At 41.9% G+C, this 144,179-nt stretch overlaps 4 protein-coding genes and 2 long non-coding RNA genes across 12 annotated transcripts; 4 read left to right on the forward strand and 2 right to left on the reverse strand.

Moving 5' to 3' along the window:
• Positions 1–10,696: 10,696 nt before the first annotated feature.
• hmx3a (H6 family homeobox 3a) lies at positions 10,697–13,037 on the forward strand. The gene is made up of 2 exons (XM_034609335.1): positions 10,697–11,352; positions 12,173–13,037. Exons 1-2 carry the CDS (start codon positions 11,064–11,066, stop codon positions 12,793–12,795), a joined length of 912 nt encoding a protein of 303 aa, XP_034465226.1. The 5' UTR covers positions 10,697–11,063; the 3' UTR covers positions 12,796–13,037.
• A 6,236-nt stretch (positions 13,038–19,273) lies between these two features.
• On the forward strand, positions 19,274–21,553 carry hmx2 (H6 family homeobox 2). The gene is made up of 2 exons (XM_034609154.1): positions 19,274–19,770; positions 20,503–21,553. Exons 1-2 carry the CDS (start codon positions 19,482–19,484, stop codon positions 21,051–21,053), a joined length of 840 nt encoding a protein of 279 aa, XP_034465045.1. The 5' UTR covers positions 19,274–19,481; the 3' UTR covers positions 21,054–21,553.
• A 107-nt stretch (positions 21,554–21,660) lies between these two features.
• Positions 21,661–103,920, reverse strand: LOC117775748. Of its 3 annotated transcripts, none has more exons than XR_004616317.1 (5): positions 103,782–103,920; positions 99,134–99,232; positions 83,204–83,271; positions 76,524–76,609; positions 21,661–22,352 (listed from the first exon to the last, which is right to left on the reverse strand). It is a non-coding gene; the product is annotated as an uncharacterized LOC117775748 (long non-coding RNA). The 3 variants fall into 3 exon arrangements; XR_004616316.1 differs by lacking the exon at positions 21,661–22,352 and adding an exon at positions 40,233–40,977; XR_004616318.1 differs by lacking the exons at positions 21,661–22,352; positions 99,134–99,232 and adding an exon at positions 40,233–40,977 and having other exon boundaries at positions 103,782–103,882.
• Positions 95,015–115,164, forward strand: LOC117775749. Its single transcript, XR_004616319.1, has 3 exons — positions 95,015–95,151; positions 111,011–111,015; positions 115,153–115,164. It is a non-coding gene; the product is annotated as an uncharacterized LOC117775749 (long non-coding RNA).
• LOC117775746 (G-protein coupled receptor 26-like) lies at positions 106,198–110,653 on the forward strand. The gene is made up of 4 exons (XM_034609153.1): positions 106,198–107,560; positions 108,516–108,629; positions 109,646–109,958; positions 110,372–110,653. The coding sequence occupies exons 1-3, from the start codon at positions 106,890–106,892 to the stop codon at positions 109,914–109,916; spliced, it is 1,056 nt and encodes a 351-aa protein (XP_034465044.1). The 5' UTR covers positions 106,198–106,889; the 3' UTR covers positions 109,917–109,958; positions 110,372–110,653.
• Positions 115,165–122,487: 7,323 nt separating the features above from the next.
• On the reverse strand, positions 122,488–140,465 carry LOC117775723 (carbohydrate sulfotransferase 15-like). 5 transcript variants are annotated; one of them, XR_004616311.1, is made up of 9 exons: positions 140,245–140,465; positions 130,697–131,299; positions 128,946–129,285; positions 128,630–128,773; positions 127,781–127,937; positions 127,409–127,565; positions 125,600–125,747; positions 125,138–125,418; positions 122,488–124,861 (listed from the first exon to the last, which is right to left on the reverse strand). XR_004616311.1 is itself a non-coding variant. In XM_034609098.1 (9 exons), the coding sequence occupies exons 2-9, from the start codon at positions 131,267–131,269 to the stop codon at positions 125,228–125,230; spliced, it is 1,503 nt and encodes a 500-aa protein (XP_034464989.1). In that variant the 5' UTR covers positions 131,270–131,299; positions 140,245–140,465; the 3' UTR covers positions 122,488–125,227. The 5 variants fall into 5 exon arrangements, 4 of the variants coding, with proteins under 4 accessions (XP_034464989.1, XP_034464988.1, XP_034464992.1 ...); XM_034609098.1 differs by having other exon boundaries at positions 122,488–125,418; positions 130,697–131,032; positions 131,240–131,299; XM_034609097.1 differs by adding an exon at positions 133,060–133,128 and having other exon boundaries at positions 122,488–125,418.
• Positions 140,466–144,179: the final 3,714 nt, after the last annotated feature.

Here is a 144,179-nt window from a genome sequence, read left to right on the forward strand (position 1 = left end):
GCTTCATCCGCAGAACAACAGCCTCAGTTTAAAGCTCCAGAAGCTGTGTCCTCTCACCACAGCGGCTCCGTCGCTGGCCCTCCTGCAGGCATCGTTAGCCAGACGATGATGGGAGCCAGCCTCGGCCATAATGGGAGGGTTGACTGACCCCTGACCCCGTATCGATCCACCGCCTGTGTCCAGCTGGGCCTCCCCAAACTCAGTCAGCTGGAGAGGTGTTTAAAAGCTAACACCCATGGTTCCCATCCACTCTGCTACACACTCATTAATTACATCATTTACCTGTGACAGTGACAAACCTGCCCGGCCACGCCGCAGTTTATTAGGGTCACTGTATAAAGACCGGGCCAAACCCAGATCAAGAGTGTGTGTGTGTGTGTGTTTGTGTGCAATGGAGAGTAAAAGAACCCATCTTATACAGTTTGGGATTATGAGTATAGATGCGGGCTCCAGAGGGGGAGTGTAACTGTTTTGTCCTGGGCCGTCAAGCTCCTTAGTGGGGAAATTTATTTTGATTTATTTAATATGTGGAAAGACAAAGATTGCCAATTTCCTTCTACAGACGAGAATATGAGTATAGATTCTAGAAATACAGGGGAAACCAGCAAAGTTGATCATTGTAGTCCTTGTAAAACAACACGCAGGGAAAGGAATTTGACATGTTTTTGGATGAAATATAAAATCTTGAGGATTTAGGAGCAATTTTCCTTTTATGTCCTTTGTGTTTTTACTTTCTGGGCCAATTCGCTGACTCAGTTCTTGGCCGCTCTTTGTTGTCTTTGCCGCTCACAAGCAGTTGGATGTTTGTGGCCCATTCATTCCTCCAACTTTTGTTGCTGCCTTTGCATTCCCTCTTATTTCTGCAGGTGTCTCCGATTTTATATCCGCCTAAAAATCACCCCCAAGTCCCCCCCACTGCCTTCACCCCTCCATCGCTTCTCCTTTTTCAGTATTCCCCTTCCTGTTCTCTTTACTATAGCCCTCCACACAATAAAAGACTATTGGTTTCCTCTTGCCATACCTTTCCCCACTACACGCTGGTATTTCAATCTTGACTCAATCGAGGAGGCTGACCTGCAGACATAAAGAATTGGCTTTAAGGCTTTCGAAATGGAACTAAATCTGCAGCAGGTCACACTGGGGGAAAATAAGTGGCAAATGTAAGTAAGCATGAAATAGTTTTTCATAAATAATCCAAATGACAGCAGGCTTTCTAATGGTGCCAGGGGGCTGTAAAAGAATATGTTGCCAATTTCTCCCCTATTAAAGTGAAATAGAAAGCCAAATACATAACGGTGCTGACGGAAAAGTTGCATACCTGGGCCCGTTGCAGTGGAGATTGAGGACACATTTGGGTGTTAGAGGTAGTTGTAGTTGGGGGTAAGGAGGTGGAGTGATTGCTAGCCTTACAGTCAAGGTCTTCTCGCTGCGGGAAAACAAATGCCCCTCCTTCACATCAAATCAATTGGTCAATAACTGGCCCCCTTTCCTGTGTGTGCACAGGTAGGCAGCTCTCATCTGTCCCTGAGCAATGTTGATTTGATTTGCACTTATGTTTTTACAAATAATCAATGCTCCATTTTGAATAATACAGGGGCCGGTAACAATATACCTCGTCAGAGATGGAAAAAAGGAGGGAAACAAAGAAAGAAGTAGGAGGTTTTAATGGGAATGCCATTAAGATAGATGTAACGATTCTGTGTGGGTGTAACAGAGTCCAAAATAGCACAGATCATCTCTGTAGTTCTTTAGATCAGTCAAGGTAAACGGTGGTAAAAGAAGTATTCTGAACCATCACTGAAGATAAAGCCAGGCTTAAACACCCATTACATTAAAGATGTTTTAAAAAAGTAGAAGTATGTAAAAAATATTTGCATCATCATAGCATTTTTATTCAGGAGAAGTTTCTGTTGTAGTTGGTTGAAGTAGAGCTGCAGCAAGCTAATACTTTTATTTACAGTTTATACATTTTCATCTCATCATATCTTTCTAAACAGAATCTTATAAATCCTATATAAATATAAAAAGTAACTAGTAGCTAAAGCAGAGTATAAAGTAGAATCATACAAAAGTTTTCAATTAAAGTAAAAGTACCTCAAATCTTTGACAGTTACAATCCAGTACTGCCGAAAACATCTTTGTGTTCATGTACACACTACCCATGGTGTGTATGTGAAAACAAGGATTTTACCTACAATCGTGTGTGTGTGTGTGTGTGTGTGTGTGTGTGTGTGTGTGTGTGTGTGTGTGTGTGTGTGTGTGTGTGTGTGTGTGTGTGTGTGTGAGAGGGAGAGAGAGGCTGATTTGAAGTCCCTCTCAGTCAGACTCTGTTATTTATTGCTATTAAATGGTTAATTTTCCTGGGTGCCCTGAGGACCTTGGGGTGTGTTCAGATGTAAGGGAGATAGAGTTGTCAGTGGCTGCTGTGAATGCTTGATGTATTAAGGGAGTCATTGTGAGGGATCCATTAAGGTCCCTCACATGTGTCCCATTTTTACTTAAAAAGATGGAAAATAACATGACGTTTATTTAAATGTATGTTTGGGTAGTATTTGACATAGCCTCTCTGGGTCGTTTTAATATCACATGTAACATGTAAATGGTCTGTATGTATATAGCGCTTGAGTCTTTGTATATCCATATTTTCTCTATGTATCTTTGTCTATACCCAGTAGGTACTTTATTAGGTACACCTAGCTAAGAATGCACATGAGAGGTAATATTGCTAATATGATATTGAATTAACGTGATGATGAACAAAAACAGTAATGTTACAATATGTACCACGTTGCAGAGTTAAAGTACACATCAAATATATTTTACCCAAAGATGGTTTCTGTGAATTTAGGCAGACTTTACCACACTGATGCATCTTTTAACTGTTAGTTTTTTCTGCTAAGTTTGATTTTATTTAGAAATCTGATGCTATAAAAACAGGTTGAACCGGAGCACGTGTATCAGCTGGACCTCGATCCAGTGGCTCTACTTCACAATCATTACTGCGCAGACTCTGGCTCCAAATGCCTCGTCCATCTTCGAGTGTATGGGTCATATGTTTGCAGGTCAGTGAAGTAAACTCACGTTGTGCATGGAATCATTGTTATGTAGAAACAATCAAGTGTTTTATTCAAACTGCTGCATAAACATTGGTTCGGTATCACAACACTAAAATCCACTAAATAAAAAGATTGGTGCATTTAGGGTCGAATGATTCTCTCACACTCACTCTGCGGATGTTAAATTCATTCACTCATTCAGTGTCGGTGTGTGTGTGCGCTGGCCTCACTTGTCTCTGCTCAGGTTTCCTCTCATTAGTGCGTCCTGACAGCTGAAGGAAGAGGCAGAGGAGCCACACTAATCAGCTGACAGTAATAACACTCTTTACCACCCCGCGACACAAGAGAGGGAGAAAAGAGAGCAAACAAACTCCAATTACTGTCCGTCACAAGGAGGGGGCGCAATCATGTTTGGCCGCTCTCTCTGTAATCATCTGCTCCTTTACTGAGCTCACAGGCCAAACAATTGGGTCAGTGGAGTTGTGTCCACAGAGAGGAGATGAATATTAGTGTCAAGTAGGAAAACACCAATTTTGCTCTCTGACTTGGAAAGTGTGAAGCTTGTTGAGTTTAATAGTCTTGCTCCTGTTTTGTGTTCGGGTATTTCCTCCTTCCCTCGTGTCAGATAAGTGCAGGTTCTCTGCAAACCTGATAGAAGAGCAGGAACAAAGAGGCAGTTAAAGTGCTATTAGTTTTGATTGGTTAGTAATGGGCTCTTATTCATTAGCCAATTTATTGATCCATCTGTAATCAATTTTGGCTCATCCCCAAACCCGTGAGCTGAATCTCAATCCATTTCCTCCAAGTGTCTGAGTCACAATGAAAATTGACCCCAGCCCTTCACATACTTAATTCTGAGGGAGAAGATGTGGCTCCTCTGGTTAATGTGGAGTTCTGCCACATTACAGTGGAGCGCACACATCAGTCACATGTGTATGTCCCAGTCCGCTGGCCTCAGAGGACTGAGGCTGTGGAGAGGAGCTCTGCCGTCTGGATGCTCTCTGTCCGGTGCGCACTCAAGTCGCTTCCTCTGCTCTGCTCACGGGGGTCGAGGGCAGCACTTTCTCATCCCTCTCAAGATCCCATCTTTGATACCAACAGCTCCTCTATTATGCAGCGGCACAGAGGGATCAGCTGTCTCCTTGGTTGTGGACAAAATAATGTGGTGGCACTGAGTGTGCATTACACCAGTTCTCTGGGTCAAGGCTCTGGGTTCCTTGCCAAGCTCTTAACAGGACAGTACAGCCAGTTAACCTTATTTGAATGTGTTGTGAATGAGCCATCTTGTGCAGATGATGCCCTTTTGGAGACAGATTAAGTGCAGCAGTGATCAGGAGATGGATCCGCGGTATCGAGATCCCACTGATAAAAGCACTCGACCAATCCAGAGTGAGTCTCAGCTGTCAATCGTGACGTTTCACCCCGTTTTTACTGCATGAAATAACCAACTAAAACCACTACACAAACTACTGGTGAAACAAACACTTCAACATACATCAGTGTGATAAGAACTACCTAAAAATGACAGAAATCATCTTTGAGAAAAAATTATTTGATGTATGTTTTTTTCTTTGTTGTTAGGCCTATGCCCCATCCTCTAACATGGAGGAGGCCGGAAGTACCAGGGCCCGCAATGTGTTAAAGTCATGCCAGATATTGCCCCGTTCCTAGTCTTTATGCTAAGCTAAGCTAACTGACTGCTTGCTGGCTGCAGCTACTCCTCAAGTCTGAGGAAAGCAAATACTTCCCAAATCAAAGTGTTGAGTGATCCTCAGATATTTCTGCTGATGAGTTTCCATGAATCAGCGGCGGGATTAATGAGATATGAAACAAACAAGCTCCTTTTTTTATTTTTCAGACTACATTCTTGAACGGGTCGCTCAGGTCACATTTAGATATTGTTAAGTGGCTTTGAATAGCTCCCTTGATTTCACAGTTCCAAATGACCCGCGATAATCAGGTCATTAAAATGAGCCCATTCTCCACATCTGACACACTTCCACTGCCGCCTCATCTGAATAACAAATCAGCTCTGGAGGGCTTTCTCAAACAGAAAGAGGGGGTGGGGGAGGGGGAGTTGAGGGGGGGAGAGAACCGGTTTTCTCTTTATTTTCAGGTTAAACTTATCTCTATATTTGGGAGCAAAGATAGTAAGTAAGCCAGAGGGAGGGGAAAAGGTCCTGTCAAAAGTGCCAGTGCCTGTGTGAAAGTACCCAGTTTTCTTAATTCATCCCTTAGGACCGGATAAGTCTATCAATCTGTTAAATTGGAAAGCCATTAGGTGCCCTGGTTTATGTGTTTCAAGCTGTTAACTAGAGGCTGATTGATTGTTGTTCCTTTGATGGGATATGCTGATCTAATCTCACTGTGTGCACGTTTGCAATAAATTACACAATTCATTTCCCCCATTTAGAGCGGGGGTGGTGGGGGGGATCGCACCTCCAGGCATGCCTCCGCTCTGCAGGCAAAAGAGCAGGGAACCTATTTTATGGTGCCATTTAGCCAGCAAGCTTTCAGCAATTCCAGCCTTCTTTCAAACCCCCCCCACCCCCCTCCCTCCCTCGCCCGCTGCCCCTCCAAAAAAAAATCGAAGCATAATCAAGGTGTATGTTTAGAAAATTTATTGTTATAATTTCCCCCCATAATCTCTTCCATTTTCCTGCAGCCGCGCTGACATAGATCATCATCTAAGAGGAGAGAATGGATAGCAGTTTAAAATTTATCGGTCTTTGATTCTCAATTATATGTGTTTATGACTTCATCTGTCTTCAGTGACTTCAACCTTTTCCATTATGGTGGAATATTATTTGTACGGAATCCATTAAATTCACAAGGCAGGACTCTAATGGTCGGGCTGCAGCGATTTGCAGAGGGAAAAGTTTTGAAAGGCTGGCTTTAGGAAAAACGCGGCTGTTATGACACAAGAAATTGCTTTATTGATGGTCTGCTCTGCTGCCTGTGCATTCGGCCATTTGTTACCCGGCCCATGTCTATATCTCAGCCTGACACTGATGAGAACTTTTCTGTTGCCCTCTCCAGATTACCCAGTTGTAATGACACATCCAGGCGGGCTGGGTAGAAGCTGACGATCCAGGGCAGAGTTTTTAGAGGTACAGAGGGTAGATATTGAGGCTGGGTGCCTGAGGGGGCTCGGATGAAGCTGCTCATAATAGAGAAAAAGGGCTACATCGCTCCTGTGACTGCTTCCGTCCAAACCTTACAGAGGTCATCATCTCTGCTGAGAAACAATAAAGCCAGAGAAGGAGTGATAAAATGTAGATAAAATGAGAGCAGGGGAGATAAAAAAAAAGGGAGGATACATCTTCTCTGTGCCCATACGGTACATGCTAAGTGACATGTTTTCAAATTATTTCTAAAAGTGATTGATCATGCACTGAGGGAATATCACAGCCTCATGTGACTGAGGTAGATTTGCCAGGAGAGCTGTCATCCTCATCTTAAATACATGTTGTTTCCCGTTTGCACAGAAAGTAACAAGATTCCCTCCAGTCAAGTGGCCGCTGAAGTGTTCCAACCTGAATGACATTGAGCTCCTTTCGACTGGTTGGTGCACGGGGCCGAGTAAAAGCTAATCAGGCCGTAATTCAAGATTCGCCAGGCCACTTACAATCAATACCGGCACAATCCCAATTAAAGTTTGCCGGGTCAGTGGAGGGCCACCAATTCCTTTCCTATACTTTAAGAAGCAATGCTTAAATCCAAGTGATCTCTGCGTGGCCTTCATTGGTTTAATGTCTCGTTCCCAAACACAGAGTGGCCACTTAAAAGTGTGAGAAGGACACAGGCTGGACAGGTTTCAGTGATAAATGTAGCGTCCGTGTGAAGGCAGTTTGACACAGAGAGCTTGTTGTGGAAACTCTCAACTTCAATTCCTCTCACCAACAACAAATAACACGTTCAGAGAGGTAACGTGCAAGGATTCATCAAATTACATCCATCTTTACCTCGGCCACAGTTATTGTGTACAGCTATAGATAATGTTTAGTCTATCATATCCATAGACTGTAGCACAGCAGAATGTGATCTATATGGTTATGAAAATTGATGGTACTAAGTGTACTGAACCACCATTTTGAAGTACTTGTACTTGACTTGAGTATATTTTTTCCATGCTGCGTTATCCTTCTGCTCTACTACATTTTAGAGGCGGATGTTATGTGTTAGTCATCTACATTCATCTGAACTTTATACTTACTATATTACTTATATACAACATATTATAAAATGCCATGTATTGTGGTACATTAAACATGTTTCATGTTTAATTTTGCACATGAAGATTTCACATACAAAATATCTACATATCATTTTTGTATCATTCGATGCAATGTTATAGATTAAATGACTTCATAATAATACTATGCATTGAGTACTTTTGACACGTTATGAACAATTTGCTAATAACACTTGCATACTCCTCATACTCCTCCGCACAGTTCTGTGTATTTGTTTGTATTTGTGTTTTCTTTTTATTTACTGTTAATAATAATGAAGTTAATGGCTGAACTGTAAAATATCAACCCTCAATTACATTTCTGTGTCATTCTGTTTTGATAACGACATCTCAGGAATCATTGCCGATTTTATTTCAAATCTATCGTCGTATATATCAGTATTGGAAATGTTTTACTCCCTTTTATCTGTATTGGATTTGGCCCCTGAAATGCCCAATCTGTCAGGCTCTTCTAGTAATAGAGAATCTTTACTCCTAAGTAAGAGATCTGAATAAATTGATCAGACAGCATTAGATACCAGTTACAGATTAAAAACACTATATGATCAGAATATGATTTTTTTGTAGATTACATTACAAAAGTTAAAATTAGATAAAACTATGACAACAAAATACTAAACGTTAATGCATCAGATGTAATAGTATCGCATAGGCTATACAGAATCTCTCAAGGTATTACATACTGTAAATATTAATACTGAACTATTTTTACGTAAATAACATTTTCACTGCATGACCTTTGCTTGCACTGGATTATATTTGAATTGCAGAGTTGCTGCTTTAACTGAAGAATCTGAATATTCCCTTCCACCACTATCCAGAACTCAAAACAACAGACTCCCCGTTCCACCATCAACATCTCTTAACCCTCCCATTCTCCTCCCAGTTTTCTCCCTCCGAGCTCTCGCCATCGCATCCATGTCTTTTATCACAATTTTGACCCACAGAAAGGAATTCTCACAAGATATCAAAACAAAAATCTATATTTAATATGGGAGCAATTACAAAGTGAAGTTGGCTGCACAGGGCCGTTGTCACCACAGCGCGTGTTTTTCATCAAATAGGTCATTAGACGATGATGGATGTAAACCTATAAAGTATCTAAACTGGACCTTTTAACAAACCACGAGCAACACTATCATTTCTCTAATAGAACCTGCTGACCGTGTCATTCCCTCCTGCCATTTGTCATTTTTCCTTGTGAAATAATCAATATCTGGGCGCTTTGAAATAAATAATATAAAAGTCATAGTAACCTACCCGAGGAGCAACAAAAATAGACTTATGGAGCATTCAGAAGGCCGTTGTAGCCTGTGGGCAGCGTCTGCTGCATGTTTCTTATCAATGCATAATATTAAATGTATTTTTTTCAAAGCACAGGATCATAGTTTGTTTATTTTCAGGGTTAGCGTCTGTTGTGTTATCATGACACCATGTTGGACTGCTAATATTTGTGGTGTAAATATGAGCTCCTCAACAATCTCTATTTCACTATTCAAAACCAAACAGGCTAACGTGATAAATACAGTTACTTTTACTTAAGGTTTAAAATAATAGAGAGGAGAGTAATGATATCTGCACACTGAACAGCCCCCAAATTACAAACGACTTTTAATTTAATTTTAAACATTTGATTCCATTTCTATATTTATCAGTCATATGCTGCTCTGTGTTTACTTTAAAAAAATTGTGAATTCATTTATAAACTGTACATTTTGGGGTTAAATCAAATCAGGCATGCCTAGCCTCATCTTCAAAGGGTTTTATTTACTTGCCAGAAAGTAGTCACGTTTCGTAATAGTACTCTAGGGAACACAATGGGTCCTGAACTGTTTTTAGACACAGACCAGTTTGCCATATTCCCAAGATATTTGCATTTATCAGGCTAATGTGAATTCTCTGGATTTTGTAGAAGCTCCTAACCAAAGATACACATTTGCACCTGAGTGTGAGAGCACCATGAACTAGCTGTTGTGATGAGCAACGTAAGCAAAGTCAGTAATTACATCACAGTAACAGGATATCACCACTCGAGCAGCTCACTAAATGAACAACATGTGTTAATTGCATGGAAAAGCTGGTGCATGTAAGAACTCCACATATGACAGGGATGAAAACCAGCACCAGTGAAACCTTAACCTTGACACCTACACTCTGCTTTTCACCCCCTTCACCCCCAATATACACCAATGTCCACACACTTGCATTTCACCCACATGGCCCACAGAGGACGCTGCCTCCCCGTTCTACCTCCTCTTACACCAGCTTTCCTACTGCTTCTTCTTCTTCTTCTTCTTTTTTAAACAAGTCAATTAATATCAATGAGTGAATATACATAGCACATTTACAAAGAGTGCAATCTGAGGGATGAATTAACCAAATCGATTAGAGGGGGGAGGGGGGATAAATGACCGTGTGACCCGCAGACATTGTGGAAGTGTCCCTCTCTGAAAATCGATGAATTAGAAATATGAATCTAATCGCCCATTGGTGACACGTGGAGTAGCTGCAGCCTGATCTCAGGCCTGTTTCATATTGTGTCTGAGGAGCGAATATTTGAAGAGCAGCTATTTGACATTTCCACAGCTGGCATCGTGACTCTTATAGATATATTTTATTTGATCTATTCATATCTGAATTCAAATTTTAACACAATTGAGACCTGTGTTATTTATTGGAATTCTTTTTTGCTATATTTAAATTGACTGTTACGTTAGTATTATTATTATTATTGTTGTTGTTTTTATTATTATTTAGAAATATGTGCTTGGTTATCACGCACACTCAATTTTCTCCTTATTAATCTTAACCACTTTAAACTGACCCCTTGTGGAAAGGTATCACCGTAAGGCCTCAGATGAGTTTTGAATACAGCCTATATTAAAATGCATATATGTTTCGGTGAGTTTTTAGAAGAGAAATACAGTCTAACATCTCCTAAAATCTAAAAACACACTTTATCCACAACCCACACCTGCAGCCTGAGTGAAAGTAGTTCAAAAATGTGTCACTGAATTTATACAGAGATAAAAATTATTTAAAAATTATTAAATTAAATAAAGCAATCTGGATTCTGAGTAAGCTCGTGAGTGATTGACTGTTGTGTTAGTTGTGTGTTGAGGCGCTCATCCCAAACTTTCCTTTTTGGCGCAATAACAGCCCTGTGTTCATTTGCTGCCTAATTGGACTCTATGAGACCAATAACAGGCGAGAACAGCGCGGCCACGAGCCACAAAGAGGGAGGATGGTCTCTCTCTCTCTCTCTCTCTCTCACACACACTCTCTCTCTCTCTCTTTCTCTCTCTCTCTCCCCTCGCCGTCTCTCCCTTAATCCCATTTGCCATTGTACATGCCCAATCGCCTATACTTTCCGCATTTAACTTGGATGACATTTTTATTTCATCATTAGCATCAGGCGCCAGACTGACTGACACGGCGGACACACTTTTGCGTGTTTTTTGACGGGGAGAGCGCGGAATGAGACATCTCCACGTCCGCGCGCTTTATTTATTTATTTTCTACCTCACAAACATTTTTTATTTGATTTTTCTAGCCGAGAAGGACGCGTGCTGTGACGCGCTCGCCCGGGTGTGAGTCCAGTCTCCGCGTTTAGAATAATAATAATAGTAATAGAAGAAAACCAGGGGCTCCTCGCAGTCCGGATACGCGAGCGTTGTCTGTTTTTCTTTTTTTTGTGTGTGTGCGTGTTCCTGCTTTCGTGGTGCTCCGCTGTTCACACCGCAGCCACAGCGATGCCAGAGACAACGCCAGAAACGTGCGCTCCGGCCAAGGACTCGCCTTTCTTCATCAAGAACCTGCTGAACTGTGACAGCAAACCGTCCAAACCCAGGCCCGTGCTGGCGGCCACCAAGGCGGCCCTGGAGGGAGGATTTTCCTTTTCCCAGGTCGGGGACTTGCACTTCCCACGCTTTGACCTGCCCGCGCAGAGGTTCAGTCTACCGGCTCACTACTTGGAGCGCACCTCGGCGTGGTGGTACCCGTACACCCTCGGCTCGGCCGCCCACCTACACAGAACTGAAGGTAAGGCTGAGTCATGAAGTGCTAATGTTGTATTATGGGCACCGATGTTGATGTTTTTGAATTTAGAAGAAAGAGGGGGGGGGGGGGGGGGAAACTATGTTTGTTTTTAAAAACCAGGAACTCTCTGGGCCATTTCCTCTGTGCGTAACTATCCTCGCCAAACGTGGATTTAGCTCGTTTTGGTGATGCACCCTGTCCTCGCCACAGAGTGCATGGGCTACATAGTGATGTGACGCCTGGTCCTCCACGAAGGCCCCATTTTGTTATGCCACGACGCGGGATAATAGATCAATAAAGTGACACACTGTGCATAAAATGAAGCAGACATCGTGAAATCATCGGATACGGGTGACGATGCGCAGCGTGCTTTTGATTTGTCTATTGGCGCTCAGCATGAACATCTTACCCCTGAGGCTGGGTCACTGACAGCCTGTCCCTGTGTGATTTATCCATGTGCGATTTAAAACACGCTGATGTGAATGACACCATCATTCATGCAAAGAAACAAAGAGGGTTTTCTGAAAGTTGGTTGTAAAACCGTGGTTTGTTCAAATGAGACTAAGAAGTAAAGCAGGCCTATGTTTTATTCTTTTAGGCTGTTTTACTAGAGCAAAACAGTGGCTAAATTTGTCCATATTTAATTGTGGTGTTGTCAGTAATGTGTAACTATAAATAGTCTATTTTCATGTCATTTTGTGACACTATTTATAACCAGCACAGTTTCCCAAAGCTCCCAGTCTGTGCTGAGTGCAACCTAATAAAAAACCCAGAGCATCAGTCCATCAGTTAATGACCACATCCCCCTGTGTCCCCATTTCAGTCACCCACAAACTAGGCGTCAGAGACTCCTCTCCAACCTCGGGCACGGACAGAGACTCTCCGGACCTGGTGCTCAAATCCGAGCCGGACGCCAAAGACGACGAGGAGGACGACGAGCACAACCACAGCAAAAGCGGCGATGAGATCATCCTGGAGGAGAGCGACACGGAGGAGGCCAAGAAGGACGAGCTGGAGGAGTGGAAGAAGAGGGACGACGACAAGAAGCCGTGCCGCAAGAAGAAGACGCGCACGGTGTTCTCCCGCAGCCAGGTGTTCCAGCTGGAGTCCACCTTCGACATGAAGCGCTACCTGAGCAGCTCGGAGCGGGCCGGCCTGGCCGCGTCCCTGCACCTGACGGAGACGCAGGTAAAGATCTGGTTCCAGAACCGGAGGAACAAGTGGAAGCGGCAGCTGGCCGCGGAGCTGGAGGCCGCCAACCTGAGCCACGCCGCGGCGCAGAGGATAGTGCGTGTGCCCATCCTCTACCACGAGAACTCGGCCGGGGAGAGCGGAGGCATCGGGGGCAGCGTGCCCGTGAGCCAGCCGCTGCTCACCTTCCCGCACCCCGGCGTCTACTACTCCCATCCCCTCGTCACATCCGTGCCGCTGCTCAGACCGGTCTGACAACTGCTGGGTCCTGAGTCCAAAATCAAGTAAAAAAAAAAGAGAAGAGACTTAATATTTTTGTACAACTGACAAAATAAAAAAAAACAATAAAAAAAAAAACAGACATAAACACTGTCAAACCATGGAGCTATTTTGGCAAATATAAATTGTGTCATTTTCCATGAGGGTGCCGTTTACAAGTGATTTGAACATTCAAATCTGATTCTTTATATTATTATTAATTATTATTAATATTATTATTAAATGAAATGATCACTTCTGGGGTCCACCTGCTCACACTGCCTGATGTGTGTCTTTTAAAAATGTTCCCTTGGTCTCTACACCATGACTGTTGCTGGACAGGCCAAATTTACAGCTCCACAAAACAATGTACCTTGTTTACAAAAAAACAAACACACAAACATGGCGGCCTAAAGTCGCAGGCTTGCTTATAAAGAAACACACTTGTTTGATTTTTCTTCACATTTCCAGAACTGATAAGACGATGATGTGCAATACACTGACGGTGTGCTGGGATTTTCTTTTTTTTTTTGGTCACCTGTTCACGGTGGAGAACCGATGATGCTGTTATTGTAATATTTCCCCTTTTAAATTTTTTATTTTATTTGCCGTTTGAAGCGTTTGACGGGGACAATCAAGACTCTCTCAGCTGTAAACTGCTCCTGTAGCTTCATGTTTAGTTTTAGTGACTCTCTCCACAATGGACACGTCCTTCAAGCACAAGCGTCATGAGCTCCAGCGTCTGCTTCATCCACTTTGTGTTTTTGAACAAGGAGGTAAAGAAAACACCCCCCCCACACTGCAGCGTGGTGGGTGTTTTGTTGTATAAAATATGTAAATGTATATATTTAAGGAGATGCGGTGGAGAGGAGCTGCCACGTGCTGCTTCTCCTTTGTACAGTAAAAAAAAAACAACGTTTTGATATTGTATTGCTGAACCATGTTGTGAAATAAATGGAGAATACATATTCCTTACATTTTAAGACATTTTTGTACGATTTATTTCCTGTGGTTTCTGTGGTGGTGGATTATAATATTTTATAAACGACCTGAGGAGGTTAAATTGAGCTATTTTGTATATTTTATACATTGAGTTCAAGCATTTCAGACATTTTCACGCGCCAAGAAAAGTAAACATTATGAAAGGTAATGACAGTGATGAGACAGATTAACGCTTAATCTGATAATAGACACAGACACACTTGCACGGGCAGGTGGGTTCCTGTAATCATCTTAGTATTATGCACTTTAAAAAACGTTGTTTTACATAAAAAGTGGCTCGGTCAATTAGATGCGTAATTACCACCATCTTGCCAAAATTATGGATAATGTATTCAGAAGAGGACATTACTCCCTGAGTGTGAGCTGCTGTCTTTTAACATCTCTCTCACGGCCGTGTGTGTGTGTGTGTGTGTGTGTGTGTGCTTAGTTACAGGTGAGCTATAGAAAATTCACACTATTTTGGCGCTGCAACAAGCTGTCAATGTGACTGTCAACACATTTTCATGTTGTTGTATTTTAGTTTTTTTAATTTTAGTATAAAACACATTTCGAAAAAAATATTTGAGAACTTAATCAAATTGTTCTTATCTATTTATTCATTTAATTTTTGTAATTTTTAATTTTTGTATACCACATTTTTAAGGAAACGTACCACATCTGGTGCCTTCGATCATTCAGTTTGGCTAACTGTCCAATTTTTGTTAACATGTTAAAAAACACTTGAAAATCGAAAAAAAATTGAAGATCATCCCTATATTGTAATTTATTTACAGAACATCTCATAGTGTCTCTACAGGGAAGCATTTATCCTAGATTAATGGATTACCTTGTAAAAATTAAGTAAGAAAAAAAGGTGTAGAATTTAGAAATAAATTATTAAACTGGCACTTTGTAACACACATGAACCTACAGGTGTCACCGGTCACTTTCTGCGACTAACTCAGAGAACTCATGCATTCGTTTTTATTCCATTCGATGAAACAATACATTTATAAAGAAAAACTAGATACAAAATAAATAGGATGAGATGATCCTGCTCGTTTTTTCATACTTCAATACTTCTCTCAAATCAGGGATCACAATGTGGGCAGATTTTATTTTGAAGCCCTTCAGCCCTGGAAAATAATAAAAGCAAACTAAGTAAATTCCATATCTGCACCATCCCATCAGTCCATCACGATGGTTTTGCTTTTTGATGCCACAAAATTGTTCAGAAATCAAATATTGATCCAGGTGTTTTTTTTGACAGGGTCCAGGCGAGACATTATGTCCAGGATGAAACTAAGGCTGACATTTTACAGTTGGTGGGTTATTTAATTTGATTCAATTTATTTAATTTCATTTATTTAGTTGAGGTAAAGTTACAAGGGAGCAGTGCAGACCCAAGGGGAGGAGGCTGCAGTGAGGAGAGGGAGGGGACACTCCTCTCAGCTTCTGTTCAGTTTGACGCAGCCAAAATAAAATAACACTGATCAGTAATAATTCCTTACAAATTAAATCATATTTTAAGTTATAAATATCATTATGATGCATTTAAAAAAAATTAAAATAAAGGTTTTAACATCAGAGGCTGTGAGGAGGCTCCACCTTCACACTGTCATCAGGTGACAGGGTCCATGCAGGTTGCAGAGAAACTACAACCGTGATCCCTTTTAAATAAAACAGCAGAGCTCCACGAGGCCTGATTCACTCGTAGTTTATTCATCGTGTGTTTTAGAGGTTCAACCTGTCTCCAGTGATAATGGGCTAAAAACACGTGAAAACACTATTTACACCATTCCAACAAAGCAAAATGTTGAAATTAAAAATTCAACAAATGAGATTTTGAGTAAAAAATCAACCATAAGGGACGCACGTGGATTTCTCAGTCAGAACAACCTTTGGTTCACGGGCAATTTTCTATTTTCACGAGTGGGCTAATACAGTTATCGGAAATGAATCAGTCAGCTCTAAACTCTATATGATGACCTCATCAAGAGACAAAAGGTTCATCCAAATATCGTCAGATCACCCAAGTATTGACGCGCACCTACCATTCACACTCAACACGGCCCCATTACTGCAAATTAATAGATTAGTATGGCATTATTCCTCTGGCACATATCGATCCGCAAACGTCTGCAGCGCATTGCGTCAAGTAAGAGCAACGCTCGCATGCTCGCCGCTTTCGGATCAGCTCATGACCTTGATTTGCGCGCATAAATTGAAAAAATTACCACTCGATAATTTCCATTTGTGCGACATCTTTATGTAAAGGAGAAAAAAGGGAGCGGGGGCCAAAATCAGATAAAGCACATTTGCAGGGGAAGGGGGCAAACGGACGTGACCGAGGACTTCGCTCAGTGTGTTGCATTAAAATGGAGAGCTGACTGGGTAATGTTGAGCATCCCCCTCGTGGTTTTAATGCCAGTTTGGAAACACACAAGTGGCCCTGACCACCCTGCGCAATGCTGGTCTCCTCTCTGTCGCTGCTGGGCTCTGCTCACATGAGTGTTGGGCGATAATTTTTTCGACAGAGAATATTAAAGGCTGTGTACACATATTAAAACGTTTGTGTGAAGAACAGATTCTGGCTGTGCTTCATGGAAAGAGGTTTTCTGAAGTCCCTGGGGGTTGACAGAGGGTTCCCCTGTACCAAGACTGAAACCATGCGAGTCCAGTGTTATCAAGAGATTGATAAGCTTAAATGCAATTGCACATATTCAACTTTTAACAAATCACATCCAAAAACATACGATCCTCTAATCCCTCCCTCAGGCAAAATGGTGACATATGCGTAAAAGTTCATTTAAATCCCCTTTCACCTTCCATTCCCTTTGGTCCTTAGCCTGCCCACACCCACCCTGCTATAGATGATGCTATTTTGTTGGTGCCTCCTGGGGATCAGGGGCCACACAGGAGTGATCCGAGCACCTCGTGTGTCCCCCAAAGCCCAAAGTGTTTGAACAACTCTTTTTGACACATCTCGAAAGAAGGAAATCTCGCTTTAAACCCATCCCATTTGCTTTCCTGATTGAATGCGAGCATCAGATTTTCATCAAAGTTCTATTAAGTGAAACATAGGTTGCGGGGCACCGTCTGATTGGAACAGTTTAAATTTTAATTGTGTTTTTAATTTGACATATAGTTGCTGTGAAGAATGACACCGAAACGCCGAGGGGCGGTCGATTTTCTTAATTTCTCCCCGAGGAATTGATGAGTCTATCAGGGCAGTAGATTGGAAAGCCATTAAAACTCAATGGTTAGGTTGTTAATTGGAACTTGATGGATAGGAGCCCTTGGATAGGCTGTGCTGATCCAATCTTCCTGACTTTGTGTTTTCCAATAAATTACCCAGTTCATTTCCACACTTAGATTACATAAATTGTACACCTCCAGGGCTCGGGCGCTTTGCTTGCGTTTACAACTCTCTCTCTCTCCTCCCCTCTCTCCCTCTCTCCCTCTCTCTCTCACACACATGCGCGCACGGACGCACACAAACGCCCCGTGAAAAAAGAGCAGGCCTCGCTTTCCTGAATGAAAATCGAAACATAATCAACGTTTATACTTAGAAAATTTATTGATATCATTTTCTCTGGTAATTTCCTTATTCTAGACCTGGACACGCCATATATCATAATACACGCGTGTAAAGGCTCTTTGTTTAATATTTATCGAAGCTTGATTCCCAGATCAGAGCGCCTCATAACTTCATCTGTCTTTCTCAGACCTTTCTCTGCTGCTAAAGATCTTGTTCTGTTATTGCGGTAGGGCGGCCCATACACCACCTATCACTGTGATAGAGCACGGACTTAGGGCCTCGCTCGTTTGGGCCTCACCGTGCAGCCAGGGCCCCGGTGAGACTGCAGGGAGGGACATTTCCATAGAACACGGGACGCCACTGCTCGGCCTATAAAAACGCCGAATCGGAGCCCCTGACATAAAAAACAACAACGCGTGTAAATCACGCTCTGCAGCCATGTGGTGTCCACTGTCTCTCCGCGATGAAGCAATCTCACTTTGCAAAAGTCGTCTGAAAGTGATGAAGGCGGCTGCGCTGACAAAGGTCTTTGTTTGAAAAGAGCGGCATATAAAATAAACCCATTTAACTGTCATTGCAGATTTCACGCCTTATGTGTAACCACCATAAATCCAGCACCCGCACCGACTGCCCTCATATATTTGCCCCCCTTTCAGTAAAGCCTCCCCTGCGTGGGCGTTTTGTTAAGATCGTTTAGCAGCTGCTTGGCCCCGCTGCCAGTGCGCGATATTTACGCACGGATCCAGATGCGTCTGTCTGGCTGTTACGGTGATGATGACGACAGAATCCACCGTCAGCATCATCACCACCACCACCGTCATCATCATCATCATCGGCGGCGGCGTCTTCTCCCTCTTCCAGCCTGATTCCACACCGAATGCCGGTTGTGTGGCTACCGGGGGAAGAGCTGACATGATGATTAAAGCTGACCATTTGTAATGTGTCTGGGGCTCCCGCACAAAGCAGTAAAAGAGGGATAATGTGCCCGAACCGCCAGATCAAGCCCCGCAGCTGTCCCGCAGACACACACACACACACACACACACACACACACACACACACACACACACACACACACACACACACACACACACAGAGAGAGAGAGAGAGAGAGAGAGATAGAACATGGGTGGTGTGGTGGGAGGAGGTGGGATGCGCGCCCCCACCTCTCACAACACGCGCACGCAGCCCCCACCATCTCCAATCAATTAGTCAATCAATTAGCCGGCCTCCACTCCACGCGCGGCCATCACGAGGCAGATTAGCTCAGTAATGATCAAATTAATTCTTAATCGCAGATAATGGACGCGGAACGAGTTTATTATTTCCAGGGAAAAAGTAGTCGGGCCTCTGTGTTAGTTCCAAAGCTGTGCGCGTGTCACCGTCACTCAATTTAGGATATTGGTCTGCATGCATGAAGTCACCATCAGTTGACTGAAGCTTTCTCTGGTTGTACAGGTGACATGTTGCACATGAGCAACATTAGAGTAAACAAACTAAAACTGTAAATCTGTGCCATACCTGTGCCACATGAGCTGCAATATTCTAAAAGGCAGATTGAGTAAAAATCTAATATTATTATACATAATCTCATATTTTCTTAAGGAAAAATGTGACACTTAACACAAAAATTTAACAGCCACGTTTTAATTCATTCAAAACCATACTAGCTTTTGGGATAGACAGATTTAATGTTGTAAAAGTTAGAAAGAGGTAAATATTATGACCATGCTTATGTTCAAATTAGAAATATTACTGTAACTGCCAAAGGGCAGGGCTGAGCAGTGCTGGTCCCCCTCAGTCCCCTCGCTCTCCCCTTCCCATCTCGAAACAGTGACAGGAGTTTGAAATTTCCGGGCTTGTGTCGGAGGCTGCCATTGGCCCATGGAGGAGGTTACCTACATGCAAATGAAGCGACGCAACCTTGCTGCCTGCGATCCAGAGCGTGAGGAGGAGGACCAGGAATACACTCATGTTCCCCGAGCTCTAGAAAAAACAAGCTCAATGTTAAAACTCCACAATTAAACAGGCGAAGGGGGAAAAGGGGAGAGAGGGGGGACAAAAAGGCGCTTTCGTAATTTTTACGCACCAGAAAGCAATAACGGAATACAAGGGGGACAGACCGATTCAGTCAATACTTCAATACTGTTATGAAGCGAGAATGAGCAACGCAGAAGACAGCGGGAGCAAGTGCTCGTCGGGCCCGATTTCCAGCTTCACCATCCAGTCTATCCTGGGCACGCCGTCCGATGCGCCGCGCTCCGGGACCAAGGCTCTCTCCAAGGGTCCGCCGCCTCCGCCGCCGCTGCCTCTGCCCCTGCAGCGGAGGCGCTCGCTGTCGGTGTCCTCCTCCGAGGAGTGCAGCGGCGGGGAGGACTCGGCGGACTGCTTCTGCTCCGACACGGGTCACAGCGAGCCATGCAGCCGAGCGCACAACTTCTCGTGTTTAGGTGAGGATTACTATTCTTTTCTATTTGACTATTATTGTTGTTACTGTCACTGCCAAATTTGTGGAATAATAATATTATTAGGGAATGAAACAAATGGTTAAAGTGATACATAAATAATTACAAATATTTCTAGCACACATTTGTTGACACTTTACAGTTATTTATTTACACTATAAATGTCATGAAATCATGCCCAATTAGGTGCCTTCTTTTTTTTATATAAATAAACAACCAGGCCTGTTTATTGTTTTTGTTTGCACTTGAGCTCACATTTCATCAGCTTGTGTTGGTGACACTCACACGCAACTCATGCACTTCCACTTGTTTGTTATGTGCAGACACTATCGTCCTCCTCATCATCATCACAGCGGCAGAGGAGTGGAAGGTCGAATAATTACCTCCCCCTGTCTTTCCTCTCGTTTCAAATTTAATTGAGCCCGCTAATTGATGAAACCTGTTTCCAAAATGGCTGCACTACACGTCGTCAATTGAGCGTTAAATCCACGGAGCGGGGGTTTAATTAATAGCTTATACTGTACACTCTGGGTTGTTTATTTAAAAAAGTCACCGGCTCGCAGCAGCAGTCGATTTAACAAGTCAGAGTTCACACTTGACGAACTCTCCAACTGAGTATGTTAAAACAATGTAATATGATTATTCCCCCCCCCCTCTCTCAGTAAAAAGCATGGTGGAAATATATTTATTGTGCCTCTCTCCTGGTGGTGCGTTCAGGTTCCGCTAAAGGACTCATGCCTGGGAGCGGCGCGCTGGCACGGCGGCCGCACCTTGCGCACCAGCCTCTGCTGAAGGACTATAAGGAGGAGCAGGAGCGGCCGTGCCGCCAGATGTCACCGCTGTCGGAGGAGAGACACTCGGACGGCGCGGACAAGCAGGGCAACTCGTCCAAGAAGAAGACGCGCACGGTTTTCTCCCGGAGTCAGGTGTACCAGCTGGAGTCCACCTTCGACATGAAGCGCTACCTGAGCAGCTCGGAGCGGGCCTGCTTGGCCTCCAGCCTGCAGCTGACGGAGACTCAGGTCAAGACGTGGTTTCAGAACCGAAGGAACAAATGGAAACGGCAGCTCTCCGCCGAGCTGGAGGCGGCCAACATGGCCCACGCCTCCGCACAGACACTGGTGGGGATGCCGCTGGTTTTCAGAGATAACTCCTTACTGCGCGTCCCCGTCCCGCGGTCTATCGCCTTCCCGACGCCCCTGTACTACCCGGGGAGCAGCCTGTCAGCGTTACCTTTATACAACCTGTACAACAAGATCGAGTATTGATTGACTCTGCTGTATGTGCACCACTGCAGTCCACGTAAAAAAATACACACATTACTACAATACATTCATATAAGTGTCTCCACATTAACCCCTGTATATCAATTGTACCACTTTATTTGTTAAAAGAAAATTATTATGCAGCAGCTGTGCGTCTCACGAGAAAGCCACCAAGCTTCCCTATATGTATAAAAATACACCATGTGTATAATTAATTATAATAATTTTGTACTTTTATTTTATTTTTTCTTCTTTAACTGGTAAAACACTGGAGTTTAGGATTCATATCACGGTCGAGAAAATGTTTTTATTATTCATCACTGGTTTGTCAAACAAATTGCAAAAGACCAGTCAGTCATTTTATTCCACCTGACAGGAACTAAAACTGCTGACAGGAAGAGAACACTTCTTCCATTTAAAGGGGAAAATATCATTGTTTCTATTGTAATTTAGATCTTCAATAATAACCTTCTCATTCAATAAATTTTCTATTTCAGTGAAAATTGGGCTGGCTTGGTTTTATTTTATGCACTGTTCATTTTTGTGTGCTATAACTTTACTATTAACACGACTGGAATTTTCACACGGAAGGTAAACATTTTGTGAAAAAGGCAAATGTTATTTTATTACTCAATTATGTCACAATTTTTTTGTCCCATAAAGAATCATACAAACACATTCTAATATGAGACATTAATAACCCATGATAATCTGCTATATTAAAGGACTACTATACCTTTATTAGCTGCACTTTTCACTAAGTACAAATTAAGAGAGGAAAAAGAGCTGGTGTGAAATTATATAAATATTGTATTTTACATTAATGTTGGCTCTTCTTTACCTCTTATCTGGTTGTTGACAGGTGTATTTCAATTTCATCTCTGGAAGTTTTTAAAGGGATGTAATGTTGAACACAGTCGTCCCTCTGCAAGACTCGTACTGTAGCTTCCATATTTGTTTGACTCCTGAGCAAATGAGCCTGCAAGCAGAATAAAATATGTTAAATTGGGTCTGAACCCTGCAGATGTTTTCATTGTACAGAGACTTTTAAAGTCCTGCTTTCAGATAGATTTTGAATTTAAAATCATCGCAACTGAACACGGCACTCTCTAAATCAAGAGGTTGATAATATGAGCAATTTTTCCTTAACACATTTATAAATAGAGGTATCTAAGACGTAGATGAAGGAGGGAAAAGTCAGGCACATACTATCACAAGCCAATCGTGCCTTTGGGCGGGATCTTCTCTCATTTGAAGTCTGCCTCCCGCGGCTCTCCAGCATCAGGCCTTGTAAGAGGAAACCTAATAAAGAGGCATATTGTCAAAGTTCAAGACTCTTGCTGTCATTAATCGAAGCCGTTCTCTCTTCTCCATCCGCGTAATGAGTGACTGTATCAGTTACACTTGTGACTGTCCTGCTAATTCAGAAGCCAGTTGAGATTTCCACTAGGGTCCAGCGCAGCGAATCAATTCACACTGTCAAAGTTTAATTCACTAACTCATAACAATTCAAACCCATGCAAATACAAAACAGCCACCTATAGACTCATGCACTCACTGCCGAGCACACACACACACACACACTCACCAATGTCCCGTGGTTGATGGGGAGCGATAAAACTGTGTCATGTGGCAGCTTTTCTTGGGTGTCACATTATCTACAAGGGACCCCCACCACCAGCAGCAGCAGCAGCAGCACCCCCATGCAGCACCCACCCAACCCCTTCAACGCATCCCACCAATCTCTCACTGTGTGCTAATGGCTACATTACCTAGCAGAATCATGACTAGCTAGGCTCCGCTGCCCTGCAGATTATGCCTGACCCAATTTCTGCAACAGCCGCCCTGTGTTTCTGGGAAAATGGATAGCGTTAGACAACAGCAGTGATTTATGGGTAACTCTGGCAGCACCAGCGAAGAGGTGAGGTGCAGGGGGATGAATATGTGACAGATAGGAGAGGGAGAGAGAGACAGATAGGGAGAGGGATTGGGGACCGTAGCGCTTATGAAAAGGAGCAATAGCTTTGGTAGAATGAAGCTGTTTATTAGTTTCCAAGTGGTCATTATGTCATCAGGTGTGACGGCAATGCGACACTCTTTTGGATGGATGTTTACACCCCGCTGACTTGTGGGAAATCTGCATGACCTGTCACCTGAGGTTGTTTGATTTACAAGACAGGGCGAGAGAGACAGGGAGACAGAGAGAAAGGTGTGGAGATGAGCAAATAAGAGAATAAGAGAGAGAGAGAGGGAAAGTGAAAGGAGGAATACAGTAGGCGGGAGGTATATAGGGGGGAAGGAGTTCCATGTAACTATGTATCACTGCAATGGCAGGTGTGAATTACAAATTTTAATAGCCGGGCAATGAAAATGATTTGAAGTGGTTTAAACTGCAAAGAGACAGCGACTGGCATGGTGATGAAGATTTGTTGAGATGATGTGTTGTGCCTTAGGATTCATCAAACCTGCCTGGTAAGGTGAAAAGCAAGTGTAATTCACTCCACGCTGTAATTTATGATGGGAGTAATGGAAACTGTGGGCTACACACAGTGTGGAGAGGGAGCCGCAAAGACGGAGAGCACTGGGCAAATTGATTCTCGGGACAGTTTTTAGAGCATATTTACAGGATCATAATGAATTATACTAAAACCTGCGGATATCACCTCTTTTTACATCTTGAGATAAAATGATGGAGATCAAAACTAACTTAATAGAGATGCCATTACATTTAATCAGGCTGCAACAACATTATATATCACTTTGCTTTTTTTTAATTTATAATGTTCCCTCTACTTTATGAAGATCTCATTTTTTTTACATGTCCCATCCCTTCATCACTTATTTGGCTGAGGGCTTTTCAACTGCCTCCCAACATATTTACAGCCATTTGATTTAAAGAGGGTATACGGGCGTCATTTTAGAGTGGGAGGTTATGAAGTTTAACACCGAACGAGCAGATGCAGAGCCGCGGATCTGCCCCGAGACAAGAGTTTTAAAAGCGATCGCGATGCATTAAGCCAGACAACTCTCAAGACCTGTTTGCTCCCTAAATGAATTTGAGGGGAGCGTAACAAGGTTTTTGAGGCAGGCCCTGTCATCCACCGGCTTTAACCAGCTTCTGTATTTATGGGTTAATGGTTAAAAAGGAGAGCTTGGACCAGAAGCGATTTTTCATGATTCTGTTTTATATCAACTGGAAATGAAGGAGCTGAAGGGAAATTGTGTTTGCCCCCCCCTCCTCCTCCTCCCAAGCCCAAACCCTTTCTCCTTATCAGGAGAGGAGCATGCTACTGTATACGAGGAGAAGGGAAATGGTGAATGCAGAATATGGATAAAAGGTTTAAGGCTTAAAAACATTGAGAAGCTTTGAATGAAAACAGGTTTTAAGTTTGTTAAAAGGGGGAAACCAAGTTATCTTAAACTCATGGCTATTTTGAGATGTTTGTAACTCAAGATGAAATCCAAGCATTTGCATCCCCAAGTTAAACTCCCCAAGAACAATATTTAACCCCAAAAATCTGAAATGGGGCTTTAATGGCAAAATGCATTATGCTCCATTGTTAAATTACCAACCATTTCTTGAACTGCCCGATTTGAAGCCCCATTCGCCGTCCAATATGCATCAAACTATTTCAGGCTGCAGTGCGTGTGGAGAACTCGGCTATTACTCTAGAGATAAGTCCATTAGCATTACCTTTGACGCAATAATGGATGTGAGATACAATTTTCTGCTCTCCATTTTGTATTTGTAAGGATAATAGGGGGATTATCTTGAAGGCCTTATGCTACACACTCAAGAGGGAGACCACATGGAGGACAGAGAGCTCTGCAACAGTTGTTTTCACATCCTCCCCTCGCTCCCCCAGCCCTTCCCTCTGCTCCAGAGAGAGGCCGGGAAGATAAAGCATGTCATTATTCTATTAAAGACCTACAATTTTTGTAATGGGACTTGCAGCGGTCGGCAGAAGTGCAGGCAGCTTCTTCAATATCCTGGACATTATTTGCTCGTTTAGTTAAATGATGTTTCTAATTCCCTCATAATTACTTGTAATGAGGCTGTCTCCCTCATTTTGACATGGCTACATCTTAATACAGCATGGCATTCTCTTTTAGGAATAATTACCTCTCATGAGGCCGGGGAGCGAGGCTGGGGTTTGTTGTGCGCTGCACATGTGGCAAATTGGCTTGTTTCCTGCCATCTTCTCTTCCCGCAAATTGGTAAATTAAGTTTCTCGGCTGGAGCATCAGAACTGTTAAGTTTGCTTTCTTGGCTCCTTCAAATGATTGGCCACACTGACGGGGAGATATTCTGGGTTTTGTCTCATTAAATGTCGACTGTTTATTTACACAGTATCCTGTTTATTTATAGTATACAGCGAATGTTACGGCAGCAGCTGAATGAAGGGAACATTTTGTAAAGGGAGCAGTTTTTGAAATGATTACCTCCTTATTCAGTCGTGTATTCCAGATCACAGAGCAACAACTATACGTAGAAGAATTATAAAACAACTCTTAATCTTAAATCTTTTTTTATTTTGGACAATTTTACATGATTCATTTTTAAAGAGAAAGGCTTAAAATCTGAAAGTTAAAACTGTAGTTAAATGTGATTTATAATAAATTAATTTGCAAGGAAATCCACATAGGCAGGTAGAGCCATAAAATACAGCTGCACGGCTGCTGTGTCAACAAAGTCAGCAGAGCCTAATTTCCATATCATCAAGGGAACTTTTTTTTATTTTTTTATCTCAGGGATAATACAAAAACATTTGCATATCAAGAAGTTTGAATTTGAAAAGGTAAAAGACAAAGTATTTATCATCCCAGCTTTATAATGAATTTCCCTCTCCAGTTTGCTGTACGTAAGCAGACCTGTCTGCGATGTCCCTCTGAAATGATCCTGCTGCCGTACTCCAACCGCAGCCGTCGCGGGGTTGGCTGAGGGGTTTTTATTTCTAAGTGCTGATGTGTCGCAGACAGTTTGGCTCTACAAGGGCCTGTTATACGCCGATTAAAGAGAGGGAAGGAGTGCTCCCGCAGGGCGGCCTTGTACATTTACCCTGACCACAAAAAGGTCTAACGTTTACGCCCCAGTGCTGACATGACCTTCAAACAAGGTCCCTCTGCTGCCTGGGTAGATACTGGAACTGTCTGGAGGAGACCTGCAGTGAAACGAACAGACAGACAGGAAGAAATCATATCTTTTGTATCAGGAGTGACCTGCCATATCCTGAGAAGTCAGAAGATACGGCTTTCATTAGGAAATACAGGAAAGGGTAGTTATTTTTCCCACTGATAAGTAAAATGTGATTGTGATTTTCCAAAAGGCTCTTGTCAGTTTCAGTGAATTTCGGGAACATGATATAAGAAAGATCTTTTCTCCATTAAAATTGCCTGCGTTGAACAAACTGATAAACACAAATGGCCACTAAATAATTCAGAACTAAATCCAGTCATCAGTTGGTGGGAGACAAACACATTACTCGCTTATGTTTTTATTTTTGAGAGCACAGAGATTTTCAAGTGATCCTCTTGTCTTCGCTGGGTCAGTGATCTGTTTGTTATGAGATTTGATATTGAGCTCTTTTTAATATTGAGAGTTTGGGATCTCTTTGTAAAGACCAAGTGGTCTCTTTCAGCTGCAGGGGTCTGGTGTATAGAGAGATGATCTGTCACTTCAGTCTGAGGCCGACTGCTGACCACATAGCCTGCAGCACAGCAGCAGGGAGCACAATGAAAGCAGCACACTATCACCTGACAGCTAATTAGGGATCACTCCCCTGGAAGGGAATACATTGTCTTTGAGGGAGTGAGAGAAAGAAAGCAAGAGGCTGCTGAAATCCATGTGAAGTGTCAGTCAAAGCCACATGGCACCTGCTATTTGTAAGGGAAGAGAACTCCGTGGATTTGCTGATATTTCTGGTTACAACTTGTACATTGTTAATGCTCTACCACTATGATAGTAAAATAAGTGAGCTGGCTTTAGATAGTTCAATATAAACTGGTTTGGTCCCACAGGTCCCACAGGAGTAAACTAAAATATCTCAACACTCATGTAGTCGTCTATTAATCTCACACCAACTGTCCCTAATTTTGTCTGTCACTCTGCCCAATTTGTGCACAATAAGTGTGTGTGTGTGTGTGTGCACATATATGCACAACCAACATGATGAGTCTATGGTTTATCCAAGAGACCTGGGATTTCTTTGAAAACACATTTGTAACCATTAGTTGAGTGTAAGGTTTCATGTGCAAAGTGCATCCTCTGGACTGGTGTCAGAGTTTCTGCGGGGCTCTGCAGCAGCCTCTCTTGGAGGACAGTGGCAGGAGAAGGAGGAGGATGGAGGTGGCGGTGGTGGTTGAGGAGGGGGAGGGGGACCACTGGAGCCGAGGCGTCCCACCAACAATGCATCATGGCAAGCAGTGTGTAACCTGAGCCCCCCCTCTGGCCCTGGTGAGGCCTGCCCCAGCGCACTCCCTCCTGACACCCTTTGCACCCCCAAGATGCTTCTAATGAGATTTGGTCAGCGAGAAAACAGCTCTTCAAAAGAATCGTCGTCACATTAGAAAGTAATTAGCCCGGCCTGAGGCCGAGGATTCCCTGACCTGACTAATTTTGCACCCCTAAACAATCTGTCTTGCTGCTGGGCGGCTGGTGAGACACGTTCTCGGTGTCGTGGGGAGGAGGTACTTCGGCAGGGGTGATTCCCATGGTCCTGCAGGTGAACAAACACCACAGAGGTCATCGGGAAAGGTTACTTGGTAATCCATCTGAGGTAACGGTCTGCAGGTACATTTGAGATATATAAAGGTAATATAAAGGTAATTGTACTTGAGATGTGAGGAACAGGATGGATTATTCATCAATTACCAGATGCTTTACTCTAAAGCGATTGATGACTGATTTAAGTAAAATTGTAAATATGAAAATTAGCTACAAAGTTGTAGAGTCTCATACGTATAGCTGTTCTAACTTTGTCATTCAGGAGTCTAACACGGATGCAGCGTTTTTTTGCAGATCAATGCAGAGAAACCATTTCAGCACTTGGCCACCTGTTCCTTCCAAGCCTGCAGGGTCCACTGGCAACAACCATTCCTCTCACTATTAGACAAACTAATCTGATTGGGAAAAAGACAGAGGTGGGGAAGGGCAGAAACTTACAAGCCACATGCTGCAGGGTGGGACTCGACACCACCACTCCTCTCTTCCAATGTCTCTGATGGTTTAAGAGCTGCTGTAGCCTTCAGCACTATCGGACTAACACACAGCAGGAGGTAGAGTGAGACACACAAAAGGAAAAAAAAGAGAAAATGTGGGACTCCCAATGAAAAACACAAATAACACTGATTTTAAATTGTTAATTGAGTTGTAAGACCCAATCCATTTATCTGTTTTCCAATAAGAATATGAAGGAGCTCTACATAATTTGAATCTTACATTTCTTGTCATTTCTTTGCCATTTGAACCTTTTCCATAATAACTCCTTAGAAAAGTGTATGAATGTATAAGCTGCAGAGAAAGACTCACTTCAAAGCCATCAGTGGTGATGTGGTAAGACATTAGAGAGGGCGAAGGAAAACGTTCACTTGTTAAACCAGCAGGACTCAGAAACACTGTGGAGCAATTGGCCAATTAGGAAGTGGTGCACCATGTCAAACTCATTTGCAAAGGGAAGGCTTAACCCTAAGGGTTCGAAGGTCGGGATCAAAGGGTGTCCCCCATGGGACCGCACAGGGATCCTTGAAGAAACGCTGATCCCAAGCTTTTGTAAAGGAATCTTCTAATTACAATAAATCTCCACTGGAAGGTAAAGACAGCGGTGCTTGGTACAGTGGCTATATGATAGCTCTTGCCCAAGGGCCTGCAGGTAGCCTATAGATGTCTGCAAAGAAGACTGATGGGAGATAGTGGTTGCCACTAGGGTAGTGGCCTCTCATTTGCCCAGGTCAGAACCTCAGAGAGCGATCACAGCTTTGGCGGCTCAGGCTGACCAGCACCTCTGAGCCTTTGTAGCCTCTGGTGTGTAACTGGGTCTTTGACCTTGCCCACAGATTAGTATCAGTATCAGTATTAGTACTGGATTTAACTCTCCCATTCTCAGCCCTCTTTCTTTCATTGTCTTGTTTTCTCACAAAGGCGTGTCATGGTTGGGTTCCTTTGAAAGGATCACACTCCTTAAATAAGGATTTAAGCCCTCCACTGTGAACCTTTGAGAATAGTATGATTTTTGGACTCTGATTTCTTTTTTTATACTGTAATAGATGTCTTACTTCTGCTAATACTAGCATTATGTGACACTATTGACATTTCAGCTAACAACTTTAAAAATTGAGATCTGTGATAATGACATCTGCACAATAATAACAGAATCAAATGCTGAGCAGATCTATTGAATATAATTGCATCATCTTAGGGGAATATGGGTTTCAAAGGCTGGTGCTTAAAAGGTGACTAATACAGTCACAACATTCAGTATTTTACATGGCGTGGTTATGTTGAAAGTGATGCCTTAGCGATACAAAGGCTTTTCACCAAAATGTCTGGACCCAATTTAAGGGGACATTTCCCAGAGTTCATGTGGGAGACAGGACATGACGCATTAATTCTGCTGCTGAAATTCAACATTTTTGTTTACAACACATCCACACTGGCATAGCTAAGTTAGAGAATCTTGTTGTCTTTCTCTGTCTTTTTCATCCTAAAATAAAAGTATTCTTTTTGTTTTGTTTTTCAGTTTGGGGTCCGTCTCATGTTAGAATGTTTTAGGGTTAGGGGCTGCTGTATTCTCACATGGGCTAAATCAGACATGCTTCAAACAAGGGGCTGGCAGGAAAAGTTCAGGAACATTTCAGGAAAGAGTCTGGAGTTCAGTGCATGTCTGAAAGTCGATTAGTTAAAATGACATGTTCAATTTGAAACCAATATCATAGCTTAAAAAACCCAGTGTACAGTTGGTCTGCTGAGTGAATCCTCAGCTTGCACACTTTAATAGCGTCCATTAGGACCCCATGATGGTTGTGAGGAAATCAGCAGTTGTATGTTCAACCCTCTACATATTGAATCTCCCTTGCAGAACAACCTTCTTTGTTACCGCTCCGAGCGAAGCTGTGTGACGCTCTCTGTGCCTCTCAGCGGGCTCCACCATCGGCCAAAAGGGGGAGGAGAGGGGAAAAGGAGGGGAGAGTATAGCAGTTTGCTCTTCCTGCAATTAGCATTCACGGTTAGCTAAGCAGAACTAATGCAGCGAATCTTTGAGTCTCGCGTTACCTGTCCTCCACTGCCGGAGTACCTGCAGGCCAGATTAAACTGTAGCAGTATGACAAACCCCTATGTATCTGTTACAAGCCTTTTATTATTAGCTGTGTTATTGGTAATTCCCTTTGAATGGCCATGACAAAAACTATGCATTGGCTAAGGCGGACTTAAAAAAAAAAAAGCACAGGATACTGCATGGGTGTGGGTAAATGGGTTTAGTGATACTACAACAAACAGAGTGAGAATTACACCTGCATTGAGGGAGCTTTGTTTGGCAGCACCGGCGGATAACGGCATCACTCCCAGCGGCACATTTTGATCCGACCTGTTTTAAGTTGATGTGCTTCCCATGACAACAGTTAGCCCTGTCACGTGTCAACATGAGAGGCTTCTGCCCTCAAACACTACTCCCAGTCCGTTAGTGACTTCAATTGTGTTTAATGGCCTCGTCTTTCAGAAAAAAAAAAATCCTTTCTTCCTCCATTAAAAGGTCATCGTCATTCAAATGCTCCGTGCCTCCATTTTTATATATAAACCGTTTTGTGTCTGGCAGGGTCATCTCCGGTATGTTCTTTAGCATCTAGGTCAAGACTGAATGATCTCATGACTCCCTTTTCAGCTGGGGCCGGATCAGGATATGGGCTCACCATGTCACCATTATGGGACGTGGAGGAAACTACAATGATCTCATGAGTCTTAAGTGACACAACAACACGGCCACTTAGTCGACATTGTCACGCAGTCCCAAGAAGAGGTCGTAGCCCATTGTTGAGCAGCAGGACTTAGGTTTCTGCTGTTGATTGTGAATGTTTGTCTGCCATTGAGTATCTCAGAGTCTAATTTGATTGATATTTGTGAGTAAGTGACTGAAACACAATCGCACAGCCGCTTTATTTTGTGTTGTAAAAACAATGGATAATCCATATTTTCCTCCCTTTTCTCCTCTGCAGCAGGTTGATTTGCTGTGTTTATCCTCAGCTAATCATTATCACTTCTCTGATGTGTTGTCTTATCAGTTACAAACAGGTACAAGTGGTGCAAGTGCTCCCGATTGATCCGCTAAAGACTCCCACCGTGATGAGGCCACCGTCTAGTCGCACGGAGCCCAAGGAAGACACTGCTCAAAATCAATAAGTCTCCCTGTGACACTGGTTCTGCTAAAGTCTACACTTCTTGGAGCTCATCGAAGGGCTGTGTAAGAAATCATTGAGAGAGAGAAGTGATACTCTGTGCCACAATAAAGCCGCATTGATGATTTTTAATTGCACAAGTTCTGAAACCTAACCAACCGCAAATATACTTTGAGTCCATTTTGAACTCGAATCACACTCAGTAGAGCGCATACCCGTACCTCATGGTCCCCTTAAATTCAACGAAGCTGCACCAAATTGAACAAACTCATAGATAGCAGTTCCCTAAATAAGACCGATTTTTTCCATCAAGATCTATGAATTATACCCTAAAAATCCATATCTCTCAATGTTTCAAAATTGATAAACATTTCCATGATCCGCACCAAAATTTATTGGCTTCTTCCCTGACCCATACCGCTCCCTTCCACCAAGTTTTATGCTGATCAGTCCTGTAGTTTTTGGGAAATCTTGCTTACAAACAAGCAAACCAACAGGCAAAAGGACAGAGGTGAAAACATAACCTCCTTGTCAGAGGTAACAATGGCTTTTGTTCTGGAAAAAAAAATAAAAAATCAGGATACAAGTAAAATTTTTCAGTAGTTTGCATTCCACATTCATTTTTGTGTGACCAGACAAAAGTTAGACTTTTCTCAAATAAATCTGCTGCTTGGCTTCACTTCACCGAACTGTAATTCTCTCATCTACGACCGTGAAGGACAAAAATGTGATGCTATGGTGAAAAAAAAATAAAAGTAATCAAGGCAATCAAATCAGTCATTTCTCGAAAAGGTTGAGGCACATTCTACAAAATGGTTACAGGCACTTTCATTTAATTAATGTTGTATTTCTGTGTTTAACTTACATGGTTTTAGCAGAAAATTGATAATGTTGCCGGACAGAAAACTGAAGCTATTTGCAGGGGAATTACACCAGAGTGTCGTAGCAGGATATGGATTTAAAAAAGAAAGAAAAAAACACATTTCATTGCAGGGCTTTCATCGCCTGGTGGACACAGTCTGAATCTGACTCAGTGCTTCAGTTTAAATCAAAGCCAGAGTGAATTATCTTAACTAAACAGACATTTCTGACAGACAATAGACAGAAGTATTTCATGAATATATATTTCCCGCTTTAAATCAAGCCACAAACTCCGAGTGCTTCTGCCTCTCACGCTAATATTTCTGTTTGTATCCCCCTGTCTCCTTGTTGAACCACAGCTACTTGCCTCTACTTGATGTCCAATCTAAATAAAAAAGATTGTAATATAATAAAGGACCCATAGTCCCTACTTATACAGTACTTATTGAGTGGAACATTGAGATTTATGTAACTCCTCTCGATGACAGAGAAAGGGAGAAAAGGAGAGGAAGAGGGAAAGAGAGTTTCTCTATGATTGCGCGGAGGGGGGAGTTTAAGGTTACCAACTAATTTCTTAGTCGTTACCTGCCGACAGCATCACATCCGGTCTCCTCTGTGTTTTTGAACCTGGAACAGTACAATCTGTTATACTGTAGTGATCATCAGCTCTTCCTCGACCAATGATTACCAGTAATTACCTGTTTTTCTCTCCCTCCATCAATCCCTCCTCCTCCTCCCGCTCCCTCTCGTCCCCTTTCTCCCTTGAGCTATTACCCTAACTGGCTGTTGTGGAGCAAAGAGGAGGTGTGTGGAGAACAAGGCAGGCTTTTATGGACTCCCCACCAGCGCCACTCCACACCGCTCCATTTTGAAATTATCGGGTCCCCTTGCTTTTGAAGTCTCTGTAAGCGCACCCTCCTATTTACGAGATGGCTATGTACTTAAAGGTCACAGATTGATCAAGAGGTCCTAAAGATGGCCTTTTCACTGAAAGCACCGCAATACCGAGGCTTTCACAGGCCACATCTGTGGGGGGGAAAAAGAGGGAAAATAAAATGTATCACTCCCCCAAAGTCAGGCATATTCAGACTGTAATGCACAATTCAATTTACCCTGGAAAATGCCACAATTGAGTATGGAATTGACAATGAGCTCAGCAATTTATCAGTGCTTTTTTGTCCATTTCTATTGGCTCAGGCTTAAGCTTATTTTACTTCCTGATTACCCACAGGTCATTTCACAAACGAGTCGGACTCTAACTTTGTTTAAACATGAGACCTACACTCCATTGCTTTGTCCATTTCGAAAAAACACATTTGACAAACGCACAGAAAGAAGAAGCATATTTCGACAGAGTCCAGGCGGGAAATAACAATGTTAAGCTGACAGTATACTGAAGTCCAGCAGCAGATATACAAGGAGTATGTACACAGTGCATATTTTTTCGAATAACTTTATATCATTACGGGAGGTAAATGTACATATTTATTTTTCCCCGCAAGAACCATTTCTTGCTTAACAAAAAAACCCATTCGATACAACACCGCAACAACTTTCACTCATTATAACACATAATACATTTTGCCTTCACAGTTTGGTAAAAGAAACATTTTCATTTGATAAGATAATCAAAAATAGCCAAGTCTAAAGAAAAAACCCAGTCGCCCGATTTCCATTGCAGAAAGTGTGTATTTGTGGGATTGTAGTAATTTGTCCATATTTTTGTCTTTTTTTATCTGTTAATGGGATTCTAGGATTTTTTGGTGGGAGGCAAATAATAATGATTATAATGATGCATGATAGGATGAATATTCATCCATTTTCTGATTATAATTAAGGTAATTTAGTTTGTTTGGATTGTCATGTATTTTTCATACAGCTGTTGATTTATGCAAGATATCATGGTTTGTTGTGCAGCAAGATGTTATGTTATCACATATCAGTCTATACTCCGGACCCTAAAACAAAGAAACCAGCTTAAATCCAGGACTGTCCATGTATTCTCTAGTTTCAAGCTGATTACCTCTGTAAGGACAGACAATGTCTTTACCTGCTGCAGCCCCACACATTTCAAAATTCATTTTACTGTAAATATAAACAAGGCTCCAACATCTAAGCATAAATCACCATAGAATGTTTCAGTTACAGTTTCTTTAGACTTGACTGGATATTTTTCTCATTCTAACAAAGAAATCTAATCAATCATTTTACTTTTATTTACAAATTCTTGGTATATACTAAATGTTCTGACATTTTGTTTATACAACATTATGAGGAACCTGGAAGAGTTGTTTTAAATACACAGGATGAGTAATAGGACATTATGCGGCTGCACATTATTTCAGTTCAATGAGGATTAAATATGAGGAGCATATTAAACAGTGCAGAGCAAGATGGAGAGCGCCACAGTCTTGATTCAGTTGTATATTTGTTTAACTAATGCAATCCTCTGAATCAGAGTGTTTGTCTGAGGCGAACTCACCATATGAACACCGATGTGTCAGCACCAAACAAAGCTGTGCAAAGACCGAGCAAGCTTCGTTCATCACAGGGTCCCGAACTAAACCCACTCTGTTATTATTATTGATAGTCAGTGCCTTCAGCCTGTCTTATTTATCAGCCAACTTGGGATGAATGGGAAACGGCCAGGCGGCACATATACGGTGCCAATTTGACCCTGTGTTTTAAAATATGTACGCTGCGAGCACCGGGCCGGGCAACTTGGCAGCAGCACAGACTTTGAAATTTTATTGATTGCATCGCTCACCTATAATATGATGCATGTCACATTTGACAACACTATAAGAAGAGGGGTCAGAGCACGAGGACTAATGAAACTGTTTTGAGAGGGGGGGAGCTCCGAGATGGATGTTGTTTTCTACAACATTAACCTTGCAAATGGCTGCCAGAGAGCAGCGATGCCTCATGCCACACACACACACACACACACACACACACACACACACACACACACACACACACACACACACACACACACACACACACGCTGTCAACTCTGGCAACTTCCTGATGGTTGACATTAACACCAACCTAAAAATATCAAACCATTAAAAACACCTGTACTCATGCATGGAGCAAAAATGAAGTAATACATTTCCAAATGAATGAAAATCTTATTAGCATCACAACATAACGCTCGTGGCAAAACACTGGGTGATTTGAAAAGTGTCCCCCCCGCTGTCTGCCAGTGGATGTGGATGACAGATGAGCGGAGGACGATGTAAAGGGATTGGTGTGGGGCAGGGGCGGGGCTGGGGTGCGAGGGGAGCGGCTATACCATAGAACAGACCCTGAGTTAAATCCCTCCAAAATGAGTAATCTTACATAATAATATCCTCATGTGTCTTGATAAGAGCAAACCCCGAACAAGCCGACAGCATCCGTCAGCATGGTCTATGAAAACCCACTAACAACGTTATGGATCCTGAAGGCAGCTATAGCCCTGGCAAATATGCTCTGTGAACCTATAATTTGGCAGCTATATCTTCTTTAACGACACCATTACCAGTGGCTATCACCATAACCGCATCTGCAGCAACAATCCTCGCAGAACCCATAATGTGAAAATGGGTTAAGATAGCTCCCGTGGACTCGTATTGGAGCGCCGCTGTGCTTTTCACACACACAAACAGGCTACAACCCCACACGACCACAGGCACTAAATGGTCTCTACTGGCCACATTAGCTATCTGGTATTGTTTTAACTGGGAAGTAATTAACTGACATGGTCAATATGGGATGGAGAGCCAGTCTTCCAGGTGTTTATAGGTCCCTGGAGTCACGGTGGGGGGGTGAGAGGGCACGGCAGAGCCCATCTATCCAAACTCAATGACCTGACACCTCCTCCACTACAGGCTCACACACTATTAATTATTGAAAAGATAAAAGAGACTTTATTTGTAAAAAATTCTGCTGTCACCTATAACCACTACACAATTTGAATGCTACAGATTTGTGTGATAGACTGCGCCCGTGTATGCCCCGTGTGTGTTTGAAGGTTCATGTGCGGATGAGCGAGTGTGTAGGTGTGTGTTAATCTGACGAGCTGAATGTGCTCCCTTTTTATTTTTTAACACGCTGCGTGAAAAGGTGCCGCGGATCAGTAAATGGCTCCCTCCGCTAATCATTTCTGCTGTAGCAAGGGAAAAAAGGGAAGAGATAAATGTTTGAGTGGTGAGGTTGAGGGCGTCTCTTTCAGACCTGCCCCTACTGTCTGTGAATAAAAGCCTGAAAAGGAGCCACAACGACAGGCTAGAAGTGAGTCCAACTGGGCTTTGAAAAACGCTGCCTCTTCTCCGGGCCTTGGCGCTAATGCATCGGACTCAAAGGCTGTAAGCCAGCGAGAGAGGGAGCGAGCGAGAGAGGGAGCGAGCGAGCGAGAGGCGGGAAGAAAGAAAAAGGGAGAGAGAAGAGGGGGTAGAGAGACAGGGAGCTGGTGCTACAGAGGACAAAGAGCTCCAAGGTGTGCACTCGGTATTCAGTAATTGGTAAAAGAAGCTTCATTTCTTACAGTGATTTCCTGTCTTTACCGTCTCTGACAATCCTGATGCTTTTAATAGGGGTATGAGTAGGGGCTATTCTGTGAGCCCCCCCGAATCCCTCTCGAACACCAACCTGTCTGGCTGCTCAATGCTCAGCCTGACCACCCCTCCTGTCTCCCTCGCTCCTCACAAAATGGGAAAAGAAAGAGAAAAAAAAAGAAAAAGCATTAACCATATTCTTTCTGTCATTCTCTCTCTTTGAATACCTCAAGCCCCTTTAGCTTTAATCATTTCTGGATCAGACTCAGTCCAAATAAGCCAAGCCATTTTCTGCACTCAATTACTCCCTTAACAGCATCAAAAGGAGAAAGGATTCAGGTATAGTGAGGAGAGAAAGAGGGTGAGAGGGAGAAAATTGTGAAGCATCTTCATCTGCCGAAATGCTTTGAATGCTTCGAAAGGCTTCCTTTTTAATGAAAAAACAGTAATAAGAGATGGTTCTGACTATAACAAAATGTTTACTGTCTGTTCGCTGGCTGTGAGCTCTTCACTCTCCCCGGATAAATTGTTGAAGAGAGAGAGAGGGGGAGAATAAAGACCTGACGAAATGGACCTCCAAATTATTACATTTCTACCGAATCCTTCTTTCATTACCAAGGAAAATATATCAGAGGCTACTTCACTCCGAAAGGTATTTTAATAATACATTACTTTTCTCATAACTTCTCTTAACCTTTAGATACAATGCATTTTGGATGAATGCAGCTGTCACTGCTTGGTGTTCAGATAATGAGACATCCAACTCTTATTTACTGTTGTCTGCAAAGTCAGTCCAAACTACAAATAATCCCCGATGGGCCCGAACGAGGGCACAGCTCCAATGCGCCGCTTCTGGATATTTCACGAAATGTATGCAGGAAGTGCGTCTAAATAGGTCGCTCTTTTTCGTAAAGCAGCACTCAATCCATAAGCACGGGCTCCGGGCTTGAAAATGCTGCCCTGTTTTTCCTCATTGTCCAAATTGCCCACATTGTTCTAAACGTCCGCCAGTAGATACAAATCAAGTATGAAATGTGTGAACACCAACAGAGGTCAATAAAGCACGTCTACAGTAATATAATGTGATTGATTTTTCTCTGCAGCTCTTTCCATGCAGGAGTCTGTTGTGTGCACATTGCCGATGATTACACAAAAACTGCTGATGGTTAATCATAATGGCTCAGGGTGAGCACTTTACTTTGGTGCTCCCTCCTTCTCATGCACCGCGCTCATTTCCCCTCTTAGCCAGCTGATGGTCAGTAAGGTCAACATGACACGCACGCATCCCAGAATGCCATCCGCCGGGGCGAGAGCGAAAGCCGCCGTTTGGATGCCTCGCCAAGAGCCTCTACTGGCTGCGGTACTTTCCCTTCACAGTTTCTCATTATATCAGCGGCGCTTCATTGGGTGCCGGGGTCGAACACTGAGCGCAGTGCGGCCGCTTTTCTAGGGTCCTCAACTGAGAAATAATATCTTTGTCTGCCACTGGAATGCAAACAGTAAACAGAGAAAGTAAACAAGTAGATGTGAACCTCTTGTGTTGCAATCAATACTCAGGCCTGGACCACCAAAGGAACAATTCCATCAAGTATCAACATATTCTGATATTCTACTTGTTCGTGTTCTGAATAGCTGGATCTCCTAACACTTTATCACCCTGTCATCAGAAAACTTCTCTTTCTCCTCTTGGATTTGTTACCGTGCACATTTTAATTAATATCTTCAACAGGAGCCAGAGAAATGGGAGCTTTGTTGCTAACAAATCCCTCAAATTCTTCACCTTATGAAGGCAAATTTCAAAAATCACGAAGACCTGCTAATAGGTTACTTCTGGAATCATTGTGACCAAAGAGAAGTTTTGCATTTTGGCTATGAGGAGAAAAAAGGCCTCCACAAAGCACCTTTTTAAAACGTACTCAAAATGATAGCTCTGCTCTTTACTAAGATGATCCTTTACAGCACATGGACAAAGCTGCCAGCTACCTAAGGTGTTAATCAAAGCTACATGCCTTTTAATGCATTTAAACACCCACTTTATATTTTCCACTTTTCGTCGGTCCACAACATAATTTCACCGCTCCCTTATTATGCTCTTTACAGAAGAAAATCCAGGCCAAATGAATGTTCACAGAAAAAGAACAGAAGCTTTGACTCTTAATGGGCACGTTAGCTCAGAAAAGTCTCTAATGGACGATGCTAATTATCCCAAGCTTGGGAGGCCACACAAAGGGAGTGGATCAATATGTGACGCGGCGTGCTCCGCTCATTCATGGATGTTGGATGATGACATTCGCTCAAAACATGGCACTAGAAAAGAGTGCATTGTAAGGGTGGGACGGCGGTGTGTGTGTGTGTGTTTGGGGGGGCGGGGGGCAGCTGGAGGGACGAGGACCAAGAGTGTCTTACTCTTTCATTTCCAATGCACGTTGGCTCAAAGAGGATACCTAATGCTTTCAGGAAGGCAGACAACAGGCGAGGGGAAGAGCAATGTGTGCTGGTGGATAAAGGAAAACAAGAGAAGCGCGGTCTTATTGAATCTGCTTGTGCAGGAAGGTTAACAGGTAGTCTCCGGGCGAGGAAAGTGGTGGAGAAACAGTCGAAGAGAAAACTTTGTTAGCGAGGAGTAGGGTTAGAAGCAGAACCATCGTTGTTCATGAAGCTACAGTGTGTTTCTAATTGCTTATGATAAATACAACTTACTTAGAGTGGTCAGTGGTGGCCCACGGGGGAGGCCTCCTACCAGGCTTCACACAAATCAGTGAGACGATAAAACACAAAGAAAGTCGGTTGAGTGTTAGATCCTTGAAAACCAAAACACACGAGGTGTTTTCAGGTTAACTCTTTTTAATTTTATCGTTAAAAGTTCTCGCGTCTTGTTGTCTTTCTAAGTTCACATCTTTGTTAGCAACTTCCACATGTTTTCACTCCTTTTCATGCCGACTCGTATGCTGTGCATCTTCTGACATTTTGTGGCTGCATTCTCACTTGGGCTCACTCTGACCTTTTCTAGACATTTCACAAGGGGATTATTGGGAAAGCAACAAACTTGGAAATGTAAGTTGTCAAAATGATGATCATTCTATCAGGACCACTGTGGTCACATTAGTAAGTAAGCAAGTCATCTTCCAAGAATGTGTGCTTGAACAAAAGTGATTTTTGATTGAGCAACACAGTATGTTGCCAGATGACAAGTTAAAAACTTCTTGGATGGATGACTGCACTTTTTTGAGTGGTCTCACAGAAATAAATAGGTCTGTGGTCTTTGCAGATATTACTGATGGTTTGGGCATGACCCAAGTTTTTTCTATCAATGAGGCAGTTTTTGTGTTTCCGTCAATGAACAATCAATTACCTTTTAAATCTATGTGAAATCATAATGTACCCATTACCAAATGTTTAACTCCCACATTTATGGCCGACCCATACAACCACATGACTGGATCTGTGGTTTGGTATTTGAAATGTCGCCATCTATTAAAGACACTGCAGTTAGGTAGAATACTTCTAATCTGAACCAAAGTACAAGCAGTTAAACTACAGCAAGATTCCTGCCAATATGTTTTAATGTTTAAGAGAATTTTTTTTTCATTCACCTCAGCTTGACTTGTGCTTTATGTTCTGTGGTAGACCTCAAGAGAACAAAGCCTATTGGACAATTCTGTGCCATTGTAATCTGTAGTACCGGTTCCAAAGCCGGTTCCTTGGTAGGTGTGGCATGGGCACACAGCCAAAGCAGGCAAGTGAACATTCAAACTAAAACATCTGAACAGGTAACAGGATCCTCTACAACTTTGGGGGTAATTTGGACACAGTGTGGCACACTTTCTTCGGTGCAATATCCTGCTCTGGTCCCCTCCTCCTTCCTTCTCCTCCCCGGAGAGACACATTGATCCGCTGTCTGGTGAGCCCTGTGTCTCCAGTATCAGGATAATTCCAGGAGGGATTGGTTTTCCCTTGTTACCTTGTAGTTGGGAGCTCGGTTCCTGCCCCTTCCTAATTCTCCCCGCCTTAACTTCCCAGTGGCACTGGGCATGACCAGCAGACAAGGGTCCCTTTGTCCCCCTGTTTGAGGCAGGAAATGGAGGAGATGGAGCTGGACGGTCTGAAGATGCTTCTCTTCCTCTATCTACAACATGCACCTGTAATATAATAACACACGTGATACGCCACTGTTTATGTTCATCGTGAATCCATGTGACATGTTTGATCCCTCAATCTCCCAGAGCCTCACTAGTGTGAATCATCTGTTTGATTAAAACGCTACAGCCAAATTATTGCATCTTTACAGCAGCATGCACATATGAGCACAAACACTGCAATCATACCCTCGAAAAAGCGTGTGATCTTCACCAAAATGAGAAATTTAGACTGCCTGTGACATCTGGACATCTCTTTTATCCGGCCCTCATATCCTCTTGCCCTGAAATAATGCAAGAGAGCTGCCGCTACAGAAGTTCTCAGCACACAGGCAATTCTTATTTTCCTTTCATTGTCCGCGCTGGACACAAACAAGCAAACAAGGCTTGAGAGCGCATCATTTCATTTCCATATAGATGAAAAGTGTGCAATGAAATAAGTAAGTGTCCATTTGTACAGAAGACACAATGGTGTTCATCTTGATGCTTCAGTACTGTTGGAAATGCTCCACGAATTACCTGAACAAAACACTAGATAGGATGATATTCACTGCATTGTAATTCTAAAAGGCTGCTAATAAATTTTGCCAGTGTCCGAGCACTTGAGACATAAAAGAGGTTAAAGCAATATGCGAACTGAGATGATAGTTTTTATTCACGCCAGATGTCATTATACCAACCCACAGTAGGGCCCATGTTCCACTTCCTTTTGGGTCATCTAATGTTGCAATGTTACAAGGACACCTGACATGATTCATATGCAGCCACTACACACTCCTGATTAAGAAAAATTTGAAACTAAATTTTACGCCTAGAAGAAACAAAGTCCTGCACCCTGAACAACCATATAGGTAGTTTGTCTCTATATGCTCTGAGTGACCTATCGGAGCAGTAGATAAGACACAGATAGACTTAAAGGTCCCTGCTGATAATGAAATCGTTTTTCTGATGTGAAACTTTTGATTATGTTTTGGCAAAAAAACAACCAGACTTGTATTAGTGGAAGATTGTAGTCTGGGTTAAAAACAAGTGCTATGTTAACTTGTAATATGGTTACAATAATAAACATGTGGTCAATGTCATTGAGTGATTCATGGTCAGAGTTAAAAGAAACAGCCTTCACTGTTGGTTAGAAACAGCAACATGAACTCTACGCAATTCAATGTCAACTATATCATTCAAAATTATAATTCAACCTATGCTCTTTCCCTAATCCTTACCAAGTAATTTCAGTTACTTTAGAGCTTTAAAGGATTTCATTTTTCATTTTTATACTTCTTCTTATCCTGATTCTACGCCCACACTGCTGCACAAAGCTGTTCACCTGTTTATTCAAAGCTCAGTGCAGCTCGAGTCAGTACCCAGAACCCTGAACTGGAGAATCAGTGTCATAGTCGTGATCAATAACATCAGATATGTTGATGAATCTACAAAGCCCTTTTTGACTGTATAACTAAAATGTATTAATACTGAACATGCTGCATGACGAAATTGCACCAAATTCGCCATTGAACTTGCTTAGGCCCCCTGCAACACAACCACTAAGTTTGAATTAGATAAAATGAACAATTATTGAAATTACGTACATATTTCTCGCATTATCGGAAGATGTCGTGCAGCGTGAAGCCGGAGAACACGGATGGTTGTAAATAAGCAAGGTGGAAAGCAATGCTACTAAATAAGCACTTAACTAAAAACCTTAAAATTTGGATGATATTTTCCCGAATGCCAAACTGAGTTATCGATGAAAGGACTCTGTAATCTGAAAAAAGTTTCGACCAGAGAACCCCACACCGAGCTCTGGAAGATGCAATGATCAAGGTTTGTATTTCTTTGATGTGGACAACCCCAGTTCTTTACCAAACCTCTCAGGACCAGTTCTCAGCCTTACACACATCTCTCATCTTATGATGAAAAAGCTTGTGCGATATCAGACAGCTAAACAATATTTCACTCCCAGGTTCCAGGTCCCATTTGAGGAGATCACATCGGGACATGAAAGCATTCTTTTTTCCTTACATCCAACCCTACTCATGTTTGCCTGAAGCGCCGATCCTCTGATGGTGGTAAATGAGTTAGAGACAGTCCAAGTCTTGGGTAAATGGAGTAGTGAGCTGTTAATGCTGTTCGAGTGGTTGTAACAAAGCACAAGAGGGACATCGAGTACAGAAATCGAAGAAACACCGCACTGTCTTAGACATGTTGGATGATTGGAGATAAGCACAGACAACACATTAACAAGCTGCTCAAAACCGAAGGAAACCAACATGTGCTACATCCATTACGACTGAATCCTGAACTTACTTCAGCTTTAGTATCCAACTGTTGATAACAGTTGTTAGCCAGTTGTCATGATTATTGTGGCAAAGTCTAATTAAGCATCCTGGGATAAATTATGTTAATGTAACCGTTGAATAACTTTTCTCTTCTCATAAGAGGTTAGTTGTTTTTAATCTCGCCCAATTAGCACATTAAACACAAAGTGCTACAGAACCAAGCAGCACTGGAGCAAATGAGCCCACCAATCTAATTGGGAATTAATGAATGCTTTAAAGTGCTAGCAGCCAGCGCAATTGTAATTCAAAACAAGAGAAAATTAATCACAATAATTTCTGGGAGAGAAAGTTAGCATTAACATAATTGAAGCAGAGAGGATAAAAAAGGCCACGGCATCGTTGGGGAGCACCGCTAATCAGCAATACTCCATGGAGGAAATTGTTTGTTATTCCACTTAATTATCCGTTGTACTTAATCACCTAAAAAACAACTGAAAACAATTTTTCACTCCAGTTTTTAGATCACGGAAGATTAACTGCCCAAGGGTGTTTGTTGATGGGTGGGACATTTTTCTGAAATAGCACGGAGAAGCGATGTAAGTTGAGATTTTTACTGCGACAAAACACTGTACAGTACGCTCAGTGTTAAAGCTTGAACTTTTCCCATTCGTTTCCCTCGGCTTTACTTCTTCAAGAGTTACGGCCTTTCACCGTTGTCTGGAACAAGAGACACGTTTTTACACCCCGAGCTCGTGAATAAACGGCTTGAAAAATTGCAATTCACTGGCAGCGATACAGTCTGCTGTATATCCTTTGTGTTTTACAGTCCCATTGCAGGTATGATAGTCCTGAACAAGCAGCAACATTTATCCTGGACATGGGCATGATTGTAATGATGCTGGGCGAGAATGTATCTGTTGCTTTCAGAGCATCTGTTGCCAATGCAGGCGCAATGGCATTAGCAGCAAAAAGCCATGGAACATTAACCGCTCCCAACAGAACTTCCAGATGGATTTTGTTCTAATGGCATCATTATACGCTAAATTAAAAGGCGGGTAAATGGAAGTGTAAAAATTTAAATGACTGAGAAAAAAAGTCTCTCAAGCTTGAGCTGTCTTTAGTGGAGGCCTCCGACAGAGAGGTTGGGAGCTGAGCCACGCAATGAGTGTTAATCATACGCATATATAAAATAGTAATGAAGGAATGAATAGTACAGTAGGGTGGCAGTACACATTATACTCTGTTATGTTTAACGCACCAGCTGAGACTGAAATGGCGGCTTTGCAGATGATGTGTTCAGCTTACATTTCACTTGTTAACCTGTTAGATATGCTCCAAGTGAGTTGTCAAGATAATGTAGGGATTTTTTATGTGATTATACTTATATGCATGTTTTCTTCATACTGGCTTCACATGCTCAGTTTTGTCTATATGTATGTTTAATCGTAGTATCAACATTTTCCCTCTTTACACTTCTGATGAGGGCAAAATCAGGAATTATTTCATATTTCTTTAAGACATAAAAATCTTGTTCTCCTACACGGTGCTTATGTTTTCAGTGGGAACGCAACTCTCTGTTATTAGTCTTGATAAACAAATAATTGTCAGACTCCAATAAAGGAAAGCCAAATAGACTTATCTGAGATTTTGGCGGAGTAGTAATGTGTAAAACTGATACTACAAATCATCCCTTCAAAATCACTTTTAAAAGCGACTTGTAAAACTATCAATGTCATCAAGATGATCCAACAATGTTAAATATGGTTATTTTAGCTTTAGAAGATCCCCAGGCCAAACAGAATATGAATCAAATGTCTCTGTCTCACTCACTGTGTCCTCACTCTGCAACAAAGCAGGGAAGCAGCAATGACAGCGGTGCAAAGTCTACAAAAACATGAATTCAACACGCAACTGAGAGCACAGACTTGGGGTCACCTGGGGTCCTAACCCTGACTGAGACCTGCTGACCTCTGTCTGGGCCACGGCAGACAATCATGGCCTTAACCTTTACCCTTTGACAAGCTGTTGTGTCCAAAACCCTCCACGAGCTCCGTGTGCAAGGTCTGGTGCTCTCCTGGATCGATAAATCCCGAGGAGCAAACTTTTGCAAAGTAAGATCGGTATCATCAACGTACAAGAGTCATCGGACGACACCGACCTTATTTTCTTATTTTGAGATTTTATTACACCTCCGATAAATATTATTTTTTAAATTCCAAAAAAGGCAAATAATCCCAGCTGGTAACACCTGATTCATCTGCTTTTCATGCTATCACTGCATTTCTTTGTTGCAAATTGCTCTCAGGAAAAGAGCTTCAACAAAAGTAATTGAGGCTATGTTTTACATGGCACAGCGTTCTGTATTGCTGTGAGCAGGGTCAGCAGCACTCACTGTTGTGAAGAGGGATGAAAGAGAAGGAGTTTGAGCTGCTACCTTCTGACCCGATAATTAAAAAGGAGAGATTCAACAAAATGCCATTATCAAAACAACTCTCCTAAACCCATTTAACATGACTTATTTCCCAAACACATAACAGCTAATGTAACTGAGCAACCCTCCTGGTAATGATTGCTGCTAATGTTCATATTGTCTACGTGCAGCATATTTGTTTTAATTGTGTGGGTCATTTTTCACTCTCTGCTCACCACTCTGACTGTCATCACTCGATATTTATGTTTCAAAATAGGCACATTTCAATTTTCCTGCTTTGTCTGGACTCTGCATCACAACACCACCACCACTGCCACCACCACCAACATTTATGTGAATTTAACTTTCATGAAAAAGATCATTTCTGAATGATTCTGCCTGTATATCTGCCTCCTGCTCCTCACCCGCCTTTTTGAGTGTCCCCCCCACCATGTTTGTCTGCCTTGACAAAAGCTTCATTAGAGAGTCGCCGCCATCTCGGTAATTGGGGCCCATTTATTTCAAAGGTACATTTAATAGTGTCTCTTATTTTTCGGCAGCGTGCAGGGGATTAAAGTAGATCACAATGCCCCCTTTTCTCATGGTTCTGTTTTCTTCATTTTAGAGGTGGTCAATTATTAAATTATTTTCACTTCTTCTTTCATCTGCAACATGTACGTGCCTCTTAGTTAATGGTGGCAGTGGGTGTCCATGTGCACGTGTGTGTGCACTGAATGCATGTGTGTGAGCATGCATACGCGTGTCTGAGTATGTGCATGTGATTTAATGCGTCTTGAAATATATAAACTCTAAATATGTTTTTTCTATGCAAGTGTATATGTGCTGTATTTGTGACACCATGCATTTTCTGTCTATCTTGTACATTTAACTCTTTCTGTGTGTGTGTGTGTGTGTGTGTGTGTGTGTGTGTGTGTGTGTGTGTGTGTGTGTGTGTGTGAAAGGGCATTTCCATATCTACCGTTAGCACTGTAGGAGAGGGGGGGGGGGGGGAGGGGTCACGCCAGATACCCCACAATCCTTCTATTACACAGCCCTAAAACATCAAAAGCTGTGTAAGCAACCAAGGTGGAGAGAGATTACTTTGTCTGTGATTTCTCTGCCTCGGACTCTCATGTCAGCTCTCCCCTTTATGTCAGTAATTGTGGGTGATTATTTTAACTGTGAAAAGGGTAGCAGGTAATAGAGGCTGATTAAATCCAATGGACAGCAGCCCAGACAACCCTTAAGACACAGCCGTGTGATAATAGTGAGAGCCGGCCTCACCTACACACCCTGTCCACTCACCTTATTTACCGTGACACGAGGCCAGATGCAATTTAATGCATTTATTGTGGTGTTGGTCCCTATATTGACAGCTGTAAACAGTTGTGGGTAAATTGAATCTTGCAGCCCGGCCATGTGTCTCTATTGTAAAGCTTATGTTACAGTGACAAAATGTACTCCAAAATGAAAAGAATGAATACACACACACACACACACACACACACACACACACACACACACACACACACACACACACACACACACATGATATACTATCATTTGGCAACCACAGACTGACACAACAGGGATTAGTGTCAGAGCTGAGATCTTTTCTTTCTAAAAAACCTAATATCAAAACTATTACTGCCAAGAAGCATGAACTCCTCATTTTTCATTCCTGAACGAGACACTGTGTAATCTCGACTCCAGGTATCCAGTTAAAAGGCCTGTTAGAACAAGTGAAATACGGTCATAATACAGTGCACATCCAAACAACGCGAATGAACAAGTCCTTCATCACAGTGACGTGCTAATTTGTTTATTCAGGTAACGTGTACATGAGAAATTAGAATTAGAGAAGGTAAAAATATTTGTAATTTTTCATATGACTACTTCAAATGAATGGCTTGAAGAGAATGGAGAGAATATGCAATGCTGAAAAAAAGTGATGTGTGACTATTTCAATGGGGATTTTTACAGATACCTATGTTACACGTGTATTTAAAAAGGTATAACATTATAAAGCCAGCTGCAGTTTATTTTCTTCTCCTTATCAACAAGGTGAGAGAACCCTCCCTGATACCGCCCCCCCCAAATTCCTTGCATGTGAACGTACTTGGCAATAAACACGATTCGGATTCTGGTTAATAAAGTCTGAATGGAACTGGAAGAGCAAAGTCTAGACGAAATCACAAAGCTTTGAATTAAGAGGCTTTCTAAAGGCGAGTTCCACAACCAAACGGCTTTTAGTTCAGCATGAATGTCATCATCTGAGAGTCCATATGACAATGACCTTCACAGTGAATGGGCAGTTGAAATGCTTAACTGTAAAACTAATGGTAACAGTCTTTTTAATCCCTCTCAATCTTGTCTGTGGCTGAAATGTATAATTTCACAAAATCACGAAGACAAAATAGAATTTCATCTTAGCTCTAACATTTTTATATTTTACATCTCGTGGCGTCATCTCTTGCAAAAGTTTTCCACTGGTTATAACAGAAGAAATCCACTCGTATTGCCTAAAGTCACTTCCCGGAATGTGGGCGACTTTTTATTTAGAAAAACTCTCCAGAAATTAAATCACCATCTACTGAGTTTGGAGTGAATTCTAAATGTGATCTTTATTGATGAATGGAGCTGGTTGAGCAGGCCACAAGCACAAAGAAGTCGGCTCGTTGGTGGTGGTGTCAAGGCTGATATAAATCACGTCTCCTCCATGTTATTAACTTTTGGAGCTAAAGGGAGGTTAGGAGTGAGGCTGCTACAGGAACATCCCCTACAGAGACCCTTGGTGGATGGGGGACTTTACACCCAAGTAAACAACTCTCCCTGCCCAGAGGGCAGCACCAACAATAACCCATCCATTACAGAGAGTCGAGAAAGAAAGAGGGTGGGAAACACGGAAAGGAAAGGAACAACAAACATTTATTTACCGTCACTGTTGTCACTTTTTCAGTCATTTTTTTTTCATGATTTACGATTGGCTCGGAAAAGCTTGAGGTGAATTGATTGAGTCAGGTGAATTTAAGAAAGAGGAACTGGTCGTGGTATGGAAGCAGCTCAGAAGTTGCTTTTTGAAAGAACTGGAATAAACATTAGCATAATAGATTCAACTTTGAATACATTACATGAAAATATGAGGAAATTGTCAAAGAAACAAAGAACTAAATAAAAATGCATGTAAATATCACAGGTATTTCCTCAACAGTAAAGATTACATCAAAAACACCAACTTAACATTAATATCAATGCTTTTACAAGAACCTCTAACCACACCTATCATTACAGAGGGGAAAATCTCAGAAACAAAACCCCAAACGAATTCTTCAATCAAACACAAGTCTGCCCATTCATGACAGAGAAGCACCTGTCATGTCCCTGGCTCTTGTGGGTTATAAATTATGTCTGGGCTCCTGTGGGTTGTGCGATAATGGCAGTGTGATTATTTTAACTACAGCAGTCCACCGACCACCTCACCTGGGAAGAATAAACTCACATTCCAGAAATGTCTGCAGATGGGCCACAACTTCTCTGAATAGCTTGAAAACCAGTGTGATATTACATGACACAGAATATTCACCGCTCTTTAAAACCATTTATTCTCTGGCAAGAACGAGAAGAAGGTGGTAAAATTCTATAAAACCACAAACACACATACATTCATTAATTTACATAACATTTAACTTTAGTAGTTTCTTTATTTAATGAAAAGACCCGTTGGTAATGTCTGTGGCAAGTGTGAATGAACAGATACAGTCATATTGTGTCTGCAGGTACAGAGTGTGCCTGGGATGGAAAGTATAAGGTGTAAGTATAAGGTAACATCTTCCAGCGCCCTATGAGCTCACCTGCATAAAGTGACCTGACACAGGATGTGTTTTCTTTGCCTTCAAAATGCTAAAGTAACATTTATTCCTTGCTGATTTGAAAAGGACCTATGATTCAGAGTCGGAGGTGTTTAGCTATGCTATTGGAATGACTCAACGTACAGTAATGTCAATCCACCACTTTGGTTGAAACTAAAATGTGGAAATAACTAGTGGATGAAATCTTACGGCGATGTTCATGATTCCCAGATGATGAATCCTATACCGACGGCTTCTTAGTTGATTGTTGGACGGATGGTAGCATGCAAGGCCAGGACAAACTGCAGTAATCTTCCTCTATCGCCACCATCAGGCCAAAGTTTCAAGTTGTACAATATTTTGGTTTGTGAAGAAAACAAGTGCGACTTTCCTCTCAGCCTCAGCTGTACTTAGTTTTCATTGCTAATTAACAAATGTTTGCATGGTAACATGCTAAACCAAGTTGATAAACATAGTACACATTAAACCTGCTTAGCATTAGCATCCTAGCATTGTCCCTGTGAATGACAATTAGCATTTAGCTCAAACCACAGCATTGGTTGCATCTACAACTGGGGTAATATTGTTATTACTACAACTTTATAACATTTAGTGATCCAAACAAGGTCATAATACGTGTATGATAAAAGTTAAACTGACTTTTTTGGATTACTTTTATTTATTTATTTTATTTTTGTGGACTGTAGACAATTGACCAATGTGCCAAAGTTGCAGTGAGAATTGGAAAAGTAAAGGTAGAATGGCACCGGTGGAGAGGAGGAATGAAAAAAAGAGGTACAGCAAGTGATTATTGAGAAGACAAAGACCCCGCTGTCTCGGGCCTGACAGCACCCTCTACATCAGGTGCCCCCCATCCCTCCCTCCACCCATCCCCGACCTCGCCATCCAATTCCATCCAGGCGAGGGAATTTCCTCCTCCTCCCCACCACCCACCCACCCATCATCCATTTATCCCTCCATTCATCTCTCTTTTCACCAACAAATGGAAATAATAACACACAACAACACAACAACCAACAGTTCGTTGTCCCTCCCCTCCGCAGCCTCGCATCCAAATCTCAGCTCCTCAGCATGACGGGTCTTTTGATCAGACCTCTCAAGTCGGTCCCGATGGGGGAAAGAGATACGTCTGAATCACGCAAAGAATGTAACTGGCAGGTTCTGGTGTGGTCTAGCCATCCTGTCTGCCAGCGCATTCCGCACAGTGCAGGCCAACAGTCGAGACGCCTGCGTTAACGCAAGTATTCGGTGTCACAGACAAAGCTGGTTTTGCATTACATTAGATTATTCAGACACTTTGAGACAACCGGCCAACTCACAATAGAATTACAGATGAAGCGCTTGCTTATAGAGGTTTACATTCTTAAGATAAGCAAGGACAGGAGTTGTTGACTGTGGGCCTAAACATTGTCTGGGTCGCTTCCAAGGGACATGAACTACATGGCTGACTTCTCTTACCTGTGGATTTCCCCATGCCTTCAATCACACCTAGGCCTGTTGTTACTGAACAAGGTGTTTGTGACGCATGACTCACCTGAGAGTTTTTTTTTTACTCTGAAACATCAAGTGTAACAATGTGTAAAAGGTGAAAGCAGAAAATCTTTCGGTAGCGATAGTTAACTAATGACACAGGCGTTCTTCAGAGAGAAACATCTGCTTCTTCATCACTAAGCATGAGTCTAGATGGGGACAGATTTTTGCACACTACAAAGTCAGATTTCTTCAGTTGGGTCTGTTAAGACAGTTTGTGCAGACAGACAGATTTGGTCATTCAGTGACACAGCTTTTAGGGAACATCCATCGTTCTTGTTGTAAGGCATTTCCCACCAATGAGTTGTGCCTGGTACAGTCATGTGTTGGATTTTTTGACGATGTAGTTTCTTGTTTTTAACTACTGTGTTAAACTACTACTTAAAAGATAAGAATGGTGATAATCTATATATTTGTTATTGTCAACCAAACCCAAAACATTCATAAGAAAAGAAAATCCCTTAAAAAGCTTGGTAGTATCATTACATCCACCGAGGAGGGTATGTTTTCACCTCTGTCTGTTTTCCCAGGGAATCATTCATGAAGCTTGATGAAGAAAATCACATTGAGGGAACTGATCTATGAGTGTGTGAAATTTGGTGCAGCTTGGGACTGTAGAGCCTTTGTGGAGGTATGTGTTCTACTGACCCTTACTCAAACAGGAGAAAATACTGTGTTTGTTATCTGCAGATTTGGTGAACTTGTGAGTATGTGCAGCAGCAGGATGGTGTTTAACGTGTCAACAACTTGGATGTAGATGAGTGTTGGTGTTTCACATTTAGAAAAAAATGGTATTGCCAAAATCATCCTTAAATAATTATCTTAGCAATTAAGTGTTATAGAGATTACTCCAGTGAATTAAAACCCAGCCACAGGCAATAAAGAGGTTAAATAAGAAAAAAAAGGTATATTGGGATTTCTTTCCCTGCCAGGAGATCGGGAACCTCAGGGCGCAGACATCGGACACACTTTTTGACCCGCTGAGCTATGCGCCCTGCAGCGTGCAACACAAAGGGAACAACACAGGTGATTCTACACATGCTCCTGCCCTGCTTTTTCAACACTTGTGACATCAACCTTTGGCTCTCTGACAACCCAGTCCAGGTTTCAATTTACACAGCGACAGAGAGCATGCAAGAACATTTCTTTAAAGAGTCACTCTTCCAAAGACTTTCTATTTACGTCACGAACTGTCGCTGTTGCAGTCGTGCAATGTGAAGGCCTTCGTATGACAGAGAGATGTTTTACAATTCAAGGGGATTTTCAAAGGCGGTGTCACTTTCTTCTTCTCTGAATTTAGTTTCAATTGTACCAATGAACAAAACAATGGTCTCTAGAGATGTGGTGATAAGAGGTCGGGACCTGAAACTGAACCCGCGTGCTTAGAGTTACAGGTGTAGTAATCTCTCACATTCACATTTCTTCATCCACCACACCCTAACAAATTCATCTTTAATGGCTTCAGTGTCTTTTAATAGCTCTTTTCCTATAAGCGTGTAATGAGAGTGTCACATTCAAAGTATGGGTGAGTCAAAGAAAGAAAGAAAGAAAGAAAGAAAGAAAGAAAGAAAGAAAGAAAGAAAGAAATGCACAGATTGAGAGAGCAATATCACAGACAGTTGCTCAACTGACAACTTAACTGGCATTGAGTAATGACACATACTTTGTATGTGCCGGGGATGTGTCATCACCTGCATGTTTGCCATTCAATCCGCACAGACTTTTCCTTGTTAATTTACACAATAGCTGAACATGAGCATGCATGGGGCCGCAGTTTTACCCGGAGCCAACAGTGCTGAGTTACAAGTGAACCCAGGATAGAAAGGTAAAGCCACACCACGAGGGTCTGGGAGTTCAAGGAAGGAAACATGTTCATGTGTGCATGCGTGTAAACTCTGTGTCATTATAATTTCTCAGTTGTGTTGTGCGACATCAAAGTGCACAATCGGTGCAGCACGAGAGAAATTATCAGGTAATGTTACAGAAAAGGCAGAGACGTCACATCGCAGTGACCAGAAATGTGCATCACTTATCCCCTGAACTTTATCATTATAATGTCATCCTGTGTGATATATAACCACATTATCCTGCATGATATGGACCCTGAGTCTCCTTCCAGCCTTTTGTCAGATTTTGGGAAAGACACCGTCTTAATTTAATCCTGTTTTGGGAATTCCCAGAGTGTTTACGGCTATCATTACCGTCTGGGCTGCTTTGTGTGATGAGCTACCTGATGCAACCAGACAAACAGTATGCCTGCACTGACAGCATTAAGCAAACTGAATGAGACACACACGCATGGGTGGGCTTTACATGAACTCGCAAACAAATTCAACTACACACACACACACTCACACACACTCACACACACCTGCTCCTCAAAGCATGAAACGCACCGAAAACCCTTCACACAAACATCTGTTTTCAGCTGAAGTCCCCATTAGATGTGTAATGTACTGTTTGGTGACACGCACCCTTTGGCTTAATCACCAGATTTGCAAAGTTATGACCTCAATCACCGTTTCCAACTTTAAAATAGCTCTGCCTTCAGCCCGACTTGGCTAACAGGAAACCATTAAAGCACCAGCAATTACCATTCCCATCCATCCACACAGTCCCTATTTTATTTTAATCTGTTTAAGTGCATTTTCTACGCAAGGTTAAAATATGAATCCCCGCCGCCCCCTCCTCTCCTCGACGGAGAAGGGTTTTTCTGGCTTACTTGAGAGCACAATTTACGACTGATTTAATTTAGCCTCCGCAAACATTTCTAATGACATTAGGCCCAGTGCATATACTGACTGCCTCTCCCTCTTATTCCATTAACTCCTAAATCAGGTTTAAAGACCATACTGATGCTGGATGCTATTATGGGTGATTATCAAAACAACAGACAATGGGGCAAAGTGTTTACTAACTGGTTTAGCCATAATTTTGTGTAACTAGGACAGATGGGAACATTACAAATTACAAATCAATCTGTTCAATAATGAAGGACCTCACAGTGTGCTCGGTCGGTCACGTCTATTGTTACATGAGGCAACACAACATATACAGTTTGTACCGACGCATTATAACCCCGAATTTCTAATGATGAAAAACAGATCCTGCTTTGACTTTGTGCAGATAGGAACAAAAATAGCGTTGTCCGTAGTGTCATCAAACTGATCCCAAAACAAGCTAAACGCAGGACCTCTCTCAGCTGTTATTCATTCATGAATAAACCGTGAAGTGCCCTCTTCTCTCAGATCACGCCCATTCAGCTTGTTTGACAAGGATTAATGACGGCCGTCCATCTGCATACATGCTTACAGCTGTCTCCCGGCCTCATCCAGGTAATGATTGTGTTATTAACCCTGAACCCTTTTTCAAATTGTTATTAACTGCTGCGGGAGAGAATGGGACTCAAACTGTCTCCGCTCACCTGTCACCAGAGCGCCGCTGAGGACGCTCTGATCCTGCTTCACTATCAGTCACTGTCAAAGACACAGCTATAGCACACACTAACCACAAAATCATGATGGAGCCGTTTTACTGAACCAAAAATATTCACTCAAGAAAAAACATTAATTATCAAAATACTTGTAAGTGATGCTATGACTTGTTTTGGACAGTGTTACTTGTCCACAACAAAACTTAGTATTGTTCTGTATAAAAGAGATCAATAATTCTCTATTTTGTGTACAACTAGACTATAAAGATGGATACTTGGCATTTTACAAAAGCATAGATGAACTAAACCTTTACAACAAGAACATGGATCTTTGCTTTTTTTCTCTAGTTCACAAGCTAAAATGTCCTCATAGTTTTCAAATCCTTATATGTGAAAAGCTAAATCTGGAAAATGTCTGGACCCAATTTTTTGGGCATTTGAAAACTTCTTAATCAACAAATCACATCTTGTTTAAAAACACTTCTTGGCCAGTAACCTCTCAAGTTGGTTGCATAATCTGCACGTTCATCATCTTCCTCTTATTTCTCTTACATGTAATTGTTAAATCTTTGAGTTCTGGTCATTAACATTGACTTGGCTGGGCTGACCCCTGAGGCTGCCCCCCTGCAGTGGAAAAGGTGTTATGCTGTTTAAGTTTAATGTATGTATCGGTGGGTTTTAAACTCCCAGTGGACATGATATAACATGCTAATCTGATATGGGTTAACTATGACACAACAGGCAACAATATAGTGTGACAGCTGGAGATAGTAAGATTTTACAGTAAAGCAATTGATCAAAACGTTTAGAAAAGTAGAAAAGTTTAGAATATTGAACAAGATGCCAGTATTGTTGATATTCAGCACCTTATCAATGTAACTGTCATGTGTTACCAGCCCTAAATGTGTCCCTCTCCTTTCTTTTCTATTTGTACCCCTGTACAGGAAAAAAGTATGATAACATATACTTCTATTTCCCTGATTCACTGTACCAGCTGCCTGTAAATACCTTTCAAATGCAGTGTTTGTGTCCCTGTTTCCTGAAACACTACCTCATTCCAATACGTTTGTGCACCAGACACCAGTAAAAAGGTAAATATGACTGTGCATCTGAGTGTATTTACTGTAAGATATCAGATAGAGACAAGAACAGACACCACCTGACAAAATATTGTGTGGCTGTGTGGCTGTGTGTGTGTGTGGATCTGAAGGGTTAGGGGTGAGATGCATAGCCGCAGGTTCGACAGGACCTCGTGGCCTCTCCCAGTGATAGATATGCTAATGCCCTCCATTCACTCCACTTCACTCCCTTTTCCCCCAATTAAAGCAAACGCCAGTGAAACTGTAATTAAGCTGTGTCCAGGCAAAAGACTGCCTGCTGCTTTTAATGAAGCCCCATTGATTCTCCCTTTATTTGCTGTTGGTCTCCCTATAACATCCGCAGACCTGAAATAAATGGAAGTTAAAAGTGCAGCTCTTCCCGTCCAGGTTGTACATTGTACTGGACTGTTTAATTAAAAAAACGATTGCTGTAAGCACATACAGCATTAGGGATAGTATCGTGTGTGTGTGTGTGTGTGTGTGTGTGTGTGTGTGTGTGTGTGTGTGTGTGTGTGTGTGTGTGTGTGTAAGTCAGCATTGCTCATGCGGCTGCAAATCACAACCCAGCTGCTCCGTGGACTAATGAGCAGATCTACCGTCTCCCTCTCTCAAGTCTGAAAGGGTGCGAGCTATACAAGTTTCCAGACAAAAGCAACGCAGACTCTCTTATTTGTGAAACAGAGATGACCTCGCGTAATCAATATAGTACAATTTAAAAAAATGCCCAAACCAATTAGCCAGATTGAGCTATTGCTAGAGGCAAAATTGGCCTGATTGGAAGTCCAATATGAGCACAATTAAAGAGAAAAGGTTTGGTCAGGCGGAAGGATGGAGTCAAACTGTCAATTGACTGGACAGCTGGAGATACTCTGTAGCCATTGCAGAGCCGAACATACAGCATATTGAGGAATGAATGTTTTGCTGCTGTTGATTGCAATGTTGATGATATAAAACAGTTTAAGCTGCAAAACTACTAGAAGCTTAATCCTCTTGTAGTTAAGTACATTAAGTACATCTTTAGCATTATTTCATATCATTGCCACTTTTCAATATGTAGTTAGCGTCAGGTATCTTGCTTTAGGATATTGTCTGGATTAATAAAATAAAACAAGTATAAAATCTTCAAGCAATATTATTTTACTTACTGGTTTCCAACTTCACATTCTTGCAGAGTTGGCAACGATGCGTGACCTGCACATGTGCAATCCAGCCTTCCTGACAGCCAATCAACTTCTTTGATTTTGTTATAGCCTTCACAACTTAAAACCATTGAATTTAATTGTACTTTAACTTAAATGATTATGAGATGGCCTTTTCTGAACCACCCGTACATTTTGATGGGTAGTATTCTGTGACCTTAACTAAGCAGATATTATTCTAACAATGACAACGGTCCTCTAACATTAACAAAGTAGTTAGTACTTCTAAACTAGCCAAGGTTGTTATTGTGCCTAAACATGACTTTAACACAAACTGTGTAAGATCAGAAAACTCTTTTCAGATGCTTATTAAGGATGAAATATATACATGTGTCGTTACAAACATGTGTATTTTATCTAAAGAACTTTATGAAGACGATCCAAAATAAGTGACCCGATCTATCACGGCCAAGCTCATAACCTCAGAGAGACTGGCTGAAACCTTTAAAAGTACAGCTGCAAGCAAAGTACTTTAAAATCCAAATACCACTCTTAACTTCTTCATGTGTTTCTCTGCTTGGGGAGAAGTAAAGAAGTGGAGGACACATGCAGAGAGTGCTTTCACTATTCCTTTTCAATTTTCTTTTATTATACAGTCAACTGGCACGTTAACGAGGCCAATATTGAAAACACATTTCTCAATACACCAGCCTGTGTAAAGCATTGTAAAGGGTATCACATCAGAATTGAAGGCACATTAGTTTAAATGCAGTGCAGACGCTTCTTGCTCGTGCCTCCTATGTCTGAAACGTGCACTGAAAGTACCCCCACAGACGAATATCACCCTCTAATGGATTAATAGGAAGATTTGATAAAAAGCTATTATGAGTAATCCAACAACAAAGACAGAGGGAAAAAACTGATTGGTGCACCAAGCTTAATGGTTTTCCACCTTGGGGAGAGAGTAATTTAAACACATACATTGTGCTCTTATCGAGTACATTTTGTCTCGCTCGCCACAGAAAATGGTTCCAGCCTTTTTTTTTCTTTCTTTATCTCGAAAACAAAGCCGCACAAAGGAACAGAAACATTTTAAAACCCTGCATCATATCTACAGAAGACACCATCGAAAAAGGCCTCATTCAGCCCCTTGTCTCCACCTCTCATTCTACTATGTCCGTACATTTTCATTCAGCATTTTCAAACTAAAACAATCTCTGTCCACACAAGTGTTTTGGCTCTGTATCAGTTTTAATGATATGTCTATATTAACACGGCTGAAAAGCCATATCACATAATCACTCACGTACACTGGGCATGCGTGCGCTGCAGTAAACTGGGAGCATTTGGTTATTAGCTGCAGAAAGAGCGAGGCAACAAACGAGAAGCAGCAATGGTCAAAAGTAAGAGCAGGGATTTCTTTTCTGGGACCGACGACAAGGTGGAACTGTTTCTGTAGGTAAAGGCGGCCATGGCGGCAGGGAATAGCGATGTTACTTTCTAGCTGATTCTATTGCCAGTTGTTTTCTTGTCGTTTTTGTCATAAAATGCAGCCCGAGAGTCTTGAGACTTAAACGGGGCCAGCAGCGTTTCCTAACTTCTCAGTTATAGTGGCTCTAAAACTCAATCTGTACCAGGGGTGATGCATTTTCAAGTGAAAACGTCGTAGTGTGGATGTAGCCTGAGAAACCAGCCTTGTGGTACTTTAATTAAAAGTAATGTACATGCCTCTTTCTTTACAGCACTCAACTAATCTGGTCAATATGAAGAATGTCACAGATAAGTAACATTAACAAGCATAACACAAATACAAACCTCTGGAGACGGATGTGAAATGCATCTTCAATAACAAGAGGCTGATAATGCACTTCTCCTTCTCCCCCCTCCACCCCCTCTGCTGTGTTTCCTCCTTCCCCTCTTTTCATCCCCCCTAACACATCTTCCGATAAATTAACTGCTTTTTAGTTTGCAGCTCCGGTCCCCATTAATCCATACGGGGAGAAGTGTAGTCAAGTTACACTAAAGAGAAGAGAACTGGTACATTTTAGCGATGCAATTAGGGCCCATTAGTCTTGGCTTTAATTAGAAGGCTGGACTGTGATATTTCAAGTGCTGGTTTGTGCTGGTGTTGTGTTTCCCTGCAGCGTCGCTCGTCTCCGTCCTGCAGTCGGAGCCTGTCTGGCGCGTGTACCGTTTTCTGGTCTTTTAGTGCCATTTCTATTCTGAGCCTGCTTTATGCCGCTAAATTCTGACTTTTCAGCTGGGATTCATCTTTGAAAAGCAGCAAGATAACATGTCTGATGAAGGGAGAAGACAGGGAAAACCTAAGGGGAAAAAATGATTAAACATAAGGGGGCATTAGAGGAAATAAGACGTGTTAATGCACCAAAATGGAAAACAAACAGAAATTGCAGGAGAGGAGAGGAGAAAAAAAACGAGGGCGAGAGACGAGTGAGTTAAAACCCGAAGCCTCAAAGTCAAATTGATCTGCTTGAGGTGCCACATTTAATTGTTAGCCAACAGACAGACATGACATCTTAGCTGCGCTGCTCTCTCCTCGGCCACATTAGCCGACCGCACCGCTTCATGTTCACAGAGTGGAGGCAGACTGTCTGGAGGAGGAGCAACTCTCACCATCCCTCCATCCTCCTTCCTGACTCATCAGCGCTCCTCTGACTCCTCAGCCCACAACAGCAAAGGTCACTCACTGCAGAACAGATTCACTGGGCAGCGTCGACATCTCTCTCTCTCTCTCTCTAATTCGGCACGCTGTCAAATTCATGTATAAAGATGTAAAAATCTTTTACTGTGGCAAAGAGAGAAATGCATATAGCTACTCCTCCACCGTGTAGCGTCTAAATTAAAACATCGACCAGGGTTTTTCCTCTCTGGCCTTTACCTCCCACCACTCCACTTGTTCACTTTGCCGGGAACAGTTTATTAAAAACAACTGAGCTCATTACCGCCAATTAAGGCATGATTCATCTGTCTAGATAAACAAGCGGTGGCATGGCATTAATGTGATAAGTAGTCTGTTTAGACTGCAACGTGCACACACACACACACACACACACACACACACACACACACACACACACACACACACACACACACACACACACACACACACACACAAATTAAAACAGATAGTTTGAACTCAAAAGGGGCCGCATGGTATATTTAGTATCGAAGCTCAGTTTGGTCGTAATAAAACCTTGTTTTAAGCAAAAAGGCATATGGGCTGATATAGTTTAAGAGCAAAGCATAAGCAACATATAAAGCATCATTGTCCCATAATGCCAGCTATCACTCTCTTACTCTTCTTGTAATTACCTTCAATATGTTTTTTTCAAACCTGATTATCATTATGCATGAGCTCAAATGTACAAATGTCAAATGCCCTTAACATCAAATAGTAAACGCAGCAACCATAGCAACCACAGAAAACTTAATATTCATTTATTACAACACATTTTTGTACTTGTGGTAAGTGTAGCTGCTGTATTTTACTAAAGAGGTATCCTTGAATATAGTTAATTCACCAATTAATATTAATTATGTTAATTAATATTAATTAACTGCAGTTAGCCTACTTCTTTGTTATTAATTAACCGCGACATTAATCTCTTTAAACTGTACTTATTCAGTCCTAGTTATTATCGGCGGGGTTACATTAGGTTTATGTTGTTAGTGGTCGATAATAAGAAAAATGTACAATTCATGTAACATACAGAACTCCAGTGTCAGGCCCATTACACTGAGACGACTCAGCGTGAAAATCAAATACAGATTCATTCACCAGTTTTGCATGTTCTTACATTTTTTGGGGAAGCTGTTAACGCACCATAAAGTGCTAAGCTGTCCTCACAAAGCTGTATTGTATACGACGTCTCATTCACACTGCAGAACCTGTTCCGTCTGCTCGAGGATCCAACTGTAACTCAAGTTATTAGATCCTGCACTCAGACAAGAAATCTGTAACCTTTCTGGATTACAACATACCCTTGACACTTCCCTATCGCCCCATCAAAAGCTAACTACTTTCCGATAGTGGTTTTATCTTTCCTCTGAATATGTTGTACAATCTAATCAGACTTGCACTGGTGGCCCAGCAGCCTCCAGCTACAGACTGTCAGCCGGTTCATGGGCCTGTCGCAGCCTTCATGCTGACAGGCCGAGACGAGCCCCAAGGGGGATGAGGAAACCCAAACAACAAGAATCTATGGTGTCTTGGTGTCTGTGTGTGTGTGTATGAGAGTGTGTGTGTGTGTGTCTTTTTGATGAGGAAAAAAAACAGGCTTATCACGATGACAGAGAAACTACTGAGGTACATCGGAACATTGTTGATAAGTTGTTGCTGTCAGTTATGAATATGTTCTCACCATCAGTGTCCACTGACAGCAACACAGGAAATGCCTCCGTCTCATTAGCCGGCGAAGTGCAAAAACAAAAAATACGTCAGAGTCGGGAACATGACTGGATCCATTTTTTCAGCCGGGGATTCTTTGGCAGCTCGGAGCGAGGCCGAGACCAGAGCTCCTTCATGTCTCTGTCTGTTTACAGGGCAAGCAAATCAAAGATGTGTCTCATTTCAGAGGCTGTAAAAGTGCGCCTGGGGAAGGATCAGGTGTCTCTCATACATCCAATCCTCCCCGAGCAGCCTCTACTTACAGGCTACTAATCCATGTATCCTCCAAATGAACAGCGCAAACAAGCAGTATAATTAAGTGTCCTCAGGAATAAAGTGCGCTATCTATCCACGTAACCTTAAAAACGTCTTTCCCAGTCATCACAACTGGGATGGTCTGACACTACTTGTCAGGAGAGGGTTGTCTTAATAAGATCTTGACACTGATTTTGATTTCTCAATCAACAACATTGAATATTACTAAGTTATAATAGATTAAAGCTTTTTGCGGGTTTACTAGCTATGACATTTTAAACTTTCTAAGTTCTACGTTTATCACATGCAGCTCTATTAGTGTTTCCAACGCATCATAGTGATGGGCTTTTCCCCCTCATGCTATAGGAAAAGAGGAAAATCAATTGAGGTTTTCAGTTGAGTTTTCCCTTGCAATATTTTGTTTCTTGTGGCGTATTTGTTTCCTGAGTGGTCACAAGTAAAGCCCATCTAATCGAAACATCAATTTATTATCTGAAAGTGCTTGTTCCAAAGAGAAAAAAAAAAAAAAAGGCGCCATATTTATTTATTTTTTTACTGGAAATTTCACAGCCTCACATCCGCTGCGGCATTCCTCCAACAAGGAGCGTGAAATGAAATATGACTTAATGTTTGCGATGCACTTTCAGTCATCAAAGTTCGAGGGGATTTCATCTCCGCGGCGGTAAGTGAAGGAGCCGTTAGCTTGTCTCTAGCTGAGTGATTTAAAGTCACGGAACGGACGTGTTGGCTGACTGAAGGAGACAGAAGCAGTCCGGGCCTGTCGTCTGGGGGGTGGGGGGGTGGGTGGGGGAGTACGTCTATTGACATTCATCCCTCCTGCTTTGCATTTCCAGCCCTCCACCCGAAGATGCCAGGTTGTGAACAGCAGCATGGACAGGACCCATTACGACCCAACAAGCCTCCATTTACAAATATTTTTTTGTAAATACTATATCATGTTCTTAACACAGCAGCTCCCCAGGGCCGTGCAAAGAGCCCAGTGAGAGTATGGGTGGATGTCAGACTTGGGGCCTGTATCGAACCGCAAGCATCTGGAGGCTGGAGGTGTATGTCCCATGTTCATGAGGACACAAACCCTCCATGGGTAATGTCCTGGGGGATCCATCTGCCTTCTGCTGCTTTATGAGATTAAGAGACACGGCCAATGTCTCCTCTCCACCTAACACACTGAGAGACACACACACACACACACACACCTACAACCACATGAACACAAGCATATACACACGCACCACTCGTGGCCGCACTCTCTCTCCATCCTGTCCTCCCCCCTCTCAGTACATATATGGACACACATGGTGTCACACACACACACACATATACAGATACACACAGACACATGCACGCTGCTGCACACTGCCCCCCTCCTGATTAGCTCATAATGGACGACTGATGTCCCCGGGACCCTCAGGACCTCCCTGGGGAGCTCTCCAACTCTGACCCCCATCTCCACCCTGCACTCCACCTTCTTAAAACACACTAAATAATCTTTCATTTGACAGGGACTTGAATGAAATTCAGCTTAGAGCTGCATCATTTGCCCTGGACAATAGAATATTGATAAATGAATCATTGTCATGTTAGATTCTTTTTTTCCCAAAGTCAAGAAGCTAGGAGATGCAGGTTGTAACAGATCATGTGATTATTTTAACAGTTATTATAGCATTTTGTTCTATTATTAGTTTGTTGCTGCTTCCTTTTGCATTCATTGACAATGGCATTGGCTAAGTTCGGTACATTTCAAGCTGTTAATGTGATATTGTCATGCATGATGGCATAGGTTTGTAAGTCTACAACACAAGTGTTCATGTGTGACTGGTCCTCTGCAACCATGGAGACAATATCTGGCATATTCATCAGAGCGGGCGATTAATAACCTCACTCTAAAATAAAAGAAAAACAAGGATCCTACACAGGTGCCTATTAAATCAGCGAGCATGGCTGGATGGCAGCTTTTCGATGCAACATTTACATGTAATTACTGCATCTTCTTATATAATTAAGTGCATTCAGTTAACAAGCATCTTGCTAACAGGCCACATTGCTTTTCCAAACGAGTGGCGGCTAGCCCAGAACGCTGAGTGAGTGAGTAATTAGAGCTCAACATGCCGGTGTTAATGGAAGTGATCTAAAAAAAAAAATCATCGCCAGAGAGAGAGAGCGAGAGGGAGGGAAGGAGACAGAGAAGGAAACTTCAGAATTTAGGATATTGACTGAGAGGGGCTGTATGAAATCTATGAGTGGGTGTAGTTATTGAATATTTGGTTTTATTTTGGCACCAGTGAAATTAATATCACTCGACGTGAAGCTGCGTTTTTGCAATTAAGTTGTTGTACGCTGAACCGACCTGCAGCGGCTGAGCAAACACGCTGCACCTTCACACTTAACATCACAAATTGCAACACAAACAAATAGACTTTATAAAGTCTATTTGATGTCTGTAGCTAAAATCACTGACAGTCCTGAAAATAAAAAGAATAGAATAAGGATCTAAAACATCATTACTCACCTCAGTGATCTTTAACGGGACAGTTGACAATATCCGATTAAAACAACTTAGATATATAAGCTCTAATTATTAATAGACATATTGTGTCTTATTAAACAAGACCACAATCTTTCCTTAACTTTATTTGACATGTAAGTTAAGCACAAGTCCTTATTGTGATAATATAAATCATATTCTGGCATTAAAAGATATTATCTGTTGAAAATGGGTTGTGAATTTTTATAAAAGGAGCTGCAGGGAGAATTGCAACTAGTCATATTTATTTGTATAAAGATTGATGAAAACAACATATAAAGTGTTTTTAATATCATTAGACATTTACACACTCTCATAATTTAAAACTTGCATATTTGCATACTTTACCCCCAAAAAATCCTTTAAAGAATTTAAACAACTTTATTAGTAATAAAAACCAAAAACAATGCTGTGCTGTAACTGTGTCAATGACCTGTGTGCAAAAAAGCCATATTTTACATGACCTGTTATGGTGATACCGCCATTCAAAGCCATTCAGAGTGACAAGTGTGTGTGTTTTACTGATGTTAGCGCCTGCACAGTGACACCGAGGTCCGCCCTCAGTTCAACCAAACACTTCTCTTTGATACCATACAGCACAGCCATGAGCTCATCCAGCCCGGGGATATGGGGCGACAAGAGAGTGAACTTTGTCACACTCTGCTCTGCAATATCACTTACGTATATGTCTGGGAGTGTAACGCATAGACATATTTGATCCCGGGTGTATTTCTAATCAAAAAACAAACTATACAGGCACAAATTAAGATGGGATTTGGGCTGTGGATGCATGATAAAGCTCTATTTTGCCTATAGTCTAGAATTAAGTGGTAGTTAAGACTAAGAATGTCATTTTAGAGGATTTCTGCAGGTTTCAACAAGTTCAATTTAAGAAGTTTTAAGATCTTTTTAAGACCATTATGAATGAAATTCAAGACCTACGTCAAATACGACAAATATGGAGGAATATCAGAGTCCTAGAATTACTTCTACTTACCCATAATCGAAGATGAAGAAGCAGAGTAGAGAATAACCCTGGAAACCTGACTTTATCTTGCAAACAGGCAAAGACAGTAGGTATCAATGGTCTTTCCAAGCCAAGTGATATTAGTTATCAGTTATTTATTCCATGTTGGTCTTGTTTGTATTTTTTTTAACAGTGTGCTAATAAAATATCTCACAATACATCACATGGAGTCCTTATTCCGCAAAAACATTTCTCTTAAAAATGGCATGACGGATGTAGCATTTAATTAACGTTAATCAAGACCTGGCTTAATGTATTTAAGACCTATGTATCTATGAGTTTTTAAGGCCTAAAATTGAGATTTTTATATTTTAGAATTTTTAAGACCTAGAGATTTTTGGCCAGAAATCCAAGCACTCTCTCTCTGGTTCTTAGCCTGCAGCTCCACATCACAACAATGGATAACAGCCTTCACATATCATGTCAAACCACAATCCTTTCAGCGCTCCCCCAACTCTGTCAACCCCTCAGCTCATAACCTCCTAATTCCACACATAAAACCCCGGACACCCTTTAAGACAACACGTTTAAGAGTTCCCAGTTTTAACCCTCAGTACGTTGAAGCCAGTGATAAGGTTCAAAGAGCCTCACTGAATGGCGGCTAAACTTCCTCACACAGCGGCTTATAGTGAAATTATGATCCGAACTATGCAGCAAGTGAGTAAGAAATATCAGGTCCCTTTGTCCCGGCGCGTCTATTGAGTTCAATAAACACTTATGCACTCTAAAGGACTGAAGCTCAAGGAGGGACAATGGCTCCGCTCAGAACTCGACACCAGACCTTTAACAATACAAAAAAATACTGTATCCTCCAAAGGCTAATTGATGCTACTCGCCTTTTGATAAGTCAGAGGTAGGCAGACGTAATAGTAAAGAATATACACACTGCTTTTGATGGCCAGTAACCTGAGTAACTGGACTACAAAGAGGGGGAGACAACAAGAATGCTCCGTTTTTGGTTGCTTATCACCAGAGCCATGATCACTTGTGTTTTCAGGGCAACAAAAGTGTAATTTGAATAGGGGCAGACTTTAAAAGGGGAATCGCCACAGTGCGCTCAGAGGGTTTGGAAGCGTCGGCCACTGGCCTGTGAGCATATTGGGTATTGATATTCTCCCCTTGTGTCACACACACACACACACACTGAATCTAGCCTCTGAACACAACGGCTGAAAAAGCCCTCAAAGCCGGGTGAAACAAATACATTTGCACTTTTTTCTTTGGCAGCCTGAGCTGGCAGGTGAAATTGGTGGCTGTGCAGCCTGACAACTTGGCTGCAGTGCCATCTACTGGTGACGGACTCGGGAAGCAGGAGGTGGATGGAAACAACAGCAGAGGCGGCAAAATGATTTCACAGTTAAACTGAACTGGTTTCAGATTTTATGTCACATCTGTAATAATTTTTTTCTCGCGGTCAACCGGCAAAAGAAATGTACTTGTTCAAAAGCAAAATCATTTTCCAAAGCAAAAGACTAATTTTAGAGTAGTGTGGGTGGGACCACATCTCACCCCACACAACTACGCTTCATATGCTGAATAGTGCATGTGCCATCGGGGACTAAAAGCGGGGGTTGGCTGCCGTGGAGACAGGAGAGTGACAAAAGGATATAAACTTTGACTTAACTGCGAGCCAGCCCTCCAGGGAATCCGGGAAGTTTAAACTTCACCACACCACAAGACACGGAGAAGTACAACACAAAAGCAGCATTTAAAAAGGCCTTTCACTGCGGATGACAAGTCTAATTGAGGCTGGTGATGCACCTGGCAGTAAAAAAGTAGTCCTTCAGTGATGTGACAGCGCCGCAGACACAATTCATGCCCTGTGCATGCATAATAAAACGTGTATCTCTCTATACGGGATGAATGTGAGGAAAAAGAAAGACTATTCATATATTTCTTGTGGTAAACAAGTTGAAATCTTCATGGCTTTGAGTTTGATCATTTTATATGCAGTTTCTTTACTCCAGTATCTTTATCGTCCCTCAGTTTAAAAAGGCTGAAGAGTTTTCCTCACTGCGTGCGAGGATCTGCAATACATCACCAACCACCACAATGAAATGGGACGTTAAGGCTTACGATGACATCATGCAGCAAGCCTCGAGGACAAATATAGATCATGTTTATCTTTAACAGATGATTTATCTGTGACATGGTAAAGAGATCTCCGCCGACTGCTAAGGAAAAGTCTCTGCATTCCCGTGGCCGACAGCTGTTGGAGGTTGTGTCACCTCCGTCACTGCTAAAGTTAAAAAAACAAAAGAAATAGGAAAAACATTCCACATTGAATGTTACTTCTTTTCGAGAGATGGAATATTTTAAATAGATGTTTGTGCATGTTCTGTCGCGGGTTGTTGGCGAGCCAAAATTGCACATTGATTAACAATTAAACAACCGAGCTGAGAAGAGAGATTATTATGAGACTTAAAGTACAAAAATAGATGAGGGACAAAAACAAAAGGCATAATGCAATCTTTCTTACAGTTCAGGGTTTTTTTTTCTTTCTTGCCTCCCTCCTCATCCCCCAAACCCTTGGGAAGCAGCACTCCAAGGTCTTTCATTTGAGCTTGTATTATGCCCCTGTATCTCTGCTCATTTTTCATCCACATTGCATTAAGTATTGATATTGATTTCTTGTAAATGGTGGTGAAATGGATGGCTCGCACTTTTTTGTGTTATTGTTCTACAGCACTTGTAGGTAATTTATTATGGCTGAGGGTCCGGTGAGGCCTCCCAGTTCTCTGTCCCTCCTCCTGATGGAGCACGCCGAACTGACTCACAAAGTACACCCATGCACTGAAAAGGCCACTCGCGAGGAGAATGAAGCATGAAGAAACTGTGCATGCACGCGGGTATACCGGCGCACACGTGCATGCACGGCTGTGTCCCCGTCACTCTCAACATCCCTCACATTCATGGACCCCCTTAAACTAGCGCACATGAAAAAGGTCCCTCTGAAAACACACAGCAATAAACTGGAAACGCTAACTTTACCGGCATTTCTCAATCTTAGCATGAGAGTTGCAGTGGGCATCTATTTTATTTCTCCTTTCGTCCTACTTTTGAATATTATTCTTTTTAGTGCTGTAGCAGCACTTGTTCTGAAATCCATTCCCAGTTTTGTGACAAAGCGTGGCCTTCTTGACAAACTGGAGTGGTTTACTTGCATTGTCATCCGGCCCAATTTCTTTTCCCTGCTGCCGCGGCCCCAGCAGTCTATTTGCATTTCAATAGCCTCTCTGTCTGCCTCTATATTGCCTGATATTATGCCTGCCTTGTATGAATTCGAATTCAATGTCTGCATCTGCTGTTCCACTACCAAACAGTCCTCATAAGAGGTGAAACAAATGAAATAAGGCTTGCAAGCAAAAGACACTGATAGTGTGTGATGATGTAAAACAAGACAAACACATTATGGGGGCTTGTGTATGGATTACCTTTAATACAAAATCTGTTCACATGCATGTTCGAGTGCATGAGGACAACCTTACAGCAAGGTGATTGCAATTTCCATTATTATTAATAGAAGTATTATTACCTGCAGGCCTATCAATAAGCATGCGCTCACAACACAGAGAGTAGAAGAGGGCGCTGCGGTAAAACTGATATGTCCCGTTTACTAACTGTCACCATAATACCAGCACTTGGGCACAAACGCTGGCTGGTGCCAGCGTGTCGGACAGCGAGGGTCACATGACCCACACCAGACTCCCACAGAGGTCTGTCAGGTTTTCCAGGATGCCCTCCTCTCTTTCTCTCCCTCTCTCGCTCTCTCACAGGGTGGGATATATGGCATGTCAGAAGGCCACAGGCAGTTACTGTTAAAGCCAGGAGGATTTACCGGAATTTCTGCTTTTAAAAGATATAAAGCATCAGCGTCTGATTAATCTCTGTTCATGGGATATTGGAGAGAGGATGTAAAGGGGAATATCGGTTGAGCTGCACATCCTGTGCTTCCTTTCGAAAATTGTGTTTTAGATTTCACCTTGGGACCACAGTGCTGCACTCAGTCCCTTTCTCCAACACAAGATGTTTTGTTGTATTCTGATAATAGCCCGACTTTTTCTATTGTTTAAATAAGAGCAGAAAATGGTTCATTTTTAGATACAGACATAACAGCATGTCTCCACCCCTCCTCTTAACGATAACCTCTGCCAAATGTAGCTTCTGTTCAGAAACAATTAATACCAGCCAGTGTTCGGGTGCACAGGCAGGCTAACAGCTGTGTTTGGGCCACTTGTTGTGCCTCCAGCACGGATAATTACAGCAATCCAAAAGCAGAGCAGCCGCTCGGGGAGTTTAATAATGTACAAGTAGTCGCTATCTCACTCACTCACTGACGTGTAATTTAGATCAATCAAAAAATATGGCATGGCTATGAAACCAGTGCCTTTGATAATAGTTGGCAGGTAGCAGTCACCCCATGTTGTCGAAGCATCTGATATAAAAGGCTTCATTCCGCCTTCCATCAAGGGGCCTGGTGTGCTAGGATCTGTAACCCAGGCAACAGATACATAAAGCATTATGGGACTTGATTTAATTTGTCTAAATGGGAGCTGGAGTATCTTGGTTCTCAGTTCGAATGTCCCTGTTAACCACCACTACAATGTAATGGGCTCCTCAACTTGGAGCTGCTGATTGTGTCCTGCTGGTGTAGAAGCTTTTTGACTATATCCTGTTTTCTGACTATGTGTGTGCGTGTGTGTGCGTGTGTGTGCGTGATACCGCGTGTACACATGCAAGCATTGTACGCGCATGTCGCTGTATTCGTGGCCGTGTACACACAAACAATTTTGGAGTTATAAAAAAACATAACTGAGGAAATTACAAAAACTTAAATCTCGGTCAACTGTGTCACTGGGCAACAAAAACACATCTTTCAGAAAACAGTGTCTTTCATAAATGTCCTATAAACGATCCTGGCAGGGCTTTGTTTCCTTGGAGTTCCCACCATCCGCCTTTTAAATATTTTGGGGTCAGTAATTTAACTGGAGGCTAAAGCTTTATTCAGCATTATTAAGCTTTCTATGTATGTGAAAGCCATGAAAGTCATCACAGGTCAGGCTTTGTTCTGAGGAATGAACTCCTCAGCCTGATTTGGTCCATTGTGTCGTCTCGTACGTATGAGCTCGCTGTTTCAGCCCATTTGAAGAACCATTTGAACCAAGACAATTTAGCAGGTAATATGCGGGTATCATTTTCTACCTTTGCATGGGCCTCTCCTTGCCTCTGGCTTGTTTTAAACTATCAGAACAATTGAAGTGGCTCCCTCTCCCTGTCCTACTTCTGACATCCACTCTTTTTCCCCCCGCTCCCTCCGCTTTCAACCCATGGGTCTTTGTTTTAAATGGCAATTCATCCCCGTTCGTCCGCTCAGCCACGTTAAACATCAATTTCCTCACCGAGCACACATTACGACCCAATAGAAGAAATAAAATCTCAGCCATTTATTGTGCGACTCCCCCTCCTCCCCTTTCTGGCATGGCTATCCACCACTGGCACCCTCATCAAAGCAGCCCACATCCAACAACACGAGAGCAGCTACACAACAATGCCGATGCCATTCGACTTCCTCTTAAGTCGTTTTATACTCCCTGCAAAACAGTAACGATTTCAAGGGCCTTTGAATTCCTCCAAGAGCCACCAGCTTTATAAAACATGCATGAGGTGTTCAGTAAACAATGCCCAATGGTCTTATTCCTTTTAAATAAAACTATTTCCATGAGATGTAAGAGAGGCTTTAATATTGCCTTAAATATTAAAAGAGAGAACTGAGCCTCATCAATTTTTCATTTATTGGGCCCGCGTGTAAGGAGTCATCAATCTCAAAAGAAATTACTGACATTTTCATTTCAAATAAAAAAGGGTACACTTTATCCAGCGGTAATAGGGATTGCCACTCTTACACAGGGAGCATTAAATGGCTTCTGGAGTGCTGAAAATGAGAACATTTTCTTTTTTTTTTGTCTCAGAACAGATTGCGGTTTTTAACCTTGTGAAGAAAACATGCATGAAATCGCGAAATAAAAATGCAACGTATTACCCCGCGAACACTCAGGCTTTTAAGGGGGAATGCAGTTCATTACAAATCAATAATAGTCCACCTTAACAAGTGCATATTCTCGTTTTCAACAAGCCCCGACTCGCCGTGAAGTAATAGCCACCTGGCTGGTTTGCCGCTCGTTGATATTGATATGCCGTGACATAAATTCATTGTTTGATTCCATCGCTGTTATGATATATTGTTATAAATGTCTCCATCATTACGGCACCTCTCCGCCTGTTTGCCTTTAGGCTTGAAGGTTTGTAATTACTGCACAATAAACAAATGGTTTGGGTAATGGGGGAAAAAGGTCTGGGGGCCTACAGGCACTGTGAGAGGATTACAGCGAGAGGAGGCCACTTTTCACCCCCCAAAAACCCCTCAACCCTGACTACAAGGCCTGTCCCATGACTCCCCACAACCCCCCCCCCCCCTGTGGAATCACCCTCGCTGAATTATTAATCGCAGAGCGGTGTTGATATATCATCAAATGTGTACATACACCTTAGAGGTGGGGGGGGATAAGGGTTACAGTAGGGCAGGATTTATAACAAAAGCTTGACACATGCTGCTAATTCACCTTGACAACACTGTCACTTCCTGCTCCGTGAATAATTGTGCAACAGAAGAAGAGTTTGTACGCGGCCTCACTGCCAGGCACTTCCCGACGCATGCGACTCCGGCCGTAATGGATGAATGTGTGTTTATAATTTCTGTACACAAGTCTGGTTGTCAGTCGCCCGCTCACCCTGCGTGCCGCTGTCTCATTTGCATAGGTAGATTGAGACGCCGCGAGGGTAACGAGGTCGGCCGGCGTGTTGGTGATGGAGGACACTGATGAATAGAGCTCCTTCCCCATCATGGCACCTTTGTAAATGTTTGATTAGTTTTGAATGGATTACTGTTAGATTATCGGGTTTGGGGCCCAAACCGAGACACGGCTCCTCTACTCTGAGACAGTCCCTTACGGGTGTCCCGTGACAAAGCGGCGAGCTGTGTGGAGAGGGGAGGAGGGCGGAGGCCATGTTTGTTTATGCAGAGTTGTCGAAAAAATTTGATGACTTGGAATAATGGGTTTCGGAAAATAAGGCCTCCTGAGGTTAGAGAAATCATATCAGAGGTGATACAGTGAAGAAAGACACATAAAAAAAAAAAAAACTCTAGATTCTTCAATTTGCAAACTTTTATTGAGTCTAATTCCATATTTCTGGAACTGTGCTTGTTCCACTGCTTCCAATATCGGCTCAGGATTCCAGGGATGTTTAATGAGTTGGTGAGAATCTTGTAGTCAGACGGCTATAAATTCCCCGCGGCTGCTGTAAGACGCTCTTATATTGCTTGTGTGGCAATCAGACTGGTGATTATATGGGTAATGAAACATGTGCCTCCTCCCAGCCCCTTCCATTGCCTGTCTCTTTCCATCTCTCTCCCTAACTTTTCTTTCCCTCTCTGGTTAAAGCCGGTGATGGATGTGGTGTAACTATTTGAGGGGGAGCAGTAACCCATCAGTTCCGAGGCCTATTACCCACAGTTGGAGGCTGGGTAGAGGGGGTATGAGGCGTGGAACGGTGACACCGTGTATAGCGGGCTGCCTCAGAGGTTTAACGTTAACCCCGCTGCCCACCCCTGACGCCCCAACCCACACCCCCATTTCCAATCCATTTGCGGGGGAAACCTGTCTGGCATCATGTCGGCGCCGCTGCCACTGCGCTCCGCTCGCTCTCAATCTGTTTAGCTTCCTGTTGTGACCTTTCATACAGTCAAATATATTAGCGAGTGGTGCACTCTCATTAAAACAGTGCATTAACCAAAAGACTCTTTGGAGTCTAAATGACAGCCGAAGGAACTGAAAGCTAATAGCCGTGGGCAGTTGGGGAAACTTAACTCATGAATCAGCGCGCTAACGCTGGAGCAGCAAGCCTGGAGCGCTGTAAGCGTATGGCATAATCTCCACTGCCTCCCCCCTTCCTCTCCATCTCTCTCTCCCTCTTGCCTCCCTGATCTCCTTCATTTTCCTTTTTTCTCCCGCTCTCTCCTTTCTCCCCCTCTAACTGCTACTTATCTCTCACATTCGCCATCACCGCTACGTTCACATTCCACTTCTCCCTGACACATTTATGCTTTTTCTCTCACTCTTTTACTCAATCTTCCTTCTCTCGTCCTGCTATCTTATTTGTTCATTTCATTCCCTGTTCATTTCATCCCGTGTCCCCCTATTGTATTGCACTCGTTGGTGCCATCATTTCTACTTTCCGCCTCCCTGCTCGTACACTTCTTTCCCTGTGCTCTCTCTCTAACTCTTTATCCACTCTTATTGTTTTCAAAGGGGGGGAAGAAAGAGAAGAAGAAAAAAAAAGTGGACAGAAAAAAGACAGAGAGAAAGAGAGCGCATACGAGAGAGTGGAGGGAGATGAGTAAAAGAGGAGAGACTAAAAGCTCATTACTTTCCCCCTGATGGAAGAAAATGAGTGAGGGGGCAATAATAAAGCTTGAATTTTTCAATACTGTTAAAAATGGGGCTCTGACAGCTCGCCGCCAGAACAAGGGACAGGCGCCGACAACGCATGGTGAGCCACCGAATTAGCAATACCATACATCATAAAATCTAATTAAATCAAGGAGCAGAATCAAATTAGTTTTCTGTGACTCAAACCGCCCGCCAAAAGGGCTCTATTAAATGAGCTGTAGAGGGGGAATTAAATAATTCACAGTGAGGGATTTTGCATTTATACAAAAATTGTGCACTTAATTGTCCGTGCTATATTACAGATTTGGCCTTATGTTAACAATGAGCCTAAAGCACACTTACTCGTGCGCGCTGGGCACACATTAGGGCCTACATGGTCGACAAGGCTTCAAACTAAGGGGATATTAGAGTAACCATTGGCTTGATGGCACTAGTGTGGTGGAGCACGGGGGTCTAGAGGAGGCAAAGGATATCTGATCACACTCCAATGAGCCATAACATGCAAAATGAGGGAGAGGGTCAAATAGTGGTTTGGATGTTAATATTAGACGAGATATTGTTGATGCTTTCAGATTTGTTTGTAGGAGTTATTAAGAAACCCACAGGTAGACCATCAAAACCTAAACATGTCAGATGAAGTTCTGTCAGGAAAATGGAGCACTTCTGTTACAGCGCCGTGCGAGCGCTCAGCCATCCCAGCCACTCTCTTCGTCTCTCGCCCCCACATCTTTCTTTCCCCCTCTCTTTCAATCTCTCCATCTCCGGCGCTTCCCTCCCCGGAATCAAAACAGCACAACTTTATTATAGTCGCTGTCAATACCGTAATAATAAAAGCAGGCGGAGGGGACAGACTACCATATTACACTTTTAACAAGAATATAGCAGATGCACATTGAGTGAATATTGAGTTTTAAAACTTGTCGGCGTGTGATTTGTGGCCCTGTCAGTCCAAATATTTTTCAATGTCGCCGCAGCAAGCCAGGGCTGTCACTTCGGCGGTCAGCTGGGACGGGGGAAGGCAAAACACAATGATCTGGCCCTTAATGGAGAACCGCTGGGACTGGCATGGAGGTGATGAAGCACTGTTTAGTTTGCGGGCTGCGATATTTCGGCTTGGGGACGCTATTATAAAACATAGTGTTATTTTGTCAGATTTCAATCATGAGCCAGGTTATTTGTCACCTGCTGTCACATTGTTGGGGCAAGTCAGGCTGACGGTGAAATATGACCTGTGTCAGCCCAACCCCCCACTCTGGAGAAGACCGGAGTTTGCTTTAGTCTCGAGGTAAAACTAAAGAGAACAAAATGGATGTGGTGTTCAAAATTTTGTCTCATTATATCAATAAAAGGCAAAAAATCTATTAAAATTCTGTTTTATTTAATTCACACAGCAGGGAGTTTTTATCTCATTGTAGACTTCTTTTCTTTTTTCTTCTTCTTCGTTGTCCAATCGCTCTTTCATTATTTTTCTTTTGTCACTTTGGATTGAGTTTTACCGTCTTGGGGAATCATTTTCTGGAGTAATCACGGGTCTCAGTGCATCTTTGTTTAGCAAGAGCGACAGTGTTAAGTATTTTCATAGAGGAAGCCCCCAGGGAGCCACGGTTTAATTTCCTCAAATATAAAGTGCTCTTTGATGGGCTTTACTGCACCTAAGACTTATTGTGCTTCCTTACAGGCTCCATGTTAAGATAAAAACAGAGTTCATCCTTTCTTGATGCCCCATGTTGATCATGAGAAGTCACAAACGCCCAGTTGGACATAAGAACATCCAGGAGGGGGTCAAATTCAAAGACCCCTGTGTTCTTGAAGATTTACCTCTTTTTTAATTTTCGAGAGCATCCGTTTCCTTTCTCCTATCTCTTTTGTAACATTCTGTGATTTAACAACACCTTGGTAGATATTATAGGAAATAAAATAAATTTAGTTTGAGTGCAGATAAAAATGTGGTTTTGTAAAGTTCAAGCACACAGCTCAGTGACATATGATTACACCCAATGCACACTTACTCCTGACAGATGCCATGCAGAATACCTCACTGCATTATATGATATTTAATTTTCCTTTTCAGCGGTTACATCTCCTGAATGTGAAACATAGAGGAAAACAAGAAATGGGCTCCTCGATTTGCTTATTGACATTGAAACCTGCTTTTCAGTTCACTGTACATATCAGCTGCTCAGACACCCATCAGTAGCTTAATTTCCACATCGTATCAGTTTATTTCCCTGTCGCCCTTGTCTTTGAACGTCATGGCCTGTAACCAAACACAGGAAAGGTCTCATCCCTATTTCTTTAGAAAAACAGACTTTTTCCTGAATCTATGAGGAATGAATGCACCAATACTTTAGACTGTCTATAGATGCTGCTGATACTGAACTGTCAACATAAAAATATGCAAACAACATTTGATCACTGACACTTCCTGCTGTAGGTTGAGAGACAGGGTGACATTGTGTACTTCGTCATCCATCATAGTCACCCACTCTTTCTGCATATCTCATCTCTATTAGTGGACGTTTAACAAACCGCTTTTGTGAATGGACCAAAACATGCAACAAACTTTTTGCAAATGAATTCCTCCATGCATTCAATGTCGCTCTGACATGTGCAGTGCAGCACAAAATACTAGCACATGCAATCCGGTCCACACATAAGCAAACACACACAACAACCATTAGCTTTGGCTGACACGGTAGCCATTAGCACACTGTTTCTAGTTGTGTGCAGAAGAAAAATCATTTACATAATGTGTGTTTTCCCCAAATGGTGTGAACAAGCGGCACTCTGTTTAGGTTTCCTGCTGGCAAATGTTTCAAACTGACCTTGGGAAACGGTCCATCCGCTAACGCTATGCAGTTACGTCCATAATGGGCCTTTTACTTGTTTTTGTGTATATGTGTGTGTGTCTGCAAGCATGCAGATGTGAGTTTGAGAGTGTGTGTGTGTGTGTGTCTTCGTGCACACACATTTACACATTCCTCTGTGTGTACAGCAGATGACTCTGTGCCAGCCGGACAGCTTTTATATGTATTAATATTAATATGTACCTGAGCTGCAGCCCATCACATCCATGCCCCGTGGTGCAGGGTGTCCAAGGGCGGCCATTATCGTCCCGTTCTGACTGTCAGTGAACCTGGAGGAAAGTAAGATAGGCACGATGACTACCGTGCTGGGGTCAAACAGTCAGGCTAATACCGCTCAAACCACCGGGAGGGTGGAGGATACTGTAAAATGTGCTTGGAATGACATGCATCCGTTTGTACCGCAATTCCATATGAAATGCATGCGCCCGTGGGTACGTGCTCGAGGCCTGTACGTCATCTTGCATACATAAAGCCCAGACACAGGCACACTTGCCCTTATATACACACACACCAACACATAGAAGACAAACCATGTGTACTGTGAAAAAGAAAATCCCTTCATACTGATGTTTATCAGGCATCTCTCCATGTTTAATCCAAGACTATTCTTTCCCTACGATGTTGGTGTCTTGGTCCTGAGGGCAGTATTGATGATAATGTTAACCATGTCCCATAAAATCAATCAATCAATGGAATATTAAATGTATATGTCTGGGAGGTTGTCAGTGGAGCGCTCAGGGGTGAATCTCCAATAGCCTGTCAAGGTTTATTGCCTTTTATGGGGGGGGGGGGGGGGGATCCTCCAAAGCACTGTTTCCATGAAAATACACCTGTACAGTATATCAACGAGGCTGTGACATCAGAGTTACAGACAAAAAGTGAACAGAACCAAACACTTTCCGTCTTTTTCTCTACAGCCCCCCCCCACCCCCCCACTCCTCTCTTTTATGCACATTGACAGAAACACACCCCCTAGCACCACTACACAAAATAGATGAATTTTGCTTCAACAAAGGCAGCGTGGTAATTAAATGTAAGATAAGGCCATTCAGAATGTCCGAGACTGTGCCAGGCAAATATCCTGATCAGCTTAAAATCAACCAAGTGGGACAGAATAACAAAAATCCAAATTGGTTGGTCTAGATCAGCTTGATAGGGCTTTCAATATAATACACAACAATGGCCAAAATGAATGGGAATCAAATTACAAGAGCCGTGATATGGCATGGAGCTGCATGGGGGAATTCAAGCACAATCACTTCTCAATGTGGCTTCCAATATTGCAGCCAATCCTCGCACGATTCATATCCGATCACAAATAATGTTTATCACCCTCATATCTCTCTCCCTAATGGAAAAGGCCTAGTGTTGGGGTTTAAGGACTGCATTCATTTTTAATGAGGTCTGGGCATTGGCCAGAATGAAATGAACAGGCAGGAGAGTTTTGGGCCACAGCATAGCGAGGACTGGCAGTAAAAGGTCGATCCATTCTTTCTAATTTGACCAGGTTACGTGTGACTATAAGTTGTTTCGCTGTTTATTACAACCAAGCGACCTTCTCACAGTAATGGTACAGAGTTGTTTAGAAAAAGGGTAAAATCTTTCTCCTGGTAGGAACTTTAAAAGGGTTGCACCACCTTAAAAACATGGATTACGACAACAAATAGCACCGTGGTGGTTTTGAGTGGTTTCAAATCCCTAACGTTGAGGTCGAAGCCTTTGTGTAACCTCAGCGGTTGCTGCATGCGTTTTTCCATTTCCAAAACTCTCCGCCTGTCATATATTCCATGGTTGTAGGACTTTGATATTCTGTGTGTTCACCTGATTTTCAACCAACAAAATTATGCACTTACAGAGCTAAAAAGGGAATTTATATCACTTGAACCAAGTAATTCCCTGCAGTGTTTATGAGTTCAGAAGGACCATCAAATTTCATGTAAAATAAGCTCTCATGCAGGAGAAGACGCTCATATTTTATGTCTAATTCTGGAGGAGAAGATGTATTTCCTGCTTCCCCAGGAAGCATGATTGGTGTGTGACTGCGTGTCGTGACGAGATCACTTGGCGGAGGCTGAGGATAAAATGTCGCTTAGGATAATGTGATTGCCCTTAAGGTACAAGGGGGTGAATTATATTCCCTGATTTATAATCTGAAAATTAAAGACTCACTCATTTTCTAATTTAATTCCACCTTCAATGGAACAATGTTCACTCTGAGCCAAATTGGCGAATAATGTTACTAATTCAGATGCAGATGTAATTTCTATTCGGGGGGCTGCGGCGCGTAGTGATGAACGAGTCCCGGATGGATCGTTGCCACTCCTATCTCCCCGTCTCGACAATTCCCCAGCAGTTGTGATAATAACCTGAGCAATAAAGGAGGGAGAGGCAGTGCTACCCTGTTCCACTGCTCATACCCCAAGTCATCTGATACTTCACCTAATAGTATTTCTGTCCTTTCCTGTGTCACTCCATCTTCAGTCAGCTGACACGGTGCTCTTCCATACAGGAAACAGAATACCATCGAAGTGAAACTGCATTAACACAAGGACTCTTAATAAGCTGCATAATTACTGCTGCCTTCTGCAATACAAAAAAGTCATTGCAATAAATCTGCTGTTAAAAACTTGATTGAATGCAGGGTAAATGTCAAGGTAATTATGAAGCGGTGAGGGTTAAAAGCAACGTTAAATCCTCCCGCAGAGTGGTGACATTCAAGCAAAGGGGGAAGAGATAGCAGGGGAGGAAGGAGGAGAGCGACAGAGAGAGGGCCGAGTTTATAAATGTATCAGCCAATACGAATCTAACGGCTCCTCACTTGTCACTGGCCTTTTATTTACGACTGCAAACCATTTGAGATATGACCTCTCTACGGCTGGTTTCTTCCTGCGCGCTAATGGGTCCATTAAGAACAGAATTCATCATGTAAAATATCATAATGACACAAACACGTTCAGTCGGCACACCGGAGCATTGAATTACGGAGTCCTGCTTTAGCAATTTCCACGCTAGCTCACTTGACCTGGTTGGGGGGCGCGACACAAAACTCTCTGTAACCACAAAGTGCGGAAGGTCACCAAGTGGAGAAGAAGGGGGACAAAAGGAAACGCGTTCAGCCACTTCCACGTCAGAGGATTAGGGAGGAAGTCTGCTGCATCACGTCTTCCACCTCAGCGCCGAGCAGCCATTCAGATGACGGAATACAAGTATTTAGCAGAGGGGGCTGGCAGAGGTCAGGTCATTTACTCGCCGTTCAGCCTTGGCGAGGAGTGGAGGGGTCAGGTGGGGTGTGTGTGTGTGTGTGTGTGTGTGTGTGTGTGTGTGTGTGTGTGTGTGGGGGGGGGGGGGGGCGGCTGTGTCGTGTGCCTCCTCTTCAGAGCCTAATGATCTGCCGAGCATAATGACCCCGAGACGACGGGGCCTCCACAAGCCTCGACTATAGGCCTCCTCCAGCCCCTGCTCACACTCACTTCACTTCAGAAATAATGTGAAAGGAAAGATTTTTTCTCTCTCGCTGTTTTGTTCTCGCCCGGTATACACCCCCCTGCCCCACTCGCTATCCACCCCCCAGCCACTGTACAAGCCAAGGCTCCATGACAAAAAGCCAATAGAGTTAGCTGCCAAGGCTTGGAGCTCTGAGAGGGATAACTGGCGCAGAAGGTTAAAGCAACAATGTGCTCAGCCCCATTGAGCTGCTCCTTCTGTGTCGAAAGTGAATGTGTATGTGTGTAAGTGTGTGTGCGTTTGTGTGTGCGCGTATCTTAAAATTAGCGTGTGTGTAAGGTGTCAAGGGTTGTTAAAATGTATATGCTCCGATATGTCTAAAAGAACACCTGTTCACTTGTATATTCCGCAGCTTGCCAAATAATGAGGGCCTCATTTGATTTCAATCAAACCTTAGTTATGAGTTTAAGAGTTGAGAAGAAGCTCAGCGTGTACGATGAAAGAACGCGTGGAGTAAAGCGCACGCAGGCTCCGTAATAGCCTCTGTAGAAATGCTAATTATTTGCTTCTTTCACTTTGAAACGCCGACCAAAACGCAGTCATCTGACAGGCCGCGAGGTGAAAAGCAAATAGTCTGGATTTTCATATTACGAATGGCTCTTTCTCTCTTACAGGTAACACTTTCAAGGCTACTGCTTCTCCACAGAAGGGACAGAGGCACCATGAAAGGTGTGATATCTCCCCTGTCCGCGGAGCCATAATGGTGCCTTGTTTGAAAATGACAGGTGTACGAATGAGGCCCTCTATTTCTCCCCCCCCCTCCCTAAGTACGGCAAAGCGTGGTCATTCACTCTGCTTTGTTTTTAGCGTAATAGCCCCATTTACAAAACGTCGGTGAAATTAATGTGGGACAAACGCAGCGGTAACCGAGCCAACTAATTTTTGCTCATTCAACTTGAATTATTAATAGGTGAGAAATATACCATATGCTTTCAGAGGAGCGGCATACATTCATTTTATACCGAATCGCTGCTGTTTTGTGAAAAGTATAAGTAGCTTAACTGCTCTTTTCAAAACGGGTGACTTATATGGAGGCTCTAATGATGTATAAATCAGGTCGTGTAATTACGCTTCCAGCTGCTGCCCTGGGCTCGGCTGAAACTATAGGCCCTCAGCACCAAGAGCTGGAGCCTTCATCACCTGAATCTCTTTTAATCAAGCGGCACTAGTTTTCTCTGCTCAGATCACATTATTATGAGTTATTGAGAGAGAGAGAGAGAGAGAGAGAGAGAGAGAGAGAGAGAGAGAGAGAGAGAGAAAGAGAAAGAGAAAGAGAGAAAGAGAGAAAGAGAGAGAGAGTTCACAGCTGTATGTACTTATGAGTGGGTGTGAATATGTGTGTGGGGTATAAAAGTGTATGTTTGTACATTTGCAAATATGCCATGTGTGTAAATCTGCTCATACACTTTACTAGACACTAAATACTTTTATCTTATACTATAAATATAAGTAGGCTTAATACATTTGTCTGAATAATATATGCGTGTTTGCGTGTGTGTGTATAAAAGAGGTATTAAAAGTGTTCGTTAAGACATTTGCAAACACGCCATGTGTGTAAATATGTGCAAATGTGCTCATACGCTGTCTCATACAGCATTGTTCCTATATTATAAATAAAACACCCATAATACAAGTTCACTTTGTCTGAAGATATATATAAATAAAACAAAAAGATTGATAAAACATCATCCATCAGTGTTGGTAACTCCACAGCCCGGCTCCCCTGCACAGCTCTGTCACATCAGGTTTAGTGTTGGCTTTAGCAGAAAAGTACTAGAACACGGTTTTGTCTTGGTGAAGAGATGGGGCACCACCTAGTGCACGGCCACTGCAACAGCTTCCAGCCATCTTCACCTTCAGCTGAAACATTTGTTGTTGATTTAATTCTTTATTCTTTAACGCATTCAATATACTGTACATTTACTTAACATATGCAGTAAATTTTGATTTTAAATTTTAAAGACATTTGTATTCACTGTGTTGATATAAGCAGTAACAATCCCAGGTCCGGATGTAACAGGAGTGGGTGTTAAACATCTGCATGAAGCAGCTGAGACCCTCTCACATCTTTAACAAGCACCCGAGTCTTTGTGAAAACATTGGATTTCAGCTGTTTGTAAAACTCTGTTCAAGAATCAGATCAGAAAACACTGTCGGAGCGATAGGGAAAAACGGGTATGAGGGTGATATGTGTGAGGTCTTTGTTTGTCTAAAACTCTATCTTTGAAAAGCCATACGCTTTGCATATACAAACTCAATTTGTTTGGTAGAGCAGAGAAATATGCAAAGCGCGGCCGTCCCACTGATCTGGAATAAGGACTGTGTGAAACAACAAAGGCCAACCACTGACTTACGGCAAATGTACAACAATGTGTTTTCAAATGTTTCTCTTCCAGAGAAAAGCTGTGGCGTGGCGAAATGCTGAAATTTAAATGTGCATGCCGGGTGTTGTATTAGCATCCTTTTGTCATGGCACGCACAGCATCAGTGTGCACCTCCACCTGAGGTCACACACATCGTCTCACACACACACACAACAGTTATTTTCCCTGACACGTTTCGAGTATAGCTTGGCTGATTTAAAACAATGTTCATGAGTTTGTGAGTAAATATCAAGAAGGTATGACCACTTTATTTATGTAATCAGCATTTGTGGCTATTGATCATCCATCAAAACAAAGCCAGCATGTCTGCTTATATATTTATGAGGGCCATATTCAATAAAATGACTTATTTGCTAATCTTTAAAAATAAACGATCTACACGATAATACACACCGACACAAAATGACCACTTGATAAACTGACGGAGAATCTTCTCATTTTCTTAAACATCCTCCACGCTGGACGTTTGAGACAAAGACGGAAATCTTAGTGAGCAGAGTGAAACCGCATAGGGATTAATGAGCGAGCGCCTCCTTGTTAATTGTCACATCAAACAAACAGGTCCTAATTGGCAAAGGTTCCAGCCTGGTGCTAAGTGGACACAGAGTGGGCGCTGCCTCTAGATCGCTCTCTTTGTCTGCTTTCATTAGTGGGTCAAGCCCCTACATTAAGAAGCCTACACTGGAGTCGTGTTTTCTTTGGTGGGTAATGAAACACACACCTGCTACTCTCCGCCAATGAATAGAAACTTGAATCTAATATCACCATCATGTGGCTTCTATTAGTGTTTACAATGCCCGTGTTTTGTGTTGATTTTGCATTTGCCCGTGTTGCAGCACATGCACGCTTGCGCCTCTATTTGTGCGGCAGTTTAAGGAGGAAGACGGCGGAGACGTAAAAAAAGGGCGAAATATTGTGTGAGAGAAGAATAAAAGAGCAAAAAGGAGAGGAGGGAGATGAAGGGTGGAAACTCACATTCAAGCAGAGAGGTCAGTCCCGAGTTCAACTTCTCAAACAAGTCACAGCGTCTGGTCTGCGGCTGCCTGAAGAAAGACAGACATGAAATAAACCGAATACGTTTAACATTTTTATAACTTTCACCATAAATTTCTTACATTTATGATCTAGAGATGCGAGCGATCATATTTATTTAATTGATTGATTTTAGTAAGCAGCTGCAAGAATGTGGCCGGATCGGATACATTTGAGATAATTTAAATTGAACTGCTTAAATTTTCTTTTTTGATTTCATATACATGCGCACACACTCATGTGCTCGCACACACAAACATGCTGCTCCATCGTGAAATGCTAATTTATGATTAGCATCCTTATGCAGTGGTGTAATTTCACAAAAGCCTTCCCACAGTGGTGCACAAAAGACTCATTCACTGCAAGAGCTGCTCTGTGTGGGGAAGAATTATGGCACGCAGATGAATTCATTCATGTGGCAAAGGATTTATTCGATAATTATAGACCTTCACAGTTTTAATGCCACTTAATGAGGAGCTTGCATAGTGTGATTCCTACTTGGGCTGACGAATAGATGTTGGTTTTTACTATGGTGTTTTTTTTGTTTTGGTCCGCGCAACATCTGTGAGCCTTTCGGTGCGACGAACACGCCGAGCCAGTGGTTGTGGGGCCTCGTATTAAGCCGTTAATTAGTCGGGCTGGTGGACGACTACGAATAAATATTGTGGTTATCAGGGTTAATACACAACTAAAATACCTCAACTCTCACCCTCTCTCTACTGTAACTTATAATTGCTGTAATTAATGTTCTAATGATTAATAGTAATCTATGAGCGCTTTCTTAACCTAATTAAAAGATAACTTAAACATTTTAAATAAAATTACCTTGTTAGTTTTTCACCTGACATGTTGTGCTTTGTTTACCTCTGCAAGAAGCCGGCGATAAACACAGACTCATGCATCATCTGGTTCAAGGCCGTCGCTCTCTGACAACAGTGTTTACCATAATGCCAGTCTTAATGCCTCATAGCCATGTTGTTGTGGAGAGGTAATTAAGTTGCCAAAGTTTAATTGCTCAATCATCAGCGGTTAACAAAGAGGCGTCAGTGCCCCCCCCTATACTTTCAACGTACCATATTTTATAATGGCCAACAATTACAGCAAGGGCCCTTTAGCTGGAATAGCACTAGTAAAAGCTGCCGGCACTAATGAAAAGCTATAATCACTCCACCCACAGCAGTTATTAGTAGCAAATTATGGGTCAGTTGAGGGGCTAGCAGCTATATGCATTAAGATAAATAACACCGCAGCTTGTGGCAAAGCAGTGAAAATGAATGAGGAGCATATGTATCTCTGATTCGACCTATGATGCATTTTCTGTGTTTTAAAATAGTGTCACTATTTAATTATAATTGATGCAGTATCAGGGAGATTGTCCAAATTTAGCCTTTGTAGACAAAATACGATTTTACATGTATGCATATAGATATATAAACCTTGCTCTGTGAATTTATTGACCCCCATTTTGTAAGACACTTTTGAAATCTTGAAGGCCAGACTATTTTCCTTTGCGATCAGAACTGTGCCTTGCAAACTCTTTAATTGCAGCATTACTTTGCAGAGTGGAGCACGACCCCTTTCTCTCCTTCATCCCCTGCTCCCTTTCTATTCCTTTCACTCCTCGTCTTCCTTTTCAGTCCTTCTCCTCTGCCCTGCTCGGTTGCTCAGCCAGGCCTGGTGGAATGCTCCGTCTCTTTGATCAAGTCTTCATTATCGCTGACTCCGTGACGCTCGGCTGTCTGACGCAAAGGGGGCTAGCTGAGGGAGAAGCGTGGCCTCCGTGTGGAAAAGGCCTCTCCACACAAGACTGAACAATCGCCAGGCATCCCGCCTCCGTTAATGAGAAGCATCCCCATCCGCCGCAGTCCCCCGGCAGCCTCCACCAGGTGGAATGCTTGGCCCCTGTCACTCATAGCATTGCTGAGGGCTATTAGCAATTCATTAAGTGACTGACTGAGCGCCTGGCTGTATCAATTAGGGGATAGTTGATATGTCTGTTATTGTCAGACTCTGTTTGAGATTGCACTGCTTTTCATTCAGTGTCTCCTTTTGGTTGCTTGCAGAGACAGGGATGTTGCATTCATAGTTTTTGTGTAAGGTCCCTTGCAGGATAGATGAAAAGAATTTAAAACAATAAAATTATATTGTATCTTATTTGTTTTGGATCCTGCTCTTAAAAAAAGAGAAAAGTGTTGCCATCTGGAGGTAAAATGAAGTATTGTCAGATTCTCTGTCGATAGAAGTTGGTGGCATCATGGCAACCCCTGGGCCTCTGGTTGATTTGGATTAACTATGGTCGTATTTGTTTTGAGCTCAAACTGCCTTTGTCTGTATCAAAACACAGACATTTACCAATTCCAACCACCGCTTGTGGTAAAGAGGTAAATTTGGATTTGCAGCCGACAGACGTCTGCCAGTAAATCGGTTCATGAATTAACAGGAAGAAGAAATAAAACAGAAAGTTTTCCAAAAGCGATGGCAATTTCAGTTAATATTTTGCAAGGTGTAAATCAGTATACATAAAATTTGCTTAACAGCCAACACCTTTGTGGCGCTGCCTGGGTAATGAATAAAAATTCTCCAAAGAGTCGACCGTTGTTTAGAGCCAGCTAGGCAAATCTCAGGCAAATTCCCCTTGTTGTTCACAAACATGATTCCTCATTTCACTTTATACATTTAGATAAGAGCGCACTTCTTTGCATGCTTCTTTTCATGCCGTCATGTGGCTTCAAACTGCAAGCCCATCCATCTCTGTTGCTACGCATTCACAGAGGCCCTCTGTGAAGAAAATTATACTAAAGTCGATAAAATTAAACGTGCATGCATCCATTTACTCACAAGGGCTTATTTGCATTAAAACAGATGTAAATATGGGTTCCCATGAATTGAAATTCCTGCTCTTTCATGCTTGTAACTGTCACTGTCGGTGACAACTTGTGAAACATCTGCTAAATGACTAAAACTTATGTAATACTGCACAAAATAATGGTAAACTTGAAATCTATAAACTGAATCTTGTGTATATTTTGTGATCTCTTTGCATTTTTTGATCCCACTGTATATGTATTATTATGTATTAGTATGTATATGTGCATTGTATCTGTAAAAGTGACGTTCCATTCTTAAATTTGCCGTTCCTGTAAGTTTATAGGGCTAGACATAAGTCAACTATAGTTGTCGTCATTCACACAACAGTGCTGGCCCCTCATAATTAAGTCTCTATATCCATGCAACACTGTCTACGTAAATCTGCTGGTCTGTTGTGAGAATACATTGAAATAACAACAGCGGATGTGTGGAGATGATAAACAGTCCCTGGAACACTTAAAAATGCAGACAAAGAAAGTCACACTCCTTCTGGCTCAGTCTGCAGAGTAATAACACTTAGGTAGGTGACAAGGGAACACAATCAAAAACAGTCCGATGTTGGCTGCATTTTGATCAGAGCGATATACGGAAAAGCAACAAAAGACGTGGGGATAGTGATAACGCCAATTATCACATTTTGCTCGGCGGTCAGAGGCAACAGCATTAAACCAAGTCACCATTACCTGATAAATGGCTGAACAAAACTCTTTTCTCCCCTGTGAAATTGTTTGGCAGCCATTAGCAATGATGTGTAATGCCAGTGATTGACGTCGCCGTCTACTTAGCTGTGACGAGGGATGCGTGTGTGTACGGGGAGGGGGGTCAGTGGGCTGGTGGGGGTGCAGTGCAGGGGATTGATCGGGGTCTGTGTTGTTGCCAAACGGGGGGTGAGGGTGTATTGGCGCGTAGACAATGAGCCCTGGCCAGCGCTGAAAGGCCCATTCTGCGGATCCCTGTTAGCTGTCTATTATCCACGGTCTCCAGGGGGCTGCTAAATAGAGGGCATGTGTTAGGCAGACATTTATCATGTAATTACAGCACTAGGATCCGTTTCTGATGGTGTGTGATGATTACTAATAATTACTGTGCATTTCACGCCTCCGAAGGGCCCAGATGGGGTCCCAGGGCGTCAATACAAAGAGAGGCAGGGGGAAAAAAAGAGTTAATGTGGAGAAACGGAAAGACAGATGAAGAGAAAGAGAAGAGGGATAGTGTCTCGCCTTCACCATTTAGAGGTGCTCATTAGTTAAATGAATTGAACCATATGTGTCCAATTCCTAATTAACTGGAAGAAAGAAAAGGAAACAAACAGAACACATTTTTATCCATGACTTTTCTGACACGGCAATTTCAATATAAAAACATGTTTTACCCATAATTATTAGTGATTTAGTTTTCTGTTCAACTAATTTATATTATAACTAGAATGGCACTCAGTAGAGAGCATTAAAAGGTCCAGTGTGTAAGATGTCGGTGAAAAGGATCTATTGGCAGAAATTGAACATAAAATAATCCTAGTGATGTTTTCACTAGTGTGTTTCATCTAAATTGTACAAATTGCTGTTTTGGGCCCTTTATATTTAAACACTGTATATTTACATCAGGAGCAGGTGCTCTCTACGGAGGGCACCATGGTTTTTACAGTAGCCCAGACTGGACAAACTAACACCTTTTGAGTTTTTATGACAACTGAAGGCTACCACAAATAAAAAGGTGTAATAACCATGTTAGCTGATGAAATACACAAGCAATCCAATCATATCATTAATTTTTATAATGGAGGAAACCAGATTTATGTGATTTTCTTTAGGCATTCACATATTACCATGCCTTTTTGTTTCATAAGCAGTATACACATTTAGACTGCACAAAAAAAATAATAGCAAGGCTTCCAGTGGCTTGACTTGTGGTGTCATGACTGATATACAATTATACTCAAAAGCTTTCATATCTGTAGCACAAAGTAAACGAATGGGCTCGGACTGGGGTTTAAATAAAAAAGAGAAACGCCCTCTTATGAGAGCAGCCATCTTGCCTCTGTCAAAGTGGGGGAATGGGTCTGTGTGGTACTGGAACTAATGTGGGTGAAATACAGCCGGTGGCTTGCTGTTATATTTCTGCCCTCTGCAGGAATATGGATAAATCAAAAGGGGTCAAGCTGCTGCTGGTGTGATGTAGTAAGGAAGCACAGGGATGGGTTCTGCTGTGGAGTGTGTGTGTGTGTGTGTGTGTGTGTGTGTGTGTGTGTGTGTGTGTGTGTGTGTGTGTGTGTGTGTGTGTGTGTGTGTGTGTGTGCACAAGAGTTGAATTGCTCTGTGTCACTGAGACCTGCAGTCATGAACTGGAAAGGACGGATCAACAGCAGGTGCACTGGTGCAACATTTCCCTGAATACCAAAGTCAAGTTTTCACTCTCCCCCAACCCCTTGTGTTCATTTTACCTGAAGACCTTTGTGCCCCCAATAAATACTCACATTAACCTGAACAACAAATGATGGGGTCCTCTTTAGGCTCTTTTCAGGGGCCCCACTCGTAAAGACTACAAGATCTCTAACTGGTCAAGGTGAGCTCAAATGAAGCGCACTGACAGGCAACGTTTTACCTGCAGCACAAAAGCCATCCGAATCAATTTGGTTTGCGAGGGATGGGGGGGGGGGGGGGGGTAGTTCGGGAAGATGAAGACTGTCCTGTTTAATAGAAACAAATTGCTCTCCACTTCCCGGTGACACAGATAGCAGACCATTTGTGCCTGCCGTCCTTTGTTGTGAACAACAGAAAGGAAATGTACTCATCCTGGCCAGGGATAAAGTTCGGGGCTTTTTGTTACACGCTAGTTACCTTAGCCTCCCTGCCCACCCCCTCGAACAAGCACAGCGGTTAAGTAGTTCAGGTGCCTGCTACATTCTGTTAGATTAAAGGTCCCTGATTCTGGCCCGAGTTGAATTGCCTCAGCTGGAGTTGAAGGGAGCGGAGGGAGGGAGTTGGAGAGGGAGCGGAGAAGGTGTAGGGCCATGGGGCATGAATGGACATCTTGTGCGTGTTCACAGAGGCGAAACGCTCTGGGACAGCCGGCAGGCCTCTCTCTACACCAAGAACCTGAAAGAAAGTCTGTAGTGTGGGGTTGTGAGAAGGGGATGTGGGGAGGAGGCCCAACCCCTCCTCACCCTCACTCCATTGCTCGCTCTTTATCAATCACCCACATTTTCCCCAGGTTAGTGGAAAGCTGCACATTCGGATGAGGGCAGGTGGGTACTAGGTAGGATCTCAAAGGCCTTTTTGAAAGTTGGAAACACACACATTGTTGCCTCCAATGGAACATGGACCTAAAGAAAAATGGACACAATGCACACAGGACGTTGGGGGGGGTGGGGGTCTATGTAACTGTGCGCCAATGTGCACCTGGGCTACCCACCCTCTTACACAGAGCTGTAGTGGATGCAGGGTCTGGAGAGGTGGGCTGGGAAACAACAAGGATGTAGAACAAAAGGTGGCTGGCGTGTGACACATAGATGATTTAACTTACAAACCGAGAACTGATTAGCAGTTGGGTGTTTGAACACAGCGTTGGAGTGAAGATAATCCATAGATTGGAGATTAATATTTAACTTTCAAATCTACTGTTGAATTTTAAGTGTATTATGTTTACAGGTGTCCACAGGCAATTCTTAAAATATTTTTCGCTCCATGACTGACACACACACGCGCGCGCACACACGCACACACACACACACACACACACACACACACACACACACACACACACACACACACACACACACACACACACACACACACACACACACATTTCTATGTTTGTGAGGACAATCATTGGCATAAGGCCTCCCATAGCACCTTGCCCTTACCTTAACATTACAAATAAATGCCTAACCCTAATCCTTAGCCAAACCTAAACCTAATCTAACCCCCAAACATGCACACACACACACACACACACACACACACACACACACACACACACACACACACACACACACACACACACACACACACACACACACACACACACACACACACACTTGAGAGTGGTCATCATTCACCCAGAATTTCCTCACTTTCCCCAAATGGCCTCACTCCATAGGTTTTTAGCTCAGAATGGTCCTCACAAAGATATCTGTACAAGTGCAGACACAGACAGACACGAACAGACACACGCACACAAATCCACTTGAGATTGGTCAAGCGAAGATGCATGACAGAGTCTGAGCATGTCTGACTTCCACAAACTCCTTTCCAGGGGACGAGGTCAAGTACAAGTGTCAGAGGTGAGGTCTGCCCCAAAGGATTAGATTCCAGTCTGTGGGGAAACACTAAAAAAAATGGTAGTGTGTGTTTGAATGGGCGGAGAAGCGTTTTTTTTTTTTTCTCATCCAAGATGTGATTGCAAAGTATCAAGATTTAGGCTCATGTCTGAACCAAAATAAAAGAAGTACGCCACTCGGGATGATTGTATCACTTGACAGGATTGCAAAGAAGGTAAGGGCGCTCTGTCACTTTATAGAACAAACCACATGCCTCCCTCTGTGTGACATGAAGTAAATGTTCAGTAATCCACATCTTAATCTTGTGCCGCGCTCAGCACAGCTTAAAGAAACTGATACTCCTGTGACTACTTCAGCTGCTGATTGTGTTACCTTTACAATTCGGCTTCCCCTCCTTCCTGTTTTGTACCCTTGGAATGCCCGATAAAGTATCCCCACTGTGGCTTTCCACCTGCACAGGAGAGGATATGGCAGTGGTCTGGGGTCAGAATTAATATGCAGCCCCATGGGGAATCTACATAGGGGAGATTCTGGACATGTATGAAGCAGATATTATTGAGATTATCGATACAGCTCCAAACTATATGAAGTATCCTCTTCACATTTATAGTCAAACTCTTAAAAGTCGCTATTATAATTGATGTGAGAGGGGTATCTCATTAGCAAACCCACAACAGAGTCCCCTTAAAGTCAATCAAGCCGCATTAAATTGTTCCCAGATATCAGTCCCCTGAAAATATGTCAGATTTTTTTTCAGCAGGATCCATGAATTAATCCCGAGGTTAAGTCACTCTATCTTGCAATATTTAAGAAAAAAATTTATGAAAAAAAATCCTAGATCCACCCCTTTGTCCAGATCTTTCTTTCTTGGCGCATCCTTCCACCAGGTTTTGTAGAAATCCGTTACGTGGTATTTGCGAAATCCTGCTGATAAAAAACCAATAAACAAAAAAGAATGACTATATATTTATTATGTAATCTGTGCAGTGAATAAACTGTGTCAGTGTGGCTGAAAGTATGTTTCCTCTAGTGACATTATAGAATCTACTGGCAACAGAACGTAACTGAGGATATTACATAACAAAAAAAGTTTGGACGCACAGAATCATATTATCAACTTTTATGACTTTGATTCAAAGCTATGAACGCAAATGATAAAACCCTAAAACCAAATCAGTTGGTATGTTGTGACGTCTGCTACATGTTTTATTTAACTTTCTATGCAATAACACAGACTCATATACAAAGGCTGATTGTGGTTGTCAGCAAACAGTCACATATTTATTTTCTTACTCTAAATTCTGTTTCACTCTGTGCGGGGGGGGGGGGGGGGGGGGGGGGGGGGAGGCAATTTATCTGTCATGGCTTCCAAAAGAGGGAGCTCCCCCTGCCCCCCTTGCCCCATTATACTGACAGCAACCTTATTAGCCACAAGGGAAACCTGCCGCCACATGAATTTGGCTACTGTTCACCTATGGGGCCAGGGCAAGCCTCTTTTCACAATAGCGCCAATGACGCTGAGATTTTCTTTTCAGTTATTAATTTGATAAATATATTAATTATGACCTGGGGATGACAGTCCAATCAGATTGTCAGGCGCCCAGTTCTGGGCCCCCACCCTCCCACTTTGGTGATAAGTTCTCTCAGGTTTCTAGAGCTGTCATCCACAGGGCTTGGACTTCTTATCAGCAATGGGCCCATTCTAGGGATAATTTCCTGTGTGTTGTAATTAAATGGTGGCTCTCTGATGGCAAGCGACTCCTCCTTTTAACACAGGAACCTCCTGACGTTTATTTCTGTGGGGATGGGTTAGGGAGGGTGGAGCACACCCATGATACAGTCAACATGATGAAAGTTCAAGCCTCTAAGAGTTGTTGAGAAAGAGTTCTCAGTGGTTTCTGAGGGTTTGTGATGTGTTTAGGTTGGTTAGCTGGTGGGGGGTTGGTTCTCCTAATTTGTTTGCCAGTTGGAAATTATTTATGAGGCAGTATTTAAGGCAATAGTAACATTTTCTTAAATTCAGTTTTGAAAAGATAACGTCATTCGGTAGTTGTCCACCTTCTGCAATTTACCACCTTTAAATTAAACTATTTTGCGAAAGTCAATTTGCTTGCTGTATACGACCCTTTAAAAAAATGAAAGTTGATAAAGAAAACATATACAGACAATAAAGTGAGAGCAGGGTATGGTCCACAGTCGGTCCTGCACACAGAGGAGACAGGATTTGCTGCTTCAGGGGACCCTCGAGGGACCAGGAGAACAAGGACTGTAGGGGAAGCTAAAGAGGCAACTGAGACTGGTGGTGCAGGTCAGAGGAGTTAACCAGGTGCTGGAGAAAGGCTGAAACACCCAGGAGAGTGACTTTGAAACACTGGTGCATTGGAAAGCAGAAAAAAGATGAAAGATGCACATGGGGATCAGATCTGGTCCCAGTCATGTGACACGTTTGGATTTGGGGGTTCAGTGTCAAAATGTACCCAAGAGAATGATGAGATGAGATGGGCTGGTATTATACTGTCCCACAGTGTCTGTAGCCTCACTGGTAACCACTAACAAGAAGTGGCACTAAAATACAGCTACACAGGCTGGTGAGTAAATCAGGTGATCACTAAAGGAGGTAAATGAACCTGAGGGTGACAAAAATAGACATAGGACACGGTCTGGTAAAGTCCAAAGTTTGAGTTACAAATATTTTTTAAGTAAATATATTTGAAAACAGTATTATGGTCCAAAGATGGAGACATTTGGCGCACAAGTAGACATATTCAAAGCACCAGTCCACTATAAAACCTTGCTGACCCACATGCAGGAAGCAGGTTTGAGATTCAGTGCAGTAACAGCATTAAAGGAGATGTGAGCCAGAGCTTTAATGTAGCCTCCAATTAGAACCACTGAATCTGCACCCGTGCCACTGGGCCTTGTCCGACAGCCGTCTGGACTTTAAAAAGGGGTGATAACTTAATTTCTACTCATGTCAACACTACTGCAGGGGCCAAGAGGAAACTGAGGGCCTATTGTGTGTCTGTCATATCATCCTGCATTTTGCGGCCCCAAGAATGAAAAATATTTAAGTGGCTTTGATGTCCCGGATCTTGTTGAACTGCTCCTATGGTTTGAAAGCATTTGAGTTCTGCTTTCCTTGATGCTCATCTCCCTTGGCTCTTTATCCTTTTATCCTAACATGTAAATTATTTAAATTTGTTTGTGTGTTCACGTGCATCTCGCTCATTGTTAGCTGTGTGTGGAGTTACCTGCACACAGCCAGCAAAAGTGACCACGTACCCCCAGCTGAAACAAACACAAGTGCAGGGCTTATGCTGGAACAACCCAGAGCTTGAGGGCGTTGACAGCAGCTTCTATCTGCCAATCTCCCTGTGGATATTGTTGCAGTACTGGCAGACAGACAGCCAGGGCTTGTGGGCTGACAGATTCCCTCTTTCAGCAGGTTATCATTTTCAATTAAACCCTTTCATCTAAACGTACAGTCAACTCCTTGGCAAGCCCCAAAAAATGACCCGAATAAGACGTTGTTAGTCTATTTCAACAGGTCCCCATTTTTTTCAACCTCCGCCCTGTAACTGGAGGGGCTGGGCAATATTTTAAAGCATTATGGTTCTAGATTCTTCAGCTATCTTGATCCAAATAGCTCAGAACTTCAGCCGTCTACGGTGGTCACGCTCTGTTTAGAGATAAACTCTGAAAATTGCATCGGATTGACACACCGGCATGTCCTCTCTAACATGTGTACCAGGACAAGGGCCTTTTTGTCTGGCTTCGATCTGTCGGGACCCGCTGTGGACAACACTGTTCCTATCCACTATGCAGGAGACATGAAGGAATGCATGCGGAGTTCAGTAACTGTCTGTTGAAGAAAAAGGCCTCACAACGTCTCATTTCCTTTAATAAGATGGCCTCTAAGGCATCCGGATGGACCAACTAAATACAGATTAACCCTCAGCATCATCAGCAGCCACTCAATCAACATGACCGGCTCACTCATGCATGTGTGTGCAAGTCCAACTTGCACTTCATGAGACAATAGTCTTCAGTAATTGTACTAAAAAGGGTAAAGTTAGTAGTGGTAGTAATAAATAGTCTCAGATAAGTAGTATTATATAAAATACAAGTTAAAATAAATATAATTAATTTGTATATATTTGGTTTAGTCAAAGAAATCAAATGCTCAGAATTTTTCCATATAACCACAGGATGTCTGAGTTTAAGAAATCAAACTTACCTGAATGCATCAAGCCTTAATTACATTTCTTTGTCATGAGGGTTGTGATGGAAATCTGGAAATACAAGAGGCTGGAAACACCAAAGTTATCTACGTGTATTTTAATAGGGGCTTTCTGCAGAAAGGATCAACACAGAGAGTCACAAGGATCTCAGAGTGAAGATGCAGGACACTCAAATGCAAGGATCTTATATAGCAGGACTAAGGCTATCTCGCAGAACCAGTTCAGACTGGTTCTGTAGGCGCAGGTTGAGAGAGGAATCTAAACACAGACAACTGATTTGCATATGTTTCCTTTGGAGATAAGCAGACATACATTCAGTTCTTTGGAGAGTAAATAAGTGATAAAAAGGGTCTGACAGTTTTCAGGTCAACACAGTTCAGACCATAAAACAGATCATAAAGTATTTGGACAGGTTGTATATGTATGTAGATACAGGTCATAAAACTTACTTTTCAACTACAACATAGGTTTCAACCATACTTAGTCAATTTTTCCAGTACAGGGTTTTACAACATCATCTTAGGAATCATTGCCAACAAAGTGTTTCTAAATACATACTTTGGATGTTTTTACTCCCCAATATCGGCATTGGCCTTGGTCAGGCATGAATTTTGATAGCCAATGTTTATAAAATTCCTACTCCATACAACATCTGCACATGACAAATAGGGTATGGTTACAGTTAAGGTAAGATCGTGGTTATGGTTAAAAACAAAAGGTTATCGTAGGACTGTGATAATTCACAAACACCAAATCTGACCTCAAAGCATCTGACCCCAGTGGTCTGCTGGTTGAAGAGTAAAAACTCGCTCCCACAGCTTCAGGGCTTAACAAGCCGCAGTGCAGCTAAACTATATCCTATAAAAACCAACCTGTAGATCCCGTCCAACTCTTCTGGCATGTGAGTTTGCTTTGCGCTTCGTCTAGTTTTACAAAGAGGGGGTTTAAGTGCAATTCAATTCACCATTTCCTCTTTTAGCTCTACAGTGAGATACACTCTCCGAAATGTAGCCCCTATACCCCACACCAACTTCCTGCTCACAGACACAAAAGTGTACACTATGAAAGCAGTCAAGACTTCAGGTAAGTGCAGCATTGAACCCAATTTCAGATTGACTCTCTTTCTTTCTGCTTAATCTGCTTTAATCAGACAATAATACATTATTCAGAGTGGGGAGTAGAGTTGTCCACTGGTGGGATGGAAAGGTTGCACTTTTAAGAGTTGAGCTAGTGCAGAGAGTAATCCTTGAAAAAAAAAAAGGGAAAGCTGAGAATGGGAAGGAAAGTGAACGTAAGGAAAAGAAAGAGGGAAACGTGAAGAGAGGAAATAGGAGAGAGAAAGAGAGGGAAAGTGTTCTTGGGGCACCTGTACCTGAGGTAAAGGAACACCGTCAGAAATACTAGGATAATCCTCTTGGTTTTAATGGTTTTGAAAAGCCATGAAAGATTAGGTAAACAGTGCATTTGATTAATGGGAAAAGAAGTCAATTGGCCATGGAGCATGAAGCAGCACACAATGCTCCTTTCATATCCTCAGTGGAGCTGAGAGCGGAGATGGTCACAGGGATGTTCTTGGCACGGACAAAATGTTGTCCATACCTCCACTGGAGAGAGAGAGGGAGCAATCTCACACTTTTTCCAAGATCTGGAAACTTGAGCGCGAGTGTGAGGAAGTATTGATGTGTGACCCGCACACAGAGAAGTTACAGTGGATAAGGAAATGGACGGAGACTGATTAGGGATGATACCGTCCCGGTTTTGATGATAGGATTTCATGCTGCGCTAAATGCCTCACTTACTCATCCCTGAAATTGTGAAACCGACTCTATGCAAACTGGATCTCTGCCTCCCTCCCTCCTGATCCCTCTCCGTTTCCTCTCCACAGGTAAAGGTCAGCTCGCCCAGGTGCTTGCCCTCCACTTGACTCCTTTCCAGCAGACTGTGGCTAAAGCAGATTCTGCAGTGACCCATTCTGGCTCAATGTCATCCACTATGCATGATCAAATCACCCTCAGAACAGCTTAGCTGCAGCGAGCCAAGGCCTTGGGTCTGGGGCTTTGGAAATATGGTCGTTTAGAGCGGTGTGAGAGGGGAGGTGAACATTAGACTGAGAAGCTCTTTCAGAAGAGTTTTTCATCTGTAAGGTCGGGATGAGGAAGTAGTTGAAAGTTTACTCAGCAAAAAAAAAGGGCACAATACTTCCTGCATTTGAAGTGAAACTAGATATTAAATCATCTAATATGGAAGTAATGGGTTTAAAAGGTCCATCAATCAGATGCTAGATAAATTGTATAAATAAAAATCAATGCCAGGAAGTTATTCAATGTTTAAAGATATAATTCTACAAACAAAAAATAAATACAAAACAAATATTGCTCGATATAGTATTTAGAAATTTAGTTCAATAGCTCCAGAGTCTTCTATAAGACAATGTGTTGAACCATGGTTTATGTTTATTATTCCCTTTGAGCACAATACTTTAACAGTGAAATACCTTCCAGCCAACACCCGTATGTGCAATAATTTATCTGTATGTGATGTCTGTGTATTTCTGTCTATTTCTTGGTGAATTCGATTTACTGTGTAATGTGTGAATCTGGTATCAGGACTGCTGAACTCCATGCAAATAAAAAAAAGGGACTCTATCTATGTTTTCTATCTATCTAGATTTGAGAAGAAAGGAGGTTAATTGCTGAACACAGTAAACAGGTTGATTTGTTTGGTTTGTTGGGACTCTTGACCTTGACCCACAGCACATTCCTGACTGACAGGATTACTTCATGGGAGCGTAGTTAACCACCAGTGATGCACAAAACACTTTTTGACTGTGATGACTTGCTCTGCATTTCCCTGTTCATATAAACTGGAATTTGAGGACAGCGCACTACAACGGAAACTTCCTCATTGCTCACATGTAAAATTAGGTTCCTTTTTCCTGCATATATTTGGACGCACAAACAATTAAACAGCCAGAGCTCAACATGCTTTACGATTCCAGAGAATCCACAGTGACTAATCCCTCTGTTCATAGCCAAAGGCAGTGCGAGGCAGCATAAGCTCTCCTGTCCACCCTGCTATCACCTGCCTATTTACTGACATGCCATCCCTACGGCACTTTCAACCACTCACCCTCTTTCTCCTTTCCTCTCTCTCCATCCACTAATCCTCTTTAAGGACATTACCTGCTAATATATCCAGTCAGAAAGTATAAAAGCCAAGCTATCTCTTTACTGCCATCGGCAGTACGCTAAATAGGCCTTTAATGGAGGAAGGCAAATGGGGGGTATCATGGTTTTAACCTGAAATACCATTCAGACGCAGGTCTATCTGAGTGAGTGTCTGAGGTGTAGCATGTTCTGGGTCACAAGGAGCTGAGGGAGAGCAATGGAACAGCAGTAAAAGTGTAGTTGGTCTTCAGGATTTTCTATGTTCAGCCATTTTACTTCCTATTTTTTACTGACAATAACATCCTATATGTCAAAGCCACATGGGGAAACGTCACACGCTGGTGCCCCCACCTGGCAAACAGCAGTATCTCAATACACAGAATTTATGTAAACAGAAAGTCAGAAAGTAGCATATGATTCACCTGCGAAGGGAAAAAACAGATAATCTAAAATAACTGCTACAAGATGGTTTTGAAACCACATTGAAATTCACTAGATCCAGATTTTCAGATTCTGCCACAAATTCCACACACTCATAAATATCAGTCCCATAAACATGTCAGATTTTTTTTTAATCAAAGGCCATTAATCATTCTCTGAGCGATTAACGGAAATATTGAGAACAACCCATTCTTGCAATGTTAAAGAAAGTGTAAAAAAATCCTGGCTCTGCCCCCTCATCCACACCCGCACCAAAATTTAGTGGGTTCTGCCTTGGGCCATGTTTTTGCAGAATTCTTCTAACAAACAAACACTGATGAAAATATTAAAAAGAAAGTTTCTATTTTGTTCTGAACCTATCTCACATACTTAGTAAATGTTCACACGCGGTACTTTAAGTTTTATATTGTGTTGATGCAAATGTTGTGTTGTGTTCTCTCTGTATATTTTCTCACACCATTCCAAAGACTGACACAAAGCATGTTTTACTCACTGCTGCACAGATTAAGTGGACATTTAAGCTACCGCTACAAAGTTATTGCAACTTCACCATCATCCTTTCAAACCTCACTTAATTTTGACTTCAAAATGATTTAACTCCGGGGCTATAGATTATATCTAACACAAGACCTTGCAGAGTTTGACCCACAAACAGCTTCGCAGCTCATTTGAAAGAATCCCAACCGTCAGTCTGAGCTCTGCTCCTGGTTATCGCCGGTTAACCTGCCGGCCGCCCTGACAAACAAAGATCACTTGTTGACGTGGCCTTGAGGCAGGGCAGCTGTTCATTTTACTGCTTATGGAGAACCACTGACATCAATTTAATGAGACAGCACTAATGAGTGCTGACAGCTCTGACAGCAGGACACCACCTCACCTCAACCACGTTCAGCAGCAGCAGCATCGTACAGAGAGCAGAGAGCGCCCTCCTCTGGTAAAAACGTGTAATTACCACCACTGGGCCCTGGAGGTGCTCCTGCAAATAGATTCCCCCTATAAATACATTGGTGTAACATGTAAATGGGCAAACGTGAAGATCAATAACAAAAACTGGTTAAACTTTAAAATAATCAATAATATAACTGAATAGAAAATATATTTACCAGCTCATTAGTCATTTCCAAATAAAAAATAAGCCCTTTTATGAGTTTTTTGTGATAATAATATCATCTTATTATTATAATTGAAAAAATTGTTGCAAATAGTTGATATTATTACATTTTGTCAAACAATTACTGTCAGTGTCACATCTTTCAGATCATTTCCTTTCCACTAGAGGGAAGCACCTCATCAAAAAAACATCAGCAGCTCACAATCCTGCATGAGGGTTAAAGAGATATGCAAATTAATTATAGTAAATATCTATGATTTATTCCAATAACACAAATTACTTGTTAGTGTTCTCTATCCTCTTTCTTCTTCAATATTAGAAGCTCTGATCTGCTGCTTGAAGACATTTTGAAAAGATGTCAAAATAATTCAACACTCATCCTCTACTTCCACCATGAGCTCAAACAGCTGCATGTGAGTGTGATGAATCGTAGCAGCGGCGCCTCGACTACAGAGGAGAACGTGCAGTGGATGGACAGATCAGCCTGTGCATCCACCCACACCCGAGGCAGGGTGGGTGTGATGATTGGTGCCACGCTGCAGCATAACAGCAGCATAACAGCAGCATAACAGCAGCATAACAGCAGTGGCTTCTTATCATGCTGAGTCTAAAGAAGAGAAGGAACAGACCCCAGTTTCTTTCTTCATTCCCCCACACAGGAGCATCCGTTTCATGCTTGCCTCAACTTGTCTTTGGTAAACAAGGAAGCTTAAAACATTTTACTGGCTAAAAAGTGATGCATTGAAACATCACTGAGGTTTCAAATTTTCATTCCTTTTGACGTGTCTGTTTTTTTCTGCAGAAGTACCAGCTGTACCTCTCTGTACGGGCATGATGCATTTGATTTCTGGACAAAATAATGACTCCACTTTCCCACTGAAAGCCAATTTTTCTGCTGCTGTGTGCACTTGAAACCATCATCCCACATCCTAAATGGAAAGTGTAAACCACTCTCGCTCTAACACTTTTCGACTAAGCCAAAACCATACATCTGTGGCCCAAACAGCGCTATAACACAAAAACATTTGCTTCTGTGCCTTCGCTTAGATGAGGGGAAAATGTGTTTCATTTCAGGCTTGGAGGAGAAGGGTTACATCTATTCTTTTTTGACAAATGAAAAAGGTGTTGACAGGCAATTGCTACAAGTCAAGACTTTGCTTTATAGCCCAATGATTTTTGTGATAACTTAGAGTGAGTGGAGTCAAACTATGACACCTGTAATCAGAGCTCTCAGCCTCTCAGCTCTGCCAGAGAGAGGAAAGACTGTTCAGTTAATATGAGGCTCAGACGTCTGTCCTGCTGTTCAAGGATGATTTGTTTAATGCAACTTGTGTGAAATGACCAACAAGTGCTTCACCGACTGTATATGGGTCATTCGCTAACGAAATCATCACACTTTCGAGCCGCACCTTCACAGATCTTGAACACTCAAATGACTCTAAACTATTTGTTTACACATCATTTGGTCACAGTTATGCAACCGAAAACAAAATATTTCTCAAGTTATTGCAATTTATCTGACATGAAATGCAGAAGTGGAATTGTATTCTTTGCGTGCACAAAAAGATTTAAGATTTTGTTAATAACACATGGGGTGTCAAATTCACAGAGGTACAAACTCTGACTAAACTTATGTAAATTCAGACTCATCCTGAAAATTCAAATTATCAGGATGAGTCTGAGAGACTGGCTCATGACGTTATTGTGACCCATTTCTTTTTATTCTAAATAAAACATGGCATATGTAATTATCTATGTTAAGGCATTTAATCCTGCAATTACCAGCTCGCTGCACTTCGAGAGCTCTTCAAGTGTCAAAAGCTCCCAAGGACGAGATGAAATGAATAACTCCCCCTTTAAAGATCCTAAGGTCATTTTAATCTTCTCCTCACCGATGCCTTCAGGTCTCGTGCACACACACGTAACAGCAGTGCTGCTGGAAATGTCCTCACAACCTTATCACAGCTGAGGAGCACATAAAGAATAGAGAGAAACATAAGATAAATACTCAAATTAAGATTAATTATATATCAGATTATAAATCATATAGTACGTCTTATTTTACTCAAATAGTAAGAATAACATGACAGTATCAGTATGTCTGTGACACAAAATGGACACCAGGGGGGGTCCTGGCTTTGTTGTTAGTGTCAGTATAAAATGAATTCAGCTATACATTACAAAGACGTAATATGCATTTGACCATCATGCACTGTGCGTTAACTATGATAAGTGTCCTGAAGGGAGTGAAATGCACATACTTGAATGCTTCTAATATACTGTAGCTATTGCTCCTGTGAGTCACACGAGCAACATACGATCCTATATGAACACGAAATGGACAAGCAGGTTGGCCATGTACGTGCATGTGAATCCTGCTCCACAGAAGCGAGGCGGCTGTCCAAGCAAACAAAGAATAATATGAAAAGACAGCCACTTAAATTGTGCATGAGTTGGGGCTGCAGCCAGGCGTGTGTTCATTCAGCCACAGGCACGACTCCTCTGTTGCTAGCTCTGCATCGTCCTTACTGTAAAGCATCTGCTTCACTACTCTCAAGAGGATGTGTTGCTAACTAAGTCTGTTTCTTTTTTTAAAACACAGAACCAACTCTACCCTCCATGGGGGATTTCTGTTTTGGTTCAAACATCGAATCCCCACAAGAACATACGGTCGGGGACAACAGCGCCTCGATGGCACTCTCTCATTAACTCTGCAACTCTGAGCTCCAAAAACTAGTGGGAGAAGCTTCCTGTCGTGGCTGCGTTCAGCGATGTCAAACTCATTACCAGAGAAAGGACATCAAAGCAAATGGGCGAGAATGATTAACTGAGCCTGGAGAATTTATGTGCAGCCAAGACACAAGTAACCAGCCATTTGAAATTCAGCCAACAGAGAGGAAGCACAGGCTCGGATCTGCAGTAAGTCGAAGATGTAAGTGGTTCAATACCTAACAGGCGGAAGACGGGGGGGAAACAGTGAGCTATGTTTGAAAGGTGTAGAAGAGGAAGTGAATTGCAGATCAAGATATTCACTGCAGCATTTAATTCACTTGACCCATAACCGGACCTGGGACATAACCACACGCTTTGTTTAAGCACTATGCACAATCTTGATATTTACTTCTTGTCTAATCATAGCATGATAGAGACAGAGAGAACCTGTCAGTGCAGGTGGATGAAGCAGTAACTGTGCACACACAGATGTCCAGTTAAGCAGACAAATCAATGCTACTGCCAGTTTTAATTATCGGATTCGGACGACTAAACAAAACGGACAGAGCTGACAGTCGACTGCATCTGAATCTTGAGAATCACGGAGTCTTTAAAAGCCTAAACAATCTTCTAGAACTTGGCATTATCATTTTACTCTGAAACATAGACCTACAAAATGTCACTGCCTCAGGAACGAAGCTTTAAGCTCGACCAACTCGCATTTTCATGTCCGGACAGTAGAGTTTTCTCAACCTGCAGAAGCACGCAATTAAAAGTTCTGTTTAAACAGCACTAAAAAAAAAGTTTCCAATGGATCAAACATGTCAATGTGTTATTCTAGGGACCACAGAGAAAATAATCGCCAGGCCTGACAAATTCACGACTGGTGGAAATGTTGAACTGTGCTGATTTACAGTAAGTTAAGTTTTTGAAAATGATTCACAGGTTTTGATTCAACTTAGAAAATAGTAATAATAATAATAATAGGAAAACGAAGAAGACAGTTTTTGTGTTCTTAACAAATTGCTTCATAAAGCAACAAAAAACAAATTATAAAAAGAAACATATATTGAAACAAACAAAAACAATAATTGAACAATAATAAATAAAATAAGAACATTCGCCCAGAGATGAAAGCTTTGTTTTAAATAACGTTTTAAAAGGTTTATGCTCATTGTGGATGCTGCAGTTTGTGGTGACGTTGGACAGACCTGTTTCTCCATTATCTTACATTTATATGTGGATAGACTAAATTAAACAGAACCGCCACTAAGTTTTAAGTAAATACAATTTAAAAGCACACAAAAAACCATCCTGTAAACTTGAATAAAAACCTCTTTGATACCATTTCATTCAAAACTGAACAGTATGTAGGTTTGATTGTTGTATTAGTCTATATTAGGTTTAGCTAGGTGTACCTAATAAAGTGCCATGTCAGAGTATCATCTTAATAAACATAACTTTCCCACTTTGACAATAAGTCATAGTAAATAAAAGCTGTAAAATAAAACAACATGAACTGTGGTTGTTGTGTTGTTGTTGTTTCAAGACTCTGTAATTAGCCTGATTCCAGCACATACACGCATCCCAGTCATGGAAGGTTAATTCACAGCAGTGTTTGCGGCCATGACGCAGTTTCATATTACTGAGGTGAGTTCATGTTGTATTTCGAAGCCACACAGTCAGTGTTTGATTGTCTTACCTGAATAAAACACATGTGAAGACCACATCTGCAGCAGAGGTCAAAGTTTACAGCTGGCGACGTGAAGGTAGCACACAGACACACCTGACCGCAGAGCGCCCCCTGTTGAAGGGTCTCATATCAGCACTGTCACACATTCACTTCTGTAATAAAGTTCGTTTTTTTGTTTGTTTTCTCAATTTCTAAGAGGAAAGACAGAGTAAACTATCAAATTACAATATAAAGTATTTATTCTAAAGGCAAATTAATTCACATTCAAAATGAGAACAAGCATTTGATCACTTCAACATGGCACCGTGATCAGAGAGCTTATAAATAAGAAGGTTGTGAAAACACTTGGTACTTGTTTGTTAAATATAGACACATAAAATTCCTTTGGCTGTGTCCCTGGTGTGAACTGTTTTTGTTTGCACATAACGTTTCATGCAGTTACTCTTGTATCATTTCCAAGCCATCCAACAAAAAAGGCTTCTAAAACTTTGAATATATATATAATATAATTAAAATGTTAGATTTATATATGGTCCTGTGTAGCTGAAACCTTTCTATTCATTAACTCACTTCATTAAATCTGTAAGAAAATGAATTTGAACTTTATCCTGGAAAGGGAGCACTGAGCAGTGATGCTGTAAAAAAAAAAAAAAAAAAAGAAATCCAATGTAGTTTCACCATCTGTTCTGTTCCAGGACAGAAGTGAAAAACTTCTCATTCTCAGGAATTAATTAGAAAATCTGCACAGCCACTATTGGCAATTTGTCACTGCTGATAATTTATAGGATGGTCAGACATCTGTACGTGTGGCCGCTGTTATAACAAATAGACTGGTTGCTCCCGTCCTCTCGGCCGGACACTGGACTAATATCTTTCAATTACACACTATAGATCACATCCATGCTTGTAATTTTAGTCCTGGAACTAATGTGAGGTAAAAGATTTTTTTTTTTTCCCAAGTTAGTAATTTTAACTTTCATCGTTAAAGGGGATGGTGGGCTTTAATTGTGCATGTTAATTAAAATGTTCAGAGAGTTCAGATGTATGGTGGTCTGTGACAGTGGTAAATGAGAACAGGTGAAAGTAGAAAATGCTCTGTGACTAATATAATACAGTGGTGATACATCACAGCCTTCATATGATGAGGCTCATTCCCTGAGTTCGTTTTGTAAATTCACGCTTCAGATCCCGACAATCTCTATCACAACACATTGTCATGACCACAGGATGACAGGGAATCACTTGTGTCTTCTCCCATCAGCAGGACGATCAGCAGACTCGCCGTCGTCCTCGCCGCCTCAGATATAGAAACCAGATCTTTAACAAATAGGCTAATTGTTCGATCCAAGGTTTAGATCGAGGGTGAATAACAGAAAGATACCGTTCACTTACTTTACCCTTCGCTGACTTGATGACTGTGTTTTGAACTTTGTGGCAGAAATGCCTGAAACATCATTAGAAAGACCAACTGCATGCACAGGGGGTGAGGGCATTGCAGCCTGAACCGGTTTGTTTTTCCAATTTGGTTGTTAAAAAAGGACAGAGTTTGACATTTTGATTCTTCAGATCATTACTGAAGCTCTGATTGCTGGTGCATGTGTCGTTAAAAAGTAGGAATCATGTTATCTTATGTGAATTATGCTGGAGGAATTTTAACAGTTTTTTACTGCATTTATTTGATATCTTTTATTACATGTAACATTGCAGATTGATATTGTACATAAAAATATATATAATAGTCTGTCCACTGTTATTCAGAAAACTTGCCTCCAGCAGCAACAACATCAAACCGATGCCCAGACATGAATGAAAATGTCAAAATTCATAAAATATCCTCAGTGGTAAAGTTCAAAAATACAAAGTTTAACCATTTAGACTCATCCAACTCACTCATTTCTGTGCCATTAATCTGTTCACACCTGTCAATTTGTTGTTTTTAATTTGGTATTTAAACCATGTGAGCTGTTGTGAGAAAAATAACAAATATCATACTCAATGTATTTAAATAGCTTGACCAAAGAAGCACTTTTATTTTAGGTAGTTTAAGCAGATTTTGTACAAACTGAAAGACTTTGAATACAGGACTTTGATAGAATTATGACCTTATGACCTTATGACCCCCAATTGGACCTTGTGTGCACTGTAAATGAGAACAACAGGAGCTATTGTGGCCATGCCCACTATAGCCACACACACACACACACACACTCATAACAACTGCATGTTTGTTTTGGTCATGGGACAGGGAAATCCAAATATACTTTCCCTACCCAGTCTGGGTGGATAATGTGGATGGAGTGAACCATATAAGGCTTGAGCACTGCGCTGATGAGGCTCTGGTTCAACCAACGATACATTTCCTGTAAGTGTTTGCTGCTGAGACTTTTAATAAATAAAGTAACAATGGAGATGTGATTAAATCTGATCAGACACCGACTTGCAAAGAAATATCTTCAAGTATAAACAAGACTTTGCCATTTTAACATCCAGGGACTTTTATGTGCGTAGTCTATGGATTATTCACACCAAACATCTCATTACCAGGATTGCTGTGTTCAACGTGACGCTCATGACATCAGTCTCACCACCAGCGACGCAATCACGCGTCGTGCTTCTATTTTTACCCTAAAAAGCTGTGTTTGAACCGGAATGCAGCAGCGTGCTTCACACTCGGTCAGAGGAGACGATGTAAATAGCAACGGGGAGAAAGAGAGGGAAGTAAGTGTCTTTTCTTTCCCAAAGCTTCCCATCATATGTCAGCGCGCAATTGCGCATTAGCCAGGAAACCCAGAGATGTGAGACCAGTGGCACAAGGAGGGTGCGTGAAAAGCACCGCAGCGCCTGCACGAGAACAAACCTCCCGCTGTGACCCCAATCTGAACTGGACCTGCACATTTTCCTCATCATGTCCAGGTGAGCATTTCTCCACATGAGTCCCCCCCCCCCCCCTGCGACCTGGACGCTGCTGGAGGCACCGCCGCGTTTAGTGGAGACATTTGGCGCCTGAGGATGATGACTGTGTGTTGGACTCACATTCTGCAGCGACGGCCACTCACGATGACAGTTCGCATCGGGACATGAGCTCATGAGGAGTCTGGGTATTTGAGAGGAGGCACCATGGACGCAGCGGACGTGGTCGCTTCCGTGTTAGTTTTGGGGACAATCTTCGTGTCGCTGCTGTCCAACGTCGTGGTGCTGATCTGCTTTCTCTACAACCCGGAGATCCGCAAGCAGGTGCCGGGGCTGTTCATCCTCAACCTGACGTTTTGCAACCTGTTGCTGAGCGTGTCCAACATGCCCCTGACTCTGGTGGGGCTCATCACCACGGGCCACCCCGGAGGCAGCGTCTTCTGCCAGGTCGTGGGCTTCCTGGACACTTTCCTCACCACCAACTCGATGCTGAGCATGGCAGCGCTCAGCATCGACAGATGGTTGGCGGTGGTGTTCCCGCTGAGCTACCACTCCAGGATGCGCCACCGGGATGCGGTGATAGCGCTGGTTTACACGTGGACACACTCGCTCTGCTTCTCCATAGTCGCCAGCTGCAGATCCTGGGTCGGGTACCACCACCTTTACGCGTCATGCACCCTCTGCAACGTCAGGGCGAAGGGAGCCGGGGCGCAGTTCATCATCTTCACCGTGGTCCTGCACTCCCTCACCTTCCTCCTGACGCTGGTCGTGATGTGTGTGACTTACATGAAAGTGCTGAAAGTGGCGAGGTTCCACTGTAAACGGATCGACGTGATCACGATGCAGACGCTGGTGCTGCTGGTGGACATTCTCCCCAGGTAAACAGTCCAAAAAACTGCTCTTATGAAGTTACTTTCTGACAATTAAGTTCATCTTTCCATTTGATTGTGTCCATTGTGGGAAGCTTTGCATCCAGTGGAGGATATTATAAGTGTTTCCATATATTGGCGAGAGCAGGAGATGATGGTGGCTTTTTCTCTTATTGCCTTAAAATGGTAATAAATTGATGACAAAAGATATTGAAATATATATAGAATATAACCAACAACGAAAAAAGTATATATCCAGCTCCAGGATTAGATTATCTCTGTTTTATATAATTTTGAATTAAATATTTCGTGGGAACTTTTTTTTTGGGGACAGTTGATTGGACAGAATATATCAATTGAATACGTCACCTTTGATTGTGACACATTCTTCTCTAATTTGTGATATTTTATTAACCAGCTAATCAGCTATTTGCCCAAAAATTTAGCTGACGCTTTTATCCAAATCAGTGCATTAAACATCTATGGAGGGGCCATTTTGGGGTTCAGCATCCTGCCCAAGGACACTTCGGCATGGGCTGGGATTTGATCCACCAACCTTCTGGTATATATATATCAATCAATAATGAAAATGAATAGTTACATTACATTTTGAACCAATCAAAAACAACTTTCTAGATGATTTCACGTGACTTTAAAGTCCTCCACTGATGATGATGTGACTGTAAATCCCGCTGTCAGTCAGTGTTTACATTATCATTCTGTGTTAAGGTCAATTAGGCCTTCCTCAGTTTCCATCCACCCTGGTTTCTGCTCAATTACACTTTTTCATTGATGTCTGTGCCGTGTGAGCGTTTTCCATGTGTCGTTCCCCCAGAGATAAAAGCCCACAGTTCCTCGCTGCTGTCTTCACATTCATCCCACATGTTTTGTCTGTTTTCATTACGTCTGCGTGTCTCTGATCATGCCTCCTGGGTAGATAATGGTGCCATGTGTGCTTTGGCAGTGTGCGCCAGAGATGCTTGGATGAGCAGAGGCGGAGGAGGCAGAGGGCCACCAAGAAGATCAGTACGTTCATCGGCACATTCGTGGTGTGCTTCACCCCTTATGTCATTACGAGGTGAGCCCAGATTTGTGGGATTTCGTGTGTGTGTGTGTGTTTACACGATCAAAACGTCACCATGTGTCGCCTTTTCTTGTCTTTTGAATCACAAGATTGAAAGGAAATGTTAAAACACTCTCAACACTGCTCTGCTATATAAAAAACAAAACAATCTCAATAGATCTTCCACATTCATCTTAATGGATCAACTCTCCCAGGGATTAATCTATTTGACAGGGAGATTCTCCGAGTTGTCACTTACCTTGTTATGGCTCCTGATGTGGTTACACTCGGCTTATTGTGTGAACACGGATGAAAAGAAAGAATCAATTTCAAAGCCGTCTTATCATCTGTTCACACGTTTTCAACTGATTCCTTTTTATAGTGTCATAGCTTATTGGCTCTACAGACATTTATAATCTTCTCCGAGCCTTTACATCTGCAGAGATGAGAGAGAGACGGAGGAAGGGAAAAGGGAGCGAGATAGTGAGTGAGTCAGAGATCTTAGCACTGGCCCTTATTAGTATCAGACCCAGTATTGACGACGGCAACTTGTCAGAAGCTGTCACGGGAACAGAAAGGAAGCAAATTAAGACACATGACACAGACTCAAGAGGAGATCGCAGTAATTTAAAAGACAGACTGACAACAAAACAATACTCGGCTTGGTTTTACACACTGTCTTCTGACTTCAACTTGATTTATTATGACAAAAACAAGGGCCAGGCACCGGATTCAGTGTTTGTATTTAATTTAATGATTTTAATAAGCAAGAAGTCCAGGAGCAGCGGAGATGACTTGACACCCATTATTTCAAATTGCCCAACACAGTGATGACATTTCAGTGAAGGGAAATGGTGACATTTTTCAAATATTACAGCACCGGGGGAGGTTCCCTTGCTGTGAATGTCTTCCACTCCAGTTACACAGATCTTAGATTTGGCTCTCCATGCTGCAGTTTGATCGCTGATGCTATGTGACTGTTTTTTTTTTTTTTTTCCTTCCTTCCCCTCTTTCTGCTTTATTTGAGGTAGAATTGTGGAGCTCTTCTGCCCAGGGCCCATCAGCCCTCACTGGGGTGTGCTGTCCAAATGTTTGGCCTACAGCAAGGCAGCAAGTGACCCATTTGCCTACTCACTGCTGCGGCACCAGTACAGGAAGACCTGCAGCCTTCTGGCCAACAAGGTCCTCAAGAGGAGTCCGCTCAACTCCTCCTCCATCAGGATGGAGAACAACGTAGGGAGGAGCCACAATAATGTCAGCCCAAGCAACAACACCCAGCCACCTGCCAACAAGCCACAGTGAAGGTCATCACTTTCAGAGAGAATTAGGGTATGATGCTGAGCTAAAGGTTAACTAAGAGGTTCGGAGGGGAGTGTGACTGTGGATTGACCTCTCTGAGTGAGTTCATGATTTCTCGTCGAAGGACAATACGGAAGCGTGTTGCATTCACTTGAGCTCTATTTTCCTGAATTAATGACTTAATTATTTCCATAATTCAGAAAATCAGAGCTGTTTTCCTGAATTAAGGAAATCTTTTTCATTTAGAAAAAATTGTAACCGTACAGCACTGTTAGAGGATTGGGCTAATATACAGCAACAACCGGAGCTTCCATGCTGATGAGTGCTTCTCGCTGGATTTTGAGGTATGATTTTTATTTTGATCTTCTTAATTCATTAACTAGATAATTAAGTTGATAATTCCAAAAAAACAGAGCAGTTATTTTTCCTCAAGTGAATGCAATACGCTTCCATAGGACAAGGCTGAATATTCTGCATTTTTCTTCCTGTCAAAAAAATCCTGTGAAAAGTCCCGAACCAACAGTGTGTTAATCCGTCTTTTAATACTTTCAGAATTTTCTCAGGCTGTCTGTGGCGCTCTGCATCTTATTTGCTCGGAGGACATAAGTCTTAAAAGTAGGCCACAAATACAAAGTTTCAAATTGCTGCGTTTTGCAGGTTTTTGCAGTTGTTCCTTAAACAGGAGTTAAAAAAAGATTTGAGGCAGCAGGACTGTGAAAATGTGATTAATTATAGACGGCATATAAAGTGACTGCTCCATAATAGTGAAGCCAAAGCATCTCAATCGCCACCTGGTGGCTGGCAGCAGTAGAGTTTATAAATTCTGCCTCCTCCATGTTAGCAGAAGGGACAACAAAAAAATTCAAAGTACACGTCAAATAATTTTTTCTTAAAGATAGTTTCTGTCATTCTAGGTAGTTATTATCACACTGGTGTTCATTCATGTGTTAAGTTTGGTTTTAATTAATTATTTGAAGCTAAAACATGGAGAAACGTCATGACAGGTCGAGTCCATGTTCTGGTGGGACTTTGCCACAACGGCTCCATCTACTGCACTGACTCTTTATATACAGTTTATAGGATTAAGGAATAATTAGCTTAAGTGTCCATGTAGCACCCAGTGAAATGATGCAGCTCCTCTGTGATTTTCAAGTGTTCGGATGACAGAAGGTACAGACTGACTGTGGTACAGGAGAATTTCGGTTAAATTTGGCGTAAAAGGAAATACGCTGGAGCAATAGGATGAAAAATCCAGAATATCACTCGCCTTGTCCCTCATGAAAGAATCGACTGTCTTCTTTTGTAGCTTGTGTGTGTAGGTTGTAACGGCATTAAGTATTTCACTACAAGTATTGCACATCTTTTGCTGCAAAGACTGGTGATTTCTAATGAGATACAGTCGATTGTAGCACACTCGTAGATTTGTGTCAACGAGCCTGTACGGCAAATTCAAATGTGAAGACGACACTAGAGCCACCTCCAGAACTCCCAGATTGTTTAGCAGGTCTTATACACGAACTTTAACTTATTTCTATGAACAGATTGTGCATTTTAATATGAGATATTGCGGTTGAAAGCCTTCTGGTTGCCGTTTCTAGTTTGACCAATCACGTTTCAGCAGGCTTTGGTTGCCCACAGGTAAACCGTTCACTGCACCGGAAGCCCCAGAATATCGGCCATTGCTGTTTAAGCTTTGATCAAATCAGTATTTTCTTCATTACTACACAGCTCTATATAATCTATAGGTCTTAAACCATCACAGACACAGTGTAAGAGCTTTTGAATCCCACTTGAACTGAATTTCCTGAAATTCAAGCATAACCTCTGACCTCATCGCTGATTCTCTACCTGGATGAAGAGCTGAATGTTTTCAAGGAACGACTCAAAACGGACGATGACTTCAACAGTTTGCTGTAGACAGGGGAGTGTTTCACCTCACTGAGGGTGTAATCTGACTGTATGTTGTAGCTGTGAGGCCTGACTTCGAAAGTGCCTTTTAGACGATATGATCTCTCCCATCGAATCAAAACACAACATAGGAAACCTTCCCATTCTGTCCTTTATATTCTGTGGTGTTGTTAGGTGTGATGATAGAGCCTGTTATGGTTTGGTCACATTGTGAGAACATTTTGAATAATGTGTATGTTCTATTACCTCCACATTGTATTAATGCATCTGGCAAAACAGGGTGAAATATTATTTGAATGTCGTAGCCACTGTTTAGTGATGTGTTAGTAACATTCCAGCTCATGATGTGTGAGCGGCTGAAAATGATTCATCTTGACAACACTGCAAATCAGGTGGTTGTACTTTTACTTTACTGTGACAGTATATGAGGCCTTTAAAAGGCAGAAAATCTATTTATTTTTGTCTAAACTGTGTCCGATTTTGCTAAATATGTTTGTGATGATATTGAAATAAATGCTGTGCATTTTGATATTTTAAACCCTCAGCAGGAGTCTTCACATCTAGTATAGTGTTTCTATTTAATGTCATATTTTAATTTACAATGCTTCACAGAAAGACTGTCTTGCAGACCCTAACACCTTTATTCACACACACTGATTAAGTCAAGGAGAAGGAATAATTAATTTGAAAAATCATTTAAGATACGTTCCACCCACTGCTTCTGCTGCTGATGTGGCAGCAGAACAAAGACTTTTTACAAAAGCACCAGGGCTGAGCGTTTAAGACTTTCTTAATTGCGGAGCTCTTGGAAGGAGTGGGAAAAGAAGAAAAGGAGCCAAGAAGAGGAGAAGAAAGTTGGAGCTGTACCTCACCAGGTTCAAGCAGCTGTGACAGTGCTAAAAGATTCATGGGAGCTGCATCCTCCATCCTCCTCAGCTTCCTCCTCAACCACCTTTAACTTTTATCCTTCACAAATTCTCCATCTTTCCCTTCATCCTCTTTGATAACAAGTAGCTAAAAATATATCAGTTCCGTCTCTGTCAAAAAACATGAAACAATCACGACTCGTCACCCATCAAAGCTGCCTCCAATGCTTTTTATGATTCACCAAGGGGGTGCAAAAATCTTCATTTACCAAAAAACATGCATTCACCGAATACACGCCAACCGAGGGCAATTAGTGGAAAGTTTTGGAAGGATCCCTGGTCTGGAGGTGTGCGTATCCTCATCTCCCAGGGAGAATCAGTGAGTGGGTGAGCGGCAGACACAGACCTGCCATATACTGGAAACACTGTGTACCGACCTTGTGATTAAGCCACGGAGCGTAGGAAGTACAAGAAAGCAGAGGAAGAAGGCAGGGAAGACAAACGCATTGGCTGACTTCACCCAACCCTGATGTCAAGGCACAAGTAGTTCTTCTCCCAGTCTCACAAAGTGATGCATGTTTTTTTTACTCACTGTTGTATCAAAGAAAGTGGCTGTCAAGTCCCCCATCCACAGATAGTTCCTTTTAATCATCGACAGCAAAAAACTAAATCTATAAGTGAGGAATCATCCGCCACACACAGAGAAAACTTAACAGATTGATCCTTTTCCTTTTCTTTATGCCAACAAAACGTTTCTCACTGTACGCTCCCTCAGGTTTGCTCAAACATCACAAATCACTTGGACACGGCGCAGAATGCCTAAAGTGACCATGAAGACTTAAGAAATTTCTTTCCATCATGTCTTATTATCTCACTTACTCTTATTCGCTTGTTGAATTCACCCTCCACCAGCCTCACAGGCCTGACCACACTTCTGCCGGAGGAGCCGCAGGACGGATCGACTGCTGGCGTATATAACATGAATCATGGGAATGTTAGACTCAAATGTCACGGTATCCCCCATGCCCTTAATCAAACAGCCGGCTCAGCTCACAGAAGTAATAAAAAGACCATCTATTTTTGTCCAGGAATGCTCTTTTTGTTTTTGCTGTGGGCCGTGGAATGATGTTTTTTGTCTCTGAAGGCTTTCGCTGCAGTGTTTAAAGAGTATTATTGCCTTGAAGAGAAAAAGCTCATATCTCTAATACGCTGCACAGCTTTCGAGATGTTCAAGGGCCTCAGACAAACAGCTTTGATTTTCAGGCTTTTTGATTTTATCCAACACATTTGTGAAACGTTTCATTAGCAGATTTACGTGGATTTGACTGCAAGAGAATGTGAAACCACTGGGATTTAACAGACTCCACAATGTGTAATCGGCCATTATCGCAGGGTCAACTCCACATTCCCATGTAGCGAGAGCAAAGAAGTGTAAAGTGTTGCAGCCATCTGGTAGAAATGAACTCTTGTAAGTGTTTGTATGCATGTTTGTATTTCTGAATATTTGAGCAACTACTGTGCATTGATGCCTTCCTGTTTGTTTTGAATGTCTATGGAGATTTTTAAATGTTTTAGTTTTCGCCTCACAAACAAATGGTTACTGGTTAGAATCCCAGTTCAGCCTGTCTGTGTGGCGTCTGTAAGTTCTCTCCCACAGTTCATAAAGACGTGCAGACTGGGGTTATGGATAATCGGAGACTCTAACTTAACGGTGTTTGTGTGAATGTATGAACGGTTGTTTTTTTCGTACGTTGCTCTTGTGATGGGATAGCAATGTGTCCACCTCTTGCCCCATGTCAGCTGTTGGTTTCCAGTCCACCCTTGACCCTAAAAGAACAAGCGATATAATCAACAAATGGACGGATGGATTTTTCATTCTGAACCAACGTTCGTCTGCACCAACAAACCAAAAGTTATTAATAGAGATTTTGATTGACATAAAAAACACATTCCCATGGACTGCAGACGTTTGGTCTGAAAACCCCCTTTACTATGGAAGTGTATTGCATCACTTGAGAATTAAATTTTTTTACTTTACAAGATTATTATCTCAGAGTCCCAAGATAAGTTTTCACTGGAGAAAAAAAACCAGCTTGATTTTCTGAATTAACAAAATGGCCTATCCGAAAAATCCCAAGAGAGGCTGTCATTTGCTCTGGAGGCACTGACGCAAACATGTCCCGCAGAAGTATTTCGATCCAGTTTAATTTGGTTTGGGCTCGAAGACAGTCCCTCCTCCTGCAGCTCCATCACATCTTCCAGGTTAAGCATTGACTCTGACTGATCCTCATGTCTGAGTCACCGGATCAGACTGCAGAGCCGGGGACTCAACTACACCTTGAACTCAAAAATACATCAGAGAGTTTAAGGAAAAGCTCCAATATAAAAAAAAAATATTTTAAATTCAAGACGAACCACAGACACGTTAAGTTGGAGCCACGAGGCTTTTATCAGTAGATGAATAGTGAATCAATTTGCATTCAAATACTATAGCTCCAGTGCTTCTTTAAAAGAAAGCTCAAAGCCACTCGTCCTATGGACATGTGTTGGTGACAGTGGCAGCTGCTCCGAGACAGACGGCTGTCAGTTAATGAGGGGCTGATGTATGTGGCTTCAGTATTTCAATTTCAACCATCTGTTAAATGTTGGCGAGTTACAATAAGTGGAGGAAAGTTTGGGTGAATACGTGACCTGGTTGTACAGCAGATGACTCCTGAAGGAACTTTTGAATGGTATGAAATATTTTAAAACTTTCTCATATGACAAATCATAGCTAGAAGGAATTGCCGCGAATATAACGTAGAGTAAATAATAGACTATGTGACTTAGTTTGTATTATTCACAAGGTCGAAGTCAGTGTTGGGGCTTGTGTGGGCGGCAGAGAGATAAATAATCTTCCGTGGCTTGCAGTTTACAGAAGAGGGAATAATTAGGATAGATCAAACCAGATCTACCAGACAACAGCGGGCATGGACGAGGAAAGCTGTGATGTCATCGTTTCTGAAAGGCTGCATTTTGCATGTACCCACGGATACACTGAAAACTGTTTTTATGAAAATCTGCTCTCTCACTTTGGAAGCGGTTTGTAAAAATATTTAGGTTGTTTTGCAAAGATTCTGCATCAAAAAAAAATCTGTTCATCCTGAGATGAATCTTTTACAAAGTCTTTCCCAAAAAGCGGTGCAAGCAGCGGCTTGTGGTCCGAGGAGTGAAAATCACCAACTGTAACTCAGTTGCATCTGAGAGCCTCGTGTAAGTCAGAGTGAGCAATGCTGAGTCTCCAGTTAACATGCTGCCCGTGTTTACCAGTGCTGCCCAGTATACAAGGCACATATTCAGACAGCCGACCTCCTGCTCCATTGATGGAGCGCTGCACGCAGACTCCCAACTCACTACGATCCATTAACGTGGCTCGACATTAAAATCCAAGTTTTAAATTCTTTGACTATATTTGTCACAAACAATAACTGGAGCGTCACAGGGACAGGGAACGTACCATGTAATTATTCTATTAAAACAGCAGTTTTCAATCTCATATTCATTCACTGCCACTTAGCCTATTTCCACAGTATCAGTAAAACACACCGTTGCACCTTTGCCTTGAGTCATTTTGCTATAAAAGCCCCAGATAAACCTCAGGCCATGAGCTGCTCCTGTGAAACTCTTCTGACAGGTGATTCCACCTTTTTCATTACCCTGCTGTCAGCTGTGGTGAAGTGCGTGATAAAAAATGTGCCAAAAGGAGCCACTCTGACATGAGGTACCATTAGAAATCCCATCAGACAATAATTGAGACCAAAGAGGGGCACATCTAAACTGACACAGGGAGGACATGTCCTATTTTTAATGTGAGTAAGAGATCAGGAGAGGTTAAAGGTAAAGAAGACGTTACGACACCACTCCGGGTTGTGTTATATTTCAGGAGATAAGATTCACGGTTTCCTGCCATGGGAGAAAAAAAAAAGAATATCTGTTAATGCTGAGTGGCACAATGCGGTGAGAAGAGTGTGACGTTCAAATGCAACAGGATGTGACTGTCGCACACAAGGACCATATTTGTCTTCTCCCGGCCCCGTTCCAATCAATACCCTCGACCACAGAGGAAATCTAAAAGAGAAATGTAAGGAGATTGCCATTATAAAGAGCAGAGCATTTCGGAGGGATTGGGAATCTATCAGAGGGACAGAGAACAAAACTGATCCTCACAATCATTGTTTCAGCCGGCTAAGAGCCCCATGGCTTAGGGAACAATCCATCAAGCCATTTCATTAGGAGAGACCTCAGCAGTGAAAAGACCGGGAGACAATGGAGCCACTTTCTGGAGAACGGTGGTTACACATGAATAAAGCTCTCTCACAGAGTTCAGATGAACAAGCAGGCTCATGTCCTGTGAAAAGGAGAATTACTGTCAAGTCAAAACACTTGATAACAATGACCAGGGGAGAGCTGGAATTGCAAATGGGCTTTCCTGTAATTTCCCTGCTATAAATGCTTGAACTGTCTTAGGAAGAAAAAGGGGGAGGTTATCTCTTCTTTATATTGTCGTCTAATGTTGAAAGGATGTTATTTTGGACGTATACATGATAATTGACGTCAAGACAGTTAGTTTCAGACACTCGCGGAACCATGTGTGTTGTGCAGTGATTTGTGGTGTTGCTCCACAGGGAGAAGATCCTGGGTTCAGTTCAGGTGAACTGGATAATGTGGTTGTGATTGTGTGTGTGTCTATGTTTGAACCTCGTCCACCCACCAACCTGTCCAAAGATGGGCTGCTTCTCACCCAGTGTGATCCCACTGACTCTGGGGATCTCCTGACTTCTCCTCAAGCACCACTGCGGCACGCTGATATGTCTGCCAAGTAATGCAGCGCTCCATTAAACCTCTGAGCTCGGATAGTTTGGATAGTTGCAACTGGAACGCCCCCTCAAGTCTGAATTTTGACTCGGAAAGTCACCACCCCCGACTTCGAAATCCAAGGTGGCTCCTACGTGTATCAACGAAAGCTGTAGTTTTTACTGTTTATTAGAACATGATTTAATGTGTCGTACACATAGTACTGTCCAATTACTGTCTGTGGACGCTTTACTATGGTGATAGTATGCGTGAAATGCTGCGTAATGTGTTAATATGAACTGGTTTTGCTAACAATGGCTAGCTGGCTAATATAAACATTGTTCCTGTGCAACTGGAATGCTATCAACTCGGGTTATTCGGGTGTGATGTCATTCCGAGAGCCTAATGGAACGTTGCATAACATCTGTGATGTCTATGAACACAATTCTATACAAATGTCTCAGCTTATACTGGGAGGCTCCACTCATTTACCTCCAATAAGCTGCAATACCAACTGGATGTTTCCTGTACTGATCTACTGCACATGTGCACTGCTGAGCTCCCAGTCACTCCAGTAACACAGGTCCAGTTTACTCAAGTGGCCAAACACAAAGTTACCCACATTACATTGTTACAGTGATATTCATGGTTCCCTGGCAGATTCCAATCACTTGATCTCACACGATCATGTCAAAATATCAGCTCGTCTAATATTCTAGTCTTTGCCAATGTACCTGCCAAACTAACGACGTCTCGATCGACCTCTAATACTCTTTGTGTTTTGTGCTTATTAGCAAATTCTAGCGCGTTAAAATGCAAACTAAGTAGATGAAGCTGGTGTGTATTATAATTGCTACGAAGGGCCAGTCTATGGCTGAAGAATGCTGATTAGAGCAGTGAAAAATAATAGGTTATGGAGTATTAATGATGTGTGTGCACTGGAACACGCACACGCACACACACACACACACTGACAGCAGCAGGCATGTGTGAATGTGTGCGCACGTGTGGACGTGTGGAGAGGCAGCTAAAACAGAAGAGGAGATAACGGGGATGCCGTGACATTAAAGCTGACAGAAGGGAAACATCATTACCTGCTGTGAACTACGAAGGTTCCTCCTCCCTTTTCCTTGTCTACTGGCCACATTCCTCACTAATAAACAGAGAGAGAGACGACATTATGCAATTATGGGAGGGATCAACCTGACCTGATGAGGCAGGACAAAGACAACACATGCATATGTATGTACGAGTGTTTAATAAAGCACAACAGGCCTTAGATGTTGTTTACTCAGTAATGGACTACAGGGAGATTGTATTGTTCTTCTTACAAATTCAGTTATAATAATGGTGTCATTAGCAAATGGAAAAGTGACACAACAAACATCAATGTGATAAGAGTTACTTCAAAATGACAGAAACCGTATTTGAGAAAAATGTATTTGATGTGTTCTTTGACTTTTTAGTTTGGTCCATGTCTGATCCACTAACATGGAGGAGGCAGGGTTTATGATCTTTACTGCTGCCAACCACTAGGGGGCAAATGGGGCGCTTTTCGCTTCTCTTTTGAGGAGCAGTCATGTCGTCCATCTTTTTATACAGTCTATAATCTGGGCCTTTATCTTCATATCGTCTATATATAACCTGATTCTCACACAGTTACAACTCACCAAATAACAGTCATTTTCCTGACTCACTGAGAAATTACTATAGTCCACTGATTTGTCCATCTTGTTTGCAGTTTGGGATTTGCAGAATCAAAACCTGCTGCAATTTCCCAGCAGCCTTTTCCAGTATTAAATGTAAAAAGATATCTAGGGCTTTTTACACAAGTCATGCACAGCATTACCAATGTGTCATTTATTGTAACACTGGCATGGAATAAAAAAAACTATTCTAAGGTTGCATTTCCCATTCTAGCAGAATGAAGCATAAACAGGGTCCCAGCAGTGGGCCTGTCCATTGTGCAGTCAAATGAGCTCGCAGGATGACTTTCCTCTCGCAGAAATTGAAGTCATCGCACAGTTCAGCCATGACTGATTGCCTTTGCTCAGGCCCAGTAGTACACAGAGATTTATCTCTATCATTCCTTTTACTCCGTTTGTCTCCGCAAGCGTAAAACGAGACATGCCGCCTTTGCTGCTGAAGGGTGGTCATGAGGAAACAGATCCGCACACAGAGCCGGGACATATGCCAATAAGAAGGGTAAGATGTTTGTGATCTGTACACGCTGTGAATCAAAAATGAAAACAGCCCGAAAACATAAATCGAGTTTTGTTTTTTCCATGTAAAACCTATTTCACAGAATTCGAACCAAATTGGGGGCAATATTTCACCCCTTAACAAACAGGGGTTTGTAAAAAGTTAAAAGGCTTTATGAATATTAAAATCGTTGTTTTCCACACACTTATTTCAGCTTTTTTCCCCAAGTTTTTGTTTATGGCTGCATTATTCCATCATTTTTATATTTGTTATCTATAACCTCAGATAAAGTTTTATGAGTTCAAACCATGAAAAGCTGTGAATCATTCACTTGAATCTGCTGAATTAAACATAAACTGTATTGACTGAACTGAGCCTCTGGAGTCGGTCGTTACAGCAGCATCTGTGGACCACTTTATAAAGAAGGAACATTATCAGATCTTGTCTTGATGCTTCATTTTTAATAGATAATACTATTTTAAGGTGGTCTTTTTTCTGTCAGGGTTTGTTTTAGAGACGCTTTGCAACCGGGTCGGCAAAGCAGGAAACCCCCCCCCCCCCCCCCCCCCGAGAACGGCTGAGTACGTTAGTTCACAGCAACGTCAAATTTGTGAGAACATCCTTAAATACTATGATCGGGTGACATAGAGGAGACGGCAGCGACACCAGGGTCAGAAACCCCCTGACAAGACCCCATGCTGCTGGGTTTCAGCCAACAGCTTCTATATTTAGAGGTTTGGTTAATTAGAGTGAATACATGTGTGTGTGACAGGTCTGTGATGGTGGTGGGGGTAAGCTCTTTAAGTTTACTACTCACAACTAATTTCTGATACTAAAAGACTTATTTTAAGATTGGAATGGGTTCAGTTTGGTTTGATGTGAGACCCCCCCGAGGTCCCTTTTGCCCGGGGCCCCCAAAGTCCCCTGACTCCTGTTATGCTACCATGGTCCTGAAAGTGTCAAGTGTTTTGTTGGCAATTTTTTTAATAAATTAATAAACCTGTTGTTTTTAGTTGCATCTTATTATATTTCCTACGTCATTCAGCTCCAACAGCTGATACAAACACTTCCTGTACATTCTTAGCATTCGTCACATGGTGATTAATAATAAGACAGAAGTAAACCAGGATATTCCTCATCACATCTGCTGAACATGAACAGAGTTTGTTAAATTGTTCTTTTAATAGAAGTCTTTTTTTTACCCTACGTATTTCAATTAAATCATAAATATCTCAGAACCTTCTTTAAGAGTCAATGTGATGACAGAGGACGTATTGTAGTCGAGAGTCATAATCATGGGCCTATTCAACAAATTACCATATGAATCTCAAAAAGTGTGCACTGTTACAATTACGAGAATGAATCAGAATCACGTCTGAATCTGTGAAGCGTCATATAATTGGATTAATTGGATTAATTGGTCTGAGCACTGTCTGACTCACAGAGCCAGATGTTTGCAATTTGTATATATATATATATATATATATATATATATATAGTGATAACGTTTTTTTTTACTCACATCCTATGTTTAATATCTTTGTCATCAACACGCAGTTTTAAAGTTAAGTTAATTTGTTTCTACCTGTACAAACCTGTGTAAACTATATATATATCATAGACTGTATATTAAGATGGACGACAAATCTCCACTTCCTCCCACTATCTAGAAATGAAGCCAAACTATCCCAGGTGTGAAGGCGGCCATCTTGCACATCCTGCGCAGTAGAGATACACATGCTCGACCAATCGTGAGCCTCAGCTGTCAATCAGGACATTTCACCTTGTTCAAAAAGTTCAAGTGCTAATATGTTCATACCTGAAAATAAAGGACCCTCAGAACTGATTCTTCTTCTCTGGTCGCTTCACCGAGTATGAAGCAATGTGGCCGAGAGCTCCCCCTTCCGGACTTTGCAGGCATAACTAATCAATCATGAACAAAGGCTGAACAGGTAGATCACAGATTACATGTTGTTTTTGTTTTTTTAAGTGGACCTGCCACAAAATGAAATATCAATTTAAAAAGTAAATATAAACCTAGTAAATAGTTGTAATGTAATGATATACCTGATGTATCTAAATCAAATGATTATAAAAGACTGTAGAAAGTATTAATAAGGACATTATGTAGAGATGAAATTATTAGTAGTATTAGCTAGTACCTTTTAGAGTAACTGAATGAGGGTGGCTCCATGTTTCAAAGAGATTCAATCAGCCCCGCCAGTGTGACAGAGAGTCAGCATGAACAATACCAGAACCCTGAAACTGAAGACATCAGATTAATTATTTATACCCATGATTTTCTGTAATGTCAAGTGTCCTCAGTATGAAAAGGAGGTTCATTGCTGAATGGCTCCTTTGCCACTTTGGAGCCGAGAGTGAAGCTGTATCAGTTTCTGGGAATCTGAAATTTAAAAAAAACTAAATGAATCACTGAGAATGTTTTTATATCATTTTTAAAAGCTACCCTGTTACAGGTGATACAGGATTTGAGTTGTCAACAGTCCTTTGGGCATCAGACCGATGTGGTGAAGCTCATCACTGGACAATAGAAGATGATGACGATGATGATGATGTTTTTTCTCATCTGCTCCCAGGTGTGAATGTTGAAAGTGTGAAACTAGGTGTGAAACAGGATGATGCAAGCAAAAGTCACGAGTGCTCATTTGATTCTCTAATCATCCTGGCTCCTTAAAATAACACATCCCTACACATCCACACACACACATATACACACACATGCACACTCACACTTGCCCGTGTGCAGAATTCTTGACGTCTTACATGCACACAATCAAACATCTCACGTCCTTGACAAAAGGAGGGACGGTCAAAAGACCACCTTATCGGTTTCTTCCGCCTTTGAAAGTCGTGGAGAGAATCCCCATCAATATCACATGAAGAGGCCAATCAGCCGTGCCTGATGACCCGGGTCTGACCAAAGCACCAGAGCTGCAGCCCCACGGCTCCAGAGACTCTATTGTCATCCACGAGACCAATCACATTGTAAATGCACATAATCACCGGGCTTAACAAGGTGGTTCTCTTCGACAGGCCCGGCTCAATCTCTTATCTTTGATTTTTTTCCTCCCCTTCCTCAGTAAGTGCGTGTTGACAGAGACACGGGGAAAATGCTTGTAATCGGAATGACATTACATCCATGAAGTGAGGCTCAGATAAGATTTGTAATTTTCTCAGAAGACAGCGAGTAACGACACAAGTGTAGAAACGTGTTTACTCAAGTGAATTGTTCGTGTGAAGCAGCAGTTTGAATAAGAAACGCTCCGACAGGTTTTCATACATGTGGTGCAACAGAATGAAATGTACAAGTAATTTACAGGAAACTGAAAGGACAAGATATGTGAAGGCAGTTCAGTATATTATGAATAAAGTGATAATTTTATTTAGTCTGTATTTATCACAGTATACTGCTTCTGCTAAAGTAAAATAAGTCTTATATTTAATCATTCTCAAGCAACAGCATTTCATGACAACATAAGCAGTGACAGCACTTGGATAAAAAAAATAAAAAGAATAAAGAATAAATTAAAAGCAGTTGCATGTAAATGAGTTAAGCTGCAGTAAAGTGATTGTGGGGTTAAGTCTGACACCCGGAGGGCAGAGTCAGATCATCAGAGTTCATCTGGTCTGACTGTCACACACCATCTCTCACCTGGATTTCATTCTCTTTGGTTTTCGGTCGTATTTGGTTTGTTTCATTTACCATAAAAGACCTTTGAGGATCAATCGTTACGATGCTCAAACAACCAGGAAGATGAAGATGTGTCTGCATCAGCCCTTAATAAAATCGTACTGTACAAGAAATCCCCATAACAAAGACAGGAAAACATGTCTTATAATATTAACACAGAAATATCACATTAACATATTAGTGGAATAAACTGATCATCTGGATGTTGAGCTACTGGAGTTATGATCTGTGTTTTAGTGCCCTCTAGTGACTGATCCCTAAACATGAACATGATTATTAATTTTACTCTCCTTTGCCATGTTTGGTCTATATTAACTCCTTTATCATCCATAATCATTATTCCACACTGTCCCTTCCTGAATCACGTTCTATATAATTCAGTTAAAGCTTGTTCACACTGGGTAAAATAAAAGGTTTATTTATCTGAGGCTGCTCTGAAAATGTCATAGATGTTTTGTGCATCATTTTAGACTGAATTTGTTTGTTGTCTTTGGCTTTTCAACACTATTAAAAGCATCAAATCAAAACACAAATCCACTTAATTATATTATTATCATCACTCTTTCAAAAGCAAATAAATATCACAGACAAAGACCCACACACTTCCCTACACAGTGTGCTTCCTCCACTGCTGCTTCAGCTTCTTGCACTGGTTGATCACGCACTACGACACCTGACGCCTACGCCCATGTGTTAATCCCTTCAATAAACAGATGGACGTGAACGTTGATCCCTACACATGCTAATAGAGTCTCTGACACACAACACAGGTGTCATCCACACTTGTGTCCTCCCACCCTGACTCTTGTGCCTCTACACAAACCACTCGACGTTCCGTATGCAAATAGCAACGAAGGCCAATACCCTCAGGAGGTAGCCTTAGCAAGTGGTTTGGGGCTTTGACGACAATCTCCACCTCAACACAACTAAAATGAAAGACGTCATTATAGATTTCAGAGGCCAGCATGCCCAAAACCCCCAATACACATCACTGGAGAACCCATAATCACCGACTTGCCCATTCCTCAGCACCAATACTAGCAATACGCTTGAATGGAACATCAATACTCACCAGGATGTCCAATAAAACCACAAATAGCAGCAGAACATAGTCAATAAATCATCCAAGATTACTGACACTCTCCTCTCACCAGTCGAATCACTATACCACAAATGCACAATCACAAAGAAACATATTCTGACCCCTCTCACCACCTCTTCCAGCTGCAGCCCTCTAGGAGGCGCTAAAGGATCCCTCCCCACCAAAACATCCCTATTTAAAACTGTTCTCCAACTCATGTAATTCTTTTCTTTCTTATTCCTTATATCTTAAAGAGTAAGTGGTCGTCTCAGTGGTCGACGGTTTTCTTTACAATCTTTACATGACACACGTGTGTAAGCTCCAACGACAGCACGAGGTAAGATGACCTGAAGTGCTTCAAGTGCCACCACCATTTCTACTCAAAGTGTTGACAATGTGTGACCTGTGTGCATCTCATGTTCGTGATGTGTTGTGAGTCCATCTGCAGGCGCGGTGTTAAATCACAGAGAGATTAGCATTGACTCTTTTTGACTCAACAGCAGGCGTCTGTGAATTCCTTTGTGTTAATCTGGTAAATATTGTCTGCTGTGCTCATCATCGTTTCTTGTGTTCAAAGTGATGCTGCCTGTATTTGCTCTCACTGACTCGTGCTCACACACCAGGCTGTGCAAGCACACCTCTGTCCTGTGGTCATTAAAAAGGATCCTGATTCTCATACACGTCCATCAGGAGTTATTCCACGTCCACCCCTTCAGGTGTTACTCCAGAGAAAGGCCTTGTTGTCCAGCACACTGGCGAGTTTATGGTTGAAGGGCTGGTGAAATTCCCTGAGGAGGTCCCTGGTGGCAGGAAGCATCGGACCCAGGTTCCTGTCCGCCGCCCGCCGAGTGTTGGACATGGGCCGTTTGGTCACTGCTGCCTCCACCTGCTCAGACAGAGGATCTGCGGGGACACAAGTAGATGTCTGACACATTGAAAAGGTTACAGAGGTGAAAGGTTGAGGCAGAAACAACCAATCAAGCAGCCAGGATGATACAGTACATGTTCTTTTTTCCTAACATGTACAATTAAATCAACGTACAAAGAGCAAGTCAGATGTTTTCTGAGCTTTTAAGTTACGCACCTACACTCAGAAAGTCAAAAACTTTCCTGAATGTCACTTTGATATTGGCTGCGTAGTCTTCCAGTCGAAGAACCAGCATCTGCTCCCGATGGAAAACTGTCAGCCAGTCCAGTAAGAAGACGACGTACATCCCCAAATTCAGCCTCACCTGGGGGAAGGATAAAGAGAAGAAAACATCTTTCCATTAGGTCTTGAAATTAGTTTGTCAAAGTCAAGAGCAGATGTACAGGTGGTGGAAAAAATATTCTATACAAGCAGATGTGCTGCACAACTGTATTTTTTGTGTCTTTGTGTGTTGTGTCATATTGATCTTCAATGGTTCTATTTAATAACATTTTATTTTATTCCATTTTTTTTCTTTTTTACCTGTATTTATTATGTACTTGGGCGGCTGTGATACCCAAATTTCCCCCATGGCGATCAATAAAGGAATATCTTGTCTTTATTGCACAGATGCTACAGGTTTAATACAGATTCACAAATAAGCTGAAACCTTTGGCAAATTGCTTTAATGTGCACGGATGATTTTATTGTACTTAGACTCAGATGAGTAAAAACTGAAATTATCGACATAGAAATATATTGTTTTTTTTATTTAGCAGCTTATGTCAAACAGACACAAAGTGTGAGTCTTTGATTAACTTGTTTAATACTTAAAATTAAGAGCAAGACACAGATGCACATACACTATAAATCCACGAGGAGGCACCATAGCACCTCCTGTTGAAACTACGCCTGTGATTCACCAGCAGAATGACACCAGCTTTAACAAATACACAAACCCTCCCTCTTCATCTCGTGCATAACTGAAAAGACTCATAAACAAAGAATCTCAGCCAGTTTTTCCTGAATGTTTCTTCGTTAGATTTGAGATTGATTATGTTTTCTTTTTTATTCCAGTGGTTTCAGGCTGAGGCGATTGCAGCTTTCACTGTAGTAAATCTCTCAGGATAACTGTGCTGTCACCTACATGTGGTGATTAGAGGTGACCATCAGACAGAGCTCATAACTCAGTGAGTTGCTGAGGGAGCACTCGCTGCCTGATAGGAAATAAACTGAAGGGTCTGAAGTGACTCTGGGAAGAGAGCTGGTGACATTTTTCTCCGCAGAGTGGGAAGCACATTAATGCAGTTGCATCACTTTATAAACACTTGCAGAACAGGTAGAAATGATTGAATTGGAAATAAGGTGTTTTTTGTTTGGTATAATTTTATATATTTATACATTTAAATGTAATTATTATTATCAAAGTGGTGCAGTGTCCATTCAGTAGGATGTTTATCTTGGCCTGTGTTGATGCTCCATGAGCTACTTCAAATGATTCCTTGTCATTAGTGAGTCCTCCTCAAACAGTTCTACAATATACTGTCAATTTTGTATTGTTTATTTGCAGAGCTTTTTATAAACAGTTTATGTTTCAGAGTGATGTCAGAAAACATTCATCCTGCCTGGTTTATCTGCATGAGGTCACTGTTTTTCATAAAATGAAACCGAATTAGCTTTATTACTATGAATGTTGTTGCCATGATGGAGATCAGCCGTGAATGTCTGTGTCAGTCCGATATGGTGAAATAAAAATAATCACCTGTGTTTTCAATTTTTCTTAATATCTTAATTATCGCGAGTCCAAATCGCAACAAACTCCGCTCTGCACTTCCTCAGGAAATCTATAATACACTTGCCAAGTGTGAAGCTGATTAGATTAATGGTTCCCAAGATATGCCTTCAACATACAGACGGACAGACAGACGTTTTAGTAGATAAACTGGTATTCAGACAGTTAACAGAGAGAGCATCATGTCAGCTTACCGGCATGGCATTAGAGAGGCTGGTGTCGTAGGCGCAGTAACGTATTGTTCTCTCAGACAGGCAAGAGTGAAATAACTGCACGGACTCCACGACCTTCAGATGGAAGTCTTCTGCCGACTTGTTCCCCACCGTAAAGTACAGGTAGTCCGAATAAAGCCTGGGAACACAGTGAAACAGAGGTGGAGGCCAGTTGGAACTGCAAAGTGACATTTTGCTGGATGTACAATATGACCTCTGATTTAAAACAAATACGTTCTGAAAATGATAGATTACTGGAAAACCACTTGAGGAAGCAACGAAAATAGTTTCATCACAGACACATCACATCTGTATCTATAAAGGCAGATGTGGAGATGGATTTCTCTGCACTACCTCTCCACCGGATCTCTGAGCATGACGATGATTTTTGCACCGGGCTGGATGGCGTGGATGAAGTCCTGGGCCAGGAACGGTGACTTGGCATCCTCCCCGCCTCCGTGGAGGTTGCTCCAGGCTTGGTTGTCCCACATAGTGGATGCACTGGCTTCACCTGTCAAGACATTGACAGTCCTGTCACTTCATTTAAAATGCAGCAAGGCGGAGCAGACATTCAGACATAACGTGGCAAAGTCAAGCAGAATTTCAGGAGTTGCTGTGGAGGCCTCATGCTCGAGCAGCTTTGCAACAGCAGCTTCTACTTCAGCAACAAAATCCAATTACGCAATATCTTTCTGTTGGCAAAACAAAGATCAAAGACACAAAATCACTTCAGAAAACCAAGCTAATATCAAAGATCGCTCTTCAAAAGATCAACACAACACGCCTTCAATGTCATTTCTTAATTTCCAAGGTGCATGGGTCTCTGTGTGTACTTTTACAATTGTACCACAGAATATCTAGAATAATGTGAATGGTATTTTCCTCTGGCTCCTCAACACAGGACACACAGTGCTTCTGAGGTCAGACACAAAATGAGCGACATTAAGGGAACAGGAGACAAAGGAGACCTGTGTTTTGAATCATCGTCTCAATCCAATTTTCCTGGCTGTTCAAAAGTACTCGGAAAGAAAAGAGTAAGTGAAAACTACAAAGGTAAGAGAATCTTCCATCTAAAGCACAATGGATGTTAAAAATAACAACTCTCTCTCTCTCACACACACACACACACACACACACACACACACACACACACACACACACACACACACAGACACACACACAAACACTTTGACATGTGTTCACCTGTTATTAGCCGGAGCGCGCTGCGGTCTCCAGATGGATTTCCATTGATTCCTGCTTGGATGTTAACAGCTGCCAAGTCAAACAGATCCAGGTAGTCCTGCACAGGAAAACTTTCCAAGACGCCATCTTTGGAATGGATATAACCTGCACACAGAGGTACAACAACATTCATACACTTTGAAATCAAAGAATTTGACTTTAAATCCGTGTCTTTTCTGTCATTTGTTTGTCTTTTCTCTGTTTCTAAATGACAAAATTATGTTTTAATCATCAGCTGGCCTCATAATAAAGTCTCAGGCACGTCCCAATGACTTACCAAAGCGTTTCCTGGTCCACCAGTGTGGCTCCTTAATGGTGTTGAACCTGACCTCCGGATGCAGCCGCAGTCTCTGAAACAAGTCGGTCGTGCCACACTTGGGTTGGCCGATGATGTAGAAGTACGGCAGGCAGCGCAGACGAAACACTTCGCCGTCCCTGTGGTACAAGTGTCGGTGGAAGTTGATCTTCAGTTGCTCACACACAGTCTTGAAGCCCTTTGAGCGCAGCGTGAAGAGGTTCCTCCGGTAGGGATCAGCACCGAGGTCGCCTGGGAACTCCTCGTACCAGCACGGGCTCTTGATGCTCGGCAGGAAATGGCGAGGAATTACCGAGAACAACTGCAGAGACAAAAACCAACAAAATTAACATCACAGAGCAAAGACAACATACCTGGAACAGTGCATCAGGGCTTTGATAAATTATGATTTGCAGACAGACATATGTTTTCATTTGTCAATCACGTGAGACTTGCTCCTAACTAAAACTAAAATACATCTCCAGCTGCAATTTTCCGTCCCAACACGTCCAACCCTCCCAAACAAACTTAAGGGAGCATGGATTTCATGTAGAGGCATTTCTGTGTTTTGTTTCCAAACCCAACCCGAGCCCGGTGCTTTCCCCAGTTACAGCCATGTGCAGTGTAGCAAATCAATTATATAGCCCAGCCACCGTGACCAAACCCAAGTCGAACATCATTTCAAAATTTGTGTCCAAACCCGGCCTGAACTATCGGATACCAGGTTGGGTGTGTAAGGTATTTGTTTGTTTGTTGGTTTGTTTGTCAGCTAGATTAAGCAAAAACTATCGAACGGATTTCCACAAACTTTTGTGGACAGGTGGGGTGGGTCCAGTACTCTTTGTTCACTTTCTTTAACATTGCGAGGGTGTTTTTTAACATTCCCACTGATTTCCAAGAAAATCATTCATGGATCATGATGGAATAAAATCTGACACAGTGAGGGAACTGAAATTTGGTGCAGCTTGATTGAATTTGGTCCTGTTGGGCCTTGGTGGAGGTATAATCTCTACTGAGTCTACGTGTTCACAGGTTCTTGTGATATAAAAAAGGTCAAAGAAAATCCATTATCCACAACTTGCAGCTGTGTAAATGATGCAGCACCTATGTATTGAATTAACCTTTAACCTTTGTATAAGCTTTACTCTTTCTACAACTGTTATATGCATCTTGTTGCTTTGAAAACTCAGTCAGATTTGTCAGTATGTGTAATACACACACACACACACACACACCACTAATTGGACGTCAACCTACTGACTCACTTGTGTTTCTACCTCTACAATTGTGATGCAGGCACAATCGCTGAAGTCCTCTCAACAAACACTGCAAAATGATTTAGGGTGACGTGGATCAGTGTGATGAGAACATGCAGGAAAATTGCACTTCATTAGCACGTAGCATCAGCAGTCAGTCGGATACGTAACCTGATATTAACCTAAAGACTCTGGTTCTAAAAACACGGACTGGAAACAGCCCTTCGGACAGACTCAACAAACACTGGTGATTATGAGTTTCAACAAACAGTCATTTGCTGCAGGGCTTATTGTAAAGTGTTTGTTGTTTGTCTCCTACAACTCACATTTGTCCACCAAAAATAAAGCAATCACAGTGGTCACTTATTAACTTTTTCCATTGGAGAAAACATAGCATCATTGCAGTCTGGCACTATAATATAAAAGCCTTTGTCATGGTTGGTCTAAATGTGTCAGAGCATTTTTCCACACACTTACAAGGGCCTCGGTTTCGATGACGTCCTTTTCATCAGGCACCTTCCTGGGTGAGTATTCCAGTTTGAAGCTGATGATCTTCACCAGCAGTTTCATGTCTATTAAAGTATTTTCAGAGGAATCTTCCGCTGATGTGCTGGTCGGGACGAACACAGGTCTGAGCTGAAAGGGTGTGGGGGTGAACAGAAGTCCCGTCTTTTCCCAGGGCAGGATATAGGAGGCCATGACGAGAAAGGTCAGTGTCAGGCCCAGGAGGAAACTGAGCAGTCGGACTTTGGAGACACTCCGTATGTTGTTCAGCGACAACAGGGGAGGCCACTTCACGTCCGGATTTTCAGGCTCGTTTGTGTCCCTGAAGTCCAAAAAAGTCCTGACGGGCGTTTTCCCATATTTCTGATGCATGGGCGAGCTGTGGAGCATCCAACTCTGCTCCGTGTGGGGGTCGCTCCCATATTTGCAGTCTGATTGTGACATAATGACATCGAAGAGCAGGAGCCAGGGAATTTGAAAGTTGAAGCTTCATCTGCAGGAGGCTGTGTGTCCGTCCATCCCAGTTTTTAATCTGCAGGTCTTCATGTCTTACTGTCCAGTCTTTGGCGACGCCTCCTGTAAATCAGAAACAGTTGTTAAAACACGTTGCACGGTTTCTTTTCAGTTTCACTAAAAGTGCAGCAGTATTTCTTTCTGTCATATCCCATAATTCCTAAAAACGTGGTATGAAGATTTTTAATATTGGGGTATTTAAGGAAGCTTCACTCCCCTCTGAAGCATCAGTGTGTGAATTTAAGACCATACTCCCTTCTATAGCGTGAGCCAGGTCTAAAATGTCTGAGGTCACAGAGTGTGTGTGGTCTGCTGGAGGGAGAACCCCTGCTTTACGATGAGGGCTATATAGCACACGTCAAGACTCTACTAAGAGACGTTCAAGGTCAGAATAATAGTTGCTCTGTAATTCAAAACTAAAAATACGCAATAATTCACTGTGAGCTACGGGCCTGCTGAGAGCTTTATTTTCTCAACCTGAAAATATAATTTTCAAGATCAGGGTTTTTCACACTGGGAACCAGTATGAGGTATTGATGCAGGTGGACACCAAGTGTGGCAAGTGCAAGCACTGTGTTTTTTTTCCCCGCCACATGAATAATAAGAAACTAGTGTTGTTATTTTGAGCGTACGGTGCCGTAAATTGCAGATATCAAAGTGTAAAATGATTTTGACATATTGCCTAAGCCAGAGATGTATTTACATTTTCTTTGGTTGCCGAGTTTGTAAAAACAATCCCACCGGACCAGGAAATGAAATCCGGCACCAGTTCCAGCAAACGTCATGGAGCGTTCTCTAGTTTTGCCGTGATTTTTTATTCTAACTGCACAACAGGGGGCTGTTATAGTACAGCGACAAAAACATTATGTGCAATATGTTCACACTTACTGTACTTGACTGAGGTGCAACTTCAGAGTGTAAAGATGAACCCATTCACATCACTGTGGACACTGAAAGTCACTAAACCAGTTCTACAAAATATACGTGATTACTGTTAGAAAACGAGAATCATTCATCGATCTTTTAAGTTATGGCTGTAGCTGAATAATGAACAAATTTACAACAATGAACAAATTCATTGTTGTGAACTAAACGTGTTGTCAAATCCTCTTTTGTATTCACTAACTTTTTTGAACGAAATGCATTGAAAAAAACTGGTCTTTTCATTTGAAGGGAGAAAAAGAATGAACTGATTCACTTCATTTATTTTGTTGCCGTTTCATTGTAAAATCAATACGGTGTCACTACCAGCAAAATGAACGTCCTTAATGTTCACCTTGTCAGACAAAATGAACCGAACCATGGTTCCTTTAAAACGGACCAGGATCCCCTCTTTTTGGTTGGACTGTGAGCCTGCGATGGGCAAAGAACGTGTTTCTGACCCTGTTATGGGCCTCATTTAATAAAATATAATGACACCACTGTCTAAATCACATTCTAGTGAATGCTGCTACTTCTGATACCAATCCTGACTCCTGCCTTTTGTTAATTTGTCCATGTTTTGATGTTGTTTGGATGATTTTTTTTTAATAAAGTGTAAAGCCCTTTCTATCTGTGTCCCTCATTTTATTCACGTAGCTGCTTTTTTGTCTCTTCCATCCAGGTAATTGTTTTATTCTCTGCAACTATTAATCTAATATTCCCATTAAAGATTAACGTCTGGTTAGATCACAATTTCAAGCGTGCGGGAGAAGAGAGAGATTTGGAAATGTGACGGAATATAAAGAGGACAGTGAGAGTCAAGGGTAAAGCGTGGAGTGAAGAAAGAAAAGCAGTAGAGATGAGAAAACAGTGTTAGAACGAGCAGAAAAGAGCCTCTACACCTCTAAAGTCTGAAGAATCGATCCATGGTGGGAAGTGAACAGCAGGTAGGTTTGACTGAGGTGAAAATCCTGCTGAGTCAAAATATAAAACCTGTAATTACCATTGCATTAGATGCATTTGTTGTCCTAAGTGCACAAAATATCACGACTGATCTGGTATCACAGCCTGAATGGGATATTACTCATGTTTTTAATGCCTTGGCAAACCTCAGTCTGGAAAGCCATGAAATCATTTCACCGAGCACCTCACATACTGCAGTAAATATAAGACATATATGTCTAAAATATACTTTACTACTGTGTATATGTTAGGTTTTTTTTGTCTCCTATGCAGCTACTGTACTGGAAACATCTTTATCATCTTCATGCTGTTTACTCTATATTCTCCAAGGCACCAGCTGTTGGACTGACTCTCTGTACTGAAAAGAATAGTTTAGAAACACAGACCTTGTGCCTGGAATTTGCAACAAAGAGAATTCAACACTCAAGACTTTTTGTGACATAATATACATATAAGATGAAAAAGAAAAAGACTGTACAATCTGTGATTCAATTGGGTTTGTCCATGTCATACAAAAAACTACACACTACCATTCTTGATTTCTGCAGTAATGCTGGTCACACATTCCATCCCAAACCTTGGACCAAATCAAGATATTACAAAACTTTCTGGCTCAATTTTCTGTTGCTTTGGAAATCCATACACCCAAGGGTATTACTGCTAATATTTTCAGGGAGTCCATGACCTTTCTCTATCAGTCTGAGATGTACCATTTGTTAAAAAGAGAGGTCAGAAATTAAAGGCCAGGTTGCAAAATAGTCTGAAAAGCATATCTTTTGTCCCTGTGGATTTTTTTCTCCACTTTTGACACCGAGTATCCCTCTTGTTCCATCTGCAGCTTAATATTCATTTTGCGTGAGATATTGCATAAACTAAAGTGCAGATTTCCATGAAATAAAGGCTCAGAGAGTGAAACCATTTTATTTCAACAACTCTGGTTCTTCTAATATCAGCCATGAGGTCAAGCTCTTTAAAAAAAAATCAATAGACTTGTAAATCCCACTCCTCTCTTTTTGCTGTCAAGTCAAACCACGTTTTTTCAACACAATCCTTCATTGATCTGAACAGAGAGCAGAAGGTTGTGCGTAAGTCATTAGGATTCATCATCTGGGAACTATGGACATTTGTACTAACTTTTGTGCTGCTTCATGAGGTCATTGTTGATAACTTTTTACTTGTTGGTTGTGTTATTGGAAAAGTCAAGAGATCACCAAATTCATGAGAAATGATTAAGGACTTTTAATATCTGTTTAATATCATGATAATCCATCTGGCAGTTGATACGTTTCACTCTGAAACACTGATGTCAATTGGCACTAAAAGTAAAATCCAATGATCACAAAAATCCGAGGGTTTTATCCTCTGCGAGACTAAAATATATTCATAAAATTTCAAGAAAATCCAATCTGTAGATGTTGAAATATTCCAATATGTATTCAAATTGCCAAAATGACCACTGGCACGAGTAAACTAGAAGAATTAATGTTGGGCAATGTTGTTCTTCCCTCTTTCACTGTCATCTTTTTAAAGCCTCACATGGGGCACCACTTCTACGCAGCTTTCATCATGATGTCTCAAACAAAACTGTAATTTGCAGAATTGGCAACTTTAAATAAGTTTTGTTATGTTTGAGATGTTAAGTCTTCACTGCCTGTCCGGAGGCCACTGAACCTCACAGATGCTGTAGTACTATAATAACAATATGTTGAGCTGTGATTAAAGGTCCATCATATCAGCAGCTTGTGGCTGTTATAGAGACAAACCACACAGCTCATTATTTTTATTTTAATTAGACCACAGCTGCACAGATCCCACAGCTGTGTGTTGAATTTCGAATTCAACCTTTTGCTCTGGTGATGAATATAAACAATTGCTTCTGTCAAACTACAGGTCAGTGTCTTGGTCCTTTTATCTGCTTCCACTGAGTCTTATTTATTATTTAATTAGATTGAATACAAGACTTTTATGCATCTGCTTGATTGTGTAGGTAAAACACATTACTGCACACTTGATGTACTACGTGCTATCAAAGCCAGGCTCCCTGCCACCCCCTGACCCGCATCCTCTCATTCATCCCCCACTGTCTACCCTTTGTGACAAGATGAAGCCAATCAGCCTCTGCTGCAAAGAAACCAACTAAACAGAGAAATGAAAATCAAGCTCCCTGCAGAGCTCTTCACAGTCAAAATGCCACAAGCCATATGCAGATGCACATGCGGCTCTGTAAAGCATCAACATCATGACGTCATGAAATAGAGCTTGAAACAAATGTGACACAATGAGAGGATTCACCATGACCACAAAATCTGTTTTAAGAGCCAGTGCTCAGTAAGCACACACATTCTCGCCTCTCCTGAAACATGTTTTAATCGAGTCTTCATGTTTATAACTGTGTAAACACATTCTGACCGTGTACAGTACACTGTGACCGAGACTTGACGGAATGCAGGGAGGAATGGGAGGCACCAGGGAAACCAGTGTCACAAAAGGAAATAAGACAGCCTCCCTGTTGACTGGGGAGTCAAACAAAGATTGATGGGATACCAGACTACAGTAATAATAAAACTCTCTTCATGTGGATGAATCAAACGTTATTTGAAGGACAGAAAACAAAAAAAAGATACTCTTAGTTGTGTTTTCCCTCTTTCTCTGGCCCTTTTCTTGGACAGATTAGGGATGAAATCTTGACAGGAAATGGGAGAACTCCTTGAGAACACAAATAGAATATCTGAGGAAGCGGATTTCATCAGTCTCATCAGGCTGGACTAGTCCTCCCTTTCCTTTCCCACAGCGCGTTCATTTAATGTCAGCGCAGAACGATCGCCTTCACCAGAGTCTGACTCCTTAATCTGTAAAATAAGCAGGCTGTTGAAGTCATGGTAGAGTCTAAACATAACAGACGTGTGCTAAGAAAAGCACCAGAAATATTAAACCTCTTGTTTAACAGTGGTGTCTGTCTTGATCAGACAGGTCACCGCACTCCACCTGCACATCTGGAGTGCAGATGTGGTCCTTGGTTAAACCGTACATTTGTAAATGCATATCAGTGTATATTATTGCATGCATATGTTTTTTTATAGCAACGGGATGTTTGCATTAGCAGCACTTTAAATCCGATCTGACATTAATAAGAAGCAGAAAACATCTGAAACCTTTGTCCTTGTGTTTAATGAGTGGGTCTGAAGACAGGAGGGGGATCTGAAGTCAGCCTGGGTGTGCAGTGCTGCCTCTGTCATTTAAAGGGTGATTCCATTTCTTTCTATTACTTGGGTTGAGTTTTGGACACTGCTTTGTATTGGTGGTGTTAACGATATTTATTTATAGTCACAAAAAAACTGCTGAGATTAGGAACATGAACACATCTCTACAATACATCTGACAAGGTGACAAACAAGTAGTCAGACAACATAACGGAGCCAATATGCTGATAATATTGACTGATATGAGCCTTTCACAGACAAATACACAGTGTTTATGTTTCTTTTATTTTACAGAATAAACAATGCAGAAAAGATGTGCATTTATATTTTCATTTTCTTAATTCAAGCTCTATATATTTGATTGTCTTTGTGTTTTCATTTTATGTATTGTTAGTTAATTTTATGGTTAAACTGTCAAATATCAAGCCTCAATTACATTTCTTCATCATATGGGATTGATAATGACATCTTAGGAATCATTGACACTATTAAAAATATATATATTAGATAGAGATATTATATGTCTGCTTAAACATCGCTATCAGAAATGTTGATCTGTATCAACATCAGCTCCCAAAATCCATATCCGTTGAGATCTTGTAAATTCACCATTTTACTAAGTCATTAAACCAGAAGTGTCAATATCACTCTTAACACGAGGTGTGAAAAAAAACCTGTTCCTTGTCGTCTTGATTCTCGCCTAAAGCGGCTATAAAACAACATGTGTGTGTTCCTCTGTGTTACTAAAGGACAATGACTCACAGTAGAGCCTGTTCCTCCTCTGCCTGATCACATTCTTCCAGTTAATCAGCCAAATCAATAGGAAGAAAGCAAAAGAAAAAGCTTGTCTGAGTTTTGGTTTTCAATCAAGATTCCATGTTCTCCTTTAACCTGACACGTGTATCTTCTTCAGTCGTGACCATGATGCCTCTGACTGAATATGTTGATGAAAAAACATTCACTGACAGAACCTGTCAGCGCAGGATAACTGCCGCTGCTTCGAATCATGGGTGGAGACCTGTGACTGTGGATCTGGTTTGCGCACACAAAAGGCTTCTCCATGACAAGTAGCAGCTTGACGTACTCGAAGGATTTCTCTTTCTTTGAGCCAAATCATGTTAACGCTCTCAGCTCATCTAAAGAGTTTAAATGGTAAAAGTAATAAGTTCTTACTTGTAAAGAAATATTATTCTGAATGTTAAACCTTTAATTGGACTGTAATTACTATGCGTCAGGAACATGATAAAAATACCTTATGAGTCAGTTGAGACTTCTGTGCCTACGTTTGACTTGGAGCTCTGCCTGATCCCACATTAAAACGATTCAATACATTAGAGAAAATATTAATCTTGGATGTACTTCAGGGTAAAGCAGCACATATGCAGCCAATTAAAGTGTTATTTTTCATCTTTACTGTTTGGAAGCAGCCAGTCTGCTCGGTATGAAACTCACATTCCCATATGATTGTGGTCAAATCGAGATTAAAACTCATATAGAAATTAAATCATCATACAGTCACATGGAGATATCATTGTTACTTTGCTTCCACAAACCAAAATTAATAAGCGCCATTACTAGGCTAATGTGGCTCATTCGCACTGATACCCAATTCATCTGGAACACAACGAGAGGCGCCATAGACTTCCTCTAATTACTGTACAACAAAGCACTGGTTATTGCTAAAAGAGGAATTATGTGCATGCACTTATGAAGAAGGCATCACCAACATATTGCAATCAGCAATGGATGGTACTACTTCTCTTTGGCATCTGGCGGCAGATGGTTGTGATGATGATGCTACTCACAACTGGTTTGACATTATCTCAAGATTTCAATGCAAAATCATATTTCAAAGTAAATCGTGCATGTACTAACCAGGAGTGTCTATCAGGTGAACGTAAATGTTTCTGAAGACAACTGATTTGATAAGAAGGAAATGGAAGAACTCAGCAAGCAACATTTTGATTTGAATGTATTCATGAAAAGGCGATAATTTCTTTGGCTTCAGAAAGAAACTGTTTGGAGGTGAAATCTTTGAAAAGAAAACTTAAAGTGATCGAATAATAAACTTGTGTAACTTTAGAAAAACCTTATTTTCTCCAGTACTTCGTAAAAATAGCCTGAGTATTCATGGAGAGTGAAGGATAAACATTTACTTTAAACTATAGAGTTCAAACAAAACATCATTGGGTGGAAAAGAAAAAACAAACCAAGACAAATTCCGCTGAAAAGCATCATCCATCCGGAGAATTACTCAACAGCATCGAGCACAACAACATGAGAGTAATAGATGCAGATAAAAGTTTGAAGACATTGAGCCGTCTTCGCTAAAACGGATTTCAAGCTAGAAAATAACGCAGAGCTCATCTTGCATTTCTACGGCTTGTTGTCATCGCCAGTTTAAAGATTACCAACCCTTGAAAACACTTAAGTATCAAGCAATCCTCCCACATTCCTAGAGCTCTGTATTACAGAATCCTTTTCTTCCATTTGTGGGGGACCCCCAGAGTCCAGTCTAAACAATCTGATATGGTACAGCTCTCTCGCTCTCCCCTCTCATACCTTTAGCATTACATAACCCCTTCTCGAACAGCGGCCGTCGCCAAAAGAAGCACATCTCAGCAGCTCCAGACATTTGTTTCCACAAACTCGTGAGGGCAACCTAAAACCCTGCTGCCCACCAGTGCAGGGCTGGGCGCAGCAGCCTGACAGAGGGATTGTCCTGGGTGTGCGCCGAGTTATGCAGCGTGGAGAGAGGGTGCTACTACTTACGAACTGCCTCTCATTAGCAATAAAATACAATTTAGCAGCTCCACAAGAGGCAGGTTTGTCCAAAGGTCAGCTGGCTACCTGTCAGGACCTCCGCTCTGCACTGTGAGCGGAGCTGCAGCCCAGTTATTGGACCAAAATGGGAAAAGCAGGGGAAGGAAAATGAACTGAAATGTCAAACGGACACAGCGGGTGCACAACAAACGTCTCGCACATCCACAGATCTCAGCCCTGACTTCAAACTGATCCTCTGCAGCTGGAGAAAGAACACACAAATCACTTCATGGCTTGTTTGCAAGGGCGGGGGGGCTGTGCATGAAGAGAAGCCATTTAGGGATAAAGGAAGGAATTATAAGCCGTGGCGGGAAAATCTTGCATCTATGGTCAGATGTTGACTGGGGGAACTCTCTGGTTTGTTAATGTTACAATAAACAGAATAATAATTATGAGATAAGACGATGGGAGCATGTGTACAAATGTTTACAGCAGTTTATCTTCGCTGCTTCACGTCTGTGGTTCAGTCTCTGGTGGAGTCTTTCTACCCCCCCCCCCCCCCAGAGACATGACACTGAGATATTCTGCAGCTGTTCAGAAGATTCACCCAGGAGGAAGTTACTGTTCAGCAATGCAAGGACGTAAACACATATGTGCTCAGGGGAATTTATAGCTTATTATGACCTTTAATAAATATGTTTATAGTGTTTTTTATTTATTTAATCTAATGTATTATATTGTTTAGCTTTCTAATTCACTCGTTTAATTAAAGTTTAATTATTCTATACATATTTTTATATTCCTTTGTGTTTTTATTGTTTACTTGTTTATTACTTTTACTGGTGTCTGTTTCATTGGTGTGTACTTTGGAGAACTTCATAATTTTGACTTATTTTTATAGTGTTTACTTTTTCATCTTTCTAACGTATTAGTTTAGCTAAGGTTAACTGTTCACTCTATATACTCCGCTCACACTGGATATATTCTGTTCAGAGGTGAAGGTGCTCTCCCAGCCCTCTCACCTCCACACAGGTGAATTCATAACAAAACACAATATGAGGACAATGCACTTCTGTATAATTACGCACGTCCAGCTGAATAATACTCAGCAAAAGTATTTGTATTGTACTTGAGTACCTTAATGAAAACAGATCTACTCACGCTGGATCTGCGTCGTCTCGGTCCACGAGTGTCTTCTGCGCTGTGGAGCCGGAGGAGCTCACACCAGCCTGCCCGGTGTCTGCTGCGTGGAACGAGTTAACCCACCGGTGACAGTGACAGTATCCTCAGCGTGAACACGGTTCAATCTGACCGAACACCGGCTGGAGCTGTGGCGACGACATGTGCGACTTTCCGGAGTCTCCATCTGACTGAGCCGCAGCCTCCCCCACTCACAGAGGGGAGCGGAGGGGTGGAGGGGAGGGGAGGTGCGCGCGTGGAGCAGGAAACACCAACAGTATAAATAAATCTTGTTTACATCACAGCCACCAAATGCTCTTGGTTTATTGATCAGGTTTATCATGAATGTCGCTTTAAAACCATTCAAATAGATTCAGGTTACTTCTGTCAACTCTAATCTATAACCTAGATTATTATAAATCATCGTACTTATGGAAACATACTTCATTCAGTGCAAGAAGCGAGTAAAGGAATAAGAGAATAACTCTCCCCTCAGGGAATAGACCATCAAAACTAAGACGTTTCTTCAACAGCACTTACTGCAGAACCATTCAAATCACTAAATGGCTCCTCAAGCCTACATCAGCACTTTACAAAGCAATAAGCACCACTGAATTTTATTGTATTTTGTATTTTAGTGTATTTGTAAGCACCGGACATCCTATTCTATTTGCACTAGTTTTTACTGTATTTAATTTTATTCTGTATTTATTCTGTATTTAACCATATGTTTTTATGGCTTAGGGGTTATGTGTTTTGTTTCTTTTCTTGTTATGTGTTATGACTGTTGTTCGTTGTGGGCACACTGAGGCAAATTCCAAACAACTGATTTTTTAAAACCTGAAAATTTTAAGGCAACTTCAACCTTGAATTTGAGTAAAAGTTGAACCGACTAATTATTTTTGATCTGGTCATTTATCTTTCATAATTATAAAAACTTAACATTTTGAGTTCTAAGTACAAAGAATTTCAGTGTCACTGCTCACCAGGGTTATGGTGTATTCCACATGTATATGGACTCTTCTACTGACCCCTCATATAGAGTTTACAGTAGGTTCAAAGTCCTAATATGTAACTTTATTCAAAATGTATTCAGGATTTATTCAACCAAACACCTGCAGGACGTCATGTGAGACGAGAGGTGACTTAGCATGGACACAAAGCCCCTGAAGAAATGCTCAGAAGACCCTGTTTTTGCCTTTATGACCTGAACTCGGGTCAGAACTTATAGTTTCATGTTTCGCCCTCCAAGTGGAACAATTTTTAAAAGTTTTCAAAGCCAGTCAATATTCTTTGTTCTTTATATACAAGTATTATTACAAGTTAGCAATTTCAAGTTTTAGTTTTTTTTGGGTGATTTATTGTTAGAAAACCCTTTTTAAGACCAAACTTTGAAGCGCAATTCCCCACTGAGCTCATGAAGCTGCCAAGAAATCAGTAACATACATTCACTCCATTGACTCTAAATGATCCATTTTATGTGATTTGGCTGCATCACAGTGGTTTCATTTTCATAGAGAGAGACGACTCTTTGAATAAGTTTCACTCGCGCTTTGAAATAATAACCATATTATCATTTAATCTTTTTGGATGCTCACCATTTGTCCAGTTTGATGAAAAGGCATTGAAGCGAAAACACCGAGCAGTTTGAAGAATAGATGTCTTCAAGGCTACAGTGACCTACTTTTCTTGTAGGCTGTTCTTCTAACTTTTAATAACTTCAATAGGTATTTTATTCTTGTGACAGAAACGCTGATGTTTCTGTAAACAACATTGTGCCATCAGGGACATTTCCAGTTCCCCACAGGTGAATTGTGGTCTTAATGTTCTGTTGAAGTAATGGGATTTTTTTTCCCGTCATTAGCTGTCATGACTCACTCTGTGTGAGTGGGAGTCAGCGTGGATGTTTCTCAATGGTACATTAGGCCTGAAGATAAAAACACAAGTTGTGCTGAAATGAAACTGAGCTGCAGGTCTGACAGTGGTGTTCGTAACTTTGTTTGTAAAATACAAAACCACATCCAGTTTGATAGCTCAGGATTCTGACAGAAGAAAGAAATCATCGTATCAGAAACATTCAGAATGGTGCAGGATATTTTCAGTGTAGTAATTGTCCCACGTCCTGGCTCATTTACTTTTCTTGGAAACATGTTTTCTTCAGAGGAAGAATGAATTTGATATTATTGGTCAGAGCTGAACATGTGCCATGCAGATCTCAAGTAGACTGAACAATCACAGTCCCTGGAAAGCAATGTAACCCTAACCTCATTCTGGATAAGACATTATTTTGATTTGCTAATAGTACATTCCATTCATATTCCCGATTATATGTTACTCACCACAGTCTTTATTTTATTGTATCTATGACTCAATGCAACATCACTACTGGTTTTCACTGGTAACTGCTGTTCGTCGATGTCGCAAAATGCTGTGAAAATGCCAACAGGAAGTTACAATGTAATTAAGATGTGTAAATATCTGCATAATGCAACTTAGGTCGGATTGGTCCTTCCATCCAATATCTGTCCTGCACATCATAAACTAACCACAGCCTGAGTATCCAGAGAAAACCCAGACACAGAGACAACAAACTTCACATAGAAAGACAGGGATTCCAACCGGAAAGTTTTTCCTGTGAGGCAACAATGCTAACCACCTTACCACCGTGCCACCTCGAAATACTCCATGTCTTAATTGGATCATTGCTTATCACATGATCTCATTTGGGTTAAGGTCATCAGAAAATACAGTTAAAATGGCTTATTCAGACGTTTGTCTTAATTAGATTATATTGGTGTCAATGTGCATATATATACAATGCATATTTGTCACCGTTTCACAGTTGGAACAGAGTCACAGTTACATTCAGCCTGAGTCATGTTTTATTTATCTGAAAATGTATTTACATTATTCAACTCCAGTGCAACAGTTCACATTGTCAACATGTCACAGAATCCGAAAAAGAGACGCCATCAAACAACGAGATATATCCAAAAAATGCTGAAATGTATTTCCAGCAGCAGTTTTATCACCACAGTAAAGAAACCTTTGGTGATGAAATGAAACCCTCCCCGTTCTCTGTACATCACACGTGATGGAGGCTGCCGCGCTTCCTCCTTCTCCGCAGGAAGGAAATTAATTCTGTTTTCAAGAAGCAACTTCCTCCCCATTCGTCATGACGTCGGTTTCTCGCAGCAAATAAACAGAAGAAGAAAACAAATGAGGGGGACAAAGCCGGGTGTCGGGGGCTGCCATGATGTTCATCTTTGGTGAAAAGCGTCTTTCCCAGGAAACTGACGCTGCTCTATAAAGATAAAGTCTCATTTGAATAAACTGCCTCCCCCTTCAGAGCACATCCATATGCATGAGACCCCGCGTCTAATTGCTGTTAATTCCTTTTAAACTGATTGCGATTTATTCACATTTCACAGAGATGCACATGGCGTGTGTATGAATGGAGTCTGACGCACACGTTTCCCCGCAGAGTCAGTTTGAATGTATCGGATGTGGTTTGTGTTAATTGTTGCACTAATGTTGAATTGAAATATCTATTAATGTAGAACAACATGATATAACTAAAAGAGCACTAGGAGGGTGCTTACTTCTGTTTAGGCTAACGCTAACGTTTAGGCTACAAAAACAGAGATAAAGCCAGACAAAGCTAAATATGAAATGATAAAAAGACAATGGAACATAAGCAAAGATAAGAAAAAGAAACAATAAGATAGATAGGATAAGATAAATAAGAGTATATAGTATAAACAAAAGTTCATGTCAACCATTTCTAAAAGTTTCCACAAAAGGGAAATGCTTTAAGAAGGGGTTTTAAAAAAGTTCAATGGGCAGAGAGCTCCATGCAGGGGCTTTAATAGCAAAAGTCTGGTCACCCTTTGTCATGAGTTGTGACCGTAGATCTC

Source organism: Hippoglossus hippoglossus, chromosome 15, assembly GCF_009819705.1.
Source record: "Hippoglossus hippoglossus isolate fHipHip1 chromosome 15, fHipHip1.pri, whole genome shotgun sequence".
Taxonomy (NCBI): Eukaryota; Metazoa; Chordata; class Actinopteri; order Pleuronectiformes; family Pleuronectidae; genus Hippoglossus; species Hippoglossus hippoglossus.

Coding starts and splice junctions, on each gene's coding strand:
- hmx3a (XM_034609335.1), top strand. CDS start 11,064: ATGCCAGAGACAACGCCAGAAACGTGCGCTCCGGCCAAGGACTCGCCT. Junction 11,353..12,172: donor CCACCTACACAGAACTGAAG/GTAAGGCTGAGT, acceptor TCCCCATTTCAG/TCACCCACAAACTAGGCGTC.
- hmx2 (XM_034609154.1), top strand. CDS start 19,482: ATGAGCAACGCAGAAGACAGCGGGAGCAAGTGCTCGTCGGGCCCGATT. Junction 19,771..20,502: donor GCACAACTTCTCGTGTTTAG/GTGAGGATTACT, acceptor TGGTGCGTTCAG/GTTCCGCTAAAGGACTCATG.
- LOC117775746 (XM_034609153.1), top strand. CDS start 106,890: ATGGACGCAGCGGACGTGGTCGCTTCCGTGTTAGTTTTGGGGACAATC. Junction 107,561..108,515: donor CTGGTGGACATTCTCCCCAG/GTAAACAGTCCA, acceptor GTGCTTTGGCAG/TGTGCGCCAGAGATGCTTGG. Junction 108,630..109,645: donor ACCCCTTATGTCATTACGAG/GTGAGCCCAGAT, acceptor TATTTGAGGTAG/AATTGTGGAGCTCTTCTGCC.
- LOC117775723 (XM_034609096.1), bottom strand. CDS start 131,167: ATGTCACAATCAGACTGCAAATATGGGAGCGACCCCCACACGGAGCAG. Junction 128,774..128,945: donor GTGGACCAGGAAACGCTTTG/GTAAGTCATTGG, acceptor CTCTGTGTGCAG/GTTATATCCATTCCAAAGAT. Junction 125,748..127,408: donor GCCTCTCTAATGCCATGCCG/GTAAGCTGACAT, acceptor TCCTTCCCCCAG/GTGAGGCTGAATTTGGGGAT.